This window comes from Polyergus mexicanus, unplaced genomic scaffold (genome assembly GCF_030449975.1).
Source record: "Polyergus mexicanus isolate NDT 795.1 unplaced genomic scaffold, iyPolMexi1.0 SCAF_2, whole genome shotgun sequence".
In the NCBI taxonomy this organism is placed as follows: domain Eukaryota; kingdom Metazoa; phylum Arthropoda; class Insecta; order Hymenoptera; family Formicidae; genus Polyergus; species Polyergus mexicanus.
In genome coordinates, this window is record NW_027223322.1 from 5,897,876 (window position 1) to 6,021,769 (window position 123,894).

A 123,894-nucleotide genomic window follows, 5' to 3' on the forward strand; every position below is an offset into this window, starting at 1 on the left:
ACAAACGTTTTGCATTTAAGCGCGGATATGCCATTTCACATAATCGTATCGATGATAATTATCTTGGCGCTATTCTCGATCAACGAAAGGACTGTCAGCAATCGATTAAGTATATCGTCAGTGTTAATTAATGCATCGCGAGGTTCTTTTGTTTCTTTTTTATTTCCCATCCTAAACGGATTTCCCTTTGTTTCTCTTCGTCGTATTCTCTCCCCCCCTCTCTCTCTCTCTCTCTCTCTCTCTCTGAATTTCTCGCCATGCGCATAACACTGTTCCGCGACTCTCTTTTTTGTATGCTTTCGTTATTTATATATATATATATATGTATATATAAAAATACAAAAAATAATTTACAAAATGATATTATAAGTTATATTACACGCGAGTTTTTTCGATATCAATATTTCATCGGAGCCCCATACAAGTCGCTCGGTAAATTTCAAGAAACGCCTCATCGTCGCTTCGTGACACTGTTTAAACAAAATATAATGTAGCGGTATATATGTATTGTATATATATATATATATAATCGATATTTATATAAGTGTATATATACATATGCATATACATGCATACATATGCATATATATGTATATGTATTCCATGTATATGCACGTATCTATCTATATATTATATTCACGGGTCGTGATAGAAACAGAAACAAATCCATCATTAACAGGCTAATGTAGTTATATCAAACCACTGTATTATATATTAACAAAAATATATATTATATATATATATATAATATAGTAATATATATATTATTTTTATATATTATATTTCTGTGTGATGCGCGACACGCGCCGCTAATATAATCAAATATCATACAAAAACAACAATAACAAACTATATCAAAAGAAAAGGGTTGAACAATCTTAAGCAAACTACAATTATTATATTCATATATATATATGTGTGTGTAGATAAAATCGACATCGTCGTCGATATTATGTTTTCGTACAAAAATAAAGGAACAAAAAATCTAAAGCCAACAGAAAATACATCTCTAATATATATATGTATAATATAAAAAAAGAAGAAAAATAAAAATAAAAGAGATAAGGAAAGAAATGGGATAAGAAAGGACCTATATATACAGATATATAGGCGAGCAGTGTCTCCGACTCTTTTTCTTTTTCGCGACTAACGGGTGGAGAATTTATCATAAACGTAACAGTATAATATAAGTAATACACATACACACATATATAATATTTGTATAATAAATATATATATATATATATATGTGTGTGTGTGTTCTGTAACAATCATAGGCATACGAAAATCATTCCAATCTTTCTCATTATGCGTCGAGGAAAAAAGTAAGTAAGGCGAACGAACGTGCCTTCACAGTTCACAATTGTACACGCGCACACCCATACACACAAATACATGCGTATCTACACACACACACACACAAAGTCAATCGTTCCATTCGTTCTTTTCCATTCGCACGATTTTCTTTTTTCTCTACAAATTGCGCGGATGGGGGGGTGGGGGTGGGCTTTGGAGTAGGGGGCAATTAACAGTTACATTTAGGATTCGCTTACACGTAGTGTAACGTACTTTTTTTTCTTTTTTTTTTTTCGACACCGAGAGTGTGACTTGGGTGGGGGTACAAAAAGATTTCGCAGACCTCTTCCGCCTCCGCGACGTGGCCTCGAGGAAAAGGGTTCGCATTTCCGCTCGGCATCCGATATTTACCACGACGATATCCCTCTTCTCCTTCCTTCCTCGTATATTATTCTCTGTTTTCTTTTGATTCTCGTGGCTCGCGGCCGAAACGGAAACGAGTAAAAGCGTCAATCGAGGAACGCTCGCCGAGAGTCTTCCGCGTGACGTCGAGGATCAAAGGACAATTGTTTTAGCCGTAATTCTTCGAGCAAAAATCATTGCGTATCTGAGTTAATAATGATCTTTTCCTCCTTCGATCTTCTCCTCGCGTTTCCTCGCAAGACTTTCCGCGAGGCGGCCTTCGTCGCCGTACCCTTCTCTTTCGCGCATTAAGTGTGTGTATGTATAATATAAATATATTATATATATGTATAGTTATGTATATATATATATATATATATATATATATATATATATATGTATATAGTTTACATTCAGCAAGTAGTTAAAGTATTGAAAAATATATATATAATTAATTACAAATCTAATTATCATCCTCTTGTTCATTACTTGGTAGAATAATCGATAGTTTCTTTTTTTTTTTTTTTTTTGGAGATCTGTGTATGTATGTGTGTATTGTGTAAATGTGTTCCGTGTGATATCTCGATGCGCATTCGATGATATCGAAATACGCCATCCTTTTCATTCGGGATAATTCCAGCGGAAAATGGAGAAGGATCGATTTTTTTTTTTTCGGGCTTCCCGCAAACTGCCTGTTCCACATACATATGTGTGTGTTCCACCTTTTTATATTGCAGAGTGTGTTTGTTTTATCGCTACTTTACACGACGTTACCACGGTTATTTGTATTATTTTTTTGCCATTTATGTAAGAGACAATATCGATCTCGCTATAGTTTATAGACATATGATACTTTAAAGAGACAGATTGCTGACATCTTCTTCTTCTTCTTCTTCTTGTAAACTCTTGTGTGTACCCGTGTGACTTTGAACGAACCTGTATGTGTATGTATACGTGTATGTCGCGCGTATATGTATACACTTATATATATATATATATATATATATATATATATATATGTGTGTGTGTGGCTTCTGTCTGAACTTTCCCTTTCAACGAATTAGTACATCCATTTTACGGGGTATGGAAAAAACTATGCGTAATTGTTTTTCTCGCTTATAAAGTATTCATTACAATCGTATCGTAAACGTATAATACTATATGTTTTTTTTTTGTGTATCTCAATCAGTATATGCTCTATCAGTATTAATTAGATTCGCTTAATTTTTTTCTCTCGTTCTCTCTCATTTTCTCTCTCTCTCTCTTTCTCACTGTTGATTCGCGCCGTTCTATTCGCGCCCAGTTACGCATTTTATTGCGCGCGTCTCCTATGTATTTAGTATATCCCCCTTTTTTTTTTATTCCCTTAGTTTCACTTTTGTTTGTTTATTTGTTTGTTTTGAAGAGTATACATCGTGTTTGATTCTTCGCTAATCTGAGCCTCTCGTCTCAAGCCCGAGATCCATTTGATTCGCGACTTATTGCATTGTGAGTTGCCACTCTCGCTCTCTCTCTCTCTCTCCTCCGTGTCTCGTGTCCTATCACCCCGTAATTTCGCACTTCGTGCCCCGTCGTCCATCTTCTTCTCGCCCTCTTTGCCTCTCCTTCCCCTCCTTCCTTTCCGTCGCCCTCGCTGGACCGTGATATTTTCGAAATCGCGTACAGCCGACGTCTTTCATATAAAATCGTCGTGCGTTCAATTCGAGTGCCGTTCAAAAGTCCGAAGGCCCGAGATTCGTTTAAAGTCTGCGAAGTTTCCGCGAACACCGATGATTTCCAAAGTTTTCCGTTCGCGAGCGGATTTCCTTTCGAACGTCCCCTTCGTCGTCCGCCTGTTCGAAATGTCAGCAGAATGCGATCGCGCGCCGTCGTAACTTTCGCGATCTCGTGTCTAGCGAGAGAAAGAATTTCTCTCGCGTGCCCGGAATCTCCCTCTCGCCCGCAAAGTTAGTCGCGCCCGAGAATCCGGCGATGTCGGGCGAAGAAAAAAAGAAAAGGAAAAAAAAGAAAAAAAAAATCTGTGCCGCTCAAGAAATCGATCAAACTGTTAGAAAAATTACGAGAATAAACGCCGCGTCCTCTCGATCGCGATGGGACGACGGAAACGAGGAGTGCTCCGAGTCGAAATTTTCCTCCTACTTTCATCATCAATTTTTCTCATCCTCTGGTTTGCTGAAAAATAATCGATATTTAATTTATGTGAGAGATTGAGCTTCGATTTTTTTTTACACCTCAAATAGATAAAGGAACATTCGAAAAAAGGAGCTCTTGGCATAATTATAGATTAAACAATTTCAAAAGAGAGTGATCTTACTATTTTAAAGTATCAAAGTACAATAGATGGTGGATTGGAAAATTGAGATCCGAGAATAGGTGAAAGATTTCGATTCAGATCCATTTCGTCGCGAGATGAATTCTCTCGACGTCATCGTTTGCGAGATTCGTTGACGGAACGCGATGCGAAACTGATCTCCGTGCACAATGATACTCGAGTGCGTATCTAAAAGGAAGACAAACTCGTCAGATGTCATCGGAGAGATTTTTATATTACGATTAGTTGCTTGAAAAATTGACAATCGGTATTTCTATGAAAAAATAATTTTAATAATTTCGTAATAATGAGCAAATTTTCGCGAAATCGTGTCGGATCAGTTAATCTCGATACGCACCGAGACATCATATTGCAATTCGATCTTTTCCAGCGGCATTTCCCTCCCCCCCCCTCCCTCTCTCCCTCCCTCACCATTCATCGTCTCTATCTTACTCGCATCTTCGTCAATTTCTCTTTAACAATAGCAGGTACTAGCATAGCTACCACAGTCGTACGTATCGTTAATAGTTACAATTAAGTTTAGATATTACTAAAGGGTTCTGTCCTTTATCAGCGTCCACCCTCACGTCTACTTAGTTAATTTCGCGGTTAAAACTTGTTTCGCACCCGCCGGCCGGGCCCATCCGGAGACCACTCGCGCCCACCATCCCCGCATTTCTTCTAAAGCCAAACGTATTTGTTGATTAAATCTACAACTATGTTGAACTACGCTTTGCACCAAGATGTCGTGTAAAAAAATTCTTCCCTTCTCTCTTTGAAATAACGCGGCTCCCGTAATTCGCGATCGCAAATTCTAAGGACGATGTTCGCGAGTCATGTTATCCGTGTGTTTTACAGAGACTTCGTATCGAAAAATGGACCTTACGAAGCACGAATCACGCCGATTTCTTGGATTTACCGCAGCGGGGAGGATCATCCATTAACTAGGGGGGATAATTCGCTACAGGATCTATATAAAAGTACGCGTGAGAAGGAACGACATCACGTCCCCAGAGATCGTGCTGCCGTAGAAATTAAGTCTAAGGAGAAGAGACGCGCTTGTCTAATCGGATCGGACCGGCGATCCCCGGCATTTCCCTCCCACCCCCTCGGGCCCGTTCTCCTCGCCTTTTGTCCCACGACCACAGGATTAAACACTTTTGAATACTTTTAGCACCTAGCGCGCGCGGCCCGCGGCTCGCGGCACCTCCGCCGCCGTTACTGTCGGCTCTCGTCAGCAAGATCCCGTCAATCGCGATTATCGCATGGAATTGAGCGAATTTTTTCCCGCGAACAGTGGAAAATCCACCTCGCCAACATTCGCGAAACTCCCGCTGAATCGAGTTTCTCCTTCGTATACACTGAACGTTATTATTATTATCTTGCGGTGAGTACAAAGTAACTTCGAATTAGCTTCATTATCGATTCGTGGCACGATCTCGAAGCTGAATGGAATATACGGAGCCAGTGCTCAAAACGCGAGCCATAATTATCTTCCTTTGTACAGACGAGTCTAAAAAGGAAGACGGTCTCGATCAAGTGGGAAAAGAATTTTCATCGCAAATTTTCATTGTCACTTGAGAGAGGAGTCGCGTTTGTCATTTATATCAAGAGTTGACAATAACAATGAGATTCCGATGACGTTTTGAAATGAATATTTTGTAGTTAAAGTCAATCGTGCCTGATAGGATTAAAAATTCAGCTGCTAGACTAATTTACAACAAGAGTATCGAAGCAGGTTTTTTTTTTTTTTTTTTTTTTAGAATTTAGTAATAAGTGAAATAAAATCGTTTAACGTCGTAACTGAAATGCAAATTAAGAAACGATCGAATTTCGACGCGATTCACGCGATCAGACGAGCCCGTCGACAATAACGCGCGGCCTTTTAATTACGTAATCACCTAATTAACCTTGTGAACACCAAGCGACAACTCGTTGCTCTCGCAAGATCGTCCCCCGCCCGCCCGCTCGATCATTCTTCTTTTGGATTGGCTCTTCTCGCGCTATCTTTGTACTTGATTCTTTTGTTTTTAGCACCGTAAAGCTCAGCGGGCGACCTCGTTCGGTTTGATTAAAAGGATGCTGTCACGAGGGATCAACTTTGCTGCTAAATTTAGAATTGTTTTTTTTTTTTTTTTTAATCGTATTTGTGACAATTTATTTTGATCAATAAATTACGTTTCTTGCTCGTCTACAAATAATCATTTATATAAATAGAGTACTCTCTACAACGATTATACAATACAAAATAATAACGAGAGGGAATTTCCGGATTCCAAAACACATAACGGCAAAGGGGCCGTGGTTTAACGATTCGAAGAGGTTTTCTCTGACAGCTTGGAGGGTCATCGACACCGGATGTCGAATCGAAAGGCAATATCTCGAAAGGAAATCGATTACCGATGGTTTTTCTGGGGACGGGCGGGGATCGACGAGCAACGAGGTCACTCAACGTCCCTTACGAACACACCGGCTGGCTCCTTTTCTACTTCTTCCTTTGCTCCTCTTCTTCTTTCTTCTAGCGCACATCACTCGTCATACACTCTCTTGCTCTCTCTCTCTCTCTCTCTCTCTCTCTCCCTTTCTCTCTCGTTTTCTCTCCTACATTCTACTGCATTTATTATAAAAATAAAATGTAAAGTCGTATCGAGGACGAGTTTCCCGAACGGTATAAAACTGCGAGCAGCTCTCTTTCCCTACGCTATCACTATACTCGTGGAAGGTTCGATCCTTCGTCTCGATCATGTTGTTCCTCTTCGTACTATTGTACCGTCTCGTGCGCGAATGAACAAGCCGTCATTTATTTTATTTAGGTTCTTCCTTTCTCTTCGAAGGTTCTACGCGGGGAAGCTACCCGCGATCCGATCTTCAGATTCGTTTGCGGACGCGCGCTTTACGTATTTAGTGCCTGAATAGCTTCCGCGTCGCAAACCGGAATGCGTTATCCATTCGGTATGCGAGAAACGTAAGCGACGCCTCGATGTGGAGAAAGCTTGGAAGACACCTTTGTCTTAAATCGATCTAATCTCGGATCTCGGTGACGGTTCGCTCGACACGAGTCGGGGACAAGTGTTGTTGTAAATAGTTCCTACACCGTTTCGCGAGAACCCGTGAAGAGTGAGTGTGCATATTTTGAATATAATACATAGGCTCTACAGATATATATTCATTATTCAATTCTTTCCGACTATATACCAGTGAAAAAATAAATTATTACACATTATTATTACGCATGGTAATATCTGTGTGTGAGTTAGTGTCCGCGTATATATGTGATTTCTCTCTTTTTTCCTCAATACATATGTGTCTCGCGTGTGACGTGTGGTGATGATCTACAATAGTGTGCCCGTATGGGTTCGTATCGTATGTATAGAAACGTTTAAGGGAAGATCTCTGTATGTATACATCTGCATATGCATGTTTATGTGTATGTTTATGCGTCGCGTGTATCTCTATGTGTAACGCGTGTCGAGTGCGTCTTTACCGTCCCAGATGTCGCCGTTTGACGCGTCGTTCAAACGTCTGCCGATGCGCCATGTATGCGTATATCTTTGCGTGTACATATATATATATGTATGTATGTATGTATGTATATGTATTGTGTACAATAGTTACACGGCGCGGCTATCGTCGAACGAGCGCCTCGCGCCGTCGCATCGCAATCGAGTCCTCATCGGGTGTTTGAACCTTAACACATATATACACGCTCTCGTTAGTCGTTTTTAGCCATTTTCTTTCTCCTTTTCCTCCTCTTCTCTCCTCCACGCCTAAGACGTTTTGCACGCACACGCTCTCCGTCCAACCTCCGTCGCACCTTCTTTCCTCGTCTCGATCGCTTCCGTAATCGTCATCGGTGTCGTCGATTGTCCAGGCGGCTTCTCTCTCTTCTTCCTCTTTATCTCTCCCGCGGTCGTCGATAGCTTCCGATAATATATATACGTGTACAAAGTAATTCCTTGTATTGGGAAAAATCGAACGAAAGAGCGTCCCGAGAAGGATGGAAATTGCAGGAGAGGAAAGATAAATCTTGTCGATCGTTTGGCTGGCGCGATCCGAGAAGAGAGACACAGAGTGGAACAGACTCCAGTTATCAAGGTACGGAAGCCGGACTCTGGACGCCGTCTCGGCGACGGAATCTCGGAGACAACGGTCTCCCGTTCTCCTTCCTGCCCGCCGTTGGACCAGCGGCACCGATGACGAAGGCGGGACCGCGCGCATCGGGACGCCGATGCTGTCGGCGTCCCATCGCGGCAGCATTGCCGACATCGATGGTTTGATGAGCACGCGCGGCGAGGTATTAGTTGGCCACGAGCAGATGCTGATACTGGCTGGCCGGATAGGGCGCGACCGAGCTGAGGCCGAAGTTGTTGAGGCCCTCGACTAGGGCGCTCTTGTCCTGTTGTTGCTGCGCTGCCGCTGCCGCTGCCGCGCCGGCGTTGGTCGTCGCGGAGCCGATTGGGCCAAGGTTACCGCTGCCGGCGCTCTGGGTTCCGGCGGCGCCGGTACCCGTGCCGTTTACGCTGCCGCCAGTGCCGGTGGCACCGGTGCCGTTCATGCCGCCGCCGTAAAACTGATGGCCGGCGAGCGCGGTCGGGTCAAGATACGACGATGAAAATTTGGCACCGGCGTAGAGATCGGCCGGCAGATAGCCGCCATGGTTCGACGAGTCGAAGATGTTGCGATGGGGGAACTGCGCGTGATACGCCGCCGCTGCCGCTGCTGCGGCCGGGCCGTGTTGGAAGAAGTACGCGCTTGGGTCCGTGTGCTGCTGCGCGGCACCCGCCGCGGCGACTATGCTACCTGGTGATAGACTGCGACTACGCGGCGAACTCTGCGAGACCGGCAGACCCGCTGCACCGGCCGCGGTCACCTGTTGCTGCTGCTGTTGCTGCGGTGGCTGTTGTTGCGGCGGCTGCTGGTGCTGCTGCTGCTGTTGCTGCTGATGGTGGTGGTGATGGTGGATCTGCTGCTGCATCGCTGCGCGCTGCTTTATATAGTTTGAGAACTCGGTGGGCGACATCCTGAAACCGAGCGGTACCGTGTGGTTCATCAATGTCCGCGCGTGTATACGTATACATTTGCGTGTGTATGTCCCAGGGTGATGGATCGTCTCGCGGTCCGGTTAGTACGAGTGGGTTGGCTAAAGTTAATCCTTGCTCAATTGATAATGTACGCGATCGTACATTCTATTAATCTCTAATAAGCTTCGGATAAGCATGCTCAGTTGCTTTGTAAACATAGCGTACCGATTGATCTTTTATCCAAGGACGGTCCCACCGTGCAATTTGTATTTGTTTTCGTACCGCGGGAACTGAATAAAGTTAATTTTTACCAAGGACGTAAGAATATACCTGAGACACAATTTCAAGCAGCATTCTAAGTGAATATAGATTAGATTATCTAAAAGAGTTTAACAAGTGTTGAAAACAAACAGGTTTATAAATAATCATTTTATTTTAAATAAATTGCATTATAAATTATTTAATATTGTATTTTTTATATATTTCGTTGTCAACATTTTTTGAATAAACTTTAATTGCGTTATCGTGCACGATAAATCTCCAGCGCGATAATTACCCTCATAAGTAATTATTATACAGTTACACTCTCTCTTTTATCGCAAAACAAATGGTAATAATCATTATATAATTTGGAAAATAAATGCTTATTTATATATTCATGATCATACGAAACATCTTTACCAAACAATTTAAAAGAATAAAAGAATAACCAAATAGACTTAATTCTCATGATAATAGTCAAGTTAATTATCGCTCTGAATATTCGTAAGCTTCGACATAACAATTAAATCTGAGCTGAATTAGTCAATTAGTCGATAGAATGAAAAGAATATTGCTCTATATACTAACCTGTTGGCGCGTTTGCTGCTAGTCTTAAGCTTGGTACTGCCAAACTTGGTCTGGGCAAAGGTGGCGGTGGTGAAGGTAAGCGGGGCGGTGGTACGCGGGATGAAGGCCGGTACGGGGCTGGGCGAGCCCTTAAAGGAGCTGGTAATGGGCGTGGGCGAGGGTGCCGACGAGGAGCCGGATCCGTGACCGTTCTGCTGATTGTTGGACGAGCCGTTGCTGGCGTTACTGCCGAGCGAGCTCGAGAACGGCGAGGTGGACTTGGGACTGAGGCTGAGACCGCTCAGGGACGTGCTGACGGCCTCGATCGGCCTGAAGCACTGCGCCTCCGGATTGAAGGTCTTAGTGACCTCGCGATCGGCCGAGGTCTCGTCGTGCGGGTCGCCGGTCTCCGAGTACAGGATCTTCACGGCGTTCAACTCGCCGATACGGTAGCTCACCTCGCCGGGATCGACCCAGACGGCGAGTTCGGCCGGCAGGTTCTCCAGGATGTCCTGGATCGGCACGCCGCTCTCCTTCGCGGCGCGCTCCAGCACCGGGTCGACCGGGTCGCCGGTCTTCAAACACCTGAAAGCCGAGCCCTTGAACGGTTTCTCCGGATACCAGTGGCCCTTGAACTTGTCCTTGAGCGCCTTCTCGAGCTCCTCGCCGAAGATGTTGACCCGTCTGCGCGGCAGTTTATTGTAGAGATACGATATCACGAAGTTAAGCGCCACCTGCACCTCGATATGCATCTTGGCCTTTGGTGGAAGAATCTTTGGGCTGTTGTCGTCGCTCGTACCGGGATAGCACCGAGGACGTCCACACGATCGGCCGTCTTGCCACCGGCGGGGAATTGTTCCGCAGATGGTGGTGTGTTATATACACGTGCGCTCGACTAACGGAGCTGCCGGATGTGGTGAACGTTGATTTTTCACCGCGCGCGGACTGTCGTCATGCGAGTCACGATAGTCGCGAATATCTAGGGATCTGTAACCATGTATAAAAAGGAAAATTTATGAGAGATCTATCGTAATCGAGATAAATAATGCGATAATAATAATTGATCGTATCGATTGCGCGATTCCTTCAAAATATATGCATATACCATATACAAGGTGTTCCATATAAGTCTAATATTTTTATTATATTATATAGTAGACATTAACGTATCTACTTCATCAGATGAAATACAATAAAATTTCTTCAAATGTTTCATTATAAAAAAAAAAAAAATGTTAAATAAATATTAAATTTAATTATAACAGAGAGTTACCAAGATTTTGCAGAATCGAGAAACGACGAATGTGTTGACATTAAAAGAAAATGAGATCTCGATGCATTTCCGAAAATTGTGCTAAACTGACAAATTCCTCCTTTCAATTTCCGATTCAATTCCTACATTACGGGGTTAAACGCCCTTTCTCTCGCGGGGCATCTATTCTACTCTCCTCTCGGCAAACCTTAATTACGATTCACAAATGAATGGCGCCAAGTTTGCCGACCGTCGAATGGGAATATTATCGCGCGGGGCGGCGTTCATTCTCTCGTCTGCATTATCAGAGATCGACAATAGATCATCGAGCGCGCTCTTTCCCTCTATCTTCCTCCTCCCCCACAGCCAAGTTGTATGCAAAGATCTGGATGTTGATCGTCGCGGCGCGGATTCCACGCGGTGAGAAGAGCGAGATCGCGTCAAAAAGGAGCTCGCCGAGCTCGTCTGCTGGAGAAGGATTCGACGGCGTTTATCGGTTCCTTTCACGAGCGAGGTTCGCGCGCATTGAAACGGAACGCGGCTTCCGGTTACCTCGCGCCGTCTCTCGGCCTCGTGCGCTCAAGGAACCGGAACAGAGAGCCAAGCCGATCGTTCCTTCGTCGTTGCCCCTTGAGACGTCACTGAGATAATGCTACCCTCGAGGATTCGCGCGAGTATCGACGAAATATTATAGACGAAATTAAATAAAAATATTAGATAACCCAATCACCATTTTTTGATAATTGAAAGTATTTATTTAAGTAATGAAATTTAAATAATAAACAATATGTAAAATATTTTATTATTTATGGCTAATCGACTGATGCTCAGTCCATCTCGATCGCTCTGGCAATTAGTTCCTTTCACGATTTAGAGAATTTCAGACCTATGCCGGTACTTATTAGGTGTACAACTTTGCTTCCGCCGTTTTCCTATAGATGGCTTTAGCGGTAAGTAGTGGTCGAAATAAATAGATCATAGACGTCATGCGATAAACTTGGGCATCTGTCAACATAACCCCATAGAAACATTAGTCGATTTGTGTCTGCGTCATAAAGTTATTCTCGATTGAAAATGTCAGTTTACGAGCCAAATTCTCGTCATTTGCGGGAGGTTTTAATTTTCTGCTTCAATATGAAGAAATCTGCGGCTGAGCTTCATCGAATGCTCTCGAATACTTATGGTGAAGCCGCTATTAGTGAAAGAACGTGTCGTGAGTGGTTTCGACGCTTCAAGAACGGTGATTTTCACGTCGAAGACCGGCATAGCGGTGGAAGAGAAAAGGTTTTCGAAGATGCAGAATTGGAGGCATTACTTAATGAAGACTCGAGTCAAAGTCAAAAAGAATTGGCACGATCATTGGGAGTGGACAATACTTTGAATCATAAATGTATAACCAGTTTTTTACAATAAAGCCTCGAGTTTCGGAAAAAAACGGCGGAAGCAAAGTTGCACACCTAATATATTTAAACAAATTCTCATAACTTTAACATTCCATTGCATTCTTTTTACGGTTGTTTACGCGCGCCGCGTGTAAATTATACAACGCGTGATCGCTCGTATAACAGTGCTTTTACGTCCCTAACGCAAACGAGTCGCGAGATAATAAAAGGAGAACTTTGTGCCCTTTTAGACGCATCCTGAGAGAAGCGGGCGCTGCCGCAATCGCAAAAGTTGCTTCTCTCGCCGAATGGCACGGAGAGCGAAAGGTGCTTCTATTCTCCTTCTTTCGCCCCTCTTCGATGCCCCTCCTCCTTCTTTTCTCTTTTCTCGCAATAGAGATTCTTGGGCGTCTACCAAGGGCTTCTTCTCCACTACTGCCGGGGTATATCCGGCACGACCCGAGCCGAGAGTCTCGGAACTCGATTCCGCCTTTTCTGGCTTCTCTCCTTCGACCCCGCAATGTCGCTCGATCCGAGAAGAAGAGAGAGAGAGAGAGAGAGAGAGAAGAGGAGGCAATGGAAGGAGACGAGAACCGCAAAAGAGTTTCTACGACTTTCGGGCCGGTGACCCTCTTGAAGACGCGAGGCGACTTCGCTTTTTACCGGGTCCTTCCGTTTCTTTCTTACGCGGATTTTATTTCTCAAAGCTGGCTCAGGGTACATCCTATCTGTAAAAAGAGAGATGTACGCGCATGCCGCACACGATTACGTTATTGCGTCTGAAATATTTCAACGACGACCTCTTGTGCCTTATCGCCTAACGACAGTGCGTATCTTGAAATTATCGTTCGTATGGAAAAAATTAATTTACGATCTTCGGCGGCCGATTTTTGCTTCCTCGTTGAAAAAAAAAAAAAATCGCAAGCTATTATTCTTTACACGTACTTGAAAAATATTTCGAGATATCCAAGCGTACATATAATTATTTAATGGAAAAAAATATCACGCATCGTGAGGGAATTGAGGGAGCCAATCGCTTTCTCGTCGCGCGCGACGAATGGAATATATCGCGATAAAATATTTCCACGGAGGCGGACACGCGATTTTCTCCGGCTTTCCTCTCGAGGAGAGCATCTCGCTCTTCTCGGCTTTATCCGTCCGCGCATCTAATGCGCACCCGCTCTTTCCGGCCGCTCTACTCGACTCGGCGGCGGGCTCGCGAGGGATATGTAGGTTAAAGCTAGCAGCGATGGTCTCTCTCCACTTCCAACGAGAACACGGGGGTTGCTTGTGTAGGTGTAGGTATTGATCCCGCGGCAACACGGGGTCGCCGGAAGGTTCTCGAGTTAAAAATACACGGCCTTGCGCGGCTCCGCGGGCTCGCCAAGTGTCGTAATTTCCGCCACCTTGATTTCCCCGCGACATTTCTCGCGACCCGCGAGATTCCACCGAGGTTTATCCGGACTTGATCGAATTTGACAGAGAAATCATTGCGTCGCTCTACCATCTTCCCTATCGATTACTCCTCTCTTTCTCTCGATCGTCTATCCATAACTTTGAGATATAAATACGGATGAATAACAAGTTAGACGTAAAATTTATGCAGCATCAATTCAACTAATCACGCATCTGCGGCTCATCGTTATTTAGCAAACATTATATATTTGTGATTCAAACACTTGAGGGAATTCATCCCGGAATGCTCAATAAATAACGCGCTTTCTCTTTCCCTCTCTCTCTCTCTCTTTATTATCCACTCGAGTAAATTATATTGGGTGATTGCATAAGTTCGTGCCCGATTTAAATATAAACTTCAATAAATTATATTTTAGAGATAACACTTTTATTAATCAATTATATAGTCTCCATTCTTTTCTACAATGGTTTTCCAACGATCTATAAGCTTGTCGATTCCATTTTTGAAGAAAGAACTTGGTTTTTCTTGAAAAAAGTTTGTAAGGTGGTTTTCGACAGCTTCCTCGGAATTGAGATTCTTGCCATTTAAACTATTCTGCAAAGACCGGAACAGATAAAAATCTGAAGGCGCAATATCTGGAGAATATGGCGGGTGCTGCAGAATTTCCCATTGCAACTCCTGCAGTTTTCCTGCAGCTTATTCCTTTCAATCAGGAGATGCGGCACCCACGTATCAAGCTTGGAAATGTATCCAAGCTTTTTTAAATGACGAAAAGCGGTTGAATTATCGATGTTCAGCCTCTCAGCAATATCCTCAGTTGTAATCCTTGGGTTTCTTTCCACTAAGGCATGCACAATGTCATCATCAATGCCAGATGGCCGTCCAGAGCGGGGTTGATCCTCCATGTTGAAATCACCATTTCGAAATCTGCCAAACCACTTTTTGACTGTTCGGAGAGCAGAAGCGCGGTCCAAATAAACGCTTTGAATATTTTTTTGTGCAATCCCAACACTCACGCCTTTCCGAAATTCATATAGCATTACATGCCGCAAATGCACCTTTTCGTTCTCCATTTTTAATGATTTCTCTTATGCACAAATGGACTTATATGAACAATATCTGACGCTAAATTGACATAAGACAACGTCATCTATTCGGTGTAAGCAACAATTACCACACGAAAACAATAGAACTCCGCCGTGCAGCATCTTAATGCCATCTATGAAAATCGGGCACGAACTTATGCAATCATCCAATATTTTGAATGAAATAACGCTCTTCTTCTGAAACACAAATGCAATTTTTACAAATCTTCACCAGTTTTTTATTACCGATCACTGGAAAATCACGTTAACTTTGTTATCGCCCGTTAATTATCCACGAGTCGAAGAGATGGATTCGCGGCGGCAGGTGTCAAAGTGTCAAAGGGATTTTTTTCCCCTCGATCTCTCCTCCTCCTCCTCTCGTAGAGATGCGAGATCGAGCCCGGGTTGCCGGCGCGCTTTGTACAATATTTACGCCGGATTGAATGGAGGTCGCGCGAAGAGACAGAAGAGGTGCATTGGTATGTGGGCCGGTGATATAAAGCGTCCTTCGACGAATCAAGTCAATGGAGCGCGCGGGGGGATTTTATCCACCCTCTCTCCCTCCCTCCCTCCCTCCAGCTCCGCGCGTACGGGGCTGATATTCTCCACGTGGAGAGGAATTGTGTGCGAGAAGCGACAGCGCGGCGCGTCCTTGTCGCGACGCGACGTCGTGGCGATAGACGAAGGGATAGGAGAGAAGTGGCGTATCCGGCTAATTAACCCTCTCTCCCCTCCCCTCCCACCTCCTCCTCCCCCTATCCCCGGGCACTCGCTCGCGTTACTCGCTTCGTCGAGTCATCGTGCGCGCGCGAGATACCTCGATCGCTTGATCGCGCCAGATCAATGCACTCGACGAGAGTACTCGCTACGACGTGACGTATCGTGATCACGTAGCTGGCGCGAACAAGGTGATTCCCGATGCCGTCGTTAAGTCGTCTCTTAGGACAAGGATGAAAGAAGAGCAGTAGCTCACAGGTTGAATAAAAGTGCAATCGAATGGGACATGGCTTAATGATTAAAGAAATTTAATGCCTCGTAAAGGAATAAATACACATGCGCACACACACACACACACACACACACACACACACACACACACATATATATATATATATATATATATATATATATATATATATATATATTTGCGTACATTAAAAAATGCTTTCTATTCAAAATTATTGACGGAAATATTAAGTATCTACAAAGTATATATATATATGTATGTATGTATGTATATATGTATGTATGTATGTATGTATGTATGTACGTATGTAATTGAGATTGTGAGAAGAGATAATAAAGAAATTCGATCTGTATCCTTTTTTTAATAAATAAAAATTTACAATCTCTTTTTATAGTTGCTTTTTTTTATTTATATAAAAAAAATTAAGCTTCTCGATCCTGTACTTCGAATAAACAATTTCCTATTTAAATATTTAACAGAGAAACTTTTGGCAAAACTATAGATTAAATACTTTTTTAAACGGATGTGATTTAACTGTACTTGAAGTATCGAAATAAATGTTAGTTTGAAAATTGAGATCAAAAGTAGAGGAAAAATATCAGATCGCACGAAAAACGATACAATATTCCAAAATATGAAATGGGATTTTTTTTTTTTTTTTTTTTTAATCAAGAATCGTTCTCCTTTCAAAAGTTACTTTCTCTCATTAGATTCGAGACTAACGATTTAAAAGATAATCGAGAATAATAATCCATTGATATTTGCAATATTTAAGCAATATCTTCCATTAAATAATGCCCGTTAATATTTTCAATGTCTCGGCCTTGCATATGTGAATTATTTTTTAGACGCCAATTGGGGGAACTACTCGCGCGCGCGCGCGCGTGTGTGTGTGTGTGTGTGTGTGTAAGAGAGAGAGAGAGAGAGAGAGAGATAATAATTTTCAAAGTTACCGTGATTTCGAACGCTCGAGTTAATTATCGCAACTAATTTGGAACAATTCTCTTGATTCGAGATTCAACGGAGCGCATTAAATCTGTCAAAGCCCGCGCGCGCGCGCGCACTCCCAGCTCAGGGTATACACCCACTTAATCGATCCCCGAAGAAACAGCGGACAACTGATTTAATTACGCCGGTGATGGAAATTGGGTCAAGACGGCGCGCCCCGACGTGCCTCGTATCGAATAAAGGCGTCGTCGACGAAACTCTAAATCCAAAGTCACCCAAGAGATGTTCTGGAAAGTGTCACGAGAGTGCCGTCGAATAATCGATTCTAATTTAAAACCTGTTTGAGGGATTACCTGATCGTTCCGCGAGGGTTACTTCGTTCCAGAACGCGGGAGGAATCGCCTTTGCGTAATGTCCGTCGGTTATATACAATAAGTCGTCCTCGGCCGAGTCACGTCCATTTATTTCTGAATGCCGGTGTTTTATAAGCCGGACGCGAAGAAACGCATCGTGTTGACGCCGTAATGATGATTGGTGGAGTCCCGGGCGAGATGGAACTTTCGTAACTATTATATTTGACAGATCGATGGAATAACCGTGTGATGTTCGTGTGGCAATGCTCTTAATTGAAAATTTCAAAACAAACGGCGTACATATATATACTCTCTTAAATCGGTGAAAATGTCACTGATTAAAGCAGTGACAAGATCGATGGTGAATATTTCATTGATCTTCAAGTGAAAATATTCATACGTTGCTCCTTATCTTTCATTGAATATAGCGGTAAGATTTATAACTAGTATTTTAATTCAGAATCATATGTACATTGTACTCTTTTACTCTTTTAAAATGTGATAAATCCACGTAAGACGAACAAAATTCATGATAAAATTCAGATATATATTTTTTTAACAAAGTATATATTGTTATATAAAATATTATAATATATTGGATGATTGCATAAGTTCGTGCCCGATTTTCATAGATGGCATTAAGTTACTGCATGGCGGAGTTCTATTGTTTTCGTGTGGTAATTGTTGCTTACACCGAATAGATGACGTTGTCTTATGTCAATTTAGCGTCAGATATTGTTCATATAAGTCCATTTGTGCATAAGAGAAATCATTAAAAATGGAGAACGAAAGATGCATTTGCGGCATGTAATGCTATATGAATTTCGGAAAGGCGTGAGTGTTGGGATTGCACAAAAAAATATTCAAAGCGTTTATTTGGATCGCGCTTCTGCTCTCCGAACAGTCAAAAAGTGGTTTGGCAGATTTCGAAATGATGATTTCAACATGGAGGATCAACCCCGCTCTGGACGGCCTTCTGGCATTGATGGTGACATTGTGTATGCCTTAGTGGAAAGAAACCCAAGGATTACAACTGAGGATATTGCTGAGAGGCTGAACATCGATAATTCAACCGCTTTTCGTCATTTAAAAAAGCTTGGATACATTTCCAAGCTTGATACGTGGGTGTCGCATCTCCCGATTGAAAGGAATAAGCTGCAGGAAAACTGCAGGAGTTGCAATGGGAAATTCTGCAGCACCCGCCATATTTTCCAGATATTGCGCCTTCAGATTTTTATCTGTTCCGGTCTTTGCAGAATAGTTTAAATGGCAAGAATCTCAATTCCGAGGAAGCTGTCGAAAACCACCTTACAAACTTTTTTCAAGAAAAACCAAGTTCTTTCTTCAAAAATGGAATCGACAAGCTTATAGATCGTTGGAAAATCATTGTAGAAAAGAATGGAGACTATATAATTGATTAATAAAAGTGTTATCTCTAAAATATAATCTATTGAAGTTTATATTTAAATCGGGCACGAACTTATGCAATTACCCAATATATAAGATGCATTTTTTTAAATATCACTGATTGAAACATCTACCACCACTAACTGATTCTTCCCAGTGAGATTTCATTGTTTGCAGAGCTATACTTGTAACTGATGCCACTACTATCAGTAATAATATTATCTGATTCCATTTAAGAGAGTAATGCGGGTTTCACAATTGATCCCCAAAGATCCGTAAACAAAATAATAAAGGGTTCCGTTCTGAGGCTCGTAAGAATCTTCTTACGAGCATCGTGAAACGCGTCAGGACGATCGTTACTTCGTGCCTTCGTCTGGTCTTTTATGTACGAGAAGAAAAAAGAGAATTGATCGCGTGAAACCTTGAGGATGCGAATCCTCACGCGCGTTTAAATCCCGACCATTCTCGGACACGTGACCGGTCGCTCGCGTGACGCTCGCCTAATCTCGTTCTCCGTGTAAACCGAGTGACAGATTTCGCGCCGCATTGATCGACGATTGCGATGAAATCCCATTGGCGTATTTAAGAATCGAAACCTAAGCGCGCGATACGCAAACAAACGATCGGGCGAGATTCTCGTTTCCCAGATTGACACATTGGGCGAATTACCGTGTCGCATTGTAAATAAGACACATCGCGAAAAACGTTCGCGGAACATTTTTCTCATTTTTAACGCTTATCGTGGATAGCCTTTACTTATCGGGAGGAACGCACTCGCATCATCCATTATGGATCGACCTACTCCACTGGAGGCGATTCTTATTGAACTTTATTGTGTAGGTTATAATAAATCCTCCCTCTCCCCCTCGCTCTCTCGCCCTCTCTCTCTCTCTCTCTCTCTCTCTCTCTCGGATACTCCCGTCGCCTTTCTTTCCTTTCCCACCTCTCTCCTACCCTATCTTCTCGCTCTTTCTCGAGCGCGGTGCCAGGCGGACCGACAGATCAATACGACACAGTCTCCGCGGACACGGGCGCTGCTGCTCCAGATAACAAGGCGAGAACGCGGACCTGCCCTATAAGCCTCCATTTAAATAGCGCACCAAATACATAGGTCGGTAGGTAGGTAGGTAGGTAGGTAGGTAGATAGGTAGACACGTAGGAGCGCTCCTCCTACGGAAAAGATGCCGAGCACTCTCCGAAGGGTCATCCTCCCCCCACCCCATCGAATCATCCCGGACCTGGGCCAAAGTGGCATTACGTCACGCATTTTTTGGCTCGCCGCCAATTGCGATTCTATCTTTCGCGAAATTTTGTTTATTTAATCGTAAATAAAATACGACGCATTAATTTTTATTCGTATATTTCAAAAAAACTTGTGATAAAATTTATCTCATAGAAGGCACTTAAAAGGAACGTCTGTATCTCTAACAATAATTCATAAAGTTTATTTCATACCGCGAGATTAGAATAAATGTATTATTATTATTATTATTATTATTTTTTTTTTATATGTATGTATATACAAATTATATATTTTTTTAAATAAAATAAATATTACTATCTTTCTCTCTCTCTCTGAAAAAGTTATTTCTATCCTAATCGATAACGGTGGGAATGCCGTTAATTTAAATTTGGCAAACTGTAGCTTTCAGAATGAACGATTCGTTCACAATCGTTTATTTTTACGAGGTACAAGATTCAATTAAACGCCGCGCTATCATCGTGAAGCAATTTAAAATAAAACGCACTTTGATTGCACGCGTGAGCGCGCGAACTTTATGAATCGGTCCAAATGGAAAATAGATTTTATTATGCTCTTACCACTCTCTCCACTCTCTCTCTCTCTCTCTCTCTCTCTCTCTTTTCTCCGCAAGTTGCGTCCGATATTACGGCACGAAACCGAAATGGCAACGTGTCACCGTATCGTTGATTGACCTAATTACTGATGCTCGCGACGCAATCATATCGATTTATCGTTTATCTTGCGAGCGAGAATTAAAATGAAAAATTTCATCGAGAAAGCACAAAGGTTCGTCGAGCAATATATTCTTGAACGTTTCTGTATTCGACCGAGATAACTTACCACGTAAGTGGCCTCAATGTTTCGCCATATTTGATTTACTATTCCGATCAGAACCAGGTTATGATAAGATACGATATAAGAGATTTCGAATTCCAACGCTCCCAAACATTGGAAAGTTTGAGATGAAACGCCAAATAATATATCCACGTGATTGTATGAAAATATTTTTCTTTCCATTCGGCTGGATATAATAAACTGCCCGAAAAAGAATTGAATCGAGATGAATTCGCAATCGATGACTCGAGATCGATAGTGATAGAAGGAACGAAGATATTCGCGACGATGTAGCAAGACGGATGTGAAAGGATCGTGAGACGCTCGCTTTTTCATCTCCGTCGAGGAGAATGAAACGGCGATCTCTACGAATTTTCCACCGTTCCATTGCGAACGAAGGGAATTAATTTGTCAGCGTGCAAGAGAGTGCGTTCGAGAGAGCGGCGTTTGTACAATCAAAAATTTACGACAAACGATGCGACGCATGCGGAAGTGAAGGCACGCCCGATAATTTCATCGTCTGCGGAGAAACGGAAGAAAGCTCTTAATGATCGAAGAAGAATAAGAAGTCAGAAGAGACAGAGAGAGAGAGAGAGAGAGAGAGAGAAAGATAGAGAGAGCTAAGAAACCCATTATCCGCGAAAATACGGCCGGTTGTCATCCTCAGAGCTCGCTCTTGGACGAACGAAGAGATTTTCGCTGCATTATTTCCTATATATTTTCTCTCCTCTGTCGTGGCGCCCCTTAAGAGAGTAACTGCGTCGCCCGTTTAGGAATTTTATGACCAATTTGTTCAACGACGGCGGCCTTAAACTCTCCGCTAAAGTTCCCGTATTTATTATCTCACGTTATACAACGTGTAATTCCGAGTATCTTCTCCTATAGTCTCTTATAGATAATCCACGTGTTCAACCTGTCGTTTATTCTGCGATAAATCGAATCTCGGGGCAAAATATCGATCGCGATTGTCGATCATTGAGCCTGCAACACGTACTACGTTTTTATCGATTTTCCTTTCCGTTTTTTTTTCTTGCTTTTGTTTTTGTATCCGCCGCGCAAGATTACAACGTATCGGTGATCGTATCGTCATTTTTTTTTTTTTTTACCACCGTTAGATAGACACTCGAAGAAGGAGGGGAAGGATTTATCGTGCGTACCTGGAGAATGGAACTTGGGAAATATCCGTGAGATACTGTAAGAGGCTGCAAAAAGATTCTCTATCGCCGTTCGCGTTTCGCGATAACGCAAAATGTACAATCGATCGTTATTTAACGCGGGAAAGAAAACATCAAAGAATGTGTCAAATAAAAAATTATAATTAATGCGCGAGTCATGCAATTAAAAAAAAAAAAAAAACTTGCATAAAGATTTATATTTCATCGATTAACGCCGACACGTGCCTATTATGAATATATTATGCTTTAATTACGCGGAAAAAAAGAAATGACCGTCTCGTTATTATATTACGAGAGATCAAAGTATTAGAAACTGGTAAATATACAATGATCCCAATCGAGAGCATTAATTATCTATCTCTTTTTTCACGGCGGTTTATCCTGGTGGAATTCCCGTTTCTCTCCGAAGGAAATAATTACTTCATCGCTTCAATGATATCCATCAACTGCATAATCCTATCGGTATATAAAAAACAGTAAATCCCTCATATTAAAATGATATACATGCAGGTCATAATACACGGATACTCTTCCAGGAACGAATATTTCTTTCAAGTATTTTTCGTAATTTATAAATGGCTATTTAATAAAAGCATGTTCTTTTTATCTCGATGATTAGAGAACTGGATTTACAGTGTGACTCATTGGAACGCTGGAAATGTTTAAACGGCGCTATCCGATTCACGCTTTCAAATCCAACAGAGATATTCAATATTATTCTGTTTCTGGAAAATTTTAAATTCCATTCAGTCACATCAAGAATACAATATTATCCGATATATATATATATATTTTTTTTTTTAAAAGACGCTCCATCTCTGAGATGATGCTTAGTCTGCACTGTATAAAGACGCACGTTTACATTAGTAACAAAAATAAGTTGTCAAAGATGAGAATGTCAATAGAGAGCCGCTGCTTTACCTCAATGATCGCGGCAAACAATGGGGAGAAACCCGCGATTATCGTTTGCACACGGAGATACACGCAATTGTTCACGCGACACTAAAAACGCGAAAACGTGTATCCCTCTCTCTCTCTCTTTCTCGTCTGGTTATTCTTTCTATCTCGATGCGCTACAATAGACATCGATAGAATTTCCTCGAACAGGTTCGACACGGATGAACGAAGAGTTTCTCTCGCTGGTCGTTTATACGGATTATCTTTCCTCCGATTCTTTATGCAAATTAATCTTTTTTCCAGGTATTTTTATACTTTCATCCCGCTGTTGTGATCATCGACGATGATAATCGATATTTTTAATGGCTGACGAATATTGCGCTTTCAAAAATTTTTCGTGTAATTATTAATTAGCAACGCGCGCTGCGATAGAGGGTCAAATATAACAACGATTTAGTCGAATTAATTTATTGTCTTCGATAATTGTTTTCTCATCGTTTCTGTAATTATTTTATACACAAATCCCTTTTTATCTAATTTTTATATCTTCTTTTTCCTTTCTTGTCGTATTTACATACGCGATTGGAATAAAGGATCGTTTTCCGATTAACGAAAATAATCATAATTCCACACACAGAATTCGTATAAACTATATTGTGAGATGAAATATCACCTTTGTTATCGCAGACAGATAGAATGTATTTTTTTAAATATGAAAGGTACACAAAGAGGGGAACCCTCCTCTCGGATATGTAAATTATATCCGTTCGCCATGTCCACAGCAGAATGTAATTGCGATATTATATCCGGCTCACTTGGCTGCCTTCATTGTCGAATACATAATTAATGTATTCAGATATTCTCATTATCGACTAATTTACTTTAACAGGGAGACATTATGGAAAACGAGAATCCCTCGATGGCGTCATTCTCGAGATTAACCGTCCCGTCTGTTCGTTGTAAATATTATGATTTATGATCGCGACTACCTTGTTTGGTTTAATTACTGTTTTACTTTTAGTAAATAAAATAATGTAAATAATTCATGATTGAATTTCGGATATTAAGGACAGTTCTCAAAATGCTTTATCGTCTCTTGGAGAGACATTACTAGATCTAATAAGGAAATAAATAGACACAATTTGCCCTTATATTGCAACTTAAATAAAAAAAAAAAAAAATCTTTCATTCTCAATATTCATATCTAGGATCTAACTGCAGATATAAAATCGATATGGTTTTAATACATTTAAATAATTATTTATGAACAAGTATGGGTCTTATTATTATATTATTTATGACATACACAATCGAGGAATAAATATAGGAAGAATAAAATAAAAATAGGAAGAAAAATATTTTCCTACAAACACACACACACATTGAGTGAAATGTAAAATGTTCGTAAGAGATATTTTTAGATAAAAAAGTGGCATTTGTGTGAGTATTTTCATGGCATTAAAATGATCTATTTTAAAGCTAGAAGTTAAAGCTATTGTTCATTTTAATTGTACAGATATTTGAAATATATTTTTTAAGCAACTTTATAAGGCTGTTCAACGAAAAGCGACGAAGATTTTCGCGGATTCGTGAATGTTGGCGCGGTTACCATCGCGAAAACCGGAAGGAAGAAACGCGAAAGGGCGAGGTGGTGATCGATCGTCGGTGGCCGCCCCGGAAAGAGGTGTTCCTTATATAGGAAAAGAGAGACGAATAGCCATGAGGGAAAGGGAAAAGGACTTTGACGATGTCTCACTGATATTCGACGGCGTTTCATGATCAAGATTTGCAACGCGAAAATCACCGACTGTCATTGGGCTGGATTACCTTCGAGAAGGATCTAAACTCGCCCAAGATTGGAGAATAAATAAACAGATTTCTTAAAGATTCTTGTCGAGAGAGCAGAGAATATAATTTTGATTAATTAAAATATTTCACGGTCGATATAAATGTAAAACTCCTTAAGACCCTTGTCAATTCACTTTTAGCGCAATACGAGTGTAAGAGTAAATATGCATTTAACTAACCGTTTCCACACAAAGTTAAATGCGCGAAAGGTTCGTTATATTTTTTTAAATAAAATCAAAAGCGAAACAGAACTGTCGTTAACGGCAATACAAAATACATCCTTTTATCGTGTAAAAAAGAACTTTTCAATTTTCTTTTTAAAATAAGATCTTAGATTTTTAGCTTTTTAAGGGATATAAATTTTAATAGGAAAATCGGATATCTAATATTTACGCAATATTGGCGCTGAGAAGAATCAGTATACCATAAAAAACTGACTTTTCCTGAAAAAATATTCTTCAAGAGAATGCAGGATTCTCAATCCTATGAAGAAATATGGAAGAAGCGCGAATGAGAAACTAGGAGGAAGCGGATCTTGAAATCGCCGATATTTCAACCGATAACGCCGGATAGAGATTTGCGATGAACACGAGCCAAACTATCTCAGGATAGGTTGCACTAACTCGGATCACCTCCGTAGAAACATCGTGAAAACTTTGTCGAAATAATCATGATCTTCATATTTTATCTTCAACCATCTCGAAAGACATCTACTTGTCCTCCAAAAAATTACCTATGTAAAATTAACGCAAAGATACGCATCTTCGAAGAAATGTACGGTCTGAGAAAATTTCATTTCGTCTGTCTTTAATCGCGCGAGAAGAAGCGATATAACGGAGGTGGAAAGATAGAAGAAGAAGAAGAAAAAAAAAACACCTTCGAGACATGAACCCCGATCGATACTTCTTCCAGTGCAACGCGAACGCGCCACCGAAAGGTATCGCGATTCGAATGCCTTCGTGTAAGAGAACATCGCGTTGAAATTCCGCGCGGTTGAATCGGCGCCGCACATTATGTAATAAAATGCACCGCGAAAAGCTCATTCGCGTCGCGTGTTGCATAAAGTATTCGCGATTACACGAGGAGCTTATTTCTTTTTCCAGAAAGTATCTCACGCGTAAGTAATCTAGCTTTCTTTCCTTCTTTTTTTTTTTTTTTTTTAGCGTTCTCATTCGAGCGTTTCTTTCCGCGCGCGCGATTCAAGTATTTCGCTGTTTTTGTGCTCGAAAAATCGACGAACGTCAAGAAACAAGTGCACATCTCGGTCTCGCCGCGCGAGTAAACATAGAAATCAAATTTCTCCGCGATTTTAATCCGAATGGCCTATTAATATCGGATTGCGAAACGTTCTATTCGAGGAAAATCTGCGATCGCGATTTCCCGTCTCGCCGCGAGATCTTTATAAGCTATAATCGGCGCGCAGCGATATTTTCAAGCCAAGGTTAAAGTCGGTTTCGTCTGCCATTTACAATTAGTCCGAAGAATTTCTTTTATCTCCTACAGCGATATACGCCCGGCGCATATACAACCCGGAAGGATATCGATTCGGAGGAGAGGCGGTCCTTTTTGAAACGCTCGATAGAGCGAGACCGTAATCCCGCAGCCGCGGAAACTACAACTTTACTCGTTCCGTAACTTCTTTTATTCGAGAGCGTTTTACCGTGACGCGTACGAGTTTTCCGTACGAGAAAAGGTAAAGGCGCGCGCACGGGGACCGCTAAAACGCGGAAAAGTGTTGGTAAACAACGATAATAATGATGACGGTGCGCGACTACCTCGTCCTGGAAAAGTACGCTCTTTCATTCGCCTCCGTATTTTTCCCCCGCGAATGAAAATTTTCCGATGCGAGGTAAATATTCTTTTGGTAAATTCCGAAATTTTCTTTTTACATATCTTTCTCTTTCGTGAGTTAAAATTTGACCATTTCAAGCAAAGACGTCTTCATCTTCATCGCTAAAATGATGTCGTTGGAAAGTAGTATATTTGTAATTAATTATATGTATTAGGTGTACAACTTTGCTACCGCCGTTTTTTTTTCCGAAATTCGAGGCTTTATTGTAAAAAACTGGTTATACATTTATGATTCAAAGTATTGTCCACTCCCAATGATCGTGCCAATTCTTTTTGACTTTGACTCGAGTCTTCGTTAAGTAATGCCTCCAACTCTGCATCCTCGAAAACCTTCTCTCTTCCACCGCTATGCCGGTCTTCGACGTGAAAATCACCGTTCTTGAAGCGTCGAAACCACTCACGACACGTTCTTTCGCTAATAGCGGCTTCACCATAAGTATTCGAGAGCATTCGATGAGCCTCAGCCGCAGATTTCTTCATATTGAAGCAGAAAATTAAAATCTCCCGCAAATGACGAGAATTTGGCTCGTAAACTGACATTTTCAATCGAGAATAACTTTATGATGCAGACACAAATCGACTAATGTTTCTATGGGGTTATGTTGACAGATGCCCAAGTTTATCGCATGACGTCTATGATCTATTTATTTCGACCACTACTTACCCGCTAAAGCCATCTATAGGAAAACGGCGGAAGCAAAGTTGTACACCTAATATATATATATATTATTTATATCGTATTATATATATAAATTATAAATAATTATATATAATTATATATACTTAATATGATATAATTTTTTTTAAATATATACTAATTATAAAATTATAAATTATATATATAATTATAATTATAAATTATATAAACTCTTTACGCTAGCACTGATTTTTGTATTTTTAAATGTCTTGTTAAATATGCAAATAGCATATTTATGTACGATGCAAAAATAGAGAGATATTCTCGTTCGCTCATCACTTCCTTATTCGTCCAGCTGCTATGTGAACCTCGCGTCCTCAAGACCTGTTTACGTAAGTGTGAATAAGACGTGCCGCATTCTAACGATGATCTATTTACGTCCGAGATCCCGGCCCGCGGCCGGCCCGTGTACGCGCCTAATTTTATATTCGGAGCAAAAACTCGCCCACCATTGCCAAGTGGAGCTCCGTCACAATCGATCTCTCACCCCGTGACCTTTCGTCGCACCTCAAAGGAGAGGAAGATATTCACGAGAATAAAAATCCCGTACGCGCTCCAAAAATGGTACCGTATAACCGTATACGAGACCAACCTGATATAAGACGTGATGCCTCGTAAGGACGAGAGCTCGGGAAAATAATCGGCGGATTAATCGGAGGGTGACCGGAGGACAGAACACTATTCTACGCGTCGTTCCGACTTAATCCTCTTTTCCGCCGTAATAGAATTACAACGGGCGGGGGGTGGGGGGAGGAAAGAGCGAGGTCGCGAATGAATTCCGCTGACCACGTGGAAAGTTCTTCGGGTATAATTAAAATGCCCGGGTTTATCGACCACCGATTATCGAAGGTGTGCTCCTTCTTTACAGATACATACTCTCGGGTATTGTACAGAGTCATTACAATCGCTGCATAACAATTTGCTCTCAAAAGGTGAGCGTTAGATCCGCAAAAAAAAAAGAAAAAAAAAAACACGGTTATTTAACAATATCTCGAAGCAGGCGATATCGATAATTTCGGTAATTCCAGACAGATATACCATGTTATTTCATGGATGTAACTTTAATTAACTGTTCCCCGACATAGGCTGTAATTATCGTACGTTTGCGAGCGGGGACAATTCTTTTCCCGTTCAATATTCCGATATTCTGATAATACGGTACATCGAAGCGTAAAACTCGAGACGATCGATATGCGTATATACGGAAAACGTTACCGTTTCGAAAGATGCTATCTTGAATAAAACCACGAGAGAAAGGTTATCTCTCGAGCGGAAAATAAAGGATTCCTGGCACCGTTATGAAATGCTTCGCGTCAAATTGGAAGGTGTTCCCGTTAAGAATATATGTATATTTTTCTCTACATCTTTCTTTGCTTCAAATCAATCCTTTCTTTCTCTCGGTTCGTGATATGTATTGTACGAATTAAAAATAAATAATATGACGACATCAAGTCGAAATTGACGAAAAGCAAGTCGCGATCGCGTTGATATAGACGTTTCTTATCTCCTCGACAAGAAACGATAATGAGAGCTCGATTGTCGTTCGTGTCGCTAAGTCTGTAGTCTGGAAATTCTTTTCGCAATGTAATGTTATCAACTTTAAAGCTCAGATTTTTAAATCTCGAGATATCTTTCTCCTATCGTCTATATAATTTTTGCCGCGCCGCAATCTTTTCTTATCACCATCTCGCGCCGCGATGACAACTCTTCGACGCTTGCCGATTAAGAACGAGGTCAGTGAAAAGTGCGTACGGGCGTTCGAGAGATCAATCTTTTCCATTTCCATCGGCATTGACCCTGCTTGCTCGTCGATTCATCATCGCATACCATACACGCGAGCCGAACGTTAAACGACAGAATCGACCCTCGCCGAGGAAAAATAACGAGGGATCACACACACACACATCCCCGGATCTTTCGTAAATGGATTCCACCACGTTGGCGGATAATTACGTGACTCGAGGATCTAACGGCGGGGATTTGGCGCCGTTTATCTTCGTTATACAACAAACGAGTCGGCGGAAAAAATCCCTGCGGAGATGATTCCGGCTTGGCGATGGAGAATCACGAGTGCGCGATCGGTTTGCTCGTCGCGGAAGTTATCGGCGAGCCGATAAAGGCCGGTTCAACGGTCGCTCATCGTTCGAGAATCGCTTCCTGCCGCGGATTGGCAACAATAAAAGTGCTCAATTACACGCTCGTTATGTAATTAAGATTGTTACGTGTGCGCCGGCGGTACCGAGCGGGAGCCGCGTCACCTTGCAGCTGGATGCTGCAAGTGGATGCGTATCATTAGATTCCGGTATATCTCTGCGATTTTTCTCATATGTAGATACGAAATTTCGAACGCGTTCAACGATAACGAGCAACCAAAAAAAAAAAAAAAATATATATATATATATATATATATATATATATATAGATAAAGAGAAAAGAAGAAACAAATTAATTAAGATAATTGTTGTAAAATTATAGTCTACAAGATTAGATGTGTAAATTTGGCTTTTATCAGTTTCATTTCATAAGTGTACATTAATTAATCCAAAATTAATTTATTTACAGAACAAGCGTCATATATCTACATATTATTGGATAATTGCATAAGTTCGTGCCCGATTTTCATAGATGGCATTAAGTTACTGCATGGTGGAGTCCTATTGTTTTCGTGTGGTAATTGTTGCTTACACCGAATAGATGACGTTGTCTTATGTCAATTTAGCGTCAGACATTGTTCAGATAAGTACATTTGTGCATAAGAGAAATCATTAAAAATGGAGAACAAAAGGTGCATTTGCGGCATGTAATGCTATATGAATTTCGGAAAGGCGTGAGTGTTGAGATTGCACAAAAAAATATTCAAAGCGTTTATTTGGACCGCGCTCCTGCTCTCCGAACAGTCAAAAAGTGGTTTGGCAGATTTCAAAATGGTGATTTCAACATGGAGGATCAACCCCGCTCTGGACGGCCTTCTGGCATTGATGGTGACATTGTGCATGCCTTAGTGGAAAGAAACCCAAGGATTACAACTGAGGATATTGCTCAGAGGCTGAACATCGATAATTTAACCGCTTTTCGTCATTTAAAAATGCTTGGATACATTTCCAAGCTTGATACGTGGGTGCTGCATCTCCTGACTGAAAGGAATAAGCTGCAGGAAAACTGCAGGAGTTGCAATGGGAAATTCTGCAGCACCCGCCATATTCCCCAGATATTGCGCCTTCAGATTTTTATCTGTTCCGGTCTTTGCAGAATAGTTTAAATGGCAAGAATCTCAATTCCGAGGAAGCTGTCGAAAACCACCTTACAAACTTTTTTCAAGAAAAACCAAATTCTTTCTTCAAAAATGGAATCAACAAGCTTATAGATCGTTGGAAAACCATTGTAGAAAAGAATGGAGACTATATAATTGATTAATAAAAGTGTTATCTCTAAAATATAATCTATTGAAGTTTATATTTAAATCGGGCACGAACTTATGCAATCACCCAATATTTATTTACGTATTTCGCTTATTTAAAATTGAACAGAATAAAAAATAAAATAATTGACAAAAAGACAGAATAATAATAAAATATATATATATATATATATATATATATATATATATATATATATATATATATAAAAGAAGAATGATTTTTAACAATTGAATAAAATATATATATTCTTTTTTTTTTCTAATTTCAATCTTTCGATTTCTTCTTCTTCATGCATTCGAAATTCCCATATTTGCCGTGATATTTACAGCGATTTGAAAAACGAGTGAGAATCTCGCACCGGGTCTTTGTCTTCGTAAATTTCGAAATCGCACGTACAAGGTGAAAATTATTCTTCTTCGAGCGGAAAGTTTTTATCGCGACACTTTATGCGCGTGCACGCACGACGGTCATCGCGATAATGGCTTTATCGCGATCAACGTCACCCGCCCGGCGGCGTCCGATGTTACGCAGTCGCGGCTTCGAAACGAGGCTGAATGGAGCGCCGATAGAGCAAGCGAGCGTTCTAGAGACGCCTAGGAAAATGGACAGGAGGAATGGCATCATACACGTGCGATCCCAATTTCCTGATATCATTGATCGCCCTCTATGCGACACGCGAGAGTCTTAAAAATTATAAACAACGATCATACGCGACCGAGACTACAAAATATTGTTAGAATCTGCGTTTAAAATCAAGGCAAACACGATGGCGGATTTCAATTTTCAAATTAGCCATTGCATCTCCGCCAGAAATGCGGAGGGACGCCTTCCTCGCTGAAAGTGATTACGTTAGCGGCTCTTGTAAGTAGCTCTTGTAAGTGCTGCTGCTGCTGCTGCCGCTGCTGTTAATGACTTCCGTTTAAGTTTGAGAGAATGTGTGGCCGCACGCCGCGAGTATCTTGTTTCTCTCTCTCTCTCTCTCTTTCTACGAGTAGGTACGTGAAAAGTAACGAGAAAACGAAATAATATTCTGAAAAAAATATATATATTTTTTTCTAAATCGCCTTTCGAATGGATATTGAAAATAATTGCTACGTCAAATACTTGAAGAGATCGAATAACAAATGGATAACGAATTGAGGCTCCTTCGCGTTAATTCGCTTATATTATATGTTGTCAATTTTTCAATCGTCCCCTATCTTTTTATCGTTCCAAATCGCGAGGTTTATACAAGGTTTATATTCTTCAGATATCCGCGATACGAGAACATCATTAATGAACCCGCATTGTTCTACGCGTAAACATGTGCGTATTCGGCAAGGTTCCTTTTTTTTAGCCGACGTATCGATTACGGAGGTCATCGTCCGGATAATTGCTGTTTGAATAATTCGTGCGGACGGAATAGCCGCAATTCTAACAAAGCTGTGTCATTATTGTTTTTTTTTTTATTATACGCGATTTCAACTGAAACGCGATAGGAATATACCCTCGAGCTTTTAGCAACGATATCGATCACGCCGAGAAAGAGAAAACGAAAGAGAGAGAGAGAGAGAGAGAGAGAGAGAGACACGAAGAGAAATATAATTATTATAATATGCCAATAAATATATTCTATTCTATTATTAGCATCAACAATGATTTGCGATGGTAAAAATTAAGCGCCGTGTAGTTTTTATTAATATTTATTCGCAATTATATCACGAACAATTATACAATTAAATGACGATTACACGTGTTTCCGAAGTTTGACAGTTAATTCCAAAGATCGAAAAGATCGTATCGCATACTTATGACGTATTACACTGACTTGCGTTGAACAAACTGTTCAAACATCATCGTCGTGAAACGAAATACGGTCAGATTCGTTATCAGCGATGGATATTTGTGCGCCACGTGACTCGTGACACGCGTGACGAACGGCATGAGTTGGCCGCGGTCTTTACGACGTTTCAGCGCGAAGAGAAAAGTGATAACGTTGCAACGGACGAAATATCACTCGATTCTTGTCGCTTGACGACGCAACGAAGAAATTCAACGAAATGGTCTAAAATTAAAATTCCGTAACATTCGATTTATGTCGATTTATATCGTACTTGAATCGGCAATTCGCTCGTATTCGTTCAATTTCTTTTTAACAGCAATTTTAAATCCTCGTGTATCTCGTCGCATGCGAACGATAAGTGTTTCGTTCTCCTTCGATGTAACATCACCCGTATAGCACGCGCCAACGTGCAAGCCGATAATGCTTATGCACAACTTGGTCCGACCGCTTTGAACTTGGCGGATCTCGCAAGTCGTACAGAAAACGGGGTAGTAGGTCGAGCATTGATATCGCTCGCGTTACTGCCGAGAAAATCCGTTATGGCATTTCTTCCAGAGCGGAAGAGATATGATCTCTATTCCGAGATCAGCTGATCGATAATCGGATAAAGAAAAAAACGCTCCTCCCCCCTCCCCTCCCCCCCTCCTCACGGTCGTTCGATAATAATATCAAAGAGGGAAACGCGACGACGCGTGTAAAATCCATCGTGATTTCGGTGAATTCGAAACGAGCGTGCGCGAGAGATAAATGAAAATCTCCCATCCACCGAGAGGTTAAACCAGCGTAAGTGGCAAGATAAGCTCGGATAAGATTGCGAAGGAGGAAAGGGTAACCCCTTCTCGAGACGAGGGGTTAAAATTACGTTTAACCACAATGGGCAAATGCGAGAGGGAGATTCGTTTGGCAAACCCGTCATTTTCTCGAGGACCCTTAACGAGAGCGCCCTCTTCTCTCCAACTGCGTTCTTTTCCTCTGTCCCGCGGATGGCGGGAAAAAAATCCGGGCCACTTCAAGAGGCTCATCAAGAAATCGCGTGCTGCGAAAAAAGAGGAACTTTTCTATAACGGAATGCGCTGCATCGCGATACGTTATCTACGGATGCTGCATACATTATCGCGTTTGTTGCGACAGCTTCGACAGAATACGGGCGCGAAATATTTATTTCCTGAGCTCCATTCTCCCTCAAGTTTTCTTATAAATCGCATATAAACTCTACGCAATTAACGTAAATTACCGTAATCGGTTACATGGAAATCTAGTGGCTCTCTTGGAAATCTCAGATTTCTCCTCTTTTATTTTATCTCTTCAAATATCTTGTATCGATGACGTCAAAACATTTTGAAAAGAATTTTGCAAAAATTTCGTAATAAAATTATTGATCAAGCATGGGAGAAGTTAATTTAGATGATTTTTATCGACGAAACGAGCGGCTTATACCATATATAAAAATGCGGCAAAACATCTCCGCGTTCGGTCTCTTCTGCTAAATTCTACAAATCAATAAACCTGCGTCACGACCCGCTGAATCTTAATGCAATGCAGCCGTAATAATAACGGTCGAATAAAACGTTGTGCGCGATTGAAAACACTCTCGCGCAAGTTTTCCGCAATTTTCATGATTCGCTTTGGCGGCCGTCCAATCGCGCCTTGTTTCCTCGAGCGTTCTGCCTCGATGAAGATATAATTTGATTCCACGAATAAAAATATTTTTTTTTTTTCACGGTACAATAATAATTAATATCTACATTATAAATCGCACAATAAATCCTATAATCATTTAATTGGAATATATACTACATAAATATATATAATATAATTAAATTTAAATATGTTAATAACAATTATTATTATATTATATATATAATGTTGTTATATTTTATATTATATATATATATATTTTTTTTTTCGTGTTATACAGGGTGTCCCATTTTAAGGGACCCACTCAAATATCTCAGAAACACTGCGTTAAATCGAAAAATGTTTCAAACAAAAGTTGTGTGGCTTCAAGGGGGCCATAAGATGGTGACAATGATTTGACCTTGAAAAATCATTTGAAGGTCATGTGAAGGTCAACTTTAAAATCTTAAATAGGAACCCCCATTTTTTATTTAGTATTCTTGTAGCTGACATCGAGAGCTTTCCAAAACGCTATAATAAAGTATTTCTTCATTAAGTACTTTTTGAGTTATTTTATATTTTATATAATCTGACATATTTTTTGATATAAAAAATAAAATATTTCGTAAAATATTCAGTTTTCGATAATCTTACCGTAATACTTTTATGTACAGAATAATGAAACAAATCAATTAGTGCAAAAAAAAAAGAATTATTTTTTTCTGATATATTTGAGTGGGTCCTTTAAAATGGGACACTCCGTATATAGTAAATATAAGCGAACGCATCGATATCCGGAAATAGTACGTATACGATGCGGATAAAATTGTCTTGACTCGGTTAGACGCGGAGATCGTCGAACGATCATGAAACGACGCAACAGATACATGGTCGTGCGACTCGAAAAAGGAGGAATGCGGCGATAACCCCTTTACACACCGATATGTACAACGAGAAGTCGGAAAAGCGGATTGCGCTCACGAATAGAGGAAGATTAACGATCCTCTATTGAGAGAACGCGCGAGTCCGTGTTCCGCTCTCGTTCGACAATGTTATTCTTAGGCGAGGCAGCTGCGAAATTAATGAAGGCGACCGCGAGAGCGAGAAAGAGAGATACGAAGCGTGAAATGATCTCGCTAGCGCGCGCGTCACACAAAGGGATATTTCGCGCTTCTCACGCGGAAACGTCGTCTAGCGAGTAACGCTTCTGCCAAGTGATGGATGAGAGCCTTGAGACGAAAAAGTCGCGAGGGGAGAAAGAGAGAGAGAGAGAGAGAGAGAGAGAGAGAGAGAGAGAGAGAGAGAGAGAGAGAGAGAGAGACGGTGGTATATCGTCGGAGATACTTGACTTTCACGACGAGTTAGAGAATTTAGGGATACTTTTAGGTTAGGTTTTCCGTTGGCGAAAGAATCGTATTAACTAAATTGATATAATATTTTTTTGATCTATTTACTGGATGCGGCTTATCTTTCTGGTCGGTTATGTTCCGATGCAATTATATGAATCAACGATAATTTATTCATTTATTTAGCAGAATATAAGGGAAAATTCGAGACAACAGTTATAGAGGAGAGAAACATTAGATTAATGAGAGAAAAAAAGATAAAATATAAAATACGATAAAAAAATTAAAATACGATGCTAGCCGATATATGGTATGTAAATGATATTGGGCTGGACACTTTCGACATAAAAAAATAACTGTATCGAAAATTATCGCTGATCATCCTCGAGTGTTCTCGATAACTCATACAATTAAGTAAAAGCTGCGCGCCGAGAATTGTTTTCGTTATATTGTACTTTGATCGATCGATTCGGCTGCGGCATCCGCGAATAGTCCGCGTATCACTCGATTGCCACCGCATCCTGGGGTATTTGTCTATCTGCTTACAGGGGCAACGCTATTTGCGCTTTGAGATTTTCCAATTAAACCGTGATTAATTCCGTGACGGCCAATAGGAACGTGCGCGCCCGGTTGTTTACTGCGGAAGCGAAAGGAGCGGGGAAAAGCGGAAGGGAGAAAAAGAGAGAGAGAGAGAGAGAGAAAACAAGGATCGACGAACAACCGGGCACACGTCGATTGGAAATCCACGTTAATCCGATCTCGATAGAGACCCCGGTAGCTTGCTTGTTTGTCTTTCCGAGAAAGCGTCACACGCCTCGCGAAAATAACGCGGTTGCATCGCGATCCAGTCGATCGCGGCTCGCTCGATTAGTTACACCCGTGTTATCCCGTTAACGGGATAGGGGGGAGGGGGATTCCAGCGGAGAAGTCCTCGACGCCGAACGGAATTTACGGTATACATCGAGCCTTTTTTCCGGGCGAGAGGAGAGCGCGACCGCAGTGGGGATGAATGGTTGCAATTGCTGGACGTGTACCAGCTGTGCAAATAAATTTGCAAAGTCGTTTAAAAATACGCGCGCGAGCACGCCAGTGTCCTCGATGAATCCGTCTGTTTAGAAATTTCGAGCTTTACATTAGCACGAGATACCGCAAAATATCGCCATTCGCTTTATCTTCGTTAAACGCATCATTTTACCGATTACACACATGCAACAGAATAAAAATAATTAATATTATCATCAGCATTATTTATTCCACACATTGCGCGATTACAGCCGGCTTTAGACGATTCACGAATCGTGACGAGATACAAGACAGAATATTTATAATTTATAATATTTATAATTTTTTATATGTGTGTGTGCCTGTATTTCACTTTTTCAAGTGTTTTTATTTCGCACATAAAATTATAAACAGTTTTCTATCCTGAATTATAGATGCGGGCTTTAAGCGAGAGAGGCTATATGACAGTCAAGCATCACAAATTGCGTAATAAAAAACAAATATAAAAAGATAAGCAAGATATAAACTAAGATATATAAATAAATTTGTAATATACAATACCAAGATAAAGAGTTTAAAGAGCGTCCTAAACTTCTGAGAAAAAAGAAATTAAAATAACTGACAGTCTGATTTACAAAAATAAAAGTTTATCCCGAATTTTTCTGATCATACAAATGTAGCGCTTGTAATAATCAATTTAATATATTTCGTAAACATTTGAAGAAATCAGTTTTGAATTCTGTCGCTAATTATAAAACCGTCTTTAAGAGAGTACGTAATCCGACGAGCGCTGGACAAATAACGCTGATTATGATAATAAAAATATTATTATTGTTATCGTTATTATTCTTGTGAAATCTGATGCATGACAACACTTAAACGAGGAGGCAAGCAGTATTTTACTTGAACGGAATATTATTGCGAACAATCAATTACATCGGAGTTGCGTGCGCGATTTCCTTCAAAGTAAACGATGCAATTGGCCGATTCTAAACCGTGCCAAGTAGGGTTGCACGAGATCCAAGACAAGACAGTATTCGCAAAAATATTGTATTGGTCTTGAAAATTTTAATCTTGTCTTGGTCTTGAGAGGATTTTTGTATCAAAGATCTTGTCTTGTCTCGTATTGCCTTGATTTTTATCAACAGTTTTTATTTAACGCTAAATTATTTGTCAACTTGATAAAAAACAGAAAATAGTAAGTATATCTGATTTCTTCTCTTATCCGAAGCGCCGAGCACGATTTTCGTTTGTTCTTTACTGCGCATGCTCGCGTCTCGATTGTGCAGACGCAGTCTAAAAACGAAAACCAAGTTCTTCTGTTAAACATGCAAACATTTCCGAAAGTGATAATGAAAGTTCGGAAGTAAGTGCAGTTAAACAATGCACATAGAAAACTTATTTTAAGTATGAAACAAGAAACAATGAAAAGATCGGCGTACGTTTATTATATCGAAAAGAAAATGTGACTAAAGAAATAAAAAAAATGAAAAATAGTAACGCTACTGGATTAAAAAAAACATTTGGAGAAAGATCATAAAGAAGCATATGAAGATTTATTTCGATTAAGAGCAATGAAAAATAAAATAATGTCAGAAAGACAAAAAGCGATAGATATATTTTTAAACGTAAGTATTGAAATTAAACTTTATAAATTAATTAATATAAAGTAATTAATTTGCTCTATTTTTACGTCACATTAAAGTGTGCAATGATAATGATGCGCGGACTCTTTAGATTTAAATTTTTTAAAGTTCTTAAATTTATAAATGTTTTTTACTAACAATAAATAAAATTTTTTGTCCTGCTCGCCTATTTCCATATTAATTAAAATCTCCGTTCAGAGATCGGGAACAATTAGATAACTTTTTTTAAAAACCAAGACTTCCCGATAAGATCAAGAATCTTGATAATTTCTTTTGGTATTGTCTTGATAATTAATTTAAAATCTTGTCTTGATCTTGTCTTGAAACTCAAGACAAGATCAAGACAAGACCAAAACTAGCCTTGGTATCTCGCGCAACCCTAGTGCCGACGATACACGTGTATCGGGGGGAATAAGCACACTTTATTACAGCGCACTGAAAACCGGCTCTCGCGCGCGACCTTTAACGTAACTCGCCGTAATGATCGCGTTTCTGTGAGTGAAACACACGCAGGAGCTTGTGCGATGAGTCACACCATCAGTTAGCTCCAGATTGTTATCCTCGCAAAAAAAAAAAAAAAAAAAAAACCGGGAGCTTTGAAAGGAATTAATCTTGTCGCGAGCGAGTAATGGAACGGAATCGATGAGCACGTGCGTTCGCCTCGTCTCATAATCCACGAGAGGGAAAGCGAAATAAAAAGGGTAAAAAAGAAAAGAAAGAAAGAAAGAAAGAGATTTATCTATGTACCCCTCTCGTAAAACGGTTACTCGATATATCCTGAAATATTCATATTTGCGTAAAAAAATTTCGAAATAATCACGATTATCACCAGTGTATACAAAGTGTTTCTGAAATACGTCGACGAACTTTAAATTATTTATTTCATATGCATCGCGTTCGAATTTTCGCGAATTGAAAAAAGATCTTATCCAGAGGTTTTTCTAACGAAGCGTGTCTTCGCACAAGCTATTCCGGCTCCATATAATTCCTTCTCGTCTTTCATAAACATACCCGCTCGGATACAATATGATAGGGATGTTTAATGAAATATATATATATATATATATATATATATATATATATATATATATATATATATATAAACGACTGGAGAAAACCGTAGGATAAAAATGAGACGCACTTTACGACGTGGAGCTGAAATACGTCGACTTTCTCCGCGCTTCTCGTCGCGTATCGTGTACCTTTCGCGAAGCTGCTGCGGGTATCAAGGCCGTGACTATCGTCACCTGTTTATGCGCTACATAATTGCGGCCGCGGAACGAAGTAAAATGACACGCATACACGTTGTCGCGTTATTCGTGGCGCGGCGCGAAACTCGAGCACATGATCGTCACGTAACAACACGCGACCGCGTGCGTTGCAACGTCACACGGCATGACAACCGCCACGACATTCGTTTCACCGCGAGCGATTATTCGCGAACGCGCTTCATTAATTAATTAACTTGAGATCAAGTTTACATGTGTAATATTTCGTCCAATTGAACTTTTAAGGGACTTCGCCCTGCTCGTTCTCTTCACGATTACTCCAATTAACAGTTCTATTTTAATAACTGTATGTCATTGTTAGTTTTGGCATAAATTTCAAGACATTACAAGGTTAAATCAAAGCGTTTGCAACGCGAGAAGATTTTCTTAAGGAGGGAGGGAGAAAGGATATCACTAGCGATCAATTTTCCGCGTAATCCATACGTGAGCGATAGTAATTTCGCTAAATTTGTAATTTGACCGCGAACTTATCTACGCTTATGGACGACGCACAAGAGATAAGGCACTGTCGAGGTATCGACTGGATATCACTCGCGTATCTGGTTCACGACTTTGAGATAAATTGCGAGAATGACCGCGTAAAAAAAAAAATCGATAGAATGTTCGTATACGATAAAAAATATTTCCCTCAACGCGAAAATTCTCTTATCGTTCTATCGACAAAGACTGACAATCGTTGATTATCGCACGCTTTAAGCGAGATTACATTTATTATTCGTTGACCTCACATCATTTCCTTTGCGACGTCATTGAAGAAAAAAAAATCGCGAGATTACGCAATGCTTCGTCACGCAAGCACGCAAAATATGCCACGCGTGCGTGCGTGCGTGCGTGTATGCGTGCGTGCGCATAAAATCATCATCGCTCGTCGCGGCTCGCGATCACCGCCCACGCGCGTTGTTTCAAGTTCGTTCCGCGAGAAGTAAGCCGCGGAAGGCCAAAACTCATCCGAAACGATTGCGTACGCTCTCCGGAATTCTCGAGAATATTTACGGATACTCACGGTGTTCGTTTTTGTCGCGCTGCTCCCGGTGATATTGGCGCTCCGCGATTTATCCACCCACACTGCGACGGTCCCCTCGGGAACGAAGTTTCTTCCTCTTTCACTCAAACACACTCGCGCGCGAAGATAGAAAGGAGGATAGGAAGTAACAGATCAATCTGGGGCGGGGTTGAATAAGTACTTCACTCGGGGCAAGATTCCACAAAATTCTACCATGTACGTATATATAAAAGTAAAAAAAGTAAAAAGAATGGGATAGAAACGGTGACGGACTGCTCTCTTTTTTTCTCTCTCTCTCTCTCTCTCTCGTGTCCTGTCGCTCCCTCGATTAACTGCTCCTCGACCTTCGCGAGACGATTGTTGCGCGACTGATATTGTGTCGGGCTCTGAGCCAAGCACTGAAAAGAACTCCTCGCGCGCACGCGTACGTACACACCGTCCTCCCGTTCCGTGTACCTGTGTGTAACAGCTAGGTCCGTATAGGTAGTTCGTATCCGTGTATGAAAGGGGGGGGGGAGGGAGAGAGAGAGAGAGAACGAGTTTTATCGTCCCCTTTCTGCAATCCGTAACCACGTTTCGATGCGCACAATACGACGCTCGCGAGTGCCGCTGCGAGACTGGAACGCGAGGTAACATGTGCGGGCTCTTACATAGCGCGCCGAGTGGTGGGGATGGACGAGGAGTGGGGAGAGTTGACAGCAAGGCGAAGCGCGGTGGTGGGGGATGATTTCCCCCTCCCCTCCCACTTTCCGCGAGAGGAGAGAACTCGGCGGTGAGCTGGCAAGGACGCGGTGCCACTGACGACGATCGCGACGTGTCGATCGCTCGCTCTGTCTCTTTCGGCGCACTCGGCTCGTCGCCACTTCAGCGTGTTCCTCGCGCGCACACCCCCTCTCTTTCTCACATACACACACACACACACACACATTCTCTCTTTTATTATTATTATTATCTCTAGCTGATTATATTTTGATCCGCTAGTCGCGTATATTTTTGGACCGCGCTCCTCAAGCGAATTTTCTCGGAATGAAATTAATTTATCTCTGCCCGTCTCCTCCCTCTTTCTTTTTCATGTTTTGTTTCGTTCTCTTTGCTTTCTTTTATACTTTTGCGCGTATATATTCAGCTTTCACAATCCTCCTTGTTTTCTTTTTATTTAATGTAACGCCATTCGATTCTTTTTAGGATTCTCGTATACTTCATCCCGAAGAATTTAATTTTCGAGAATTTAATTTTCGACCATTAAACGCATTGCGCTATTTATTTTTCTTTCTGAGAATTACTTTATTAATTTAAAATATAATGAAACGTATGGGATAAAAAGTAAATGTATTATATATATATATAAGCAAGTGCATTTAAATGAAAATATACATATAATTGAAGGTCGAAAAGAATTTTAAATTTAATTTTCCTTTCTCACACGAAAGCATTTTCAAAGTTTGGCATATCATGAGTATTTTTATACATCTACAAAAGCGTCAAATAAAGAAGCAAATATATAAATCTGTTCCGAGACATATCGAAGATGATACAGTATCGCTAAAGTTTTCAATCCTCAAGTTCGCAAACGTAGGAGAGCGCGAATTCTGCGAGTGGCTTACGTCGTAAAATAAGCAGGGTAAAAAACAACACGTCTCGGTTCTTCAATATCTATTTTCCGCTTTTATAAGCTCCTTTAAAGCTTTGTAAATACGCGCGCGCGGCACATTCGGCGAACAAGTAACGCGTGACGCACGCGAGGAGGAAAATTACCGGGCGTGCAGGAAGATGCGTATCGGAACTTCCGCGATGAACCAAGACAAGAGGTGATGGCGTGCGTCTTGCATTGTACCTGTCTGCGGCGGCGTAACCGCGAGACGAGAGGGAAATGAATTCCTTTTTGCGGCAGGGGGAGATGGAGATAGAGAGAGAGAGAGAGAGAGAGAGAGAGAGAGAAGTTTTGCTTGCCTGCGATAATGAGTTAGGTCGCTTGCTCGTTGCGGAAGCAATTGTACAATCGTTCCGCCACCTTTGTACCCGCGCGCACGAGCATTAATTCGCGTCGTTCGTGCGCGCGAATTCACCGCGGATGTCCCGCCTTTTGTTCGCCTCCATCGAGAGCGATGATACTTAGCGAAAGCGACACTCTTCTCGGATTTACATCGTCGCGCGATATCGTTCGTGAGCCGTCATCAGACGAGACGATTCGTTCGACGCGATAAAAATTCGATGTCTCTCCCTCTCGAAACGGAGAGTCTCTCTCTCTCTCTCTCTCTCTCTCTCTTTCTCTTTCTGTCAACACGAGAGACATCCAGTGCGCGCACGCTTCTGGTAGTTTCGCTGCCAATCCGAGATCGCATGCACCAGGCAAGGTACAGAGTTCAGACGAGTGGAAAGTTCGGAGGAAGGAAAACGGTAGTGCGTCTTCCCGAGACTAATTTTAGATTTCGTCGATTTCGTAAAGTAAGAAATTATTAATTAACACTCGAATGTCGCGTTTCGAAAGCGGGAGAACCGTTGGTAAAATTATTCCAACGCTCCAGATGTATACACGAGTGCATGAACGCGTGTATCGCGCGGTTAAGCTGCGAGGTTTAATCAATATCTCCTAATTTACTCGAGAAAATTAATTCGACGGTGTCGCGGAGGCGGAAGGGAATATCGCGACACCCCGAGAGATTGAGGTATTTTATCACTTACGAACGATAAGATGTAAGAAAAGCGAATGTAATAACTGCAGTTGAAAAATTTAGTAATACTAACAGACAAATGTGATTCGGTGAACAAAATTGAAATAGAAAGCAACCAAAAATTTTATTTTATACAATTCATAATTTTGTTCACTGAATCAAATTTGTGCGTTAGTATTGTCAAATTTTCCAACTAAATTTTTTTGTTGTATTGACTAAAGGATTTGTTTGCCCATATCCAAACAAGAGATTTAATTGATTCAAACAAATTTTATTTCATTCAACAAAATGGGTCTCTTGTCAGTGTATGTTTGTTGCCGCCTTATCGTACTTTCGCACTGTCTGTATACAAAGTTGCATCGGCAAGATTGAAAAAAGAAACGATTTATCGCGTAAGAATAAGTCGAGTACGTATAGGATAAAATTTTTTTCAGTGCGTTCGATTCTCTAAGAAAATTAATGTCAATAATTGGGAAATTAATAACACGCTTCTTTCTACTCGAATAATGTCGAACGATAATTGTCGAATTTATCTTGACAGTGTGGCTATTGATACGTAATACAAAATACAATATATTCACATTTAATAAAACAATAAAAAATAATCCAAATTACCAAAGGTGTTGGATAGTAAAATATCAAAATAACTTTTGTTTGTTCAATAGAAAATGCTGTATCTTTTTATACATTATATATTTTAACAAATTATAAGAAAATATTAGATATTTTCTCTCTTACTCTCTCTCTCTCTCTTTTTCTCAAGTCGGGGAAATATCTTATTTATTTATAATATAACGACTCTCGGTTTATATTGATATAGTTTCGAAACCTCGGTCGATATCTCTGCGTCAGTCATTTTTTTTTCTTTTTTTCGCAAAAATACACGCAGAAAATAACGAACCGATGCCTCGATCCGTTATCCGTTTCCTCTTCTCTCGCGATATTGCAATTTTGTACGCGCGGGTCAAACGAGAGAATCTGCGTCGCGCTATCGACAGAAACTCATCAACGTATTCGAGCGCGATGCATGTTTCCGGTTTGCATTCGCGGCAGAAATAAACTAGGGAAAATCGGCCCGGCTCTTGCGAGCGGAGAGTTGAAAGGTAAAGGGGAAAAAAAAAAAAAAAAAAATTGCTCCGGGATGCGAGAGGAGAGCTGCTCACGCCAAAAAATATTTGCGCGTGAAAACAGTTGCGCGCTCGATGAAAACGCTTCGATGAACGCCAGGAGAGGGAGAGAAAAAAAATCGCGAGATACAATATTGATATTTCTCGGTATCGACCGGAATTTCTGGGCGATAAGAATATCAGGGGAAATGAATAGAAATCTATCCGCGATCCGAGACCGACATGTCTATCACGGCCGAATACGCGAATGGATCTCGATTCGACACGAGCGAGAGATAAATCATGAATATGAGAAAACGTGTCTGATAAACGAGCGTAATTTCATTCCTGTCGCTATTCGCTCGTCGAGAGGAGGAAAGACGGACACGAGGGGACATTTATTTAGGAGGATATGTGGGAAGATTCGTTATATCGAAAAGAGGAAAGAAAACATTACATTAACGATGTAGAAAATAAAATAGAATAGAGTAAAAACAAGAACGCAATTAGAAATTTGAATTAAAATTAAAATGGAATTTTTTTTTTTTTTTCATTTACACGATTTACTCGACGTACAATGAGTAAAATCGAAGAGACAAGACGTTTCACAGCCCGAACAATGTATACGTGATAAGGTCATAATTCGCGGCTGTAAAATGCGTGACAATGCAATTGTCGCGTCGCGATTTTTACGTCACGGAAATCTGCGCGCTCGCGATGACTTAAATCACGCGCTTCCCTCTCGCTCGCCTCGCTCAATTCGCGATCGTTAAGTTTCTTCTCACCGCGTTGCGGCAAATTCGAGAATCAGTACCGTTCGTCGCGAAACGTAGCGCGAGTCATACACACACACACGCGCGCGAACACACATAGGACACATACAATAGTCGTTGCGAATTTCTGCTGTGCCGATAAACGCAATCGTATTCCGCTGATACAGCGTCGGCTGTTATCATTCGCAAGAAAAGTACGTATGACGTAATCGTGTATGCGTTACAAATTCGCATTGAATGGACGCGACGTTACTATATCGTCCTCGAAATTATAGGACCTTACGGCTTTTACATCGTCAGGCTATATTTGAAGATGCAATCTACCTGACGATATTTTAACAATAGAATATCCTCACGCGGAAAGAAAAATTTTCGCCATCATGGCTAATCATGATTTGCAAAATAATTCTCTAAAACTCCAGCAAAACGATTTTCCTGTTACGTCTAACAAGTAGCTATTACAGCTAACGTGTTCACTGTCCATATATATTACGATTGAAATCTAGTTACCACGCGCAGTTTTTAGCTCCGGCAGTTAATCTTTTTTTTTCCGTGCCTTAATCAATAAAAAAAAAAAAAAATTTTTTTTTTCACTTTTATTCTCTAACTTTTATTGTACACGATCATTTTCTACGGATGTCAATAAATAAACGTATGTAAATTTTGGTGGATCTTTTCCAGGCACTTTGTCACCCACCCATGTATGACCAGGAACGGAGCAAGAAAAATATGTGAATAATAAAAGTATAAAAGGATTAATAAAAGTTTCGCCTAAATGAATTTGTAGCCGTTTAATCGTGTTTAATAATAATAATAAATAAATAAATAAATAAAAAAACACACATATATACATACACGTGACTCTGCTGAATCGCTCATTCGCGAGATTAGGGACGGACGTTTCGAGGAATCGCGAAAGACCGGAGGTGCGCGTCGTAGAAAGTCCCAGGGTAAGCGCGAGCTGAAAACGCATCGTTTCGGAACGTCCGGATTGTCGCAAGGTGCCCAGATTCGAGCGCGTCTTGTTTTGCGTCTTGCGTAACGCGATACGCAACGAGAGGAGCGGTGGGGAAGGGAGAGGGGAGGGGGAGGGGAGGAGAGGGCGTTTCTGCCGCGAACGGAAATCGTATCCGCGCGTTACATAAGAATCGTAAGAACCAGCCGACCGACGACGACGACGACGACGACGACGACGACAGCGTGTAATCGTATCGCGATTGAGCGGTGTCCGTGCACTTATGCAAAATATCGCCTTCGACGTGAATCTGCGGGAGGTTTTTTTTGGACTTGTTCCTTTCGGGACAAGCGTCGAAACGAGAGAAGGCGAAAATAGATCGGATCCGAATCTATCTGTCTATCTTAGATAAAAATGTATGTCAATCTCATCAATAACTCCTCTAGTAATATTCTTGATATTTCATAGGATATTAGGTGACAAAATCATCACTGATAATCATCATTAGTAATTTTTAAATCCCTTCAGTAACGCTCTTCTGTGCGATATTTCCCTCCCCCCCCCCCCCCCCAAGACTTTTACGTGTTTAGATGCAAGACGGATTACATCTATATTACACCATTATAGATTATTTTAGAGTAAGATTAAAAATTTTTAGAGCATATAATTGAAAGCCTCTTAAAAAGATATCGCATCGAAATTAAAAAATTACTGATGACAATTATTAGTAATAATGGTTACCTAATGTTTTATCAATAGTGTCCCCAAATAGAGGAATTTAATAATTATTGGTGATAATTATCAATATCCTGTAGTATGATGGAATTAACGCTTCTTCGACTTCTACCCCTATACATCGCCGGACATTTCGATCGGAAGCGATCGCCTCGGTCGGGATCTACGCGTGACATATCTACGCGACGTTGTTAAGACACGTGCGCGTAATTCGGACGTAACGCGAGTCACGCTTCAGCGAGTACGCTTCGTCGCGATTGGACCCCGTCCCCCCCTCCCCCATTCATGAGAAGACGCGGATTCTCCCGAGCCGATTCGTTCGCTCGATTTCATTCATTTGACGGATAATCGTCGTGTTCCTGTTTGCAGCTCGGCAGGGACGTGCCAAGCGCGATAGAGCTGTCCGTCCTCGCGCTCCAAGGTCCTGGGTTCGGGAGCTCCGCGGTGCATCGCTCGCATTGTCTCGCTGCACCTCTCTAACAATGAGCGATGTAGGAAGTTGCCGAGTCGCGTTGTTAACGCGAGACGACGACGCGGAATTTTCTCGCCTATGGTGACGCGACTGTGCCGTGATGATTTTACGAGACCACCGTGTACGGAGGTCTCTTATTGTTTATCACTCGTTGCGTTTCAGGACGTGTCTCGTCGCCGCGAAGTGTTTAGTACTTATTTCGACGATGATTTAAATTTCGTATGGAATATAGATGTACCTTGAAGATTGAATTTTTTCAAAATGTATACAGGGTGTCCCATTTTAAAGGACCCACTCAAATATCTCAAAAACACTGTGTTAAATCGAAAAATGTTTCAAACAAAAGTTGTGTGGCTTCAAGGGGATCATAAGATGGTGACAATGATTTGATCTTGGAAAATCATTTGAAGGTTATGTGAAGGTCAACTTTAAAATCTTAAATGGAACCCCCTATTTTTCATTACATATTCTTGTAGCTTACCTCGAGAGCTTTTCAAAACACTGTAATAAAGTATTTTTTCATTAAGTACTTTTTGAGTTATTTTATATTTTAATCTGACATATTTTGATATAAAAAATAAAATATTTCGTAAAATATTCAGTTTTCGATAATTTTCGACACCCTGTATATACGCGCGGTAGATGTTATCGCTCATATGTTTGATATTTTGCGGCTACGGTTTCATCAATTTTCGATTCTTCCAAACTTGTATAGAAAATGTAAGAATATTTAAAATTTGGACAAGATGTCTAATAAGAATTTTTTCATACTAAGAAGAAAGTAAAAGGAGCATTCATAAGCGGAAATGCATTATTTTTTCATATTGCTTAATCGAGTTTATATATTAAATATTTTTCATTTCAAATCATATGACCAAAAATTTATATATTTCGATGAAAAAGTTCAAAATAAAGACGAAAAAACGAAAGGAAAAGAAAGAGATTATCTCTTCTTTTTTAAACTACTCATTATTTAATTTTAAATAAATAAATTAAAGAATAGATCATATAAATATTTTTAATAAAGAAATAAGAACAGTGCCAATAAAATATTAATGGATGAATATTTCATAGTTTTGAATAGAATATAACAATTAATTATCAAAATTATAATAATTAAATGGACAAATGAGTCTTGCAGATATTTTGAAACATATTGGTAAATTTCAAAAAAAATATCGTTATATGTACAAATTTATTCAATAAGACAAATAGTTTGGTATAATATTCTATGTAAATATTGAAATGGATTTTCGAAATACACGTTTGCTATGACTAAAAGAAAAATATATCAATTATCCATATAAAAAAAAAAAAAATTAATAAAAGTTACGTCTTACAACGTCTTTCTATCTTTCCCGCTACAATTATCTTCGACGACCATTTATACAATAATCGTTCTCGTTCCTCTCTCTCTCTCCTCGCTCGATCAGAAGAAATTTTATTTAATTTTTTTTTTTTCGCGACACGCGCCTCGTAAGACGCGAGATCAACCAGCTGCGCGCAAAGCACGTGCTTCGTGCACGCACACGCGGGCCGTCGCGGCTCGGCCACGGTCATCTCGAGACCTTCTTGCGCAGCCACCGTACTCATACACACACACACACACACACACAGAGACAGAGACATATACACTATATATGCGTGATACACGAATCGCGAGGCGAATTACGCAACTGCTCAATTGCGTGTACCGCAACGTAACGACGAGTTCCACGATATAACGACCGGTCGTACGACTCGCCTTCTCTCCGCCAACCTTATAATAAATATCTCTCTCTCTCTCTCTTTTTTTCTCCCCTCTCGCCATTCATAAATCCGCCGAGACAAAAACTAAAATTTTGGTAATAAATAAATTGATCTTTTAATTAAAAATGCTGTAAATGTAATTTCTAAATCGCGAAGTGTTATTCTCATTTACAATAATTCTTTATAAATATATAATTGATAAATTTATATCAAATAAACCATCAAATGTAAATAATTTAAAAATATATATGTAAATCAGTCATGAGAGTAATGGCAATAATATATACATTAATAAGTAATATGAGATATTCATATAATTTATTCCTCGATAAATAATCATAATAAATATTAAAATTAATCTTAATTAAAATAATAAATATGATTTGAAAATTATCGATAAGAAAAGATATTAGAATAATCCATATATAAATATAAAGATTGATAATTTTCTTTTAAATTATTTTTCACATTTTATTACTAGTTTGACAAATTATAAAAAGGTTATCTTAAACAATTCATAATTTGTGAAAATAATTAAATAATATGAATAAAAATCATAATTCAAAACAATTCTAATATTCATTCATATATAAATATTAAATCTCGAAACATAAATAAATAATTTTTTTTATCTCGTATACGAATGATATTTCGTAATCGTCAAAATATCGCATGGCTATTTTCATACTTGACAAAAAGACGGGAGGGCTTCGCTGGAAGCGATAAATATTTCAGCGGTTCGAGTCGACACGTCGCCATTCATTTTTCAAAAGCGATAACGCGGCGATTCTATAAACAAGGTCAAGCTTGTCTTTTCGTTTTGTATTATTTCCGAGAACATGCGCGATACACGTTGGAAACATTCGAACGATTCTTTTGCCCAAACTCGCGTCGTTTTCAAGTAAGCGACTTATCGATGATGATCGATTACGATCGACAACTTCGCCGGCGACAAATAGATAATGGGGAGAACGCGCGGAGGATATAGTTTCTTTAATCGTAAATTTTTTGTTTCGCGAAGATAGTGGTTTTTTTTTTTTTTTTTTTTTTTTTTTTTTTTTTTTTTTTTTTTGACAAAACGACGCGCTGGCAACACGCGTTGAAAACTAAACTTGTGCGTTATAAACGTCGACGAAGCTCGATCGAGTATGGCGGGGTAACATCGCTGATTATCGATTTATCGGCGCATACTTATCAGAGAACAACCGGGGGGTGGGGCTAGCGAAACGATCTCATGAAAACGATCGTAATGAATGCAGTTGCTTAACGCTTATGTAATTTCGAGCATAATATCGCTCTCGTGTTTTAATAAGATTGATATCGTGCTGTTAATCAAACCCTCTTCTTCGATTCGATGGCGACGTTTTCTGGAATCTGCCGAATCCAAAAGCTCATTAAGGGTATCATTATAAGAAATTTCAAGAAATCGGACTTATTTCTACTAGGTTATTAATTTAAAGTCATGAATGCGGCGATTATCAGGATGCCATTATTATTGCTCTATTTCAATATCTGTTGCAATTCTTCATCTTGATTTTATTATTAAAAATATATATTTTTTAACTGAAATTATTTATCTACCTTTTGATTTAAATAATAATTTTATATAATTTTCAATAAGTAACATCTTTCCATTCATAACACTCCCGTAATCTCTTAATCTGTCGATGTATTAGGTGTACAAATAAGTTTCCGCCGTTTTTTATCAAAAATTGGGCATTTATTGTGAAAGAACGGAACTTAATGTTTTGAGTCACTCCCAATGTAAGTGCAAGTTCTTCTTGCGTTTGGCACGAATCTTGATCCAATAATGCTTCCAATTTCGCGTCTTCATACACTTTCGGCCTTCCGCTACGTTCTTTGTCTTCGATGTCAAATTCACCGTTCTTAAACTTTTGAAACCACTCACGACAACTTCTCTCATTTAAGGCAGCCTCACCATATGCTTCTACAAGCAATCGATACGCCTCAGCTACAGATTTCTTCAAATTGAAGAAGTAAATCAAAAGTTCCCGCAAATGACGCTTATTCGGCTCAAAACTCGACATTTTCGCACACAAAAGAATATATTATACTGATAAAAAATCACTAATATTTTAAGGTTATGTTATTGACTGATGTCCAATCTTACGATAAGGACGTTTTACATCTGACAATTTTAACCATAACTTACTGGTGGCGCCAACTTTTGTCAAACGGCGGAAACTTATTTATACACCTAATATATTTCTAATTATACAGTTCAAAGTAGACTATGCGAATTAATTGTTAAAAACATCTAGAGGAAATTTGTAAATATCTCTATGTTTTTTCGATACGTGAAGAAACAATATTTTAATTTAAATAAAAATAAAATTAATTACGCAACAAATTGGTGCCGATAAAATGAAGGGGTGATCGTGTTAGTTGTCGCGCCAACGAGGCATGAGGTAAGAATCAAGTATCGAACGCGCGGCGGCAGCTAAAAAGGAAAGTTACGTATCGGCATTTAATAAACGGCGCGTTTCTGCACGATGCGTAACCATATGTGTCACTTGACTCGCGCTAATAATCGATCGGACGCCGATCGACCTTCGAACATTGAAATATTGCGCGCAACGTACCTGCGACAGTCCAACGCGTCCAAGGTCCCCGCGATTAGTGGGTTATACAGTGTATATCGTACGCCGTTTCAGCGAAGGCGGCCGATTCGCGATGCGACGTAAACGTGCGCCGAATCCAATTAACCGCGGCGAAATTAACGGACTCGTATCCGCGTCCGATAACACGCGCGAAATCCCAGCACAGAACGCGAGGATTAGAGGATTTTATTAATTGTATATAGAAGAAAAAAAAAAAAAAATTGCTAACGCGTTTATGTAAAATGTATTTTATAGCCTGACGATAAAAAAAGCGCAAGCACACTTGACTCATTTGTCTATCGTTCTTCGATAATTATAAAGATAAGAGAAGAATACGAAATTTCTAATGCAAACATGTTTAAAAGAAGTGGCTAAAGAATTTTAAAAATTTCAAATCCGCGAAAATCAAAATGTTAGAATAAAAGCAAAAGATAAATTATCTAATAGATTTATAATTTTTAATAATTGTAATATATAATATATTATTTTTTTTTTATTGCATATATTAATTAATATATACAATATCAAATCTTGGGCGTAATTTAAATAAAACCTCGGGGCAAAGGAATTATTTTTGTATGCTCTTTCATTTTGCAGAAACTTTTCATCTGCGCGATCGAGGATATAAACAGATACGATTTCCAGCTTGAGCGATAACACGGACTCGACCCAAAATTGATCGACTAATTCTTATTGTGAGATTATTCGACGTTCTTTTAATCAACGCGATAAAACCCGATTTATTTCGCGCGCGCGCGCGCGCCTGCGCAAAAGCGAGATTAAACTTTCGCGAGGCATTCTAATGATCCGCGCGCGATTAAAGTTATATCGCGACATGTCGTAACGATTGGCCTTGCTTAAAATACTCCCTAAAAATACAAATATTTTCAATCCGACAATCCGACGAGATATCATGCAAATTTAATCATTTCTCCACTTTATATTAATTAGCGTTTAATTTATACATACTATTAATTGAATTAATATTGATGTAGCAATAAATGAAAATGTTTACATAAATGAAAATTTATAATAATGTATAAAAAATAAAGGACAAAAAGATCATTTCTCTCTTATATTATCTCATTTTTTGTAACGATAGAGCAAAGATGAACACGAAGTATTATGTGTTTAATTCTATTTTAAGAAAATTGGGATTTTTTTATAATTAATGCACGCGCTGAGAGATCCATTTTGTTGAATGAAATAAAATTTCTTTGAATCAACTAAATCTCTTGTCTGGATATGGGCAAACAAATCCTTTAATTAATACAACAGAAAACTTTATTAGTTGGAAAATTTGGTAATACTAACACACAAATTTGATTCAGTGAACGAAATTATTAATTGTATAAAATTAAATTTTTCATTGTTTTCCATTTCAATTTTGTTCACCGAATCACATTTGTGTGTTAGTATTACGAAATTTTCCAACTGCAGTTACATTCGCTTTTGTTACATCGACCAAAGTTTATCCATATTCATCGAGAAATTTACTTGATAGTTGTCCATTGTGACACGATAGGAAAAAGATATATATAGATTATATTCTCCATCTTTTCAATTCTCTCGTCGTTAACGAGAGACTAATCAGTATTTCCCGGACAGACGAATCCGCCATGATCGAAGATGCACTTGCATACTGCACATCGCACTACACTGCATAACAATTGACTGCGCAGTGACACATGAATACGCAAAATAGCTTATGATATTCAACTAAACGATTTAGTTCAAGTAACAAATACAATTATTTAGAACGCGATGAGATGGATGAGTTTGTTATCGCAACGATAAAATTTTATTCGGATAAACAACTCCATGCAAACAAAATAGTTTGTTAGCGTAACATTTAACTTCTTTCCAGTAACATAATTTTTATTAAATAAAACCAAATTAAATGTTCCGTCAACAAAATGGTTCAACCAAATAATTTTGTTTTATTTAACGAAATGGGTCTCTCAGTGTGATGTTTAGAAAATAACGGCGCGTCGGAAACGTTGGCGTTTTCTCGCATGTATAACCTTGAGTCGGTGCACGCTCGCGATCGTCCTGCCGATTATTTAACACGATGGCATATAAATCGTCGTCGACGTAACGACAGCATAATTTACTAACGTTACGCTATAGCGCGCGTCGCGATGTCTCCCCTCTTCCTCCTTTCGACATCGCCATTGTCCTTGAATTTTTCCTTCCGGTCGCGTAAATATAATAAAATTTTGACAGTAGGAAGTGGGCTTGTGACGGCGCGTATTGTGGCTATTGTTCAGCGTTCACCAAAAGGAAATTATTTTAATAGCCGCGTATGTCAGCAATATCGCGGTAAGTACACTATTGATAAAGCCAATTATTTTCTTATTAGATACATTTTTCCCTTCTTAAAACGAAGAAAGAAGTAAAGGATGTCGTATACTTTCTTCTCAGATATATTAAATTCATTATAGTTTTTCACAAGGGAAGAGAGAACTCGCGTAGGTATCGATTTTATTTGCAATTTTAATTAAAAAGTATGTATTTTTTATTTCCGTCGAAATTGACAAAATAATGAACTAAAGAAAAATCATACTTCTAACTTGACACTGTTATTTTAAGCAGTGTCAAAGAAAATTTAGTCTGCAATTTTTATCTTAAAGTAAAATAAATAAAGAACAGTTTCTTATTTTATCATCTTGCATATACTGTATCTTTCTAAAACCTGTTATACATAAGCCTCGTTTCGATAGCTGTGATTTTCATATTCACGACAATTTTATGAAACATAATTCCTTATTTTTATATGAAACTTTCACTGTATACTCGATTTTCAAGTAGTCGTATTTTTAAAATAATGTATGATAAGGATAATGTATAAAAGAAGAAAAAAAAAACACAAGACAAAAATATAGTAAAGAAGTCTTAAATAATTGCATAGAATACCGTGATGTGGCAAATCTTCATTTTCTTGCCAATGTCTCGACAAATTGGCTCGACAATCTGCAATAATTTATTATATAACTTAAATATAAATATAAATAAAAGATTTAAGACAGAACAGACGTAAAAGAAAAGAAATAAATAGAATGAATTCATGAATATTTTATTGTTTCCATATAATGATAGAAATTAATTACTTGAAGCCTTTAACGAGACGTACGTATATCTGAAATATTTATTTTTTTATTTGTAAAATCTCTCAATCAAACGCTTCAAATATAATTTTAATTAATATACAACAGAATTAATCCTCTAAATATTCATATTCTTTTGCGTACAAGAATTTTGTGTAAAGTAGTATTATACAATATTTTAAATATTTGTGAAAACAGCTAAATATATATTTATTTTTTTATTTCTATAGAATACTTGTGTAATTATATCTATCGTCGACGCTGAAAAAATACTCGCATCTGTTACGCGAAACTATGTACATTTAAAATCCACGGTGTCACCTGCGTTACAAGAAGCGAGGCCTTTTCATCCCAGTGGAATAATACCGGCACTGGTCGGTTAAAGCCGCACGCGATATGTAATAAAGCGCAGCGCGATAGAAACGGTTGAATAATGGTGGAATAGTACATACTAGATAATGGCTAGGAGCCTATGTGTGCCACGCAGTACATCTTAACACAGCGTAACGACGTCTCTTATTACGAATTTTCCTCGCGACGACGCGTTTTCGCGATTATTAGACGCAATTTCTACGAGAGAGGCTATAAAAATCGTCTCTATAAAATCGCCTCTTAACGACGCTCTTAATTAATTCTTTACAGCGTATTCTTTACAGGACAGTCGGCGATCGCGGCATACGATAATTAATTATTATATAATCGTCAAAGAAGATATATGAGAAAATCTTTCCCGCGAGTTACTCGCGCCTCATGTCACATTTCATCGGCGTTATATTTTTGACCGTACGTATATTACGTAAGTAAGAGCATATATTTATACAGTATCTAATCTTCTCCTCGACGCGATCGAGATACTTTGACGATCGTCCTCGCTATATTTAATCAACTTACTTCGTACATCACAAGGTCGAACATAATTAGAGATAAAAGTATTGTGACAGACAACGTGGCGCTACTTTGTCGCATGCCAGAGATCATAGCGGTTGCAAATAGCACGACTTTACACACATTTAATGATATATTGCCTCACGTACATTTCATTTGTGACATGATAATCTATTAATCTTCATAAATAAATATTCTGAAAAGAGTATCTTAAGGTTTACGATTCACGCATTAATAAATGAAATCCGATAAATCGGTATCTCTCTCTCTCTTTCTTCGATTGACGGATGATCCAAAGTCTCGAATTAATGTATCCGTCGTCACGTCGTGTATAAACAAATTTTTCATCAAACCGGCGCTAAGAGACGTCGATTCGTGATTGGTCAATCGAACATATATTGTCGAGATGAAAGAAGAAGAGGAGAAGGTGAAAGGAAGGAGCAGGAGATCGATCGTCCGGAGGAAGAGCCGCTGCCAAAAGCAGCGATGTGGCAATCGTCGACGTTCTTTTATGCCCTGCCAGCTCAGCCTCCTGTCCTCTCGTCGCCACCGTTTTAATTTAAGACCACCCCTTCAAATGTCACGAATACGCATTCCGTTTCGCGCCGTCTCGCCGCGAGATTCAAAACATTGGGCTTTCCGCGCGGATGCGTCCACGCGCGACGATTATTTCGCTCAACGTCAAAGCTCTAACAAAAGCCAGATTTCGCTAATTCGTTTTTGATGATGGCAGTCTCAACACGTGCTCCGTCAAATCCCCCTTCCACCCTTCAGCCGAATCAATGGCGATTTACAGCAATCGATTTGTCACTTGGGTCGCACAAGTGAAAGAATACAATTAATAGCTTTATTATACGAGATACATTAAAGTCCTTGTATATTATAAAACATTCCATCATTCGTATGAGGCGTATCCTTGTTGAACGGACAAGCGAGAAGTAATGAAAAATCGTTATAACGCCGACTGTAATAATAATCTTTATTTAACTTCAGCTTAACGCCAAGAAGTGGACTTGGTTTACACAATACCTATAACTCACATACCTTTCTCATTCTCTCATACATACCCTTATAACTACCTTATATTCCTATTTTTTCTTATAACCTTCTCCTTCTCCTTCCAAATTTTCCTTAATAACCTTCCTTTCGCATTATCTAACACATCGTTTCACAATTTTTCCTCTACTTCATTCTCATCCTTACCTTTTTCTATAAACCAACTTTTAGTTACATCACAATCTTTAAAATAATGACTTATACAATCTTCGCCTATACCGCAAAATGCACAGGCATACGCTTCCTCCCCTAATCAATATTTATTTCTATCCTCCATGTTTCCGCACCTTAACCTTAATAAAGCCCTTACGCTGTCGCCTAAATTTCCTATATCCACATTTCCTTCCCTTAAGTACATTGGCCCTTCCAACCTTATTTCCAAATCCTTGTATTTCTTATTATATCTAGCTTCCCTAATTTTATTATCCTCTAATTGTCTCTGCACTTCTCTGTCCCTATTTCTCAACTCCTCTCTAATATCAATTCCTTCCTCTCTTAAAATTTCTAATGCTTCGATACCCCACCCATTTCTATCATAATATTTTTCTCTCTCCCTATTATACATATCCCCTCCTCTATTTACTTCTTTTTCCATCCAACACTTTTTTTACCCATCTACTTTCTTCCATACGTCTTATCTTTTCCTCATATCTCCAAGACCTTATACCCCACTCTATCCTTAATTTGTTTAAACCTAATTCACTCGACATTAAATACCTTGGCGTACAGAATTCTAACCTGAATAACCATCTTACGTAATCTAACATCACTCTTTCTAATTCCTTCTTTTCCTCCCAGCCCCATATTTCCACTCCGTAAGACATTACACTCTGCACCAGATACCTAAATAACCCCCATCTTCTTGTAAAATCATCTCTGCAAATCCTTTCCCCAAACCCCATGTTTTATTGACTGCCAACCTTCCTCTGTTACATAAATCCGTTATGTGTTCTTTATAATTTCCATTACTATTAAACACAAAACCTCTTATAACGCCGACTGTATTAGGTACCGTGCTCGAAACGATCCCGCTTCCGGTATTCTAGCAGGCTTTGAAAAGAGACTCTGGAAATCTCCCATTTTCGATGAGAACGCGAGATCTCGGTGAGATTAGTGGCAATCCCTTTTAATCGTGTTTACGAGCATGCCTTTGCGCTTTCGCGCGATACAGAGATGCAATTTTCATTTTACGAACGATGAGAACTTGTCGCGAACACTTTCAGTAATCTTGATCGCGTTGCTAAGTGTCGGCGAAAATGAAATATATAACTGAGAGAATTAAAGCGAGGGTACGACTCATTTTTTTTTTTTTTTATATCTTTAAGACGTATATATTTGTGCGAAAGTCGATGAATCGGCAGGATGCGCGTAAAACGGCCAAAATAGCTTTACCTTTGGAAAGTTTATCTTCGCAATCGCGTGTGTGTGTGCGTCAACATGTATCGCATTAAATATATATTTAGATACACCACCCAAAATTGCGATAGAGATAACTTTAATACAACAAGAAATAACTTTTTTCCGGTCTCAAGAAAAAAAGCGATCACTTGTCGCAATTTTTTTGACGCTGGACACGGATTCTTGGCTTCCAAATTGGCCTCCATCATATCGCAATTTTGACACATTTGTGATTAAACTTGCAAAAATGGGTGCGATGTCGTGTATCTTATCATGTATTTTATATCTACGTGACATGTTGGAAAAATTTTCTTGCAACGACGAAATTAAGCATAGGAGTATTGATAGAAATTTCAATTTCTAAATAAAAATTCTTGGATATCGATTAACAAGATATTCATGATTAAATATGAAGTCTGTTGCGGAAAAGTCGAGGAATTGGATCAGGATCTATCATAAATAATTTTCAATTATGTCTATACTCAAACTTGAAAGATTTTTATTCAAATCTGCTGAATATATGTATATAAATCTCTGATAATAAAATGAATTAATATCGCGAATATTTAAATACATAATAATACTTATTATAATTAAATATATGGTCATAACTACAAAAAATGATCATCTTTTTTCCTTGAGTGTTTCTTTTTATATTGAACTCTGTGATACTTATTCATGTTTATAAAAATATAAATTACCATATCCCGTCTCGTCTCGCTAATTAATTAACCAATTAATTAATTCACGGCTGCGACAATGGCTATTTTTAGAATTGGCGAACAAAGCCAGAAACATTCGATGGAAAAATGTCGATTAATCGACGCGCATCCGCCGCATTTTCGCGGCGCGTTCTCAACCGAAGCCGAATAATAATGACGAAACCGCGCCGACTGCATACACCCGTCGACCTACATTTATAAATAGAGAGATCTCATCTCCGACGAGAGAAACGAAGGTGCGTGCCGTGTGTCATCCCAGGAATATCACGGCCGACCGAGTGACCGGCGGGTGCCAACGTGAATGAGAGCCCGAATCATATTTTACACGGTATACAACAAGTAGGGAAACGAAGCTATTTTACATCCAATAGTCGTATAACGATTTTAAGCCAATAATTTATCATCAATGTCTTATTTATAATCTAAACTAATAATTAAGGAAAATTACAAATATGTTTTTTTTCTTAAACATATATAAATTGTATTCCGTACGTGTCTTCCTGTCCCTCCCGTGAAACGGATCGAATAAGTGATTAGCCAATAAGTTTGAATACGAGATCCGCAGAGCGAGAATCTTCCTCTCGTGATATCGGACCATTTAGGTACCATATATATAGGGCGAGAGTAACTATATGCACGTAATGAAATACATAATGCTTCTATTGTCCTTGGCTATGCCATGTCGATTATGTAACGAGCGCGAAGGAAAGAATGTCGAGCTCGTGACAATGAGCTTCGTAAAAATTCCAAAATAAATTTCATAAACAGGTAATAGATATTAATCATTATTTTAAATATCGCAAAAAATTATATAATATATAAACATATAATTTATTTATTTTTATTTATGATTTATAAATTTTTCTCAAAATTTAATACTTTCAAGATATCATCGATACTTATCGGATCTTGGAAAAAGTGTAGAAAAATTTCGTTCCTTTTCATTTTTATTTTCATTTTTCTCAATCAAATGATAAGATACAATATAATTACACATTTTTTTTTTGTTTATATTATATTTTTTATAAGCATTTTTCATCGTTTCGTACGAAACGATTCGCGAGAGAAATCGCCGGAGATTCTTCCAATTTTCTTCGTCCCGTAATAAAAAAAAGGCGAACGCGTGCCAGCCCAACGGAGGACACTTTGCGTTGGCGCGAGGAATGTTGGCCGCTAGGGCGATTTATCGTTGCATCGCGGGGACATTAAGGATCGTTGCTTGACGATAGACGAAATTTAAACCAGCTTGATGTGTCGTAACGACCGAGACCGCGGGCCGTTCGTAGGAGATTGGGAAGAACGATCTCGCCGTATTATTAGAGGCATTATTATATACGTCAGTGTGTTACGTGGCGAAGTATGTATATATACACATTGTATATATGCGCATCTTTCTCTCTCTCTCTCTCTCTCTCTCGCATTTGGCATCGCATTTCGTTCGAATCGCGGACGCTCAAAGTTATTGCTAATGGACGAAGCATTAAGCCACGTACGCCACGTGTTTTTACGCGATCGTACAACAGATTTGTGAGTAGCCGAAGAAAGAATTCGCCGGGCGAAACGCACGTCGAAATAATAAATACGAACGGTTTCTTTTTTCTTTTTTCTTTTTTTCTTCTTTTTTACAAGACGCGCACACGTTGGACACATATATACTCTTCGATAATATATTTACATTGCCATTTGACGAATTAACTCCGATAAACGTATAGTCCCTCGAGCGTAAATAATAAAAAAAAAAAAAAAATCTGTTTTAGATCTCCGACAGATGCCGTTTTTCTTTGAGCAATTTTATATCCCGCAATTCTATTATATTGTATTATACATCTTCATCGCGAGAGGTTAGAATTACAGCGTCGGTGCGATGAGAAGATAATCGTCGAATATATTTACGCCGCGAATGTTACAACGCCGAGTTTATGGACATCTTTCTAAGCCTTGAATTTTTATGACTCTCGACACTATCGAGCTTTTTCTGCGGCAGTAAAGATTATAGTATCGGGAAAGGATAATTGAATTGGCCGATAACTCTTGTATTGTATATCATACCGATCCGAAAATTCAATGAGTATCAATCAATTGAAAGGATGCAGACTTTATTCGTCGATTTCAGCCTTAAAAAAGATTACGCGCGAAAAACGACGTATTGCAATTTTATCCTTCACGCTCATCTGCTTATCGGACGAATGCTTATTTTCGATATAATAATATACAGGGTATCCCATTTTAAAGGACCCATTCAAATATCTCAGAAACACTGCGTTAAATCGAAAAATGTTTCAAACAAAAGTTGTGTGGCTTCAAGGGTGCCATAAGATGGTGACAATGATTTGACCTTGTAAAATCATTTGAAGGTCATGTGAAGGTCAACTTTAAAATCTTAAACGGAAACCCCCATTTTTTATTTAGTATTCTTATAGACATCGAGAGCTTTCCAAAACACTATAATAAAGTATTTTTTCATTAAGTACTTTTTGAGTTATTTTATATTTTTTGATATAAAAAATAAAATATTTCGTAAAATATTCGAAGTTTTCGATAATTTTACCGTAATACTTCTATGTACAGAATAATAAGACAAATTAATTAGTGCCAAAAAAAAACAAACAAATAATTGTTAAAAAAAATACATTGTAAATAATTTTCTCAAAAACAATTTTTTTTTTATACTAATTGATTTGTCTCATTATTCTGTACATAGAAGTATTACGGTAAGAGTATCGAAAACTAAATATTTTACGAGATATTTTATTTTTTATATCAAAATATGTCAAATTATTATATAAAATATAAAATAACTCAAAAAGTACTTAATGAAAAAATACTTTATTATAGTGTTTTGGAAAGCTCTCGATGTCAGCTACAAGAATACTAAATAAAAAATGGGGGTTTCCATTTAAGATTTTAAAGTTGACCTTCACATGACCTTCAAATGATTTTCCAAGGTCAAATCATTGTCACCATCTTATGGCCCCCTTGGAGCCACACGACTTTTGTTTGAAACATTTTTCGATTTAACGCAGTGTTTCTGGGATATTTGAGTAGGTCCTTTAAAATGGGACACCCTGTATATTAGATATCGAAATTATCTCTACGAAACAATCGTCGATGCTTTCGTCGAGATAAATTTGCGCGATTATCGTTCGTTTTAGTGCCGTTCGAAATCGATTTCGCGCCGAAACACGAAGATTAGATTCTTTACAACCGGCCTACCATTGTGATCACATCGCGACATTTTCCCTCTGCCCTCGTCTTTGCAGAATGTGCGCCGAAAACGGGGATCATCCCATCCCGTGACCGTCTACCGATTTCGTGAAAACTTACTAAGCGCCTCGCGGGCTTAGCGTGGAAGTGAAAAATATCCATCTGGAAGTCAGCCAGTGAGACTATTTCCAGAGCGAGTGGCATAAATAGCGTTCTTGTTGGCGAACAAATGCTCGTTGCGTATTACAATATGCGAGATATCAAGATGGACAGTACTCGAAGAAAAAAAAAAAAAAAAGAAAAAAAAATGATGCGTAAAGTGGTATGTTTGGGAGGAATCTATTGATTCAGGAATTGCATACGTTCGAATATTTGCGCATCTTTTCCCGCCTCGATTGAAATTTGCTTGCGAAAACACGGTGTGTGTGTGTGTGTGTGTGTGTGTGTGTGTGTGTGTGTGTGTAATTAAATACATTCAATATATTTCAAATTAAATCAGAATGCGAATTAAAATTGCAATTTTGCAATCAGGTTAACCGTTTAATGAATTCATGAATTTTTGAATCGTACAAATTTAAATTGAAATCAATATGATTAATGAATTAATCAACGAATTAATCAACAAGAACGTTTTTTTCATCCCCATAGATGATTTTCAAAAAACAATTTTTTTTTTGTATTATATGATCGTTAAAACTATTAGTTAAAATAATTATTAGTAATAATTGTATAATAAATATTAGTAAAATAAATTATTAGTTTAGATATACTACTTGGTATCTAAAACCCTTTTCACTAATAAAATATTTTCGCTCATTATATCACTCTGCCGTCATATTAAACTATAACGTATCGTCTCCAAGGTGAAGGTGCATACAGCTCATAGAAAAAAAATTAATTTTTAACTTCTGACATATGGATGCCTATAACAAATAGATGATCACTATTAGTTGCCTACAGACTTAAGCCTCTACACCGCGTCAAGGTTGTGATCATTGTGGAGGTTTTAATTTTTTTTATTATTTTTTTTTTTAATTATTTTTTATTATTTTTTTATTATTTTATTTATAATTTTTTTATTATTTTCTTTTTCATTTTGCTTCTTTTTTTTTTTTTTAGATTTTTTGTCTTTAAGTTTTTTGACATATTGAACACTTTTAAATATCTTCCTTACCTTCATCTGTGCAGCAGGGCAAATCATGAACGGCATCGTCTGTTTTCAAAATCTCCATGAGGCTGTATTCACCTTCACCTTGGGAACACGATATATTGTAGTTTAAAACATTAATATGACGGCAGAGCAATATAATAAGCGAAAATATTTTATTAGTTCATTTATTAGTGATAAAAAAGGGCTTAGGTATCATAGTGGTATATCTCGATATAATTAAGCCAATAATTAAACTAATAATTAATTTTGGCTTTATGGATTGAGTTTTTTTTCTCGCCTAATTTTTGCGCTATTCCTGATAATCATACAATACAAAAAAATTATTTTCTGAAAATCCTGTGGGAGGGGGGGGGGGGGGCAAAAAACGCCCTTATCGACCCTTCTCCTTTGAAGTTTATCTCACATATACAATATATGTGTGTACATCTCGCACGTATCTGTACACATCTGTATAATATAATTCGCTAGAGAAACTCGCATCTATAATATACCTATATCTAGCATCATATCTATACCGCGTCTATAATATATCTATCTACAGTTCCCGCAAGGATACACGCACGTATCGTCGCGGATATGCGGCGGTTTATGCGGTTAAGCATATTTTTGCCGCCGATAAACGCGTATGATCGAGCTTGTAAATTCCGCTTATCAACTGAATGTCAAGCTGGCCAAATGGATTTGCGGTAGACCGAAATCTCTCTCTCTCTTTCTCTCTCTCTCTCTCTCTCTCTCTCAATGGCAACATCCCGAGGGGTTGGGACGCTTTTATCGTGGCGAATCGATATCGCGACATCACTGCGTTTTTATTAATTACGTTTCATTTTCACAATTACGACTCGGAGAAGTCTTATCAAGTCGATATATACAGGGTGTCCCATTTTAAAGGATCCACTCAAATATCTCAAAAACACTGCGTTAAATCGAAAAATGTTTCAAACAAAAGTTGTGTGGCTTCAAGGGGACCATAAGATGGTGACAATGATTTGACCTTGGAAAATCATTTGAAGGTCATGTGAAGGTCAACTTTAAAATCTGGAATGGAAATCCCAATTTTTTATTTAGTATTCTTATAGCTGACATCGAGAGCTTTCCAAAACACTATAATAAAGTATTTTTTCATTAAGTACTTTTTGAGTTATTTTATATTTTATATAATCTGACATATTTTTTGATATAAAAAATAAAATATTTCGTAAAGTATTCGAAGTTTTCGATAATTTTACCGTAATACTTCTATGTACAGAATAATAAGACAAATTAATTAGTGCCAAAAAAAACAAATAATTGTTTAAAAAAATACATTGTAAATAATTTTCTTAAAAACAATTTTTTTTTTATACTAATTGATTTGTCTCATTATTCTGTACATAGAAGTATTACGGTAAAATTATCGAAAACTGAATATTTTACGAAATATTTTATTTTTTATATCAAAAAATATGTCAGATTATATAAAATATAAAATAACTCAAAAAGTACTTAATGAAAAAATACTTTATTATAGTGTTTTGGAAAGCTCTCGATGTCAGCTACAAGAATACTAAATAAAAAATGGGGGTTTCCATTTAAGATTTTAAAGTTGATCTTCACATGACCTTCAAATGATTTTCCAAGGTCAAATCATTGTCACTATCTTATGGCCCCCTTGAAGCCACACAACTTTTGTTTGAAACATTTTTCAATTTAACGCAGTGTTTCTGAGATATTTGAGTGGATCCTTTAAAATGGGACACCCTGTATATATATATATACACATATATGTCGTATATTTTCTTTTCTTTTTTTTTCCTTTTCTTGAGACGCGAAAAAAATTCTCGAGAAACGCCGTTTATCTCGGCGAGATTCACAGATAACCGGTTCTGAGAAAAGAATCGCGATAAGATAACGCCCCTATATGTATCATTGTGATCACGCCCGAGATTTACATAACACCTTCCGGATAAATGCGCGAATAATTAGCCGCTAATGAGCGTGGCGTGCGCGCCGAAAGGTTAATCGCGAGGCTTTTTGAGCGAGGTCGTATCTTTCGTTATCTCGTAGGAAGACACGCGTGTCGCCTGTCATATATTATGTGAAAGCACGATCGAACGGGGGATACTCGCGCATACACGCGACCGATACGTATTCACGTACACGCTCTCGCATATACACGCGGCCCGTTCCATTATCCGAGAGAGGAAAGTTACCTTATTGTATTCGCTACTGGACATCTGCCTCTGTCTCCTCTATCCTTGAGTTTCGTCCTTCAACTGCAAGCACAAACGGAGAAAAGTTCGTTATATATATTGGCGCCGAACACATTAAGGGGGGCGGGGGGGGGGAGGCGGACATGTACACAAAAGAGTAAAAAGATCAATTTTTATATTTTCTTAAAGTATATATCAAAATATTTCGGAAACGGCTCAATGGATTCACTTCATTATTTTTTCCACTTATTCTAATGAAATTATGCAATCTTCGTGTAGGAACTTTTTTTAGAGCCGTAGTTTATATATATATATATATATATAAAGTTTATACAAAAAATTGCACCTTCGAATACAGAGATCCAGCCTTTTATTACAATTGAGAATTTCTACAAACGATTTCTACGACAAAGATTAGATTAATTAATATATTTCAAGAATTAGTAAGACCTTTTCCTTTTTCCCAGATAAACTATGCGAAAGCTACGACGGTTACAGTAAGGAATAAAAATTTGGGTCTATTTCTTTCTAATATTTTTAATTAAAAATTTTTTATACATCACTTCTTAATATACATGTAAGATATTGATCAAAAGCCTATTGGATTAAAGTTACTAGTTTCTGGGGAAAAAAAAAAAAAACAAAAAAAAAGATATCTTTTTGACTCTTTTGGATGTATGTCCTTCTTTAATACAATACAAGTATCGCGCGCGCGAGCTGACGAATCAGCTGTTTTTACCGTGCGGCGGAAATAAACTGCGGCTCCGCTTAATAAAAAGAAACGATAATTACGACTTTACGCTCCGTCGAATAATGATAAAACGCCTCATAAATCGAGAGATTTAATCTTTAGACATTATCGACCAACTCGCAAGGCGAGTTCTCGTTTTGCTCGACCAATCTCAAATACAGGTTCGCCAGATCCTCATGGATGCGACGAAGCGAGAAACGAAAACGACATTCGCGCTTGCGCAAAAAAAGTTGCAATAGAATCGCAAACCGTTGTAATGGTATGCGAAACCGCGTAGTAAAAGTGTCGAGTTGAACTTAAAAAAAAAAAAAAAAAAAAAAAAAAAAAAAAAAAAAAAATCATTTTCAAACAGCCATTCCGTGTAATAAAAACCGGGCAAAGAGTTGCATTTGGCGAATTGACGTAGGCGAGAAACGCGCGACTCATAATTACAATGACCGTGAACCAAGCAAAGTCTTGGCTAGCCAAGGTTCACATGTCAAAGTTCGCGCGACGATGAATTCGTCGTCGCGTGTTGTAGTAACAATTCATCGTTAATTTTAGATCTTATTCTTTCTAATCTCTTAATTTTCTTCTCATAAGATATCTCATCCATGTCTCGTTAATAGAAGGGAGACGGAAAAAATTATTGCAGATTTTAAAAATTTCAACGAAATAAATTTCGATAAACGATACGTAGAAGGATGATCTGAAATATTAATACCCGTATTCATAGTCCGTCCTTGAGGAATAAGGATTCCTTGTTCCTCGTTCCACGTTTCATAAACTTTCCTTGACCGAACAAGGAATCTTATTGGCTCCCTTATCTCAAGGAAGGTCACGAGCTTCCTTGAGGAGTGGATGCGACCTTTTTAGCAGACGATACGCAGAATATAACCAAATATAACCTCCAAAAGTTAGTTTCGTTACATTTCAATCTGTGGTTTTGTGGTTATTTGTTGTCGCGCTCTCAAACTGAAAGTGTATAAAGGAAAAAGGGATAATGGACAATGAATTTTTAAATGATTCTGACGATGGATTTGAAGACGAAAATCCAGAGAATCGGATTCTGTGGCGGATTCCGAAAAGATACATTCGCGATTGGGAAAATCCCATGGAATTTTTTGAAGATACGAAAAAGTTTTCATATGTATTATATGAAATTAGTCGCAGGCAGCATAAAACGGTGCTGCCTCCAGTCGGTCGCTAAAAATCCCTAAAATATTCCTTCCTTCTGAAAGGGAGACTCGAGGTCCATCTATGAAACAAGGTGGCCTTGCAGATTCAAGGAATCCTTCATGGAGGCTTCCTCCGTCCTTAAAATAAGGAAGGACTATGAATACGGGTATTAGACGAATGTTTAGACAAGGAGGATCTTGCGATTGAGTTTTTGTTACATCGCATTTTACTTTCAACTTGTGCGAATATATGCGAGCTTGTCCAAAGAGAGAGGAGGAGATTTTCTGGAATAAATATCAGGTAGTTTGAACGGGATCACGTATTCGCTATTCGATGAAACATCTAGAGCCATCGACGCATACTAATCTAATTTCGATACATTTCGATGGCATACATTTTTTAGTCACTGAGATTTTACGGTTTCTTCACGAAGGCGCGTCAACGGTGATTCAAAGCGTGTCAATGCAAACAATAGACTCCTCGTTATCGCTTATTTGCGCCTATTATTGAACGTTTAGGGAGAGCAGTTGACCATGTGTCGGCGGTTAAAGTTTCGCGAGACACGCCCGTGAGTCACGCCGTGAGAAATAATCCCCGAAAGAAGATAAAAAGAGAAATCCTGGGCGTCCTCCCCTACGCCTGCGCGCAGGCGTAAAATACGCAATCACGAGTGTCTGCTCGAGTCGAAAATATACAACACGCGCTTGACTTTGCAAAAAAAAAAAAAAAAAAAAAAAAAAAAAAAAAAAAAAAAACAGATTCTAAAATGGTAGAACGAATCTCCTGCACGTGTCGTGCCATCGATTACCGATGCGCAAAAATACTATTCGCTGAAATGCTTTACAAAATTAGCGTAGCTACCGAGGGAGAAGGAGATCTACGCATCCACGTATAATCTGACATTTCACTTCGCTTCGAGATGCTAAAATCTCTTGAGAATATTCTTGAGGAATCGATAGATTCTAGAAACCGTAGAGAATTTTAGACACGCGAATCACTACTGTCGAGTAAAAGCTATCGATACGACCAGCGATTGGCTTGGGGTCTTCGAAGAGATCGGGCCTGTTGAAGATAAACGGGAAGTCAAACGCTGACGCAATTGTGTCGATCGCGTCGCACGAAATTCCGGGTAAAGTGATGGCAACGATCGCTTTCATAATAAATAAAGCGAGCGTGTTACAACCGTCCGTCGTGTCCGTGGGCTAATGCATTTCTTGCGGCTAGAAGGTTTGAGGCGTGAGTGACACGACGCGGGGAAAGTGATCGACGTTGTAGTCAGTAAGGTGGAATGTCCTTTTTCTCGTGCTGTCGCTACGGCTATGGCCCAATCGTCGACGATCGATTGAACAATGGATCGGGAAGGCACGAAGCGTAATTTCATTTGTACCGCAAAATTGCATTCGTACCGAGAAAAATTCTCATTTCCGCCTGTCGCCTTTTTATCCGTTCTTTTTCGTAAGTAACGCGAGAGCGATACGATATCGACGATTATACAAGAACTAGATAACGTAATAATAATTTAAAGAAATGCAAGAGGGAGAAAGAATTTTTCTTCTTCTAAAATATCAATAATCGTATATAAAATGTACACAAAAATATAGTATGATTTTATCTTGATGCGAATCAAAATTTTTCTCGTCATTTTCGATCTCAATTTTCAATCTCGCATCTACTTTTCGATCCTTTAAGCAAGCAATCATCTCCTGAAACTATTTAATCTGCAGTTTTTTTCTCTTTTAAATCTGAGAAATGATTTATTTACTGTCTATTTTTGTGAAATACAAAATAGAAGCTCGGTTGCTATAAAATAAAATAAAATAATAACATATAAAATAAAAGAATTTATCGAAATCTCTCTAGAAATCATATATTCATAAACGTGACAAAATTGAAGTTGATAAGGAGCAAAATATCAACTCGGGACTCGGGAAAATGATCTCTCTTTTTCGTAACGGGCGTGAAAGATGAGAAAGTGACGATTTTGTTCTTGTGTAACGACAAATCGAAACGCAACGAGAATATTCGCATAATGTGTTAAAAGCGCATTCGCCACTTTTGCGGAAGGAAATAAACGGGATTCACGTCGCGTAATCAAGCAACTTTCTCGCACTCGAGTCCTCCTCAGGATCAAACGGTACGGTCAGGCAGAGGAAGTCGGCAAAAGAGGCCAACTAGGACATCAAGGCCTTCACGGCTTGGCAATAAGGGAAAGTACAAGACGCTTTCGACGGAATGACCCTTTAAGGGGCACGAGGGTAGTTTCGACGACGACAGTGAAGGGGAGAAGGGGTACGAAGAGGGGATATATTGATCGTACCGGAAACATTTGCCCTAGAAACGGGATTCTCCTTTGCATCTCCCATTCGGCGAAAAGAAAAGAAAAGAAAAGGAAAAGAAAAAAAAAGGCGATTGTGTTCTTCATCGTATATATTCGGCGAGAAAATTCCTTTGCACGTTGCCGTCCGGGATATATCGACGTATCCTGGAATCAAGTCGCTTCGCGAGATTTAAATCTGCGTCGACAGCCCGTCGAGGTCTCTCTCCTTCTCATGAGCGAAGGCAATTTAACAGTGCCCCGGCATTTGCTCCGGAGAAAATTGCGACGCACAAATTCCACATAACGGTTATTGCAGGGTGACAGGAAAAATAGTTGGAAGTTAAGCTCCATCGTTAGAAATGTAACCCCCTCTTCTCCCGTCCGAGATAACCCGAGAGTTTCGAGTAGCGTAATCTAAAACAACGTACGATTCTTACCTCCTCCTTTCCCTCTCTCCTCTCCTTTATTACCGGCGCTCGACTCATTATATCATCGCGACGAGAATCTATTGTATGTCGTGCTCGCGCCAATTATTATTGATGTGCAAGCGTATCATTTTTCTGCAAGATACATAACCGTGAACATTCCTGCGCGCGAGGACTGCGGGGGTGCAGAGAGAGAGAGAGAGAGAGAATTATAAAGAGTCATCGAGGGTGTCATATTTAGACGTACCGCGGAGATCGCATGAGGGTTGAATTCTCAAGGACGCGGCGATGACGTAGACGAGAGAGAAGAGGGTGGCCGGTCTATTTTAACGGGGGGTCGCAGGTGATCGATCGCGGAGTGTCGTACCAACCCCGCGAAAAGCACGGGACAGAATATTTCGTAACTTCTCCCATGCTCTCCCTCTCTCTCTCTCTCTCTCTCTCGTTCTACTCTGCCTATTCCTGTAATCCTCATTTGTAATTTCGGTTCGTGGCACGCGAGGGTTATTGAACCGCTAAGAGAGAGGGCTGGCAGGCGGGGGAGAGGAAAAGAGTGTATAAGTTTCATCACCGTCGAAGTTTAAGTTCTCCATCGAGACCTCCCCCCCCCCCCCCCCGAACACGCCCGCATATCCGAAACTGATCGATCGTGAAATTTAGACTGGCTGTGGTGTTAGCCGTCTCCATTCGAGTGTACGACACCATGTCACGCGTCAGGAATTCTTTATTATTTCATCGTGCAAATTGTTGAGCTTTGTTCTGTCCTGTTGTTGGCAAATACAAAATGTATTTGTTTCAACATAGACTTTCAAATAAGGATTCCGCGATAAAAAAAATAATATGATCGTTTATTATAATATTATAAGAGATCGTCTCTTTTTATCTACAAATTCTTTGATTAGCCTGAAACAAAAATTCGTGTTTATTGATCTCGTTTTTGTATATTTTATGTATTTGATAAAAATTGTAAATACCTTTCTACGTCATTTAATACAGAATGTACCTGAAATCGTGATACAATTGGCAGGATATAAAAAATAGATCGAAAATGTGGAATAAAAGAAGGCTTCGTTTTTGAAAAAATTGATGACACGTATTTATGCCCCTTTTTAAATCGTATCACATATTAACAAATTCATCTAGATAGAACGGCTATTGAAATATATGTAAAAAGCTGCATCATTTTATTGGAAAAATAAAAAAATATCAATAAATAATTGATATACGTCATTTTTTTATTAAAGAAACTTAAATTATTTTACATTATTTAGATTGAATTATTTAAAACTTTTAAATTATCTTAAAATTATATAGATTTTACTAAATGGAATGTTGTATTTTTCATTCAAGTACTAATAGGTATTGTCAAGACAAATTCAATGAAATAATAAAATCCAATGTATATATATATATATATATTTGCTTTCAATATTTAATCCGGTTGCATTAGATAAAAGCTTTCATCTAAGAACTTGGAAGCTTGGAAAAACGATAAAATACATTTCTGTCGCTTCGTGAGGGAATGTAGGACAGTCTGATAGGTCGTTACAGAGATAACACCCGGACGACCGCTTCTTTGGAAGCGCATTTCGATGAATGAGAGAAAGAGGGAGCTATGTTTCTTCCTTCGGTAATTTTCTTCTCTAACTGTGCCGGCGACGTACGTAGGAAGCGAGCCAGGTCGCCGGGAGCTTTTGTAACGTGGGCGGAAAAGCTCAGATCAATATCAAGCGCGAATTGGAACGTTACGTTGCGAAGATCGACCCGTGACCTAGTATGGACCCGCCCGTAGGTAGGGCGGCGATAGTGGCGCCATCCGAAAGATTATTTTGCACACTCAACACACGCGCACACAGGTACGATACGCGCGTACGGGCGAAAAAGTAGGTCAGGACGCATTTTGCCCGGGAAACTTTTCGTCTTTGAAGTATTTACATCTCGTTACAAACGATTAGTTCACATACCATTCTGAATAAATTGGCGTTGACGTTTTGTTCGCAATACGATACTGAACGTTCTTATCAGCTCCAATTCTGAGAAAAAGGACGTACATACTACATAGTAACTTATATGAAATGAAATGAAACATTGTGTATGTATTATTATATTGATTGTAAACAGGCTTATTTTGCATCGAGTTTTAAATGCAATGTAAAATTAATTGACCGCGCGTTCCAGATTCTGATCTGCTTCTAACGAGTGACGAATAAACAAGACATATACGTTTAGTAAATACATATATGTTCAGTATATATACGTTTAGCGTATCTATTTATGTAGAAAAGTTCGTGGAAGTTATAAAATATGTATGTCATACATATAGTTACATAATAGGGACGAGAGAAAGGGAGAGACATGCAAATTACTATTCGTTGAGAAAATTAAATCCGTACTTTATAGGTTAGAGTAATCACTATATTTTCTATTGGCAATCTATTACATCTTCAATATTCTTTTCAATGTTTAGCTATTTTTATCTTTAACTACATCCCATAAAGGACGACAATTTACCAAAAGTGAAAGAGAAAAAGGACTTGTTGATCAAATGTATGTACGTATTTCAAATAGTGAAAGTCATCTCTTATTCTGAAAAACATTATTAAATTTTCTCAATTATATATAGGATAATTCCTTGGAAAGAGATAAACTGCCGTTTGAAATGAATTAAAATGTGAAACAAAGAGAGATATATAACAGATGTATAACATTATAAAACATGTACATATTTTTGTACTTTTAATGTTTTAATTACGTTCAATTAGATTCGTTAATGGCGGTCTGAAAATTTTGCACGTAGCGTATTAGACAATGCGTTTATTTCTTATAATAATAAAGAGAGAGAGAGAGAAAGAGAGCATTTGTAAATATTAATGGCATTATGTTTTTTAATGTAATATTAGTCACATTAATTACATACATTTTTAATATAATATTTGCTACACTTGCTCAAGAATATTGAAATAAATCATCTACCATTTAAAAATGGGAGAGTTGGATCAATTTTAAAGGATATAGAGATAAATCAGTTTAAAAAAGAAGGATAAATTATGATTTCCTGTATAAAAATAAAAATCGAAATATTATTAAACATAATTTAGAGACTTCACGCAGAAGAATAATTGAGGAATTATATATTATAATAATTGTTCAAACTATTGATAACAAAATGAGATAGATACAAATTATAGATATTTTAGAATAACAGAATAGCACTTTAATAATTCGTTTAATAATAAAAATAATGATTCTCGTACTTTTAACAAACTTTTATCGATATATTCAAAAATTATCTGTAATATTTTTAAATATTTTAGTCGCAATCTTTTCTCCCAAAAATTATTTAAATTCCAATTAAAAAAAAAAAAAAACGATTAGTTTCTTTTCCATCGTCCATCTTCTATCAATATAATCCATAGTCTACAATCCGGATAGACGACATAAAGGAATAAATGGATTCCTTGTACTTTTTATTACGTAAATAAAGGGCAGATTTTTAAATCGACATTTTCAATAGATATCAAAGCGATCTATTAAATTTTTTTTAAAGATTTTATTTGCGCCTCGGAATTTCATATACAACGTGACAATCAATAACAAAATGTTGAAATATATCATGTTAAGAAAACTTTTGAAAATCATGCGCACGCTGTTTAATACTATTGCGAAACTTGGTGTATAAATTTGCGAAACAATGAGGGAGAGGTGCAAATTGTTTTGCAAAAATCGATTGTACCGCGCTGTAGTAGATCGCGTGTTACGTAACGAGAAGAGAAAGATGCGACATCCGCGGACTTTTAACAACCTTGAGAGGATAGGTTTGGCAATGCATCTCGAAATAGCGGCGTCGCGTCGCCGAGGAGATTGTTATTGCCCGTCGTTCGTTCAGTTCGAACTAGTTTCTCCGCTTCTATATCCACGGTAATGCAATTTGTCTATACAATGTGCACGCGCACACGCATGCACGTACACACGCGAGGAGCGCGCGCGTATTTAACTTTTCCCAGATGTCTACACACGACAATGATAACACGCGTATACGTACACGGTGACGCGTATCGTACGTGACGAGTGGAAAAATGGGACAGTCACGATTCTAATTGAGATGCGCATAACTTAGCCAGTAAATCTGTCCACAAATATAAGGCCGTTCGAATGGTGGCGTCCTATACTTTCCCCTCTTTTTTCTCTGTGTCTTCTTCCCCGATAAATATTACACGTTATTGGGACGCCAGTATTACGCGTAAACAGATTTTTATTTGTTTGCAAAAAAAAAAAAAAAAAAAAACGAGAGATCGCGTATTCCTTTCTCGGTGAATATATTTTTGGATATAATGGCAATATAACGCGACTATATATCGCATCGTAAAATGATTCACGCGTGCGAACGCATAACTTTCCGCGATATAAATTATTGAATTTTTCCGCCGCATAATCCGATCTATGTGAACTCACGACTGGTTAAGCGCTATGTATGTCTATCTATAGACGTTTATTCTTGTCGACATCAATTGCGAATTGCGTCTTTGCGAATATTAAATCGTATTAAAAGGCAGAGTTGGGAAGAGTAACGCGTTATTTGTAACGTCGTTACATTTTTACAGTTACTTTTTTTCGGTAACGATCGCTACTTTTTTCCGTTTGTAACGGTAACGGTAACGTCGTTACATTTTTACGGTAACGGTAACGAATAAGCCCTTACTTTTATCGTTATTTTTTGGTTCTTTGTTATCTTATATCTATTCGGTAAATGTATTTTTTGAAAAATATTTTGTAGCCTTCTATCATAGGCTGCATTCTGATAGTCACTGCCAGTACTGAAAATCTATAGTAACGTATATAAATTATAGATTTTACAATACTAATAGTGAATATTGGAATACACTCTTAATAATATCAATATTTCTCTTATCAATATTTAAAAACAATGTTTGATAAAAATTTTCGACAAAATTGAAATTTGTAAATTACCATTTAAATTTCTAAGTGTATTAAAAAGTAAAGATATTAACATAAAAAATTAGAATCATTAATTAAGTTTGATATAAAAAAACGCTTGCTATATAGAAACTAATTTAGAATTTTTAATTGTAATATAGATTATTACATTTAATATTGATTATTAAATAATTTTATAATCTAATAGCTTATTTTAGCATTACAAAAAACAAAAACATAACGAAAAAGTAACGAATCGTTACTTTCCAAGTAACGGTAACGACAACGCGTTAACTTTTTAAAATCAGTAACGAGTAACGGTAACGAGTTACTTTTTACAAAAAGTAACGGTAACGAATTAGCCCTTACTTTTATCGTTATCTTTTGGTTCTTTGTTATTTTATATCTATTCAATAGATGTATTTTTTGAAAAATATTTTGTAGCCTTCTATCATAGTCTGCATTCTGATAGTCACTGCCAGTACTGAAAATCTATAGTAACGTAAATTATATTACAAAATAAATTGTAATGTAAATTATTTTACAACATTGACAGTGAATATTGGAATACACTCTTAATAATATCAATATTTCTCTTATCAATATTTAAAAACAATGTTTGATAAAAATTTGCGACAAAATTGAAATTTGTAAATTACAATTTAAATTTCTATAAAGGTAAGTGTATTAAAAAGTAAAGATATTAACATAAAAAATTAGAATCATTAATTAAGTTTGATATAAAAAAACGCTTGCTATATAGAAACTAATTTAGAATTTTTAATTGTAATATAGATTATTACATTTAATATTGATTATTAAATAATTTTATAATTTAATAGCTTATTTTAGCATTACAAAAAACAAAAACATAACGAAAAAGTAACGAATCGTTACTTTTTGCAAGTAACGATAACGGTAACGCGTTAACTTTTTAAAATCAGTAACGAGTAACGGTAACGAGTTACTTTTTGCAAAAAATAACGATAACGGTAACGCGTTACTTTTATAGAGTAACGTACCCAACCCTGTTAAAAGGTTTATCGCACGCTGGCGAAAATTCGTATGACTCTCGCATAATCGGAGTACACCTGATTCAATATCGACGTCACAAAATGCCGCGTAACGAAAGTAATTATTCGAATAGAAAACATTACTTTTAGCGTCATTCAAAGTACAAAAGTCAAGCGGACAATTCGTTCTTTATTTTCTGTATTTTCGTTTCAAATGAAAAATGCAAATTGTTTTCCTAGAATTTATATTTTTGTCGAGTCAAGAAAAAAAAAAAAAAGAATAGATAAACAACAACAAACTAATAGCGTAAAATTTGTATCCAGGAACGCAATTGTGTCTTTCATGATTCAGTAATTTCACACCGCCTATCTTTCTCCCTGCCATTGTAATCGTCCCGTCATCGTGTTGTCGATTCTAAAAATTGAACCGTGTTGTGACTATAAAGTAAAACTTCCAAGACAAAAGCAGAATGAAAACGGACCCCACGTTCTTACGTTGCATCGCTTCCACGTGTTTTGCCCTTGGTAACTGTTCGACTACTTTGAATTCACGCGTAAAATTCTTCCAAAGATGATAAAAAAAGCGATTCCGCGAAATATTGCATATTCATTTTCGCGACTGAAAATAGAGAAAAAGTAAAATAGCGACTCGTCGCTATATGCTGAATTTGTTAAACAGTAAAGTCCTAAAATACATATCAAATAAATAAATTAAAATAAATTTAAAAAATAATCAAATAAATAATTAAATTAAATAATAAGTTAAAAAAAGTAATAATCAAACGGCTACTCATTTTCGGTGATAGCCATCGATTATATCGCGTCAAGCGTGACTGTCAGCGCATTTTCGATGACGCCTCGTGCTAATAAGATTATCGTAACGACAGGAACAAGTGCGCCGCGCAGATAAGTTCTTTATTTATACATGGAATTAACAGACGAAATCTCGCTCGCCGGAGGTGTACATGTGGCAATAAATTTCGCGTGTAGATGACACGTATGTATATGCTTGCCCCGTGCTAGGGTAAATCTGAGCTGAAACTGCCACTCATCGTCGCGCGTTATCTCTATGTGCGTTCTTCCAGTTTCCGCGAACGTTTCTCGGATAAAGTCATTTTTCTTCGTACGTTGATAAATTATAAGCGCGCGCGCACGTGGATATCGGCTTAACGACGAGTGAAATAATTAGCGCGCGAGAGGATTTTTAATGAAACGTACCATTTTATGGTCTATACTATAAAACGGGACGTCTTGTTATCGCGCGACACGCTATTATATGCTCGAGCGAAAGATATCGTCTATCAGCTGAGACGATAAATTAATGCGCAGCCCGGATTAAAATTAACTTTGCAACAAACCGGATTGATAATTCAGCGAGTTATGACAAGCAAACGGAATTTCTTTCTAAATATCGTGATTTGATATCTGTCCCACTGGCAACATACGTAGTTAAGTAATTACGTATGTTTGCGTTTTGAACTTGAGAAAAATATACTATTATTATAGCGACATCTTTCAAATTACAGATTAATGAAAATAATCATGTGAACAATTTCGTTTATAAATATATTAGAATACTGTTTGATTTATAAATATCTTCCGCGAGGATAATAACGAGCGAATAGGAAATATTTATTTGAAATGCTTTATAATTGAAATTTTATTACTAAAATAATAATGTTAAAAGATAATCACAAAAAAAATTCTTGAAATAATATTTAACATTATCAGACATTTTTATATTAATCATTTCACGAATATTGTTATAAAGAAGATAAAAATTTGGAAAGTAACAAAATACGCATATTCGTTTAATTAAAAAATAATTATTATTTATTTATAACGCTTACTTATAATTTATAACTTACGCAATTTTACAAAAACAATTAATAATTAAATGAAACGTGAATAAAAAAAAAAAAGGATAAGAGAAACAATAAGCCGTGAAAAGAGAAAAATAAATAGAACATATATACAATTCTGTAAAAATATATTTTTTTAAATATTTTATTGCCTATATAATAAAAAACAATTAACGCAATCGATTATTTTTTTTTTGTATAAAATCTCCGATAAAAGATACGTATCTAAAATATTTTTATTTCTGATTTTTAAAATCAACTAAACTATTCAAATAAAATTTTAATCAATGTGCAAATAAATTGTTATATTTTACATTAACTATTTATATATAACCCAAAGGAAAAAGTATAAGTAAGTATTTTTTTATTTTCCAATATTATTGTCGCTACAATCTTTGATTATTAGTCATACGGTGTTTAAGTTACACAATCTGTATATATACATTAATCAAATATCGTAATTGATTGTCTATCAAGGCATTAAACGCATTGAGAATTAAATAAAAGAATCATATTGTAAAGTATCTAGTTGTCTAGTTAGAAATAGCTTCGTCTATAAAATATCCGAGAGAATATCTCCTTAGCGAAACAAGTAGATAATCGTTAAGAACATTTGTGCGGATTGTCCGTCACGTTCGTGACGTAAAATATTTAGTTTTTGATAATCTTACCGTAATACTTCTATGTACAGAATAATGAGACAAATCAATTAGTATAAAAAAAAAAAATTGTTTTTAAGAAAATTATTTACAATGTATTTTTTTAAACAATGATTTGTTTTTTTTTGGCACTAATTAATTTGTCTTATTATTCTGTACGTAGAAGTATTACGGTAAAATTATCGAAAACTAAATATTTTACGAAATATTTTATTTTTTATATCAAAATATGTCAGATTAAAATATAAAATAACTCAAAAAGTACTTAATGAAAAAATACTTTATTATAGTGTTTTGAAAAGCTCTCGAGGTAAGCTACAAGAATATGTAATGAAAAATAGGGGGTTCCATTTAAGATTTTAAAGTTGACCTTCACATGACCTTCAAATGATTTGCCAAGGTCAAATCATTGTCACCATCTTATGGCCCCCTTGAAGCCACACAACTTTTGTTTGAAACATTTTTCGATTTAACGCAGTGTTTCTGAGATATTTGAGTGGGCCCTTTAAAATGGGACACCCTGTATGTAAATAAGGAGAACGATGGCCGATCGGTTGAAAACGGCGCCGTTTTGTTCAACCGCCGCATGTGTTCGCCGATTTCGTGCAGGTAGCGCAAAATATTGGCTGCCGTAAATTCGCACGGATATCGTGCCCCCCTTTCCCTTGTCCTCTCCCCCATTGCCAATGATCGAGCGACGGTCCGAAAATTATGGCCCGCCGGAAAAGACGATGGACGATGGCCGCGAAACGAAAACGAAGCGATCGTTGTCTTGCGCGCCGAATGATTGAAACGGGCGTGGGAGTATCGGAATCGATTAGGTTGCCCCCGATCGATCCACCGGAACTCCGGAAACACACCGCTATTGCTCCACTTTCGTCCGTGATTCCTTCGTTTCCTACGCGCGTCATTTTTCCTCTCCCGGCTTTCGAAACGCGCGAGAGGTAAACCGATTTCGCCGGAAACTGCAACGATCCTCTTTTTTTCGTCGTCGAATTTGACACCAGCCATTAATATATAAATTAGAAAGTGCAGCATATTCTGCCCCGTCCCCCCAGAATAAAAATAAATAATTTTAATTATACTGAAAAAAATTTGAAGTATCGGAGTAATTTTGAAATTTTTTTTTTATAGAATATTATATTTCTTTATATGTTTTGACAGATCTATTTCCGAGACGCATACAAATCCTAAGAAGGTTGTCAGAGAAAACCGGAAAATATGTGTTTCATTAATCTCCGACTTTTCAAAATCATTTTGTTGAGAATAAAGGGTTGGATAAAAAGATTGTATTCTATTTACATTTTATTTTCTCACGAAGAATCATCTGCTTGCTGACCCTACCATGATTTCGAATGCACCCTGTATATTTCTCTGAGAATAAATCCGAAAGATTTATTTCGGATGCAAGTCATGTGTCAAATATCGAAAGACTGAATATCGATCAATTCGATTCGATTTCTTCTTTTATAATACAGTAAGCCAGGAGAAAACCTTAAAAGTTTCGCTTCAAGAAACATCGCCACGTGCTTCGTCAACGCGACGCGTGTAATTACGAGTGAGAGGAGCGAATCAGTGTCGCGGCTATTTTTCATCATATTTTCGCAAACTAATGACATTCTCCAATTAGGTCCGCGATGATGTATCGATCGACGATGTCACGTAACTTTGCAGATGTCGGAATAGCGTTACGCAATCAATGCGCGATAATTCATCCGTCGAACGAGAGTCGAACGTTCCTTTAAAGCTTCGATCGCCTCCGTTCAATTTTTCACGTGTCAGATACGCGTGCCTCCGTTGGATTGCGTTTGTGTCGTCAGTGCCGAACGATAGATGCATTGCTTCAATATCGCTAGCTTTCATGTTAAATGCAACGGACGAAGAAACGAAGCGAGAAAGTATAAATAATAGAGCGAGACGGGAGGGGGAAAGAAGCATCGAGACTCCGATAAAGTTTACAGATTGCTCTTAAATAAATAAGATAGATTCTTATCTTGACGGAAATTGACAAAGAGAATTCATTTTCTATTTTTAACAAATTTGTCAAATTTAGACAAGTTATTTTGAGCATGATATAAATGCTTTTACTTATCTATGATCCGTGGATCAAGGATGTGAAAGTTAAAAACTGAAAAGTTATAATACCAAACGCGCGGATTGTTCTTCTAAAAATATAATGTAAGTTTTCAATATTTGTAAGCGTTGTTAAAATTTCATAGCTTAACAATCCATGCCGTTTTCGCACAATTCATCACCAAATGTAAGAATTCACTTGCGTATATATTTCAAATGCAAAGTATTGGAAATGATCGGTTTAAAATATGAAGATTTCATTGTATAATTCAGATCGTACATATTCACAAATTTATTTTCTGTAATAAATATATATATATATAATGTAAGTGAAATATTAATTTTAAATGTTATAAATAAAAATATTATCAAAGTATTATTAAACTTTAAAAGAATCATCAGAAATTATTATGTTAAAATAATATTTGAAATTTTCGCGAATTTGCACATATTGATTATTTTAAATAAATGTTTCATATATTATTTTAAATATAGTATTCTAAATTATTCAGTAAAACAAGAAAATAATATTAAAAAAAATAATTAGAAAATAATATTAAAAAAAAAAAAAAATAATAAGATTCGCTTAATCTTAATATAAATTAATAAAACATTTAATTAAAAAATCAGCCTTGTTTATTTATACGTGTGATGTTAATTTACAAAAATAATTAATATGATTTGATAAACATGAACAAAAACTGAACTGAGAGTCGTAAACTGTAAAATAAATGAATAAATAAATAAAGATAGAATAGTTAATAAAAATAGTATTTAAATATTTTTTTATTATTCCTCCTACAATAACTATTTCAATTAATTCACTTGAGATCTGCAACGATAAATATATATGTAACATTATATTGTTTATTTTTAATTCGTAAAATATTTCAAGTATTATAGAATTTTAATCGACGTAAAAACAAAGCATTGTTTTATGTCAACGTTTAAAGTTCAGCAAGAAAAATAATTACGTAATTATTTTCTATCTCATATTATTTATCGTTCAATTTTACGTATATCTGTTAATGCTTCACATAACTATGCGTCGATAATTTCGTTGAAATTAAATATTTTTAATTATTTTATCGTGAATTGCCTGTTTTATAACTATGTCTTATTGTCACCGATCTTGAACAGACGCTGCAATTTCATAACGATGATGATTATATTTTTAACTTTTGTTTTTACACGCGCGTGCATATACGAGCCCAGTTATGTGCGCAATTTCTAAACGTCCCCGCACTCAGTCGTTTCGATTATACGAAGCCGCGCGTGCGAAGGATACACGATGAAAACGAGAAATAAAGATGAGAGACACGACGCGGGAGGACGACGAAGCAATGTGTCGTGGTATAATTGCCAAGTTCAGCGATCGTGTCTTTGGTCGGGCAACATTCCGCGAGCAGACGAGCCTTTGGTATGCAAAATCCATCGAGAGGGGGAGTGTGCGTGTTTGCACTACTATGTACACGAGTGCAAAAGAGACGTGCGCGAGTAAAAAAAAAAAAAAAAAACTGCCGCTTTGCATTGACTTTATGCCGATAACATTCTGCGTGTATCTCGTAATAGAAAATTACAATCTCGTGTACCATAATAGAAACCGTTTTTGGATCCCTTTTTTTTAAATCCAACCATCGCGCTGGCTATTTTCCCGAACTATTCACTATTTCTTTATTTATTTTTCTCTTAAAGTTTATGCCTCTTAGATGTCAGATTTTGTTCATGTTGTATCAAATCATGTTAATTGTTTTTGCAAATTAATATCAAATCGATAAGAATAGCTTATAAAATAAATGTTTTGTTAACTAATATTTTGTTAATAATAAATTTAAAATTAAGTAATTGTTTTTGTTTTATACCATCTTTCTAATTTTCTTCCTTGCAACGAATCTAATCGTAATGATTAATGATGTAATAAAAATATGCTAGAAAATTAAAATGTATAGAAAATTTCGTTACGAAAGATATAAAAATTAGTGCTGTTCCAAAAGTATAGAAATTAATACTGTAATTTATATATATATATATATATATATATACTTGGTGGCCCATTTTAATCCATCCAGTCGAATATCTCAAAAACCAAGCCCGAAAGAGAAAAATGTTTCAAACAAAAGTTGTGTGGCTTCAAGGGGGCCATAAGATGGTGACAATGATTTGACTTTGGGAAATCATTTGAAGGTCATGTGAAGGTCAACTTTAAAATCTTAAATTGAAATCCCCATTTTTTATTTAGTATTCTTGTAGCTGACATCGAGAGCTTTCCAAAACACTATAATAAAGTATTTTTTTATTAAGTACTTTTTGAGTTATTTTATATTTTAATCTGACATATTTTGATATAAAAAATAAAATATCTCGTAAAATATTTAGTTTTTGATAATCTTACCGTAATACTTCTATGTACAGAATAATGAGACAAATCAATTAGTATAAAAAAAAAAATTGTTTTTAAGAAAATTATTTACAATGTATTTTTTTAAACAATTATTTGATTTTTTTTGGCACTAATTAATTTGTCTTATTATTCTGTACATAGAAGTATTACGGTAAAATTATCGAAAACTGAATATTTTACGAAATATTTTATTTTTTATATCAAAAAATATGTCAGATTATATAAAATATAAAGTAACTCAAAAAGTACTTAATGAAAAAATACTTTATTATAGTATTTTGGAAAGCTCTCGATATCAGCTATAAGAATACTAAATAAAAAATGGAGGTTTCTATTCAAGATTTTAAAGTTGACCTTCACATGACCTTCAAATGATTTTCCAAGGTCAAATCATTGTCACCATCTTATGGCCCCCTTGAAGCCACACAACTTTTGTTTGAAACATTTTTCTCTTCCGGGCTTGGTTTTTGAGATATTCGACTGGATGGATTAAAATGGGCCACCCAGTATATATATATAGCGAAAGTCTAAATATATCTCTTTACACCGCTAAATATATTAAAAGTGTAAATATTTCTTAGAATTAAAAGAGTACATGTTTTTTTTTTTTTTTTCTAGCAACATTAAATAATTTTCAGATATACCGTGAGCGATGGAGAAGATCGATTCAACATAACAACACAAACATATTTATGGAATATGCCATTGCTCAATTTTCCTTGTTCCGCAAGGAGACGTCAACGTGTACGATCAACAGACACGATATCTTCGGTGGAATTGCGTAATTGCAATTACTTAGCTGACAATTAATCGCGTTGCCTCGACGTTTTCCCGGATAGTCCTATTCTTTTACGTATCTTCTTGCATTCGAACGCGAGAAAATGCCGCATGTCGACGAGACAAGTCGACCTTAAATAACGGAGGATCCTCGTAATAGCATCTTCGGCCGCGTGACGTAACGTTAACGATGATAGAAAACAAATGCTTGAAGCAAGGAAAATGATCATCTCGAAACAACTGATTTGTAATAATTCATCCACAATTATGTAATTAGCTTAATTATAATGATTAATTCGTTAAGCGATGTGAGATGTTGTTAAATTTTTTCAATACTTGTAGAAAGCTTGCGCGATTTTGTTGCGAGTGAGAAGGATCGAATTTTATTCCAATAATTAATTTAAGAAAAAAATAAACATTCGTCGCGTAAATCGATCGAAGCGCTTTGTCTATTTCGACTGTCTCGGCGAGATCGAGATCGATTCGCGGAGATAAACGAATACGATTACGATTTCCTCGCGGATTTATTACGAAATCGATCCGCGCAGCTGCCGGGATATATTTGCGCAAAGTAGTCTATTGGTAAATTAAACGGAATCTGGGCCAGTTACAACACCTGACGGCGAGGCGCAATCTTTGACACAACACACGATGACGTCGACGAATCTCACGAATCGACGGCAAGCTGATGCCAAATTTAAATCCGCCACTCACGACCGGTGCGATCGCATCGCGATTTTGTGGTAGATACGGATCACGAGCGAAAGTGTTGGTGCATCGACCGTGGAAGTTGTGTCATCAAATCAGTCCAAACTAATTTTCTATGTATTATGTATCGTCGCAGAATGTACATAAATCTTTTGAATGCAACGCTATTTGTACAAGCAGTGAATAAATGAAAACAAAATTTTTGCACGAAATATTTACATTGATATTATAGCTATAACAATATTTCTTTCTCATTCAAATGTACAATAAGTTAATATTAATTAATTTTAAGAAATATAACTTTATTTATATTTTTAAAAATCTCTTCTTTATATATATCACTTATTAAGTTTGTAATTATTTTATTCATCATATTTTTGATATAATTATTTTAATATATTCTTATAAAGATTTCAAATTGATCAATTAAACTTTAAACCTTTGAGATGTTTAATAAATAAATATTTTTTATAAATCTTATTATACAAATATAATTGAAAATAATTTTTATATTTTATTTCAAAAATATCTTTACATTTAAAATTTAATATCTGTATATATAATATTTAGTATTTGATAATCTTACCGTAATACTTCTATGTACAGAATAATGAGACAAATCAATTAGTAGAAAAAAAAAATTTGTTTTTTAGAAAATTATTTCCAACGTATTTTTTAAAACAATTATTTGTTTTTTTTTGGCACTAATTAATTTGTCTTATTATTCTGTACATAGAAGTATTACGGTAAAATTATCGAAAACTGAAATATTTTATTTTTTATATCAAAATATGTCAGATTAAAATATAAAATAACTCAAAAAGTACTTAATGAAAAAATATTTTATTATAGTGTTTTGGAGAGCTCTCGATGTCAGCTATAAGAATACTAAATAAAAAATGGGGGTTTCCGTTTAAGATTTTAAAGTTGACCTTCACGTGACCTTCAAATGATTTGCCAAGGTCAAATCATTGTCACCATCTTATGGCCCCCTTGAAGCCACACAACTTTTGTTTGAAACATTTTTCGATTTAACGCAGTGTTTCTGAGATATTTGAGTGGGTCCTTTAAAATGGGACACCCTGTATATATATATAGAAAAATTGTAAATTTTATTCATAAATTCGCAATCGTACAATATAGTGTAATGTATAATAATTTTGGAATATTATAAAAGAATCTCAATCTTATTTTTTATGTAAAACTAATTAACGAAGACAAGAACTACCGTACAATAAAACAGGCTTTGATCTCGGATTGAATCCTTTCGTATCTTGAAAGGAGAAAAATGTAATTTATATCGATCGATCGAACGCAATAAAAGTAATGTAAAGCTAACGTACAACGACTTCATATAATGGATAACACACTGCGCGTTTCACTTATACAATCCCTCGCGAGGACTATCGTCGATCGTGATACGCGCGCAACACGAATATTAACTACGAGCGATACGTCGAACGACCGTGAAGCACGGAATGACGATCCTCACGCCTTACTCAGGACTGTAAGTCAATATTTATGAGACATTTAAGGCGAAAGGGCAAGGTGCGCGAACCATAAGGCAGCTTTGCACAGGATGTGCTCGAGCAAAGTTAAAGTAAACGGGAGCAAAAGGGTGCCCCTTCCCCCCCCCCCCCCGAAGAAATTGATTACAGTATTACGACACAACGAGCGCACCGGATACGCTAAGTGGTTAAGCAACGTAAAGATTCGACAGGTTGCTTCAAATAAACTGTTGCAAAATAACATATATATATATATTTATAATATAATTTTTCCAATTACATTTTTGTGCAAATGCAACGTTTCATATAAAAAATTTTTGCCTCGTAATTTTTAAGCCATTTTTTTTTTTTCCCTTCCTAAAAGATTATCTTTTCTTGATCACTCATATTAATTTATATTACATTTTATTACATTATTGTTTTCTCTGTACACGTTCTCCCTGTTCATTTATTCCTTTCTTATTTCTAATGCGCTTTGTATTTTTTTATATTTTTGCCTCCTCATAGGGAAAACTTTGTTTTTCTTTATATTACGTTATGTACTTGTTTCTGACGTTTAAGACAAACAATTTTGAAGATATGAATAAACTTCTTTACTGTATTATTGATCTGCTCTTTAATTATTACGATATTTACACATTTTGCACGATAAATTATATGTCGTTATCTGAAAGACTTAAACAGGGTGTCCTAGATCACCCGTACGCCCCTTTTCTTTCAAAAACTAAGCATTTTAGAGAAAAACGTTTTCAACAAAAATTGTATGGTTTTGAGGGGAACATAAGATGGTGTCATTGGTTTGACCTTGGATGGCATCGTTAAGGTCAAGTCAAGGACACCTTTAATTTCTTAAATGGAACCCCCTATTTTTTATTGCATATTCTCATAGCTTATGTCGAGAGCTTTCCAAAACACTTTAATAAAGTATTTTTTCATAAAGTACTTTTTGAGTTATTTTATATTTTAATCTGACATGCTTCGATATAAAAAATAAAATATTTCGTAAAATATTCAGTTTTTCGATAATCTTACCGTAATACTTTTATGTACAGAATAACGAGAGAAATCAATTAGTATAAAAAATTAATTGTTTTTAAGAAAATTATTTACAATGTATTTTTTAAAATAATTTTTTTTTTTTTTTTTTTTTGGCACTAATTGATTTGTCTCATTATTCTGTACGTAAAAGTATTACGGTAAGATTATCGAAAACTGAATATTTTACAAAATATTTTATTTTTTATATCAAAATATGTCAGATTAATAAGATATAAAATAACTCAAAAAGTACCTAATGAAAGAATACTTTATTATAGTGTTTTTGAAAACTCTCGAGATAAGCTACAAGAATACGTAATGAAAAATGGGGGGTTCCATTTAAGAAATTAAAGGTGTCCTTGACTTGACCTTAACGATGCCATCCAAGGTCAAACCAATGACATCATCTTATGTTCCCCTCAAAACCGTACAATTTTCATTGAAAACGTTTTTCTCTAAAGGTGTACGGGTGGTCTAGAACACTCTGTATACTCTGTGCCAATTAATTAATTAATTTTGTATATAAGGAAATATATCGTGAAAAACGCAACTAGAAGAGCCCCTTTCGAGCGGGAGCTTTAATTCGGATCGCATAAGCGTCGCGATGGCGACTTCGGAAAGGCAAGGTTGAAATGCGTGGAAACGCGTTACTCGCGTCTTTAAAGAGGCACGCTCACTCCACGATTAGGTTCGGCGACATGCTAACACTCGACGACAAACTCTCTCAGAATCAACAACCATCATCTAACACAATTAATGTACGCTTTGAGGAAGATCCTCAGCTGGATCACACGCACCTAACGAGAGACGAAATTCGTAAAAATTAATGACAGATATCGATAAAGTATAGCGTGGATTTGGAGAATCAGCATTTCGTAGTCCTCCGGAAATTGTAATCAACCGGAAATTAAATTAATAATCTAAACCCTTATTGACTCGAATCGGGCTGAAAGATTTGTAAACAATGACACGCGTGATAAAATCGCTCGATTAATACGAATCGATTTAATCAAAAATCTAGGATATACATCGAGCGTCTTGTCAACAAGATATAAACAAGATAGGTTTCAATAAATCGAATAAAGATAAGCCTTCGAGCAAACTAACTCGGATGATTCGTTAGCGAGTTTTCGCGATTACCATGCTCGACGACAACAACAACAACGGACAAAATAATAAAATCCTTATAATGTTCGCTTGTCACGAACGCGAATCAAACGACAGGTGTCGAGAGATCTGTCGCCTCGCCTCGTCGTCTAATAACTCGGAACGTAATTAAGATGCCATTAAAGTTTAACGACATTAATAATTCATTAAGGCGAGCGAAGAGGGAAAAGAAAAAGAATAGGCGACGTTCACGGACGACGGTATCGATCGAGCTCGACCAACAACGTCGACCGAGAGTCATCGTATCGCGATACGATCGATACCAGTGCCGTGCAGTGCGATTAAAAAGTCCGCTCGGGGAAGGTGTCGAGAGGGGGAAAAAAAAAAAAAAATCTCATTTATCTCAGCGAGGTATCTCGACACGCTCTCTCGTCTACTCCTCACCTTCGCCACACGTACGATACGCATATATGCGAAGCACACGCACGCACACACACACACACACACATGCACATTCGCCGCACATCGATACACACACACACACACACACACACACACACACACACACACGTGCGCCCTACCGATGCATACACACCTGATATAATAACGTATGTGTTACTCCTCGGGGTCGCTGGTTAAAGCACCCGCGCACACGTCCCTGTAAATCCGTCCCTGCGGTCCCCCGGCGATGTTCCTCCACCTCGCGCACCTGCTACTAGAGAAAAATATCCCGCTACTAGAGATCCCCGTGTGTTACACGCGTGTAACGTGTACTCGCGCGCGCGCGTGCCTCGCGATGAACGTAGTTACGTGCACGAAGGAATGCGAGAGCTTCTCTCTCTCTCTCTCTCTCTTTTTGCACTCTCCTTTTCGCGTCGACTTTTTTTCGCCCTCTCTCTCTCTCTCTCTCTCTCTCTCTCTCTCTCTCTCTAAACCCGCAAAAGCGAAAGCGCGAACGAGGAAGAATAACACACAGCTCGGTGTACCAGCGGAGACTGGCGGCTTCCCCTCGGTCTTGTTGAGCGCTGGCCGCTACAGCGGAATAGATATATAGAGCGCCACATATATCGTTCGTACACGGGACAAGAGGGGAGGAGGGGACGGAAGAGGGTCGCGGGGGAGTCGAGTACATGAAGGTGAAACGATAGGTACCTCTCCGGGAGAGAGAGAGGGAGGGAGGGAGGGAGGGGAGAGAGAGAGAGGGAGAGAGAGGGAAGAGAATAGCGGGTCGCACGCTCTCGGCGTTGTGACGTAATTCGAGTCATCCCGCATTGGTGTGTATACGTGCGTGTAGAGGGGTGAGAAGGAAAGGAGAGGGAGAGAAGAGCAAGGGGCGTCGCCGCACGGCGGGGCGCGATTCTCGTTCGATGGGGAGAGGGCAAGGGCGAGATAGTGGGACTCGTGATGATGAGGGAGGGGAGGGCGAAAGGGGGGTAGGATGGCGGTCATTAGTGCTACTGGGACACGAAAGCAAATTCTCTCTACGCTCTCTCTCTCTCTCTCTCTCTCTCTCTCTCTCTCTCTCTCTCTCTCTCTCTCTCTCTCTCTCTGTCTCTCTCGTCTCCCTCCTCACCTTTCCCGCCCCCTTTTTCATCCCCCCCCCCTCGCGCGCGCCTCCCCACGATCGTCGATTACCACTACAGAAGCGCGTCCCCTCCCCCGATCTCTCCCTCGAGCTTCGGGGGTGCGAGCGCGACGCATCGACGGTGCATCGCAGCCCGGAGGTACACCCGCACTCCGCAGCTTCGTATTATATATGTGTGAGAGAAAGAGAGGGAGGGAGGGAGAGAGAACCCACCGCCCCGGCGGAAGGGGGAGCCTTGTTAGGGGCGGCTCGCGCGTAACGCGGTCGCGGAAAAGGGTTTGAGGAGGGGAGGACGAGGAGAGATTAGATCGACCTCGTCCTTGCAGGGACGAGACCGGAGACATTCTCTTTCCCGCGGTCAGCCGTCACTTCGCACCGGCGCGGCGGCGCTTACGCGAACCGTGCCATGATCGTGCGGAAACTCGTGTAAGCGCTCGGTCTCCGCTCTCGAGGCTCGACGGATATTGTTCGCGCGACGTCGACGAATTCGCGCGACCGGATCAATCGACCGCTTTTGAAATACCGTCAGGATGAATTTATAATGTTCGCAGAGTGTATTTATATAATCCGCCTCCCCTACCCTTCCGCCCGGAAGGGCTCTCCCGGTTACAACACAGCGGATCAATGTATTTGCGATAAACGCGGGCATCGCGTAAATACCATCGCGTACGGTCATTAATTATTCGCATGTTGACGGAAATAGTTGCATTGATTTTACGCGGCTATTTATCCACTTCGAACAGACTATCGTATTACGTTGAAACTTTCAACAATCTGTATATCTCGATATAATTGAGAACTTATGTCATTATTTACTATTTATTTTTATACAGAGTGTTCTAGACCACCCGTACACCTTTAGAGAAAAACGTTTTCAATAAAAATTGTATGGTTTTGAGGGGAACATAAGATGGTGTCATTGGTTTGACCTTGGATGGCATCGTTAAAGTCAAGTCAAGGACACCTTTAATTTCTTAAATGGAACCCCCTATTTTTCATTACGTATTCTTGTAGCTTATTTCGAGAGCTTTCAAAAACACTATAATAAAGTATTCTTTCATTAGGTACTTTTTGAGTTATTTTATATCTTATTAATCTGACATATTTTGATATAAAAAATAAAATATTTCGTAAAATATTCAGTTTTCGATAATCTTACCGTAACACTATTATGTACAGAATAATGAGACAAATCAATCAGTGCCAAAAAAAAAACAATTATTTTAAAAAATACATTGTAAATAATTTTCATAAAAACAATTAATTTTTTATACTAATTGATTTCTCTCGTTATTCTGTACATAAAAGTATTACGGTAAGATTATCAAAAACTGAATATTTTACGAAATATTTTATTTTTTATATCAAAATATTTCAGATTAAAATATAAAATAACTCAAAAAGTACTTAATGAAAAAATACTTTATTAAAGTGTTTTGGAAAGCTCTCGAGATAAGCTATAAGAATACGTAATAAAAAATAGGGGGTTCCATTTAAGAAATTAAAGGTGTCCTTGACTTGACCTTAACGATGCCATCCAAGGTCAAACCAATGACACCATCTTATATTCCCCTCAAAACCATACAATTTTTGTTGAAAACGTTTTTCTCTAAAATGCTTAGTTTTTGAAAGAAAAGGGGTGCACGGGTGGTCTAGGACACCCTGTATATGATTAAAATAATAAATATCAGGAATAAAAATATTGAATATAAGATCGTTCAAATTGTCAGCTATCATAAACATATGCATAATTTTCATTGATGAATCGCGCATAAATGTGTGTCTTCAATCTCCGATTGAAGAAATTTCCAAACTAAAACGTTTAGAGCTCAAGATAGACTTTAATTACTCAATTATCGTCTTAACAAATGGCTTGTAATTTCAGTCAGAATCTGTCACGAGGGTATAATCAATTTTCGTATTAACCCAATTACCTTATCTATCGCCATAAATTACGAGGGGAAATTTTTGCGATACTTTTTCCTTCGATATCATCGCGAACAACATACTTTGATTACGATGTCTTCGACAATTTGCCGACCTTGCAGTTTAATATTTCGAATTGTCGCGATGATAAAACTAATTTGTAGATATCGAGAAATCCCTATACCCCTTTTTTTTTACCTCAATCTTTACAATTATCATCGAGTCACGTTCGTGGAAAGCGCTCTACTACTACGCGAAAATCACAAATTCGTTTTCGCGTCGATCGTATTCAAGGGAGCCGCTTTGGCATATAAATTCGCCTGATGGAACAGCCTGCGCGACGCGTAATTACGAAACTTCCTTAATTTCCGCGAATCCTTTGTGCCTTGATTTACGTCCTATAATGGCGGCGATTATTTCCTGTGGATTCGTACGACGGGGTATCATCGGGGCCGTTATGATGCCCGCTGGAGAGCCTCGATTGGAACAATATGACACTAGGAGCGTGGATAGCGAACCGTCAGATCGGCCGGTATATCCGTCGCGATGTATAAAAGAAACGTAATCCTTCGATGTTGCCCGAAGAGGCAATATTGATCAACCGCTATACTGAACTCTGACATTTGGGATTATAGCCGGGCGGGAGCCCGGGAGCGCCTGCCGGAAGCGATGCCATTGGCGAAAACATGGCGGTGCTGGCCGGTGCACCGCGAGAGATTGCGAGAATCTGACTATTTCGCTTTAAGAAAGATCTTTGCTCCGTGAAAATATTTAACACGATATTTAACGAATATTTTCTTCGAAATATTAATATCAAGGCATAATAAATTTTTTAATATTGATATTATTTAAATATTAAATATAATAAATATGAATGTCAAATTATTAAAAATAAATCATCTTCAATTTAATTAATTTAAACAAATCTCTCATGTTCGAAAATGTACAATAAAATTTCAACCACGTTTCCGAGAGGAGGGATTGATATATTTTGAATATCTGAAAATTTTGATAACATACATTTACATTTAAAAGAAAATTTAGAGTTTAAATTAATATATTATAGATTATGATGTTAATAATCAACGAACCAGTTATGGAACTATATCGGAATCATCGTTTCCTTCGTCCAGGGGGGCGGGGGGGGGGTGGTGGAAGGAGGAGGGAAGTTGCCAAAGCTGCTCCAATGTCGGTCGCTCATATTACACCGGGTCAAGGCTTCCCTACGACACAATGACATTGGCGTTGTATTAGTAGCGATTTAATCCACGTTACGAACGTTATTTCCACACTCGACACTGATATCAATTTTAACACTGCGAACGAATCGATACACGAACGTCGATATGCAGATGCAACAAGCGTCGCGTCGTATTTTTGAGCAAATTACTTGGAATATCTCGAAAATCTTGTATGCATTTCTATCAAAAGCGCGATATATAATAAGATAAAATCTCCGGAATGCATTCGCGCGATTAATGTTCATTTTTCCAAATAAATTGATTATACAGGGTACCCTAGACCACCCGTACACCCCTTTTCTTTCAAAAACTAAGCATTTTAGAGAAAAACATTTTCAACAAAAATTGTATGGTTTTGAGGGGAACATAAGATGGTGTCATTCGTTTGACCTTGGATGGCATCGTTAAGGTCAAGTCAAGGACACCTTTAATTTCTTAAACGGAACCCCCTATTTTTTATTGCATATTCTCGTAGCTTATGTCGAGAGCTTTCCAAAACACTATAATAAAGTATTTTTTCTCATACAGTACTTTTTGAATTATTATATATTTTAATCTGACATGTTTTGATATAAAAAATAAAATATTTCGTAAAATATTCAATTTTCGATAATCTTACCGTAATACTTTTGTGTACAGAATAACGAGAGAAATCCATTAGTATAAAAAATTAATTGTTTTTAAGAAAATTATTTACAATGTATTTTTTAAAATAATTTTTTTTTTTTGCGCTGATTGATTTGTCTTATTATTCTGTACATAAAAGTATTACGGTAAGATTATCGAAAACTGAATATTTTACGAAATATTTTATTTTTTATATCAAAATATGTCAGATTAATAAGATATAAAATAACTCAAAAAGTACCTAATGAAAGAATACTTTATTATAGTGTTTTTGAAAACTCTCGAGATAAGCTACAAGAATACGTAATGAAAAATAGGGGGTTCCATTTAAGAAATTAAAGGTGTCCTTGACTTGACCTTAACGATGCCATCCAAGATCAAACCAATGACACCATCTTATGTTCCCCTCAAAACCATACAATTTTTGTTGAAAACATTTTTCTCTAAAATGCTTAGTTTTTGAAAGAAAAGGGGCGTACGGGTGATCTAGGACACCCTGCATACACGTATAATTATGTACACATACATAATATGTTTTATTTAAATGCATACAATCAGTTATTTTTTTCTTAAATAATAAAAATTATTTTGTTAAAAATCTATATTGCAAACGAAAAATTTTTTAAATTTTTTAAAAATGAAGTAATATATCTATTTTTACAGTTTTGTAAGGTATTTTCTGACAAATTCGATAATGTGCAATAAAGTGAAACTTTCAATAATGGTTCCTAAGATATTATTACTTGCATTGCCTTTTAGATAAGGGGAAAAACCAAATATTTCCGATAAAAAAGTATTTATTAATCTTTATTTAAAATATTGCTCTAAAAATTATATATTATCATTATGTAGAATTTTTTAAAATAAATAAAATAAATTTTATTTAAAACATTCTTTCTATTGTTTAAAAAAATACCTGAGTATATATACATTTAAACCAAACATGAGAAAAGAGGAGAATGGGGGAATTTTATTAAATTTTAAGAGAGATCAATTATCTCAAATTATTAATAAACTAAAATTCTCTTCAAGACAAAAAATACGGAATGAGAATTTTGCGATTAGGAAGATTCCGGTCGCGCGCGTTTACCGAGCTGTTACTGAAAACAACTCGTCCAAGTCTCGAGTAAAGTTTGCTTTCCATCACGCGGTTAAGCTCACGTAATCGCGTGCGCCGTCATTGCACCAAACATCAAATGAATTTTATCGATTCCGGAATAGGTCGCGAAGCTACATACGTTGTTCGATTGCTCTCCGACCAACGGAGAAGATTCTCGTCGACGTGACGACGATGAGTTTCCAAACTCGGCGAGTCGGGGGTTACTCGACGAGAGGAGGAGGAGGAGGAGGAGAGACCCGCAAAGAGGGTACCTACGATAAACCCCACGTACGGGGCAAACAGCGAGTTGAGAGCGATTCGACGTAAAGATCCGTCGCCTCTTTCCTCCTCCCCCCCCCTCCCCCCTCCCACCCCCCATCATCCTATTTCGAAGTGACTCCCGGAATACGCTCGTATGTGTGTAGTTAGATTGAAAATCGACATCGTGTCGCCGAGATTGCATCGGGAAGCGAACCCGAATCGGGTTTCGCGGAGAACCTCGAAACGAAAACGTCCATCGTATTCTATCGAAATGGCTACAAAGTAAATGCAAAGGTGCGCTACTAATATAAGACGCGCGCGCAAAAAAAAAAAAAAAAAAAAAGATACTCGAGATTCTATAAAGAATAATAATTACTAATAAAATATTTTGATGACTTTATAAAAGCGAACTATGAATCTTCGAGTTATATTTGTAATCATTGTTTTCTCTAAACGATTTAAAAATGTGTGTAGAAAGTATAATGACATATTTTTGTTATCTAAAAATTATCCCCCTCCCCCCACCCCCCGAATAATGTCAGATTTGACATTTTTATTTGAACCGTGAAAATCTCATTAATTTATCAAAATTATTTTCGAGAAAAGAGAATCTCGAAAATATAGAAATTTGCCAGATAAATAATGTACAACACATGATGATACATTATTATAAAGGATTCTCACGCTCGTATGACAAGTAACTCGCGCCAGATCACTTTGAATGGACGAAAGGCCGCGATTTTCCGACCCCACGGGGGGTCGAAAAATTCGCGAGAGCGCCCAGACGCGCGCCAGGTTTGTCGGGAATTTCGCAGCCAATTGCGCACGGCCTCTCGAAGGAATGCACGCATACCCGACACATCCTCCGCACGCATCCTGTTTAACACGGGCCGTTATCGCGCGACGCGGTATGCGTCGCGCGCGCACGTACTAACGAGATATTTCATAAAGGCGGATCAGCGGGGCGGCCCTGGCGCTCCTAATCACCACGGCGACGGCAATTAATTCCCCGGGATGCGCGGATAGCGGAAACCGGAGCGCCTCGATTTACGGCGTGTCTCGAAATTAATTTCTCGCCCGGTACATCTCGCGCGATCGACCACGTCGGCGTCGCGTAAACGACGGGCCGTTCTTTCCCGCGTGCAATTTCCCTCGACGAATCGCCGTGTAACAGTGCCATGCAATCCCGCGTGTTCTTGTCCAAGGCAGCTCGAAAGGTCGAAAGTTTTGTGCGCGCGCTTTAATCGATGCAGCGACGAGAAAAGTTTGCGGCCGCTGGAGAAAAGATTTTTCATCCGCAGAGAGATATAACTGTCTCGGATATACTAAGAGAGAAACGATATAACTAGATGGGAATAGTAAAAGTATAGTAATAAAAATAGCGAAACCGCAATATACAGGGCGTCCTGGACCACCCGCGCACCCCTTTTCTTTCAAAAACTAAGCATTTTGGAGAAAAACGTTTTCAACAAAAATTGTATGGTTTTGAGGGGAACATAAGATGGTGTCATTGGTTTGACCTTGGATGGCATCGTTAAGGTCAAGTCAAGGACACCTTTAATTTCTTAAACGGAACCCCCTATTTTTTATTGCATATTCCCATAGCTTATGTCGAGAGCTTTCCAAAACACTATAATAAAGTATTTTTTCTCATACAGTACTTTTTGAATTATTTTATATTTTAATCTGACATGTTTTGATATAAAAAATAAAATATTTCGTAAAATATTCATTTTTCGATAATCTTACCGTAATACTTTTGTGTACAGAATAACGAGAGAAATCAATTAGTATAAAAAAATAATTGTTTTTAAAAAAATTATTTACAATGTATTTTTTAAAAGGATTATTTATTTATTTTTTTTTATTTTTTTTTGGCACTAATTGATTTGTCTCATTATTCTGTATAATAGTGTTACGGTAAGATTATTGAAAACTGAATATTTTACAAAATATTTAATTTTTTATATCAAAATATGTCAAATTAAAATATAAAATAACTCAAAAAGTACTCAATGAAAAAATACTTTATTAAAGTATTTTGAAAAGCTCTCGAGATAAGCTACAAGAATATGTAATGAAAAATAGAGGATTCCATTTAAGAAATTAAAGGTGTCATTGACTTGACCTTAACGATGCCAGCCAAGGTCAAACCAATGACACCATTTTATGTTCCCCTTAAAACCATACAATTTTTGTTCAAAATGTTTCTCTCTAAAATGCCTAGTTTTTGAAAAAAATGGGGTGTACGGGTGGTCTAGGACACCCTCTATATACTACGAATTAATTTAATAATATTGTAATATTTTATATTACAGAAATTTCTTCTCGTTTAAATAAATAAATAATCATTAACGTGAAATATTTCTTTAACACACAATTTTAACGATTCACACAGAACGAAAGATGTAAAAATCGTTTTTTTTCTCGTATAGAAGTGAAATTAATTATTTCACAATGGCGATAATTCATTGGCGCCTTTAAAAGTGTTTTATTTTTAGATAACATGAAATTTCACCGATATCCAATAATTGTGTAAATCGATAATGAGTATACGCTCGAGGAGAGGAAGGAGGGAACGCGACTTTCCAAGATTGATAGAACAAATCCGAAATGACGATAGAAAGCTGTAATAGCTGCTCCCGCGGCCACCTCTTCTTTTTCTCGCTCGCTTAAAATATACGATTCAATAAACACTTTGTAGGACAAAGAGAGTTCTGCGGTGCTTGTCGCTCGACGAAAATGGTTAAAGCGCCAAGAATTTTAACAAACATCGTGCAAATCGCGATGAAATTTTCTCGTATCAAAATGTCTTGCGATCTTCTTATTTCTTTCACTTTGCGCACCGATGTAAACGCTTGACTTAAAGAGATACTTTCGCGCAAAAGTTTGTCCTGCGGAAGAGAGTTATTTGAGATTCTGAGTTTGCAGTTTAATATTTAACTCCATACAAATTTTATATCAATCTTCTTACGCAAAGACAAGATGAAATATAAGCCATATATCTTAATAAAACGTATCCATAAACGATTAAAAGAGACGACTCGATTTATCAGACGCAAATTCAAGATAAATACGCGCGAGGTGATCGACGTAATAAGAAATTTTTAAACCGCGAAAGATATTTATCCACGCACTCGACGTTGCGTTCGAATCTGTCGAATCAATTAAATGACAAACGAAGAAGCGAGCTGTTACTAAAAAAAGCGCTCGATAAAAAAAAAAAATTTTTACGGATCCGACTTTATTTCTCGCAGTGGCCCCTGTTTCATCCGCGATAATTTTATATATTAGGTATACAACTTTGCTTCTGCCGTTTTCCTATAGATGGCTTTAGCGGTAAGTAGTGGTCGAAATAAATAGATCATAGACGTCATGCGATAAACTTGGGCATCTGTCAACATAACCCCATAGAAACATTAGTCGATTTGTGTCTGCGTCATAAAGTTATTCTCGATTGAAAATGTCAGTTTACGAGCTAAATTCTCGTCATTTGCGGGAGGTTTTAATTTTCTGCTTCAATATGAAGAAATCTGCGGCTGAGGCTCATCGAATGCTCTCGAATACTTATGGTGAAGCCGCTATTAGCGAAAGAACGTGTCGTGAGTGGTTTCGACGCTTCAAGAACGGTGATTTTCACGTCGAAGACCGGCATAGCGGTGGAAGAGAGAAGGTTTTCGAGGATGCAGAATTGGAGGCATTACTTAACGAAGACTCGAGTCAAAGTCAAAAAGAATTGGCACGATCATTGGGAGTGACTCAACAAACAATTTCAAAATGTATAACCAGTTTTTTACAATAAAGCCTCGAATTTCGGAAAAAAAACGACGCAAGCAAAGTTGTACACCTAATACATGAAACGTAAATGAGATCTCTGTCGTCGTCATTTTGTATTAAGAAATGATGACCTTATTCCGAGCTTTCTCGCTTGATCAGATCGATATTCACCGACAAATTCGCGGACGGATATTCCGGTCTTGTAACTACATCAAACGACGACTCATCGGTCATCATTCAATTAATAACGATTTAATGAAACGATGCCCATCGTCGTCGCGCGCAAGGAATCTTGATTCTCGCAATTACCCGATTTAAATAACGATTGTATACAAGTGATCTTATAAAGATGTAAAATGTAATACTCGATAAAAATTCCCATCTCCTTGAACGGACAGATTAATAAATCCACACGCGCGAAAATCAATATTTACTATAGAAAATTATGTTTGCTATTCTGACGTATAATTGCACATATCGCCCGCGACATGTTAACATGCAATTTAATCAGTCCATTTCTACAATAGATCGCTATACATGTATTAGCGTTATACAGAATTCACATGTAAATTAATATACGAGATCGATTATTATTGTTTCTATAAATTGATTTCAATCATGTCGTTTGACATTCCAGTTCAGCAGTTATTAATGGGTTTTAATGGCAAAATTCAATAATTCGCTCGCATTCCAAAATATAATGACAATCGGAATGTCATAAATACAGGAGCGCCAGTAAAAGGGAAGTAACGCGTTGCGGAACCTTTCTTCAACGACGTTCTTTCATCGATAAATCAATTGCGGTCATTTAATGATTTACCTTTATTAAATCCTAAAGATATGGACCGTCGCGCGAAGCGGATCGTAATAAATTCCCTTTGGAACGTCTCGTTCTGATAGAATTTCTCATTTTTCACCCAGTTTAACGGAAAAATTATATTACGCATGCGATGCGCGTGCGCGAAATGATAAAAGGAAAACATATTGTATACTTTTAATAGAATTAATATCTTCTGATAGTTCCTATTATGACAATTTAAAATTTATGTATTTATAAATAAATGTCAATATTAAACCTGTCGATATCAATATTAATATTAATATTTAATTAATATTATATTCAAGGATTACTAATAATTGATATTAAATAATATAGCGCTATAGATATTTTTAATTGAAATGTGCAGATAAATGTAGCGTCAAATCTTAAATATGTTTACTTATAGTATTTTTTTTACTGAAAATAGCAATTTATTTTTTCTATAATATAATTAATAATTTATAACCTAAAAAAAAAAAAAAAAAAAACGAAATGATTGATGTCGCAACGATTCGTCCGGATTAACAGCCTAACAATAGAGATCAATCAAAATTTGTGTATTGCTGCGATTTCATTAAAAAAATTTCTGTAACTTGTCCTGAATCGCTTCTTCTTCAGTCTTGCGTAATATTCTCTCACTTCAATCTGGCATCCGGCCGTTACCGTAATCCGAACGAAACAGGTATACGAGAAAGAATTGTCCTTTCCCCACTCGCCCCTTGGTCCCTCTTCTTTCTTTCCATAACAAGAGCTTAATCTCCGCGGCTTTTGCCCCTTTTCAGGAGGACTCACGGCGAGATGCGGCCGCTTATAAATATCGTTCTTGGATATTAATCCGCAAGGAGCCGTTTCGTTCTTATATCTTCTCCACAAAAGGAATTACCTCTAATACAAGCCCGTACCTTTTTCCCATTCTTCTCTCTCTCTCTCTCTCTCTTTTTACCGATATAACCCATCGAGGAGAGACCTTTTCTGTCTTTACTCGTCGAAGAAGACGGGAAACACTCTCGAAAGACGAACATGATGCCGCGAGCTATAGTTTTGGGATATGCCTATCTAGAGATTCACGAATTGGGTCATCGGCGGGTAAATCTGAGGGAGAAAATACCGGGGAAAAAAGACAGATATCTTTCAGAGAAGAGGGTAGTGGGAAAGAAACTGTCTCGATTTTTTCGCTTTTCTCTCACAAATATTTCGAATGGATATAATATAATAGAAAATAATTCCAATATTTCAACAATATTAATTTTAATAGAACGCACCGGATTGTGTAATCCTAATTATTCTAATATTGAATTAATAAAGTATAATCTTAAATAGTTCTAATAAAAAAGATGATAAATTTGAGGAAAATGAATGATCGGCTGATTATTTTTTTATATAAAGTTTCCCATGCAGTACTTGAAGAAAATATAAAAAAATTCAGCAATAGAAGTAACGAAAGTATTCATCAGAGGGATCTTTCTCTTTCTAAAGACATCCCGATACCGCGGAGACTATTGTGTTCCACATAAATTTCAATCATTAAAAAATACGTTATACAGGGAAGAACGTCTGCTTTATGGAACGCGCGCGCGCTCTGCGAACATGTCATCGTGTTTCATCGCGAAACGCGTAACATCCGCTTATTTACGATGAGATTGTGGGCACGACGAGAATTCGCGTTGCCTGGACAGCCCTGCCAATGAGGAAGTCGTAGGCCAAGATGACAATCTTCTCGACAATACTCGTATTATCATAAAGAAACTCGACGACAACGGCAAACCGCCGCTGGTGGTGGCAACGTAGTTTTGCATTTACGATTATTATAACAGCGAGCGACACGGAGGCCCATTATCGTGATGGCCGTGTTCGCGGTTCCGCCATCAGGTCTCCTTTCCCTTCCGTCGCTTCCCCCTTTCTCCTCGCGCGCGCGCACCTTTCCTTAAAGAGATCCTTGTAACAAAGCACCCGCGCGCACTATGATCGTGTCTGTCGATATTTAGAACTCGCATAATCGGTTCTACTTTCTGTGACAAACTATGCGGAGTCGTGCCTTCCTATAGCGTTACGACCCCTACGTATTTTAAATTCTTGAAATAATCATTAAATAGTTGAGAATTTCCAGTTACAATTAAACCATAAAGGAATTATTAAATATTACGAAGAAAATTGAAGAAGAAATATATTAATTTCATTTTTAATTAATTTAATAAAAAGTTTATTTTTCGCGAGAGATAAAAGATATTGAAAGTTTATTTTTAATTTTATTTCAAAATGTTATATGAAAAATCAAATTATTTTATAAATAAAATATTATAGAATGAAATATAAAAAAATTAATGATATACAAGGTGTGCCATTTTAAAGGACCTATTCAAATATCTCAGAAACACTGCGTTAAATCGAAAAATGTTTCGAACAAAAGTTGTGTGGCTTCAAGGGGGCCATAAGATGGTGACAATAATTTGACCTTGGAAAATCATTTGAAGGTCATGTGAAGGTCAACTTTAAAATCTTAAATAGAAACCCCAATTTTTTAGTTAGTATTCTTGTAGCTGACATCGAGAGCTTTCCAAAACACTATAATAAAGTATTTTTTCATTAAGTACTTTTTGAGTTATTTTATATTTTAAATAATCTGACATATTTTTTGATATAAAAAATAAAATATTTCGTAAAATATTCAGTTTTCAATCATTTTACCGTAATACTTCTATGTACAGAATAATGAGACAAATCAATTAGTATAAAAAAAAATTGTTTTTAAGAAAATTATTTACAATGTGTTTTTTAAAACAATTATTTGTTTTTTTTTGGCACTAATTAATTTGTCTTATTATTCTGTACATAGAAGTATTACGGTAAAATTATCGAAAACTGAATATTTTACGAGATATTTAATTTTTTATATCAAAATATGTCAGATTAAAATATAAAATAACTCAAAAAATACTTAATGAAAAAATACTTTATTATAGTGCTTTGAAAAGCTTTCGAGGTAAGCTACAAGAATATGTAATGAAAAATAGGGAGTTCCATTTAAGATTTTAAAGTTGACCTTCACATGACCTTCAAATGACTTGCCAAGGTCAAATCATTGTCACCATCTTATGGCCCCCTTGGAGCCACACGACTTTTGTTTAAAACATTTTTCGATTTAACGCAGTGTTTCTGAGATATTTGGGTGGGTCCTTTAAAATGTGACACCCTGTATAACTAACAAAGATTGGAATAATGTTATAGATAAAAAAAAACAAAAAAGAAACAGAGATAGAAATAAAAACGATAAATTTTTAATAAGAACTAACTAACAATAAGATGTCTCGTCTATTCTCATGTTTAAAGATTCCATGCTAATAAAATTTCTCTTATGATTAGAAATGAGATTGTACAAATAAATCTTGACATTTCCGTCAGGCAAACATAGAGAGGAACCATCGATTAATGACGAATAGCACCGATAAAATATACGCACTTCGCCGGCGTTTACAAGCAAGACTAACGTTTATCGGGGCGATAACTCTCGTTCCGCATTATGTTTGTGGGCGTACCGCGCGGATTAATTGACAAACTTTCCGGGATAACGCTTCGGCCCGTCACCGCCCGGCACAAGTGCGAGCGGTTTAGTTATGCGCATAACGAATGCACCGCATAGTTCCTGTGTGCAAATTAAGCGGTGACCGCTTCGACGAGGATCGTGTGCGCGCGCGCGCGCGCGCGCACGCGTTGAAGCTGATAAAATATTGAAAGTGCCCCGGCGATGGTATTTCGAGCAAACCGAATTAGATTCCCCGTTGAATAACTCGCGTCGCGTTTAATTTTCAGAGGGAAACAAGGAGGGCTGCTACCCCACGTAAGTTCTCTTATCACCGTAGTCGGGAGTCAGAGATGTCACGGCTGCGATTCCACCAATCTCTTTTAAGAGAAGAGAAATTGTAAAAACGTGATCGATAAAGATCATTCTTACGATTATTCCGCCTCTTGTTGATTTTATCATTCGCTTAATAATTCACAAATATACGCTTCCTCCATCGTATAAATTCACGCAGTTACTTTACTACCTATACGATTCTCTTATATATGTATATTTCATTCCTCGGTGTCGAATAAATTTATGAATAATGGCGATGATAAAGATGACGATAAAAATCGACATTTTCCTTTTCCGTTTGTTCAGCAGTGCGTGATACTTTCCATGCGCGCATTTTACGATCTATAGAACCTCTGACTCTTGTATAAAACGCATTGCATTGAATGACACTTTGATCCCCAGACGACGATGACATCTCTTTTAACGCGGGACGTAACGGACACGTCACATCCAATGGATAAAGTAGAAATTACGCGTTACGTAAACTCATATATGAAACGTGTCCTATAAAAATACATATGCTATCGCATTTCGGCGAATGTACAAAGCTGTCAATGGCATTTGAATGCGGCTGACACGTCTGTTATATAATACAAAAGGCAAATCGTTTACGAAAGTCACACTGTCGCGTCATCCATAAAATCCATTTCTTCTCACCGGAAAAAAAAAAGGAATTATTAAAAGTCACATATTTTATCAATTTTTCGATGACATTTACAAATCTATATGTGATCGAATGTGTATCGAATCGTGTTTTAATAAAAAAAAAAAAAAAAAAAAAAACACCACATTTTCTCTCAATTTTATCGTATATATTTATTACATCTTGAAATTTCTTTCAATTAATTAACGTAATTTATTTCAATTTTATAATATATATAAATAAGTGCTTCAACCAAAGGATCGTTAACTCTTGTTAAAAATATGAATCACGTCTAACAATTTTTGTTAAAATCAGATACTGTCTCTCCATTTTTTTAAATAGGGATATACTCTTTTAGTCAGGAAAAATGAAGATGCAAATCTGTATTGAGGAGGATAATCACTTTACAACACTTGGGTCGACTCTAAGAACTTCGTTAGCCCTTTTGTCTCTTTTTCGACCGTCGACCGGAAGGTTTGTGGTTTCATAACGCTCTCGGAAACCATTAAAAATTGCGTCTTTCGCAGTTTTCTGAGGGTTCCTCGAGAGAAAGAGAGAGAGAGAGAGAGAGAGAGAGAGATATGGACGGATCGATAAAGGGGTTGAAGCCATTCCCCCCTCACGGCACTGCCGCCGCCTCGGGACACTCTTAGGCGGGAGATTGTGGAATGGCGGTTAAAGGTCAAGGTCGAGCTATTTCCTGCACGAGCGAATCTCGAGTCTTTCGGATTACGTACAGAGGTACCGAGAAGGAAAAGAGCGGCGGAAGGGGGAGAGAGGGGTTAGGTCGGTCGAAAGAAATCGACTGAGATGGCAGATACAATGGCGGTTTATTGGCACAATTCTGAACGATGGTCCTTTTCGGGCTGGCGAATTTTCCCCGACGATCGTTTCACGATCCGTCATAGAGGGTATAAGGAGGGAAAGAAGATATAGAAAAGAAAGAGGAGGAGAAGAAGAGAGAGAGAGAGAGAGAGAGAGAGAGAGAGAAGACGAAGATATAACCTTGATGAGAATCACGAGATAGGGGTCGAATGACATGTATATGTGTGTGATCGTGATGAAGTGTGGGTTTAATTGTATTGTACATCCTACACTTTTCTCTCCTTGTTAAAATACAGGGTATGTCGTATTATGGGAGAACGCGATATTTCTAGCGTAGGATGATATATCTGCCGAAGAATATTAATTAATTCCGTGCGTATATCTTTTTTTTTTTATACATTTCTAAACACACTGAGAGACCCATTTCGTTAAATAAAACAGAATTATTTAGTTGAAACATTTTGTTGACTGAACATATGTAATTTGGTTTTATTTAATAAAAATTATGTTACTGGAAAGAAGTTAAATGTAACGCTAACAAACTATTTTGTTTCCATGGAGTTGTTTATCCGAATAAAATTTTATCGTTGCGATAACAAACTCATCCATCTCGTCGCGTTCTAAATAATTGTATTTGTTGCTTGAACTAAATCGTTTAGTTGAATATCATAAGCTATTTTGCGCATTCATGTGTCACTGCGCAGTCAATTGTTATGCAGTGTAGTGTGATATGCAGTGTGCAGTGCATCTTCAATCATGGCGGATTCGTCTGTCCGGGAAATACTGATTAGTCTCTCGTTAACGACGAGAGAATTGAAAAGATGGAGAATATAATCTGTATATCTTTTTCTTATCGTATCACAAGAGACAACTATCAAGTAAATTTCTCGCTGAATATGGATAGACTTTGGTTGATGTAACTAAAGCAAATGTAACTGCAGTTGAAAAATTTGGTAATACTAACACACAAATGTGATTCGGTGAACAAAATTAAAATAAAAAACAACCAAAAATTTGATTTTATACAATTAATAATTTTGTTCACCGAACCAAATTCGTGTGTTAGTATTACCAAATTTTCCAATTAAATTTTTTTTGTTGTATTAAGTAAAGGATTTGTTGATTTCATTAAGTAAAAGATTTAGTTGATTCCAACAAATTTTACTTCATTCAACAAAATAGGTTTCTCAATGCAAAGATTGAACTTTCCAATATTAATTTCTTCCTATTATCGAGATATTTTCCGCATCACTCCGTTTAATTTATATTAAATCTTACAAAAATGACGTAAGTAACACAAAGCGGTGATTCGCATCATAAAAAAAAAGAAAAAGAAAAAAAAGTAAACCCGCTATAAAAGCAAAATTGCGCGAATGTAGTACTGGACTAAACTTAAACTGCTAAAAAATACAAAATTATGACGAGCAACACAAAACAAGTGAGACAAAATAAACGGAAGAAGAAGAAAGAGAGAATATGAAGAAGAGGAAGGATAAACGAGAAGCAGATGTTGCAACTGCCAAGTCTCGCAGTGGCCACAAAGCGCGAAAAATTGCAACCCCCCCAAAGAAACATTTTTATTATTGTTCTTTTTTCAGTTTATATCAATTCGTTTTATATTCGCGGTGCGAAGCTAAATCTCTTCGATACTTCCTCCCTGTATCTTTTACCGCTTTCCGTTTACGCGACGTTCGTAAGATTCGAAAACGATCGTGATACTACGAATCGCTCTTATGGGAGTATCGCGGGGCTTACGACGCTTGATTTTACGAAGCGTGTCGCTCGTATCCGTTTCGCAGTCGCGAAAATTACATCGACTTCTTCAGTAAACTAATATAGCTTTTACGACACTTTACGATAATGCGAGAAAAGATCATCACTGTATTATTGTTCCATTAATTTAAAATCATCTTTGCTGAAAACTGCATGACAAATCGCTCTGTAAAAAAGAATAAGGTGGAAAATTTAACGTTCTCTGCGTCTGTCACTTAAGATCTTTCACTCATCACCCGTTACGAAGCTACGCGGGATATAAACGAGATGAGCTTTAGTTATCCTTGTCCGGACATGGAGCCCCGGGAAGCCTTTAAACTACCAAGATGGCTGACGATACATAGGTGCACGCCCACGTGATCCTGCACAGCCACCATTCTGCTTTTTCATCCCCCGGCGCGCTTACCCATTCATCTGTCTCTCTTTCGCATTTCTCGTAGCCTCGATCTCTCCCTTTCCCTTCCTCTCCCTCTCACATTCTTACCTCGCTACAATGTATCCATTCATCGGCGGACGGCAAAAGCGTCTAGTTTTGCATAAGAGAGAAAACACCACCCGGTTGGGTATTCTGATTTCGGCTAATGCGAAAGCGATGTAGTCGACTCGAGCTTTTTAGGAAAGGGCACACTTTCGGAGAGACAGAAAATCCATATGGTCATGCGTACGGTCAGTATCGGGCAGGGATTCGACCCTTGATCTCAAACTCGTGTCAAAAGTTTATGGATAAAATTGAATTATGAAAGAGACCCGATCGACTTTGCACATTTCGTTCTGTTTGGTGGACGTTTCTGTGACATTTCGTGACGTGTAAAGTAACATAATGTTTTAAGACGATCGTATCGTGCGTGACATCTTATAATATTTTGTACGAGCTTTCGCAAAATTATTAAAATTGGATAATAATTTCGAAATAAATGGACCGTTGCTTGATATTAAAAATCGATCATACAAATAGATTTTAATAGACTTTATAAATAGATAATAAAGTAGAAGAAAAAAAAAATATAATGCTGTAATAATAAATATCAATCTAGAGAATTTTAAATAAGATGATAAATATATAATAATATGATGATAAAATATTCAACTTTTTGTTCGAGGAGTTTCTTTAAATAGCATAATAGAAGAATTCTTAAAAATAAAGAATGTGCTGGATTTAGATTTGAGATATTGTAAATATTAAAATTCAACGTTTTCTGATTTTTTTAAAGTAGTCCATATACTCCAGAATTACCTTATATCGAGATTCTGAGTTACATTAATTCAATTAAGCGCGTCTAAAGGCTCTAAAAACTTCAAGTCGATTTTGTATCCTTATATGGAGAAATTCATCGTTGAATTCAGCGGTGAATCTAAATTTATAGTGACTTGACAACGAGAACGGCATCTCTACGTTTTACCAAGTAATATAAATACCAGGGTTGGGAAAGTTACTTTATAAAAGTAACTCGTTACCGTTACCGTTATTTTTTCTAAAAAGTAACTCGTTACCAATTTTAAAAAGTAACTCGTTACCGTTACAGTTACTAAAAAGTAACGAGTCGTTACAATTTCCGTTACTTTTTTACAATACAAACTAATAAATTATTTTGCATAAGAAAAACTTTTAAAAAATTGTAAGCAAGATTTCATTCAAGGTTTATTACAAAATAAATGATTAAATTTTATCGAAATTCTTTATTAATTTTTAATAAAATTTGTTGCTCCATAGTATCATCATTTAAATGCCCTCTTTGTCGTGTTAATACAGAGCCACCGATGCTAAACATTCTTTCTACAGATGCACTGCTTGGTAGAGCTGTATTATATTTAATAAAAAGTTTTTTAAGTTTTGGATAGTCGTTTAACATTTCTATATTACAATTATTTGATTTTAAAAACCGTTGCAATTCTTCTTGTTCAGATTCATTTTGCACCGTTTTTTGCTCAAAAATGAAAAAATCATCGTGATCGTCAGATTTTCCAGCTTTTGAAGAATTTTCAATTGATCGGATTCCCAATAAATCCTCCAAGTAATTTTCAGCACGTTTTCTTTTTTCTCCGGTTAACCAGTTTAACTTAAATTTTGGATGTAAACATGCTGCTATTATTAATTCTTTTGTTTCAAATATTGTAAGAAATCTAAAATCAAATATAGTAAATTAAGCGACATTGTTTGTTTTATTGAAATTAATACTTTTGAATCAATAGTTTAAAATAAAATAATATTTTTCAATTAAATCCTTATTTAAAATTAAATAACATATGTATTAATCAAATTAATAAGTTACCTTTTATTTAAACCTTGCTGAATAGCTTCAACTAATGAATGGCAATTTATAAGGTCAGATTTTTTGAGATTTTCTAATTTTCGTTGCAAGGTACTTAGAACTGGTAGTAAATGAGATTACAACATAATAAGAATGCTAATTGGTCGATTTGCTTACGGCTTTACGGTTAAGATAAAAATTTTATCACGCACAATAGCAAGAATAATATCTTAAATAAATCAAAAAATTTGAAAAAAGTAACGACAAAAGTAACTGTTAAATTCGTTACTCGTTACCGAAAAATGTAACGAAGTTACTTTTTCCGTTACAAATAAAATTTGTAACGCCATTACCGTTACAGTTACCGAAAAAAAGTAACTGTAACGGTAACGGCGTTACAAGTAACGCGTTACTTCCCAACCCTGATAAATACATATAAGATATTTAAATTGCGCCTATACGTGAAAATAAAATATTTACAAATATTACCCGAACATCCTCTTTTCTCTCTAAAGAACTTTCTGACGATGTAAAGCTCTGGGTTGCTGCTTATTCGACTTATATGTAAATAACGCTTCTGATCGGAACTTGTCGAATCGGCCTATTCAATTTCACAGAATCGAACACGGAGTTGAGACGGCGATAAATTGCCGTCAATCATGAATAATGACGCCGGGAATGAGGATGAATGACGACAATGGCAAAACGGAATGACGGCAACTGTGATGCGTACAGGGAGAAGCGCTGGAGGAGACGAGCGCAGTTACCAAATACGGGTCACAGCGCCTCGTCAATAACGGCAAGCAACGTCGACGTCGACGACGACGAGATCGCGTTTTACGAACGCTTTAAGGACGCTCGACCCGCTTAATAGCGGCTCACGGCACAATGGAACTACTGACACAGTTTCAGCGAATATCCATGGCGACACTTTCGGACACGTCGTTTATCCACGTCGATTTGTCACACCGTCAATCGTTTCGACGAAGATAGACGACGATAAAAGAAATGGGAGAAGTGAATCGAAGAATAATATTTTTTCTTGCCGGTCGACATTTCTTTCCTTTCCCGTGGGCGTCTTTCTCGTCCCTCGATAATCACGAACCACGTAATTTTATTTCAGCCGGACAACGACGCGGGTGACGTCTCTGACATGGTTCTACGTCGCTCGGGGGAATTCGCGGCCACTTCCTGGACAGTTAATCCGAGTTGAGGGCGAGAATCCCCATCGGTCAAAAACACCTGCTACCCTCCCGTGACAGTCAAGCACTGTCGAGGGATGAGATCTGATTCGTTCGTTGGAAAGGGACACAAAAGAGATGGGGAAGGAAAATATTAACGCGATAGCGCGATATTTCGCTCCGAATAATAATAGCGTTCTATTATTGTCAACAATATCCTCCAAGGCCGTCGTTATCTCCATTTTTCCTCGCAAACAGAGAAAGTAATAAAATTCCAGGACGATGGAAATAATGTAGGAACGAATGAGAGTAATAATAAATATCTTACAACGTGGGCATATGAAAATTGTTGCTCTAAGTTTTTCTCTTTATAAGATGCAGACAAGGGGAGAACGGAAATATCGATATAATTCGTAGTTCGAGATGGAGTCATACATCGTAGTCTCGATTGCGCTCACGTTGAAGAATGAAGCAATTTGTCGAAGCTCGAGAAGCAGAGATCGCGCGCTTCGATCATATCGACTATCATCTTTTTCATCGGCATTTCCTTCTTTCCATCTCGCCGCATATCTTTCACGACATCCGAACGTAATATTCCGACATTTCATTCGTATATTTATTTTATTTATATTTCTCGTATATATATCATTATATATATATATTTTTAAACCTAATCAAAATTTAATTAAAACAATTAAAGCAGTTGTTTGTATATTTATTAAATTATCATTAAATATTGACAATTGAAAGTCTATTTTTTCTTAAGTATTATACACACTGAGAGATCCATTTTGTTGAATGAAATAAAATTTGTTTGACTCAACTAAATCTCTTGTTTGGATATGAGCAAACAAATCCTTTAATTAATACAACAACAAAATTTAATTGGAAAATTTGGTAATACTAACACACGAATTTGGTTCGGTGAACAAAATTATTAATTGTATAAAATCAAATTTCTGGTTGTTTTTTATTTTAATTTTGTTCACCGAATCACATTTGTGTGTTAGTATTATCAAATTTTTCAACTGCAGTTACATTTCCTTTTGTTACATCAACCAAAGTTTATCCATATTCAGCGAGAAATTTACTTGATAGTTGTCTCTTGTGATACGATAAGAAAAGGATATACAGATTATATTCTCCATCTTTTCAATTTTCTCGTCGTTAACGAGAGACTAATCAGTATTTCCCGGACAGACGAATCCGCCATGATTGAAGATGCACTGCACACTGCACATCACACTACACTGCATAACAATTGACTGCGCAGTGACACATGAATGCGCAAAATAGCTTATGATATTCAACTAAACGATTTAGTTCAAGTAACAAATACAATTATTTAGAACGCGACGAGATGGATGAGTTTGTTATCGCAACGATAAAATTTTATTCGGATAAACAACTCCATGGAAACGAAATAGTTTGTTAGCGTTACATTTAACTTCTTTCCAGTAACATAATTTTTATTAAATAAAACCAAATTATACATGTTCAATCAACAAAATGGTTCAACCAAATAATTCTGTTTTATTTAACGAAATGGGTCTGTCAGTGCAAGCGTATATGAAGAGAGGACTAGAAATTGGCGCTGAATTTTTTATTCAAAACTCGTATAAATCGATTCTAGAGTTATAGTGTGATCGAGACATCAATCACGTTGCGCGACACCCTTTAATATTATTAGAGTGTTAGAATAACTGAAATAAATTACGGACACGCCAAAAGCGTGTTCCGAAGACGACAGAGTTCGAGTCAGGCGTCAATAAAATCATCATTATTTTCGACCCACAGGGACAAGCCCGCGCGGGCTTATTCTTGATGGAAAACGTGCTTCCTTCGATTTAAGCAAATTCATCATCGGATATTCGGGGAAGATGGATTAATGTCGTCTCTTGCATCGACTATGGAAACTGAGGCGCCGTATCCTTCCTTGGAGGCCTTGTCAATGCCGGAAACTTTCTCACTACTCAGCAAGTTCGGGCCCGGTCACTAAATTACTTCGAAGATGCACTCGAAGGTCTCTCACTCGTCATCTTTCCCTTTCCCTCTTCCTTTCCTTTCATCTCGTTTAGAGCCTATGACGAGAATCATGGGGAATGAGCTCTTATCTGAGCAGCGGTAAGATTCGAGATTCGGTTCTTTAGTTATAATATAAATTATATTATCGATATTTGTTTCATCGAGAAAAATATGAGAAAATAGGAAAGGAGATAACAATTAATTGCTATGCGTGTGTATGTAAACATTTTTTTATAAAATTATTAAAAGAACGATATTTTATTTTTTTTTAACTCGAATTACATTCAAACGATTTAAATTTCTCTATTTCTCTAGTTTTAGCGCTTGTTCTTCTCGTAAAAAAGAAATTTTTCCATATTCCAGATAGACGTTTCTTTTATACAAAATTTTTATCTTTGTTCTAGATATGCTTTATTTTTTTCTTCTATTCTTCGTTGGCCCGAAAATTTCGTAGAGACAAATGGAAAACGCCAATTTACTCGACTGCGACTCTACCATTGAAAAGAACCTTCTGATTACGAACGGAAAGTGGTCTTCACACTTTCCTCTTCTCTCTCTCTCTCTCTTTTTCTCTTTGATTGGGCTTTCAATGCGAACGTGGTGACCCATTGATTTGCGGGAGTACTCTAATAGACGCATTTCACGATGGCCATTCCCGTTCGATATCGCTGACGGGCCGAGCAATTTTCATGCGAGCGAAAACTCAGCCGACAGTCGTCGTGTGTCGCTCTTGAACACTACGCCCAAGTAATTAAACTCAAGTTTCTCCCGATGGAAGCCGATAGTCGACGATGCGGAAGAAGCTAGAATGCACCTTACTTTCTCGAATGACGAAGCCCCCCGTCCCAGGTCTAATTGCGGTCATATCCGGGAAATATTTAATTAGAGTGCTTTAATTACTTTTCCGATTGCGAGATATAATTAACTCTCATTAAACACGATTCATTATGCACGTAAGAATAACGACTAATGTCTTTTATATATGTATGTATAAAAATTGTGTATAATCAGATTATCAAAAATGTGGAAAAAATAGAAAGAAAAAAAAAATTTATATGTCATAATTAGAAGATTATAAAATTAATATACAGAGTGTTCCCAATTTTTAAATGGCAAAACTTCAGGAGCGTGTAGGGGACCGAAAAGCTAAGACAGAAAGTCCTTTTAGAGATTTGCTCGTTTTTCCTCCATTTTGGAGAAAATCACAAAGAAAGAAACAAAACAAGTTCTCGTTTCTTTTTTACTTATTTATTTACATTTTACTTATGTTATCGTCTATTTAATGCAGATATTGTTCAAAATGTTGCCCTCTCGCAGCAATGCAAGCGTTACATCTAGCACTGACCTCATTAATTGCAGCTAGACAGCTGTTCTAGTGATATTTAGTGCACTGCATCTATGATTCGATCTCTTAATCGCTCTCTTGAATCGATTGGCACCGTAAAGGATAACATCGAGTGTTTACATACGTAAGGAACCTTGAAGCAGAAAGTTTATTCGGTGCCAATCGACTCGAGAGAGCAACCGACAATGAGAGATTAAATTTTTGCGATTTTCTCTAAAATGGAGCAAAAACGAGCAAACCCCTAAAGGACTTCCTGTCTTAGTTTTTCGGTCCCCTACACGCTCTTAAAGTTTTGCCATTTAAATTGGGGACACCCTGTATATTAAGCCTAAGACTCTTTAGCGGATTGTTTCTTTAATTTGTATAATTTATACAAGTGAAAGAGGACGGTGGATGGATATTCCTGGCACACGAGAAACGTCGTCGCTTTCGGTGGACGTGGCTGACGACGCGAGTTTCGTTCGCGTACAATGGAGGCATTATCTCAGTGGCGGATTAAGAGCTCATCGCGCGTTAATCCTCGCGGGAATTGTTCGGCGCGCGAGTAAACTCGGGATGATATCCAGAGTCGCCGGATCGGCGATATCGGTCGAAAACTTAAGCCAAGTTCCATTTAAGCGTCCACCTCCAACACTTCATCGCGTGTCGTCGGCGCAGATTCCGGGCGCTCCGTTTCTGGTCGACGAGCACGATCCCGCGGTCGTCGCGAGATCGTCTCGATTACCGTAACAGGTGCAATCGGCGCACGGTGTTCTCGATTAAACGATCAAAATGCGACCATGATACATTCAACGAGTAGAAATGTGAGAAAAGAAGAAGAAAAGAAAAACATTTCAACGTATAAAGCGAAAAAAGTGCTTTATCAAGAACTAACGGCAGAGAATAAGAATAATTTAGCTGTAATTTATTCTTTTCCTTTCTTATATAAGAGCTTTTTAATAAAACATTTTTGAAAACTTTCCTTCTCTCTTCTCTCTCACGTAACCTTCCTTTCTTATCCTTATTCAAAATATATGGCTTCAAAACGTATTGTCACATTCTGGTCTTATTTAATGTGAGAGCATTCTATATATATAACTCTGTCATGTCGAGCTCTTCGCCAAAGTTTCGCTCGATTTAACCGCCCTTTTTCTGTCGTCCGAGAAGCCGCATTGTATTCCGGCTGAGTTATATCCCCTATGACCTACCTATTCCCACGATTCGTACGTATAGCTATTAGCGGAATTTTTAGGCGTGACACACGAGTAGCAGAAAGGGTCCAGCGCAGCAGAGAGCACGATAGTAGATAGTCAAGTGATAATAGATAATTTGTCGTTATCTCGGTCGCGCGATATAAAGTGTCGCTCTCTTATCTGAAAAGTATATTTGTACGTTTTACGTTAGAAAGAGTTAAAAAAAAATAAAAAGATCTCGCGAAACGTATTACAGAAAACTGTCTCGCGAGCTAATAAAAATTTCAATACATTCTTCAATATTTAGCAGGGTTGGGAAAGTTACTTTATAAAAGTAACTCGTTACCGTTACCATTATTTTTTCTAAAAAGTAACTCGTTACCGTTACTCGTTACCAATTTTAAAAAGTAACTCGTTACCGTTACAGTTACTAAAAAGTAACGAGTCGTTACAATTTCCGTTACTTTTTTACAATACAAACTAATAAATTATTTTGCATAAGAAAAACTTTTAAAAAATTATAAGCAAGATTTCGTTCAAGGTTTATTACAAAATAAATGATTAAATTTTATCGAAATTCTTTATTAATTTTTAATAAAATTTGTTTGCTCCATAGTATCATCATTTAAATGCCCTCTTTGTGGTGTTAATACAGAGCCACCGATGCTAAACATTCTTTCTACGGATGCACTGCTTGGTAGAGCTGTATTATATTTAATAAAAAGTTTTTTAAGTTTTGGATAGTCGTTTAACATTTCTATATTACAATTATTTGATTTTAAAAACCGTTGCAATTCTTCTTGTTCAGATTCATTTTGCACCGTTTTTTGCTCAAAAATGAAAAAATCATCGTGATCGTCAGATTTTCCAGCTTTTGAAGAATTTTTAATTGATCGGATTCCCAATAAATCCTCCAAGTAATTTTCAGCACGTTTTCTTTTTTCTCCGGTTAACCAGTTTAACTTAAATTTTGGATGTAAACATGCTGCTATTATTAATTCTTTTGTTTCAAATATTGTAAGAAATCTAAAATCAAATATAGTAAATTAAGCGACATTGTTTGTTTTATTGAAATTAATACTTTTGAATCAATAGTTTAAAATAAAATAATATTTTTCAATTAAATCCTTATTTAAAATTAAATAACATATGTATTAATCAAATTAATAAGTTACCTTTTATCTAAACCTTGCTGAATAGCTTCAACTAATGAATGGCAATCTATAAGGTCAGATTTATTGAGATTTTCTAATTTTCGTTGCAAGGTACTTAGAACTGGTAGTAAATGAGAGCTCTGCTTTTCCGAAAAGATAAAGCTCTCATTGGATATCGCGCGTCGCGTCATCGCACTGGTCTGCAAGAACCATAAGTTGATCAATCACATTCAAGCATTTTTACAACATAATAAGAATGCTAATTGGTCGATTTGCTTACGGCTTTACGGTTAAGATAAAAATTTTATCACGCACAATAGCAAGAATAATATCTTAAATAAATCAAAAAATTTGAAAAAAGTAACGATAAAAGTAACTGTTAAATTCGTTACTCGTTACCGAATAATGTAACGAAGTTACTTTTTCCGTTACAAATAAAATTTGTAACGCCATTACCGTTACAGTTACCGAAAAAAAGTAACTGTAACGGTAACGGCGTTACAAGTAACGCGTTACTTCCCAACCCTGATATTTAGATACCATAAATAGAGCCGTCTCGTATTGAAAAGGAGTTATAACGTAAGTTTTCATTATTCGCGTTTATCGAACGGTCTTTCGCAAAACATAAAGGAATTTCATTTTTCACCTCTTGTACTTTCCTAACGAAGCTCGACTTTCGTGATAAAAAGAGCACGAAGTGAGCGACGTCCATCATCTCGCGATGACCGATGTTCTCTGCATTCCAAGAAGGGATTAAAGCATCCTTATCCTCCCCCTTTCCCTTCGTTTCTCGTTCCCTTTCCGAAAATTTAGTTGAATCACGACGAGTATCGAGCGATAACCGGCGATTATCTGGTGACCCAGTTACAGAGCTTTTCTCTCTCTCTCTCTAAAAAAAAAAAAAAAAAAGTGTGAAATTTCTCCCGCGCGCCGAGTGCGTTACCATTTTCACTATCGATCCCCTGTGCCAGGTAATGTACGATAATGTATTTGGACGATTTCCATGTGACATCTCATATTGCTCGTGCATCGAGAGATACCCATCTCACAATCAATGCGAGCCTCAAAGAGAGCAGACCGAGTGCAGTAGGGAGCATGCGTGGGATATCCCTCGCACTCTTTCTCCCTTTCTCACTCTCTCTCTCTCTCTCTCTCTCTCTCTCTCTCTCTCTTCCCGAAACCATTTCGGTTTTATTATCTTCATGACCTTTCGCGTGTTCGATGTCTTTCTTTCTCTCTTTGGCTTCGAGGACGAAGCGAGAAGCAAAGATTAAATACGACGCGGAACCGCGACGCGTCGCATTTAATAAGGCGGAATGTGTTGAGTAATACGAAATATAAAGGTCGCTGGAAAGATAAACGGGCTGACGGGAAAAGGGGTGAAATGTATACCGCGACGACCCTTACCCTATCTCTTCCACGACTTTGCGTCAGGAATAGCGATAAGCATACAGGCTAAAACGTCTTATGAGTGGTCTTATAGAGATCCCTCTTGCGGAGAAAAATATATCTCTTTGTAGAATATCGTTTTATAATGCGTAAGATACCCGTGATATTTTATCATACATACCTCGCGAGGGCGAGAGCTCAAGATCGAGGTGAAATTGGGTAGCGAGTCCTCTCTTCGCGCAAAACTTCTTTCTTCTCGTGAAGAACATCTCGTTTTCGACATTTTCCGAAATTCTTCTGCTCGCTCAAAACTTTTCCCGGCGAAATTCAATCGAGGGATAAACTCGAATCGTATGGTGCTACTCAATGTTGTCCGACTCATCGAGATAAGTCTCGAGGATCAAATTGACGTAGCTACGAGCTACGAAAAACTTCGAGAGACATGCAGGGGAAGAGATTGCCCCGTGGCTCCTTTCAGGGGCGGGTGATCTTTTTAAAGTACTAGCATTTGTTCTTGCATTAAGAGCGCGATACGTTTCTCGTGTTACAAGATGGACCGTTTAGTGGCGTTTCTTGTCGATATTTATTCGTCGCGTTTCCTGTTTCGTTTCGCCGCGAAATATCTTCTGCCACATTTTCAGAGCGAAAACGACTCTTACACGGGTTATTTCCGCTCAGCTATAGATAACTGCACTTTCCATTAAATTTGCGCGCTGGTAAAAGGCTCTTAATACTGAAAATAACATCTATCATCGTTTCATCCAAACTCTGCTTCCAACGGGAAAAAAGAAAAAAAAAAAACATCAGTCTATTTAAATATTTTACATTTGTTCGCGCATTTTCATTTTATTTTACTTTTAGAATAAGCTATTTTATTAATAGCTGAGTTTTAACCATTTTATGTGCATTGATTAAAAAAAATGGTGAAAAGCTTAATAAGAATCGGACAAAATTGTGAATCTGTTATATACAATCTGTATGTCATGTTATCAATTCGTTCCATCTGTGTCTCTTCCATTTCAACTACAGTTGTTTTCTTTTTTTGGTTCGCGCACGTCATCAAAAACTGTAACGCGACGAAGGAAACTTCTCTGGGGAGGTAAATTCTAAGATTACGCAAAGAATTCCGAGCGACATTGGAATATGAAGATCTCACATATATCGGATAAATGAGTTTAGATTATTGTGAAAAGATTTGGATTAAATGAATCTGGAATTGTCGAAAGTAAATTTTACAATTTGACATAAGAGCGATATCAGATTATAAATAAATGATATAAAAGAATAAAAACAATATTGTTCTTTATATAATCATGTGTATGTGCATTCTTTTAATAATGTTCTTCTAATAAAAACATATTCCTATCAATGAATTAGACAAAGGGGAGAGAAAGAGAAAGTGAGAAAGGAAGAAATTGGAGTGATTTGTCGTTTGTCAAAGTAAAGATATTTCTCATCTCTATTAAAAATTTTTTCCTTCCAATGAGCTTAATATAGAAACGGAACGTATTTTCGCGCCAGAAATTTCGACTTCCGTCGAAATATCGGCGCGATGGCACATGTTACATGAACGTTTCCTAAACGGGAAACGTAAAATTTAATCACTCGAGCGTTCTTACTTACAGATCTTCGCTCTCAACGCGTGATAACGCAATCAAACCTATTCCGATCTTCTTCTTTCTCTATCTATCCTTTGTCATCTTTATATAAATTAATTTTCGCCTTCACCTTGACCATCTCTCCTTCCATTCAAAACTATTTTTCTCTTTTCTCTCCGCATCGTCATTAAAATTCATCCAGAAGTTGGCCTTAAACCCCCTCCAAGAAACCGAAATTAAATTTATTAAGATCCCAGGATGATCCCGAAGGACGAATAAAGAGTTATCGACGTCAACGATGAGTTTCTAGTACAGCGAATAAAAGCGGTTGCGAATATAATATTTCATCGTACTATATGGACTCGATGAAGTTAAAAAGGAGGACCACAAATTTTGAGAGTAATCTATGTAGCCTAAGATCTCGTCGAGTCTCTTACTGCTTATCATTAGAGACTCAATTACCAATGACTTTTGTCGATGAGCTGTCCGACGAGAGAAAGAGAGAGAGAGAGATGGACCCCCTTTACGTCCGAAAATCGAGAAATACGCGACTTAAGTCGCGTGAAGGGCTCTCCGTTTCTCGGGCAAATTTATTCATTACCGAGACACGGTGAGACACTGAGTAATATCCAGCGAGGGGGAGGGGGGATAAGGAGCCGGCTTTTCCTTCTAATCTTCTGAAAGACACACCAAGGACAGATGCGATTCAGACGCTGGAGGCTGACGCTGTAAGACCGAAGGACCATCGCGACGTGAATTCTTTGAAGAATTTGACACACGGAGGGAGGAGAGAAAAGGAGAGCCTCATTTTCAACGCTCGGCGATCAAGTAGAAGCATGATCGATGTCCCGAATATATCCACATCTGATAGATCGCTCTTTGAATATTCCATTACAATACTTATTTAAAAAAAAAATTTTTTGGGAAAATTTGGTTTCGTAAAAATATATTATGTATATATAATAGCGTTTCGAAAGTATCTCGCGGATTATTTAGCGATAATCTATATCGAGAGACGTACAGTCAGATAATACTAGATTAGCCGGACGTTTCGCGGGGAAACTTGGTGTTTCGTTGGGCTCGTTACCTTCGCGTCCGCGATACGAGCAATCTTCAGGTACAGCGAGAGTTCCCTTCTTCCCGAGAGAAAGCCAATTACTTGCCGGACGATCGGAATCGCGCGGCAAGCAAACCGAGAGATGGTGCTCGCGTTATCCGGGGTCGGATACTGCAATGCAGCTCTCTCGCCTCCCTCTTTCGTATCCTCTCGCTTCGCCCCGTTCCCGCTCCTCCTCTCTCGCTCTACTCGTCCTGGCCGCTGGGCCACCCTCTTCCTACCTCCCTCCCGTTTCGCCCCCCACAACCACCATCGCTCGTGCACTTCCATTTTATGCGATTCTCCATCTATTTCTCGCGACCTGCGGCCTCGCTTTCCTCTAAATGTCACCTCGTGGACGATTAACTTCTGCGTTACCGTCCTCCTCTCTTTCTCTTGCTCACACATACACATACTTTTTCTCGCTTCGTCCGGACACCTTTTTCACGGCTGTTTGATTGGAGGGAGCACTTGACCATCGGCTGGCCATTAATCGCTCGGCTCGTAGCATCGTCGACTGTATTCTTCGTGGTATTCTTTTTCCGATTCGTTGTAACCGCCGCCGCGTTCTTTAAAAGAGGTTCAACGCGCTAGACTTTTGTAATTTTAGCGTTAAATTATCTTTAAATGTATATTTTTGGTATTTGAGAAAAACGTATAATAACGTAATCTTTTAAATCGGAATTAATTAATTAATTAAAAAAAAAAAAGAACGGTAAAGAATTATAATATACGTCCTTCAAATTTATTTAATTATATATAATACTTTCCTCGTAACTCTCGATAATGAAGCGACGAGTCTTCTTGCACAAAATAGTTATTATAAATGTATGTTATGTGTCGATCTTTATCGACTATGTCAAAATTCTGTGCAAGATCAAAGTTTCGATCTCTTGTTCTCTTAAATGGGATCAGTACAGTGTGTGATTTCATTTATGAATATAGCACTACGAAGAGTTGTGAAATCTCACTGAGAGAAGAATCAGTTAGCAATAATGTTTTTAGCAGTAAAATATTAATTAATCGACGAAACATAAGACGGAGGAGCGAAGCGTGAGTGTTTTTCATTGAGGATCAATAAAGTACTCCCTGATCTTCGATGAAATGTTATCACTGTTTTAACCAGTGACATTTTGATCGATTTAAAAGCGTGCTTTCGAGGAGAGGAATCGTTTCCAACGAGCGTTACGAGCTCCTTACGAGGATTATTTCGAGACATTACGCGATCACGGAGCGAGCTCTTACCGAAAATCGGTATGACGAAAGCCGTAAAGACAAGGACAAGAAATACACAGGGATGAATACGGCGACGATCGTGGCGATAGTAGGTCGCGTACGTACATCTCGCGAAAACAATGATTCACAGTGAAGGCTACGCACAATTGCGTTTTCCTCCTCTTTCTCTCGCGAGCGTCAGCGATCTACTGTCTATTAATATTAATAGACTCGATTGTCGCAATCGCGTATAAATCATACCTGCGATTTCCTCGGCAGTCGTGACACTCGCATATGCGATCAAGGGTCTTATTCTTCGTTCAATTCGCATTACTGATGCATCAACGATGTATTAGGTGTACAACTTTGCTTCCGTCGTTTTTTTTCCGAAAAATTCGAGGCTTTATTGTAAAAAACTGGTTATACATTTATGATTCAAAGTATTGTCCACTCCCAATGATCGTGCCAATTCTTTTTGACTTTGACTCGAGTCTTCATTAAGTAATGCCTCCAATTCTGCATCCTCGAAAACCTTCTCTCTTCCACCGCTATGCCGGTCTTCGACGTGAAAATCACCGTTCTTGAAGCGTTGAAACCACTCACGACACGTTCTTTCACTAATAGCGGCTTCACCATAAGTATTCGAGAGCATTCGATGAGCCTCAGCCGCAGATTTCTTCATATTGAAGCAGAAAATTAAAACCTCCCGCAAATAACGAGAATTTGGCTCGTAAAGTGACATTTTCAATCGAGAATAACTTTATGACGCAGACACAAATCGACTAATGTTTCTATGGGGTTATGTTGACAGATGCCCAAGTTTATTGCATGACGTCTACGATCTATTTATTTCGACCACTACTTACCGCTAAAGCCATCTATAGGAAAACGGCGAAAGCAAAGTTGTACACCTAATATTGTACGAGTGAGAGATCAAGTGCGAGGGATAAGTCGTCAGCGACTTAATAACGTCGTCATGATTCTCAAACGCATCGAAGACGTCATTCGCGCACATACGCAGCAATCCAAATATTAACAAATGATAATTCCAATCACGCAAAACATGTTATCCCCTCCTCTCTCTCTCTCTCTCTCTCTCTCTCTTTCTCTATTCAATTTATTCCGCATTAAATAAGAAATTGTTTACAAGAAACGATAATTATTTTCACTATCACGTCGAACCGGAACAAAATAATCTATCATTCTCGTTCGTGTAATTACTCGGCTCGTGCAATTTATTATTCCCGATAAAACACTGTTGCGCCAGCGTTGTATTATCCCGGCGATTATTTGTACGACACGCGCGCGTGCTCGTCACATGATCGTACGACACGTCACACTCGCGTTCCTCGTATAGATCACGGATGACGAGCGCACAGTCGGAGAGAGTAATTACCGTTTTGATATTCCAGATTAATCGCACATTATCCCGTATTAGACGTTAATTTTCGAAAGCGCGCACGCATTATGGCACCAAATAATTATAACTGTTAAATTACCAATCACTTATCTATTGTGTGTAGAAACTGGTAATTTCACATATGTATAGTTGTACTGAAGCTTAAAGGAATTTTATGATCTTCTTCAAAAAAGTCCGATTTTTCGGTTGCGCGGTTTTCGAAAGAATTTTAGACGTCGAAAACGAGAAAAATCGCTTCAATTATACAGGGTGTCCCCAATTTAAATGGCAAAACTTTAGGAGCGTGTAGGGGACCGAAAAGCTAAGACAGAAAGTCCTTTAGAGGTTTGCTCGTTTTTTGCTCCATTTTGGAGAAAATCACAAAGAAAGAAACAAAACAAGTTTTCGTTTTTTTACTTATTTATTTACATTTTACTTATGTTATCGTCTATTTAATGCAGATATTGTTCAAAATGTTGCCCTCTCGCAGCAATGCAAGCGTTACGTCTAGCACTGACCTCATTAATTGCAGCTAGACAGCTGTTCTAGTGATATTTGGTGCACTGCATCTATGATTCGGTCTCTTAATCGCTCTCTTGAATCGATTGGCACCGTAAAGGATAACATCGGGTGTTTACATATGTAAGGAATCTTGAAGCAGAAAGTTTATTCGGTGCCAATCGACTCGAGAGAGCAACTGACAATGAGAGATTGAATTTTTGCGATTTTCTCTCAAATGGAGCAAAAACGAGCAAACCTCTAAAGAACTTCTTGTCTTAGTTTTTCGGTCCCCTACACGCTCTTGAAGTTTTGCCATTTAAATTTGGGACACATGTATATCGAAATATCTTCCTTAAGAAATAATCTATAAATTGATGAAGGATTAGAAAGCTATAGAATTAGGAAAGTTACTTTATATCTTATAGATATTGATATCGTTATCGATATAAAATGATCTTAATAATTGGAATTTTAATAGCTTAATCAGAAAAAAATTCTCCTTAAGATCTTCAAATTCTGTAAGAGTAAATTAAAAAAATATAAAAAAAATTTTTTTGTCCCATAAATTTACAAGTATAATCAAAATCGCCTTTTTGCATCTCTAATATTACAGTTACTAAAAAAAAAAAAAAAAAAAAAAAAAATTATAACGGTTTTACAAATGACACGCTACTTCTCAGCTTGGAAATATATTATCTTATTTTATACGCTAAAAACATCTATACAACAAAGATATTATTAATCTTAAATATTTCATTAATTGTCTCGTCGTCGACGGTATTTTTTTTTATAATATTTAATAATTTTATATTACCTCACCTTCCGCGATTATGAGCATTTCTATTTATTCTCGCGCGTGAACGAAAATAAAATAACTCCACGTGGCCTTCTTTTTTTTTTTCAGCTGAAAATCCTGTCGACGTGACATACCATATATCTCAAGAATAACAGTTGTCCGTCTTTCGCTTATTGCGTAATTCGCGCATGTCAAAATTGTTATTCCCGCCGACGCGACACGCGTGACATTTCCTCCTCACCTGCAGAGCTATAGTTATAAAAAAATATTTCAGAACAAACAAACATCCGTGAACGCGCAGTAAATCATTACATCATTCAGCGACGCTTCTTTCTTTTCGCTTCGAGTTTGCCGTACAATTACCGAGTTTGCGCCGAGCAATTCTTAATAGCGACGCGAGAAACGACGCGATAACGTAGTTATCGGTTTAAAAATAGTC

At 37.6% G+C, this 123,894-nt stretch overlaps 1 protein-coding gene across 3 annotated transcripts; it reads right to left on the bottom strand.

Annotated features, from left to right (window-relative positions):
* Positions 1-7,795: 7,795 nt before the first annotated feature.
* LOC138944724 (protein Tob1) lies at positions 7,796-88,919 on the bottom strand. Of its 3 annotated transcripts, XM_070315642.1 has the most exons (5): positions 88,501-88,919; positions 65,174-65,236; positions 62,988-63,065; positions 9,880-10,845; positions 7,796-9,030 (listed from the first exon to the last, which is right to left on the bottom strand). In XM_070315642.1, exons 4-5 carry the CDS (start codon positions 10,608-10,610, stop codon positions 8,307-8,309), a joined length of 1,455 nt encoding a protein of 484 aa, XP_070171743.1. In that variant the 5' UTR covers positions 10,611-10,845; positions 62,988-63,065; positions 65,174-65,236; positions 88,501-88,919; the 3' UTR covers positions 7,796-8,306. The 3 variants fall into 3 exon arrangements, with proteins under 3 accessions (XP_070171743.1, XP_070171744.1, XP_070171742.1); XM_070315643.1 differs by lacking the exon at positions 62,988-63,065; XM_070315641.1 differs by lacking the exons at positions 62,988-63,065; positions 65,174-65,236; positions 88,501-88,919 and adding an exon at positions 40,359-41,559.
* Positions 88,920-123,894: the final 34,975 nt, after the last annotated feature.

Excerpts from the sequence above, each read along its gene's own strand:
- LOC138944724 (XM_070315643.1), bottom strand. The coding sequence starts at position 10,610 with ATGCATATCGAGGTGCAGGTGGCGCTTAACTTCGTGATATCGTATCTC. Across the intron at positions 9,031-9,879 it reads AGCAGCAAACGCGCCAACAG|GATGTCGCCCACCGAGTTCT; the intron begins GTTAGTATATAG and ends GCTCGGTTTCAG.